Raw genomic sequence first — 144,179 nt, 5'->3', positions numbered from 1 at the left:
GAAAAACGATCACACACCACCCAGATGACAGACATTCTCTGAGAGACAGGGAGATCTGAAATAAAATCCATGGAAATGTGCGTCCAAGGCCTCTTCGGGACAGGCAAAGTTAAAAGCAAACCACTGGCACGAGAACAGCAAGGCATAGCCCGAGCACAAATTCAACAAGACTGCACAAAGGAACGCACATCCCGTGACAAGGAAGGCCACCAAAAGGACCTGGCCACCAAATCTCTGGTACCAAATATTCCAGGATGGCCTGCCAACACCGAAGAATGAACCTCGGAAATAACTCTGTTGGTCCATCTATCTGGGACAAACAGTCTCTCCGGTGGACAACGGTCAGGTTTATCCGCCTGAAACTCCTGCAGCACTCGTCGCAAATCTGGGGAGATGGCAGACAAAATCACCCCTTCTCTGAGGATACCAGCCAGCTCAGAATCTCCAGGAGAATCAGGCACAAAACTCCTAGAAAGAGCATCAGCCTTCACATTCTTCGAACCAGGCAGGTACGAGACCACGAAATCAAAACGAGTGAAAAACAACGACCAACGAGCCTGTCTAGGATTCAGCCGCTTGGCCGACTCGAGATAAATCAGATTTTTGTGATCAGTCAAGACCACCACACGATGCCTAGCTCCCTCGAGCCAATGTCGCCACTCCTCAAATGCCCACTTCATAGCCAACAACTCCCGATTACCGACATCATAATTCCGCTCGGCAGGTGAAAACTTTCTTGAAAAGAAAGCACATGGCTTCATCACAGAGCCATCAGAGCTTCTCTGTGACAAAACAGCCCCCGCTCCAATCTCAGAAGCATCAACCTCGACCTGGAAAGGAAGAGAGACATCTGGCTGACATAAGACCGGAGCCGAGGAAAACCGGCGCTTCAGCTCCCGAAAGGCCTCCACAGCCGCAGGAGACCAATTAGTAACATCAGAACTCTTCTTGGTCAAATCCGTCAAAGGCTTAACAACACCAGAAAAATTAGCGATGAAGTGACGGTAAAAATTAGCAAAACCCAAGAACTTCTGAAGACTCTTAACAGATGTAGGCTGAGTCCAGTCATGAATAGCCTGAACCTTGACTGGGTCCATCTCAATAGTAGAAGGGGAAAAAATGAAACCCAAAAAAGAAACCTTCTGGACTCCAAAAAGACATTTTGAGCCCTTCACAAATAAAGCATTGGCACGCAGGACCTTAAACACCATCCTGACCTGCTTAACATGGGACTCCCAATCATCAGAAAAAAGCAGAATATCATCCAGATACACAATCATAAATTTATCCAGATACTCGCGGAAGATGTCGTGCATGAAGGACTGAAAGACAGAAGGAGCGTTAGAAAGTCCAAAAGGCATCACCAAGTACTCGAAATGGCCTTCGGGCGTATTAAATGCAGTTTTCCATTCATCACCCTGCTTAATACGCACAAGGTTATACGCACCACGAAGATCTATCTTGGTGAACCAACTAGACCCCCTAATGCGAACAAACAGATCAGATAACAATGGCAAAGGATACTGAAATTTGACCGTGATTTTATTTAGAAGGCGATAATCAATACAAGGTCTCAAGGAACCATCCTTCTTAGCCACAAAAAAGAATCCCGCACCCAGAGGGGAGGAGGAGGGGCGAATAAGTCCTTTCTCCAAAGACTCCTTTATATAACTGCTGCAATACCAACTAACCTCCACCTAGGTTTGTGAGGACAGAACAAACAATAAATATATATACACACACAAGGTGTGTGTAGGTATGCGCTGGTATAAATAACGGAAATACTGATAAAAACTATAATGATAAAAAAGGAAACGTTTTAAAACACCTTAAAATAACGCAGATCCCAGAGGGAAGATCTGACGCCCAGATAAATGTTAGTGAGAGCCTGATGTGCTCAATTAAATATGTAGATAGAGCACTCAATGCTTTCTAATAGAGTTTCTTCCTACCTCCGTTGCAGGCTGGCAGTCTTAGGGCTTAATTCCGTTTCCAACAGGGTTTTCGACACAAAGATGTAAGATATAGGTGGGTGGCTGCCCCGGCCGGCGGCAAGCCACCATCAAAGATCCTCCAGGCGGGAACGGGATCCTGCAGAGCCGCCGCTGTGTGCCGTCGCGGCTGTGAATACGAGCGGTGCGCAGGACCTTAGTGACGCGATCGCCACGTGACCGTGCCCCCCGGGGTGATGAGTACGGAGTGCAGCTTGACCAAACAACCGACGCGTTTCGGAGACGCCTGTCTCCTTCCTCAGGGTTGGTCTGTGCCTCGTACTCATTGGACTAATATAGCTGCTTAATGAGGACTATCTAATTGATTAGAATCCGAACAGTTCAACGTTCATATTTAATCCTCTCGGTGCCAAAGTATCCAAAATAAAGATCCATTTGGTCTCTGCCCTTGACATTGCTTTTATAAATTCAAATTCACATTTACTCCGTAAAATAGTCAATAGACACTGGCACATTCTAAAGAATGACAAAGTGCTGGGAGAAAGTATTAAGAATCGACCAAATTTTGTATTTAGGAAGGGCCAAAGTTTGGGAAACATGATTGCCCCTACAGTCCAAGAGAAAAAAATCCCTTTGATTCAGCCTTCATTTACACTTACCAAATTAAAGGGCTTTTTTCCATGCCGTAAATGTAATGCATGTAAATTGACAACAACACAGAAATGCTCAAGTATAAAGAAAGGAGATGGGAGTATTCAAATCAAGGACTGTATTACATGTTGTACATCAGGGGTTATTTACACCATTGAATGCCCATGTGGAAAATTTTATGTAGGAAGAACAAAAAGACCCCTAAAAACAAGAATGAATGAACACATCCGGAATATTGAAAAGAAATTCAGGGGTCATCCACTCTCCCAACACTTTGTGGAATATCATGGTGGGACACTGCAAGGGATGAAAATAACAGGTATTGCGGTGGTACAACGCCATTGGAGAGGTGGCGATTTTATAAAAGCAATGTCAAGGGCATACTTTGGCACCGAGAGGATTAAATATGAACGTTGAACTGTTCGGATTCTAATCAATTAGATAGTCCTCATTAAGCAGCTATATTAGTCCAATGAGTACGAGGCACAGACCAACCCTGAGGAAGGAGACAGGCGTCTCCGAAACGCGTCGGTTGTTTGGTCAAGCTGCACTCCGTACTCATCACCCCGGGGGGCACGGTCACGTGGCGATCGCGTCACTAAGGTCCTGCGCACCGCTCGTATTCACAGCCGCGACGGCACACAGCGGCGGCTCTGCAGGATCCCGTTCCCGCCTGGAGGATCTTTGATGGTGGCTTGCCGCCGGCCGGGGCAGCCACCCACCTATATCTTACATCTTTGTGTCGAAAACCCTGTTGGAAACGGAATTAAGCCCTAAGACTGCCAGCCTGCAACGGAGGTAGGAAGAAACTCTATTAGAAAGCATTGAGTGCTCTATCTACATATTTAATTGAGCACATCAGGCTCTCACTAACATTTATCTGGGCGTCAGATCTTCCCTCTGGGATCTGCGTTATTTTAAGGTGTTTTAAAACGTTTCCTTTTTTATCATTATAGTTTTTATCAGTATTTCCGTTATTTATACCAGCGCATACCTACACACACCTTGTGTGTGTATATATATTTATTGTTTGTTCTGTCCTCACAAACCTAGGTGGAGGTTTGTTGGTATTGCAGCAGGCATTGATAATAACGGTGACAATTTGCGCCACCAATTTTTAAATCTTGATATAATTCTAAGCTTTTCCACTTTTTTTGGGAGGCAGCATTGTCAGTATAATGGGCGATCTTTGGAATGATAGGAAAGATAGGATCACTAATATTCAAAGATTCTTTAACCTATCTCAACACAATAATAATGGGAATCAAGAAAAGGAGGACATTACCCATATTAAGGAATCTCTTAAAATTTTGGAGCAACTACTTTTAAAAGAAATGCGGGACATGTGGGAAGTAGCAACTCTTGAACGCTATATTTCCTATGACTGTATACCCAGGGGTTTGAAGGTATATAAGACACTTTCAGGGGATATTGGGGACCCAGAGACATTAGCAGAATGGAACAATATGTTTAGATCATTTTCTAAACAAGCTGTTGAATTTATTATGGACAAGAGAAGAAAACAGTTATTGAGTAGTAAAAACTCTATCTCTAAACTATTCGATACCATTAGGCCTTTCAGCAAGCACCCAGAGATTGAGAAAATCTCCAACAGCATCCGGGTGAGAATTAAAAATAAGGAACAAGAAATTATAGAAAGGAAAAAGAAAAAATTTGGAAGGGATGCAGTACCTGTATGTATATTTAGAGACATCTCACATAACGAATCAGTCTTTGAGACTATTGATCAGGTAGAGGGAAGCACCCTTGAAGATTGCTCTATCTCAGAAAATTTCTCCATATATCCTACCACCCCCTCCCCAAGGGGTACGGCTGTTTCCAATATGGACTATGGTCCTAACAGTCCTCTAAATCCCCCGATTGAAAACGCGATAGAGTCACATCAATCCCGGAGCATTTCCCCCTCGACCTCTACAGCAACCCATAATCGTTTTCGAATTCTGGGAGATACTTCCCAATCTCCGGCTGTTCATGTACAGAATTCTCCGCTGAATACAGTAAGGACATCTAAAAAAGGGGTAGCTTCAAAAAATACAGGCCAAACCAATTCAAATGGGAATAAAATCACTAGAAATTTTACAAAGAATAATATCAAAAATGGCACTAAGCATCCTTTTTTCTGTGTAGAAAGAAAAAAATCAGGAAAAGGGGTTGTAGAGGAGGGAAACTCTCCAAAAAGAAAAAAACAATAGATAATCCGAATAAAAATGCACCTACCATCTTCAATTTAAGTAGAATATGTCTTAGGCAGGATGAATTATCTTTGTTACAAAAGGGCCTTAAGTATGCTCCAGCCAAAGGCTTTAATAAATTTGAGGCGTATATTGGTATAAAAAAAATTCATGCGCAAAATGGCTATCCAGAGGTATTTTATAAAAAACCCCCCGATTACTACAACAGAATCGGTTAAAGAGGATTTATTCATTCATACCAACCTTAGGAACAAATCTAAATTTAATCCATTAAATGAATATTCCGAACAAATGAATACATTCCAGACCATGGTAATAGATGATATAAGAAAAATTAGTGAAAAAAAGTGCAATAAATTTAAATTTAATTTAACTAGTAAAGAAAGAAAGGCCATCATTTCTCTCCAACAAAATAAAGCACTGGTTATTCGTCCTGCTGATAAGGGGGGCGGGATAGTCATATTGGACCATGAATCTTACCATAAGGAAGCACTCCGACTACTAAGTGATTCTCAAACCTATAAAAAACTAAAAGGAGATCCTACTAAAGAATATATGAAAGAAATGAAAACTTTAACAAGAAAGGGCCTAAATTCAGGTTTTATTGATAGAAAGGAATTTGAATTTATTAATTTTGGTCCTCCCCGTTTGGCGGTGTTCTATTATTTGCCAAAAATTCATAAGAACACCGCCAATCCACCTGGTAGGCCGATTGTATCCGGTATCCAATGCCTAACGGCTAATATGTCCAAATTGATAGATTCCCATCTACAACCGATTGTTCCATCACTTCAATCACACCTGAAAGATAGCACACACATTCTATCCCTCCTTCAAAAAATTGAGTGGCGCGAGGGGTATATAATTGGCACACTCGATATAACCTCATTATATACGGTCATTGACCATAAGAAAGGTTGTGAAGCCGCTATGTATTTTTTAAACAAGCTATCTCAGGTTCCTCCTGAACAAATTGATTTTTTAGGCGAACTTATGTATTTTATTTTAACTCATAATTATTTTTTGTATCAGGAGGACTACTATTCCCAGCAATGGGGTACCGCTATGGGGACCAGGTTCGCGCCCAGCTATGCCAATCTCTATGTGGGTGGCTGGGAGGAACAGTTTATCTATCCGGGAGGAGGACTGCTCGCGAACCTGGTCCTCTGGCGTCGTTTTATTGATGATGTCGTTTTTATTTGGTCTGGTGGTTGGGATACATTAAATCAATTTTTAATAGATATTAATAAAAATCAGTATTTTTTAAATTTTACTTCCACCACCAGTACCACGGAGATTAACTTTTTAGATCTGAAGATTTTTATTGAAAATTTAAAAATCCAAACCTGCACATTCATTAAACCGACGGACACGAATAGCTATATTCCTCTCGATAGCTGCCATTTACCTGGCTGGCTGCTTAACATTCCAGGCAGCCAGTTTACTAGGATTCATCGAAATTGTTCCAGACACCAGGACTTTGAGGCAGAATCAAAAACGCTAACTAAAAAATTCCTTGAAAAAGGGTATGATGTAACATTGTTAGAAAAATCAAAAACAATGGTTATGAGTAAACCTAGACAGGAACTTATTGATCCAGCCCCAAAAAAGAAAACATCCCTGGAATCCATCCCTATCATTACTAAATACAATTCAAATTCACATTTACTCCGTAAAATAGTCAATAGACACTGGCACATTCTAAAGAATGACAAAGTGCTGGGAGAAAGTATTAAGAATCGACCAAATTTTGTATTTAGGAAGGGCCAAAGTTTGGGAAACATGATTGCCCCTACAGTCCAAGAGAAAAAAATCCCTTTGATTCAGCCTTCATTTACACTTACCAAATTAAAGGGCTTTTTTCCATGCCGTAAATGTAATGCATGTAAATTGACAACAACACAGAAATGCTCAAGTATAAAGAAAGGAGATGGGAGTATTCAAATCAAGGACTGTATTACATGTTGTACATCAGGGGTTATTTACACCATTGAATGCCCATGTGGAAAATTTTATGTAGGAAGAACAAAAAGACCCCTAAAAACAAGAATGAATGAACACATCCGGAATATTGAAAAGAAATTCAGGGGTCATCCACTCTCCCAACACTTTGTGGAATATCATGGTGGGACACTGCAAGGGATGAAAATAACAGGTATTGCGGTGGTACAACGCCATTGGAGAGGTGGCGATTTTATAAAAGCAATGTCAAGGGCAGAGACCAAATGGATCTTTATTGTGGATACTTTGGCACCGAGAGGATTAAATATGAACGTTGAACTGTTCGGATTCTAATCAATTAGATAGTCCTCATTAAGCAGCTATATTAGTCCAATGAGTACGAGGCACAGACCAACCCTGAGGAAGGAGACAGGCGTCTCCGAAACGCGTCGGTTGTTTGGTCAAGCTGCACTCCGTACTCATCACCCCGGGGGGCACGGTCACGTGGCGATCGCGTCACTAAGGTCCTGCGCACCGCTCGTATTCACAGCCGCGACGGCACACAGCGGCGGCTCTGCAGGATCCCGTTCCCGCCTGGAGGATCTTTGATGGTGGCTTGCCGCCGGCCGGGGCAGCCACCCACCTATATCTTACATCTTTGTGTCGAAAACCCTGTTGGAAACGGAATTAAGCCCTAAGACTGCCAGCCTGCAACGGAGGTAGGAAGAAACTCTATTAGAAAGCATTGAGTGCTCTATCTACATATTTAATTGAGCACATCAGGCTCTCACTAACATTTATCTGGGCGTCAGATCTTCCCTCTGGGATCTGCGTTATTTTAAGGTGTTTTAAAACGTTTCCTTTTTTATCATTATAGTTTTTATCAGTATTTCCGTTATTTATACCAGCGCATACCTACACACACCTTGTGTGTGTATATATATTTAATGAAATAGATTTAGCAAATGAGGCCCGCTAACACTAGATAGCAGAAAATAGGAAGGGAGCTGTGCGGTCAATAGAAAAACCTAAGCAAAATATCCACGCAGAGATTGCTCGAGCCCCCGCACCAACTAACGGTGCGGGGGAAGCAACTCCGTACCCCAGAGCTTACCAGCAGCAAGAACTCACATATTAGCAAGCTGGACTAACTCATCATACACTGAAATCATATTGCAGACTGATGAGCAAAAAATAATCAAACAGAAACTTAGCTTCTCCAGAAGAGACTGAAAACGAAGATAATCAGGGGAGATCAGAAGAGCACTGAATACATCGACAGCCGGCAACAAGTGGAGGTGAAGCAGAGCTAAATAGGAAACTCCCTAGTGCATAACGAGGCAGCTGATTCAGCCACAGATCCGCAGGATAACAAACAAAGCCACCAGGGGGAGCCCAAAAACAAAACTCACACAATACCACCTGTGACCACAAGAGGGAGCCCGAAAACAGAGTTCACAACAGGGGCCATAATCAACGCTTGTGCAGCACTATATGGGGCAAATATCTTTATGGAGCATCCTATGGGGCCATAATTAACGTTTGTGCAGCATTATATGGGGAAATGTCTGTATGGAGTATCTTATGGGGCCATACTGTTTGTGCAGCACTATATGGGGCAAATATCTTTATGGAGCATCTTATGGGGCCATAATCAACATTTGTGCAGCATTAAATTGGGCAAATGTGTCTATGGAGCATCTTATGGGGCCATTATTAACTTTTATGCAGAATTATATGGGGCATATTTTAATATGGATCATCTTATGGGGCCATCATAAACTTTATGGAGCATTATATGGGGCTCCTGATTCAATATGGATATTCAAAAACACTTAACCTACTGATGTCTCAATTAATTTTACTTTTATTGGTATCTATTTTTATTTTTGACATTTACTGGTAGCTGCTGCATTTCCCACCCTAGACTTATACTCGAGTCACTAAGTTTTCCCAGTTTTTTGTGGCAAAATTAGGGGGGACGGCTTATACCCGGGTCGGCTTATACTCGAGTATATACTGCAGTTGTTAATTATTTGAAAATATAAGGATTAAAAGCAGCGTTCTTGTAAATATTCTTCTGTAGCTAGACAACCTGCTGATAAATCTGCTGCACTCAGAAGTATGCTGACTCACGGCTCCAGTCTAAAAGTTGTGGAGAAAAAAAAATATAAAAAGATATATGTACAAGTGCTTCTCACTACATTAGAATATCATCAAAAGGTTAATGTATTTCAGTTCTTCAATACAAAAAGTGAAATTCATATATTATATAGAGTCATTCAAAACAGGAGATCTATTTCAAGTGATTATTTCTGTTAATATTGATGATTATGGCTTACAGCCAATAAAACCCCAAAAGTCATTATCTCAGTAAATTAGAATACTTTATAACATGTGCTTGAAAAATGATTTTAAAATCCAAAATGTTGGATGGATGTTAGATGCAATTTCCATCTACAAAAGGCTTGCTGGCAGACGAAAGCATGAAATGCTCTAAAATTTCCTAGTAGACTGTTTATGATATGACTATGTTTTATGTTCTTTCGGTGCCTTATATTCATTAGTGAAATAAAATTTACCTTGATTTTACTTTTCTTTGGATTTTGGTACTTCAATTTTTTGCTTGTCTATAAACTTATATATGGACCGTATGGGCAAAACAAGCTGGTACAGTTTTTTTAACAGCAGCACAGGCTGCAAAATGTCCCCCACACGTGCGCAATGATGGCGCAGGAATGATATCCATGTGTCATCAGTGTGACACATACCAGTGCCTGGGTATCAGTAGTAGAGTTTGCACTGTTCCTTGGTGCAGGGTGCTGAAGACAGCTCACATCACTGCACCCTGCTCACGCTGTTATCAGCACTAGCAGGAAAGAATGTTGCGAGTTGTATTCAACTGGTAACAGTGAGATCAGGTGGTGGCTGATGAGAGTTTTCATCAGCCGCCTGCACTTGAAATAAGTAAATTAAAAAAAGACATGGGGTTTCCCTTTATTTGTGATAATTAGCCAGGCAAAACTGACAGCTCTGAGCTGCAAACCTCAGCTGTCAGCTTCAGCAAGGCTGCATTTCAAGAATAGAGGGGTCCCTATGCCATATATTTTAATTATTTACATAATTAATTTAAAAAATGGCATGGTGTCCCACCTATTTTTGACAGCCAGACAAGCTAAAGCAGTCAGCTGGAGGCTAGTATTCTCAGGCTGGTAAGGGACCATGAATATTGCCCCCAGCCTAAAAATAGCAGCATGCAGAAGCCAGAAAAAGCACATCTATTAGATGCACTAATTCTAACGCTTTGACTGGTTCTTCCCACTTGCCCTGTGATGATGGAAAGCGGGGTACATAGTTGTTTATTTATTTGAAAATATAAGGAATAAAAGCAGTGTTCTTGTAAATATTTTTCTGTAGCTAGACAACCTGCTGATAAATCTGCTGCACTCAGAAGTATGCTGACTCACGGCTCCAGTCTAAAAGTTGTGGAGAAAATAAAATATAAAAAGATATATGTACAAGTGCTTCTCACTAAATTAGAATATCATCAAAAAGTTAATTTACTTCAGTTCTTCAATAGAAAAAGTGAAATTCATATATTATATATAGTCATTCAAAACAGAGAGATCTATTTCAAGTGATTATTTCTGTTAATATTGATGATTATGGCTTACAGCCAATAAAACACCAAAAGTCATTATCTCAGTAAATTATAATACTTTATAAGATGTGCTTGAAAAATGATTTTAAAATCCAAAATGTTGGCCTGGTGAAAAGTAATTTCAGTAAATGCACTCAATACTTGGTTAGGGCTCCTTTTGCATCAATTACTGCCTCAGTGCAGCATGGCATGGAGGCGATCATCCTGTGGCACTGCTGAGGTGTTATGGAAGCCCAGGTTGCTTTGATACCAGCCTTCAGTTCGTCTGCATTATTGGGTCTGGTGTCTCTCATCTTTGTCTTGACAATACCCAATACATTCTCTATGGAGTTAAGGTCAGGTGAGTTTGCTGGCCAGTCAAGCACAGTGATACTGTTGTTTTTAAGCCAGGTATTGGTACTTTTGACAGTGTGGACAGGTGCCAAGTCCTGCTGGAGAATGAAATTTCCATCTCTAAAAGGCTTGTTGGCAATTGGAAGCATGAAATGCTCTCAAATTTCCTAGTAGACGGCTGCGCTGACTTTGGTCTTGATAAAACACAGAGGACCTACACCAGCAGATGACATGACTCCCCAAACCATCACTAATTGTGGGATCTTCACACTAGACCTCAAGTAGCTTGGATTATATGACTCTCCACTCTTCCTCCAGACTCTGGGACCTCGATATCCAAATGAAATGCAAAATTTACTTTCATCTGAAAACATCACCTTGGACCAATGAGCTACAGTCCAGTTATTTTTCTCCTTGTCCCAGGTATTACCCTTCTGGCATTGTCTATTGGACATTAGTGGCTTGACACAATTAATGCGACACTTGTAGCCCATGTCCTGTATACATCTGTATGTGGTGGCTCTTGAAGCAATGACTCCAGCAGCTGTCCACTCCTTGTAAATCTTACCCCAAATTTTTGAGTGGCCTTTTCTAAGCAATCCTTTCAAGGCTGCGGTTATCCCAGTTGTTTGTGCACCTTTTTCTACCATACTTTTCCCTTCCACTCAACTTTCCATTAATATGCTTGGATACTGGACTCTGTGAACAGCCAGCTTATTTAGCAATTACCCTTTGTGGCTTACTCTCTTTGTGGAGTGTGTGACTGCCTTATGGACTTCTGTCAAGTCAGCAGTCTTCCCCATAATTGTGGAGAATACAGAAACAGACTAAGGGGCATTTTTACATTCTTAGCAAGCTTTCGCAGGTGTTTTTGTTAATTATCCTAATTTATTGAGATAATGACTTTGGGTTTTCATTGGCTGTAAGTCATAATCATCAATATTAACATAAATAAACACTTAAAATAAATCACACTGTTTATAATGACTCTCTATAATACATGAGTTTCACTTTTTATATTGAAGAACTGAAATAAATTAACTTTTTGATGATATTACAATTTAGTAAGAATCACTTGTATATATACAGCTCTGGTAAAAATTAAGAGACCATCACATCAAATAACTGTCATGGGCAGCCCAATCTCCAGACCTGAACCCCATTGAAAAACTCTGGAATGTAATTAAGAGGATGATGGATAGTCACAAGCCATCAAACAAAGAAGAACTGCTTACATTTTTGTGCCAGAAGCAGTGTGAAATACCGGGAAGCATGCCAAGACGTATAAAAACTGTGTTTAAAAATCATGGTTATTCCACAAAATATTAATTTCTGAACTCTTCCTGAGTTAAAACAATAGTATTATTTTCTTTGCTTTATTTGAGGTCTGAAAGCACTGTGGTTTTTTTTGACCATTTCCCCTTTTCAGAAAAAAAGTACAAAATGTACTGCTTGAAAATTCAGAGACATGTTAATAGAATAAATGAACAATTTAGATTTTACTCAAGAATATTCCTATTAAGAGAAAAATCAGAAACTGAACATTTTGCCGAGGTCTCTTAATTTTTTCCAGCACTGTATATATATATATATATATATATATATATATATATATATATATATATATATATATATAGTAAAAAAAGGAACAGCACAATGCTCACCGGTGGGTGCCTAGCCTCCTGGATAGAATAGTCCATACATCTACCCAACATGCATACAAAAATAGAAAAAGAAGGCAGCACTCCAAATCCTTTTCAGGGTGAAAAAATGTGAAATTTATTCAGCCCACATCTCTGTGCGATGTTTCGGCTCACACTGAGCCTTTCTCAAGCTTGAGAAAGGCTCAGTGTGAGCCGAAACGTCGCACAGAGATGTGGGCTGAATAAATTTCACATTTTTTCACCCTGAAAAGGATTTGGAGTGCTGCCTTCTTTTTCTATTTTTGTATATATATATATATATATATATATATATATATATATATATATATATATACAGTACATACCAAAAGTTTGGACACACCCTCTCATTTAAAGATTTTTCTGTATTTTCATGGCTATGAACATTGTGCATTCACACTGAAGGCATCAAAACTATGAATTAACACATGTGGAATTAAATACTTAAAAAAGTGTGAAACAACTGAAATTATTTTTATATATTCTATTCTAGATTCTTCAAAGTAGCCACCATTTGCTTTGATGACTGCTTTCCACACTCTTGGCATTCTCTTGATGAGCTTCAAGAGGTAGTCACCGGGAATGGTTTTCACTTCCCCGGTGTGCCCTGTCAGGTTTAATAAGTGGGATTTCTTGCCTTATAAATGGGGTAGGGACCATCAGTTGTGTTTTGCAGAAGTCTGTTGGATACACAGCTGATAGTCCTACTGAATAGACTGTTAGAATTCAAACCCATTTCTGTAACCTTTTGTGCATGATATCAGGCCAAGATCACCAGGGTATGTGAACTTTTGATCATGGTCATTTGAATATTTTGGGTTGCCATTATGATTTAAAAAGAGAAAATACACTAGTTTGACAACAAATGGCATCGCCCAACCAATAACCATAAGTGGAATTCAATTAACACCGGAATGGAATGGCTGTCAGACATGTAGAGAAGTTGATTTTTATAAAACTAGGCAGTGGTCTCTTAATTTTTGCCAGAGCTCTATATATATTTATATACAGGTGGTGAAACAAGTAATAAACACATCACAAAAGATGGTATTGGCTTGCAATTCTCACCCGATGATGGTAGCAGCCCATCCAATCCACAAAGACAAGAAATCAAACCATAGGTGTACATAAACTGAGTTATGTGTAATAATAAATGGCACAGGGAAAAAGTATTGAACACATGCAGCAAGAGAGGTGCAAAAAGCCATGGAAAGTCATGACACCAGCAGAATTCTATCAGTAATTAGAAGCAATTCTGCCCTTTAGTGAAAAATATTATCAGCTTGATCAACTGATGGCCTTTAAAAAGGTATTTAATTACCAAGAAACATCGTATAATGGGTAAAACCAGTGAGCTGTTTCAAGACCGTTGCAACCTTATTGTTGCAAAACATACTGACAACATTGGTTAAAAAATAATTTTTTAACTACTGAAGGTCCAAGTAAGCACTGTTGGGGCCATAATCAAGAAGTGGAAAGAGCATAAGTTCACCATAAACTGGCCATAACCAGTTGCTTCTTGCAAGATTTCAGAGGAGTGAAAATAATTATCAGAAGGTTTTATTTATTTGCCTCTGTTGATTGGATGGGTTGTTACTGGCATCTAGTGAGAATTTAATGTCAAGAGCACATTTAGAAATATAAATTTACTTAGATAATTGGTAACGTGTAAAGTATTCCTCCCTGAAAATTATTGCGATTACACATGTTTATTTCCTTTTAGTGTATTGGGCCAAAAGAATAAAAACAAAGAAAAACGCAAATTGGATATACCTTCAAGCAAAACCTCAAAAATGGACTGGACAAAATTGTTGGCACATTTCCAAAATTGTGGGTAAACAATTTTTATTTCAAACTTGTGATGCTAGTTCAAACTCACCTGTGGCAAGTAACAGGTTTCGGAGATGTGAAAATCATGCCTGAAACCAGATAAAAAGGGGAGAACTTGACTCAATTTTTGAACTGTGTACCTGTGTGGGCCACACTAAGCATGGAGAACAGAATAGGGAAAAGAGAACTGTCAGAGGACTTGAGAATAAAAATTGTTGAAAAATATCTGTCAGAATTCAAACCCAGCAGCTACTGTGCACCAGACAGCAGCTCTTCCCTCTGAGCTATTCAGCTTGCTGGACCATTCTGTGCTAACTCAAATACTTGTACCTATGTTACTGCTGATGTCTCCACCCTGAGTTCCTGTTGATTACCACCCTGCATTCCTGATTGGATTGCACACCCTATTTAAACCTGGCCTTGCTCGCCTTTCCTTGACTATTGAGCAACCAGCCTCTAGTCAAGCTTCCTTCCACCCGCTGCTTATTCATTCAAATGACAGTGCTGTTCCTGATATTGACCACTGGCTTTCCTCACTAAGATTACTTCTTATTCCTTCAAACTACTTTGCTGTTCCTGTATATTGACTCCTTGCCTATCCCTGACTACACTACCTGCTGCTGTTGCCTCTAGTGGCTGCAATATCACTACTACAAACCAGATCAGTACAAAACAATATAATTAATCTGAAGATTACATGCCCATCTCGAGAGAGCTTGAGTTTCCTTTGTCCACGGTGTGCAACATAATCAAGAAGTTCACACCCCATGTCACTGTAGCTAATCTCCCTATGAGTGGCAGAGAAAAATTGATGAAAGGTTGAAACATAGGATAGTCCAGATGGTGGATATGCAGCCCAATCAGGCTCCAAAGAAATTCAAGCCAAATTATCTGTCAATATTTAAATTAAATTAAACACTATGACAGAAGACCGTGGAGACTGCTGACACAGAAACATAAAAAAGCTTGACTGTGGTTGGCCAAAATATAAGGCAAACTCCTTCTGAGAAAGCAACTTGTGGACAGATGAGACCAAGATAGAGCTTTCTGGTACAACATTTTATTGTTTACCAAAAACAGAATCAGGCCTACAAAGAAAAGAACACAGTACCTACAGTCAAATATAGTGGAGGTTTTGGTATTGTTTTGCTGTCTCTGGCACGAGTTGCCCTTACTGTGTGCAAGGCATCATGAAATCTGAAGACTACCAAAGAATTTACATCTCAATGTAGTGCCCAGTGTCAGAAACCTGGGTTTGAGTCATAGGTCATGGGTCTTCAAGCAAGGAAATGACCCCAAGCATACTTCAAGAAGCATCCAGAAATGGATTGAAACAAAGTGCAGGAGAGTTCTGAAGTGGCCAGCTATGAGTCTGGATGTAAATCATTTGAATATCTGTGGAGAGATCTTATAATTGCTGTTGGGAGAAGGCACTCTTCAAGCATGAGAACTCTGCATCAGTTTGCAAAAGAAGAGTCATCTAAAATTCCAATTGAGAGGTGTGAGAAGCTTGTTAACTATATATTTATTGATTGCAGTTATTTATTCCAAAGAGTGTGCAACCAAATGTTAAGTCGAGGGTGCCATCAATTTTTTCCGGCCCACTTTGGGGGTTTTACGTGAAATGATGTCCAATTTGCCTTTTTTTCCTGTTTTTTTTGTGTTGTTCCAGTACACACAAAGGAAATGAATTTGCATAAAAACATGTGTATATGCATTAGCTTTCTTTTGAGAAATTCTTTATTTTCAGGAACAATTTCAAGGGTGACAACACTTTCAGCCATGACTGTATATTCCTCGACACTGAAACTACAGTGGAATAATGGACATTAAATCAATACATTTATTTGTGTGGAAAAGTGTTTGCCCCTTCCTAATTTCCTGTCAGAAATTTACTGTTATTGTACGTACCCATATGCGAGAAAAACTGATGTTTTTTATCGGATTGCATTTTGACCAATGTTATTCAATGAGTTACATCTCATCTGCGATTTTTTTCTCAGCTCAAATCGGACTGAGAAAAAAAATCGCAACATGCTGCGATTTGCAGTGTATCTCGGATGAGACTCACCAATGCAAGTCAATAGATGCGAGATAAAAATGCACAGCACTCACACCATGTGAGTGCTGTCCGTTGTTTACTCACCGGTGTCCTTTGAAAAGCCAGTAATTCATGCGCTGCATACAGTAAAATCACACTGACAGGTTAGAAAAGAATAGATAGAATAGAAATATACACATAGAATACAGATACTGTATGTATATATATATATATATATATATATATATATATATATATATACATATCAGTAACTCACACATATATACATACGTACTGTATTTATATTGCACAGAAAGGTAGAAGAAAAGACGGTAATACATCTGCCCGATTCTGTAAAATCACTGCAGGAGCCAACAGGATAGAAGAGATGTATTACATACAGTAAATACAAATAGAGTAGGCAGATATATACTGTAAATATTAGTGACAAATATAATTAGAACAGTTTGTGTGCAAATTACTGGACAAGTATTTCATTAACAAAAGATTATTTTACGGAAAAAAGGGAGTGGTCTCCTGCGCAATTTTCACAACCAGCAGAGGGAAAGCAAATGACTGGGGGCAGATGTTTATAGCCTGACAAGGGGGTAAAACCCATGGAGCTTCCCAGGCTATTAATATAAGCTCACAGTTGTATACTTAGCCTTTACTGGCTATTAAAATAGGGGAGCCCCAAAAAAATGACGTGGGGTCCTGTTAGAATTAATAATCAGCAAAGGCTATGCAGACTGCTGTGGGGTGATATTAATAGTCTTGGAAGGGGTCATGGATATTGCCCCCCCCCGGCTAAAAAAATCAGAACTCAGGTGCCTAAGAAAAGGCACATCTCTAAGATTTGTGACACCAAAACCAGAGGTTAGTAATGGAGAGGCATCGATAAGACGCCTGTTGTGAATTCCGTTCTTGAACTCCCTCCTGTGGTCATGAATAGTGTTGAGCATTCCGATGCTGCAAGTATCGGGTATCGGCCGATACTTGCTGTATCGGAATTCCGATACCGGGATTCCGATACTCTTGTGGTATCGGGTATCGGGTATCGGAACAACATTAATGTTAAAATGTGTAAAATAGAGAATTAAAATAAAAAATATCGCTATACTCACCTGTCCGACGCAGCCGGGACCTCAGCGCAGGAACCGGCAGCGTTGTTTGTTTAAAATTCCCGCTTTTACATGGTTATGCGAAGTCCCGGCTTGTGATTGGTCAGGGCGGCCATGTTGCCGGGCCGCGGACCAATCACAGCAAGCCGTGACGAAAATACGTCACGGCTTGCTGTGATTGGTCCGCGTCCCGGCAACATGGCCGCCATTAACCAATCACAAGCCGTGACGTCACGGGAGGCTGGAAACGCGCTCATTTTAAAAAGGGCGCATGTCCAGCCTCCCGTGACGTCACGGCTTGTGATTGGTTGCGTCGCGGTCAACCAATCACAAGCCGGGAGGCTGGACACGCGCCCATTTCAAAATGAGCGCGTCCAGCCTCCCGGCTTGTGATTGGTTGATCGCGGCGCAACCAATCACAAGCCGTGACGTCACGGGAGGCTGGACACGCGCCCATTTTAAAATGAGCGCGTGTCCAGCCTCCCGTGACGTCCCGGCTTGTGATTGGTCAGGGCGGCCATATTGCCGGGACGCGGACCAATCACAGCAAGCCGTGACGTAATTTCGTCACGGCTTGCTGTGATTGGTCCGCGTCCCGGCAACATGGCCGACCTGACCAATCACAAGCCGGGAATTCACGTAACCAAGTAATAGCGCGATTTTTAAACAAACAACGCTGCCGGTTCCCTCGCTGAAGTCCCGGCTGCGTCGGACAGGTGAGTATAGCAATATTTTTTATTTTAATTCTTTCTTTTACACATTTATATGGTTCCCAGGGCCTGAAGGAGAGTTTCCTCTCCTTCAGACCCTGGGAACCATCAGGGATACCGTCCGATACTTGAGTCCCATTGACTTGTATTGGTATCGGGTATCGGTATCGGATTGGATCCGATATTTTGCCGGTATCGGCCGATACTTTCCGATACCGATACTTTCAAGTATCGGACGGTATCGCTCAACACTAGTCATGAATGATACTTCGGTGAGTTCTGTCCGTGGACTCCCTCTGGTGGCTGTGAGTGGAACTGCTGGTTCTGAGGTTGCTTCCTCAGCTGCCCTCGTTTGCGGCTGGGTTGGCTTCTCTATTTAACTCCACTCAGATCGTTACTCCATGCCAGCTGTCAATGTATTAGCACTGGTTCAGATCTCTCTTGGATCTTTCTGATGACCTGTCTACTCCAGCAGAAGCTAAGTCCCTGCTAGTTCATTTGTTGTTCATTGTGTACTGAATATATTTCTTAGTACTTGCTAAGTTCTGTCCAGCTTGCTAACATGATATTGCCTTGCTAGCTGGAAGCTCTGGGTTGCAGAGTGGCACCTCCGCACCGTGAGTCAGTGTGGGGGTCTTTTTGCACACTCTGCGTGGCTTTTTGTAGTTTTTTGTGCTGACCGCATAGATCCCTTTCCTATCCTCAGTCTATCTAGTAAGTCTGGCCTCCTTTTGCTGAAACCTGTTTCATCCCTGTGTTTGTGACTTTCCTCTTAACACACAGTTAATATATGTGGGGGGCTGCCTTTACCTTTGGGGAATTTTCTCTGAGGCAAGGTAAGGCTTATTTTCCTATCTTTAGGGGTAGTTAGCTCTTAGGCTGTGAAGAGGCGTCTAGGGAGAGTTAGGTACGCTCCACAGCTATTTCTAGTGTGTGTGTTATAGGATTAGGATTTGCGGTCAGCAGAGTTCCCACTTCCCAGAGCTCATCCTGTCTTCTAGTTTAACCATCAGGTCATTCCAGGTGCACCTAACCACCAGGTCCATAACAGTACAGCTGGCCACAAAGTGTTAATGCATCTCAATAGAGGGATAAGAGAAGTTCTGAGACCATTTTTTTTCTCTGCAGTGTGTTTTGTCTTTCTTTTCCCCTTAACCTCTGGGTGGTTCAGGACTCAGGTGTAGATATGGACATTCAAGGTCTGTCCTCTTGTGTTGATCACCTCACTGCGAGGGTACAAAGCATTCAAGATTATGTAGTTCAGAATCCTATGTTAGAGCCTAGAATTCCAATTCCTGATTTGTTTTTTGGAGATAGATCTAAATTTCTGAATTTCAAAAATAATTGTAAACTGTTTCTTGCTTTGAAACCCCGCTCCTCTGGTGACCCCATTCAGCAAGTAAAAATCATTATTTCTTTGTTACGTGGCGACCCACGAGACTGGGCATTCTCCCTTGTGCCAGGAGATCCTGCATTGCTTAATGTAGATGCGTTTTTTCTGGCACTTGGATTGCTTTATGACGAACCTAACTCTATGGTTCAGGCAGAGAAAATCTTGCTAGCTTTGTGTCAAGGTCAGGATGAAGCGGAGGTATATTGCCAGAAGTTTAGAAAGTGGTCTGTGCTTACTCAATGGAATGAGTGTGCCCTTGCAGCAATTTTCAGAAAAGGTCTTTCTGAAGCCCTTAAGGATGTTATGGTGGGGTTTCCCACGCCTGCTGGTCTGAATTAATCAATGTCCTTGGCCATTCAGATCGATCGGCGCTTGCGTGAACGCAAGGTTGTGTGCCATTTGGCGGTGTCCTCTGAGCAGAGGCCTGAGCCTATGCAATGTGATAGGACTTTGACCAGAGCTGAACGGCAAGAACACTGATGTCAGAATGGGCTGTGTTTTTACTGTGGTGACCCCACTCATGCTATCTCTGATTGTCCTAAGCGCACTAAGCGGTTCGCTAGGTCTGTCACCATTGGTACTGTACAGCCTAAATTTCTTTTGTCCATTACTCTGATTTGCTCTTTGTCGTCCTACTCTGTTATGGCATTTGTGGACTCAGGCGCTGCCCTGAATTTGATGGACTTAGAGTTTGCCAGGCACTGTGGTTTTTTCTTGGAGCCCTTGCAGTATCCTATTCCATTAAGGGGAATTGATGCTACGCCTTTGGCAAAGAATAAGCCTCAGTACTGGACTCAGTTGACCATGTGCATGGCTCCTGCACATCAGGAAGATGTTCGCTTTTTGGTGTTGCATAATTTGCATGATGTGGTCGTGTTGGGTTTGCCATGGCTACAGGTCCATAATCCAGTATTGGATTGGAAATCAATGTCTGTGTCCAGTTGGGGTTGTCAAGGGGTACATGGTGACGTTCCGTTGTTGTCAATTTCTCCTTCTACTCCTTCTGAAGTCCCTGAGTTTTTGTCGGATTACCGAGATGTATTCGATGAGCCCAAATCCAGTGCCCTACCTCCTCATAGGGATTGTGATTGTGCTATTAATTTGATTCCTTGCAGTAAATTTCCTAAGGGACGACTTTTCAATTTATCTGTGCCAGAACACGCCGCTATGCGGAGTTATATAAAGGAGTCCTTGGAGAAAGGGCATATTCGCCCGTCGTCGTCACCGTTGGGAGCAGGGTTCTTTTTTGTGGCCAAGAAAGATGGTTCTCTGAGACCTTGTATAGATTACCGCCTTCTCAATAAAGTCACGGTCAAATTTCAGTACCCTTTGCCTCTACTGTCTGATTTGTTTGCTCGGATTAAGGGGGCTAGTTGGTTCACCAAGATAGATCTTCGAGGGGCGTATAATCTGGTGCATATTAAACAGGGCGATGAATGGAAAACAGCATTTAATACGCCCGAGGGCCATTTTGAGTACCTGGTGATGCCATTCGAGCTTTCTAATGCTCCATCTGTGTTTCAGTCCTTTATGCATGACATCTTCCGAAAGTATTTGGATAGATTCATTATTGTATATTTGGATGATATTTTGGTCTTTTCGGATGATTGGGAGTCTCATGTGAAGCAGGTCAGAATGGTGTTCCAGGTTCATTGTGCTAATTCTTTGTTTGTGAAGGGGTCTAAATGTCTCTTCGGAGTTCAGAAGGTTTCCTTTTTGGGTTTCATTTTTTCCCCTTCTACTATCGAGATGGATCCTGTTAAAGTTCAGGCCATTTATGATTGGACTCAGCCTACATCTGTGAAGAGCCTTCAGAAATTCTTGGGCTTTGCTAATTTTTACCGTCGCTTCATCGCTAATTTTTCTAGTGTTGTTAAACCGTTGACTGATTTGACCAAGAAAGGTGCTGATGTGGTGAATTGGTCCTCTGCAGCCGTTGAGGCTTTTCGGGAGTTGAAACGTTGTTTCTCTTCGGCCCCTGTGTTGTGTCAGCCAGATGTTTCGCTCCCTTTTCAGGTCGAGGTTGATGCTTCTGAGATTGGAGCAGGGGCTGTTTTGTCTCAAAGATCTTCTGATGGCTCTGTGATGAAGCCATGTGCTTTCTTTTCTAGAAAGTTTTCGCCTGCTGAGCGTAATTATGATGTTGGCAATCGGGAGTTGTTGGCTATGAAGTGGGCGTTCGAGGAGTGGCGACATTGGCTTGAGGGAGCCAAGCATCGCGTAGTGGTCTTAACGGATCACAAAAATCTGACTTATCTCGAGTCTGCTAAGCGGTTGAATCCTAGACAGGCTCGATGGTCGCTGTTTTTCTCCCGTTTCAATTTTGTGGTTTCATACCTTCCGGGTTCTAAGAATGTGAAGGCCGATGCCCTTTCAAGGAGTTTTGTGCCTGATTCCCCGGGAGTTCCTGAGCCGGCTGGTATTCTCCAAGAGGGGGTAATTCTGTCTGCCATCTCAACTGATTTGCGGCGGGCGCTGCAGGAGTTTCAGGCTGATAGACCTGATCGTTGTCCAGCAGAAAAACTGTTTGTCCCTGATAGATGGACTAGTAGAGTTATCTCTGAGGTTCATTGTTCGGTGTTGGCTGGTCATCCTGGGATTTTTGGTACCAGAGATTTGATGGCTAGGTCCTTTTGGTGGCCTTCTTTGTCACGGGATGTGCGTTCTTTTGTGCAGTCTTGTGGCCAAGCCCTGCTGTTCTCGTGCCAGTGGGTTACTTTTGACCTTGCCAGTCCCGAAAAGGCCTTGAACGCATGTTTCCATGGATTTTATTTCAGATCTCCCTGTCTCTCAAAGGATGTCGGTCATCTGGGTGGTTTGTGATCGCTTCTCTAAGATGGTCCATTTGGTACCCTTGCCTAAATTACCTTCCTCCTCTGATTTGGTTCCACTATTTTTCCAGCATGTGGTTCGTTTGCATGGCATTCCGGAGAACATCGTGTCGGACAGAGGTTCCCAGTTTGTTTCAAGGTTTTGGCGGTCCTTTTGTGCTAAGATGGGCATTGATTTGTCTTTCTCTTCGGCTTTCCATCCTCAGACAAATGGCCAAACCGAACGAACTAATCAGACTTTGGAGACCTATCTGAGATGCTTTGTTTCTGCTTATCAGGATGATTGGGTGACTGTTGTGAATTCTATTTTTGGGCTCCCTCTAGTGGTCACAAGCGGTACTGTGTAGTTTTGTCTTTCTGCAGGTTGGCTGCATCAGCTGGTTCGTTATCCTTGGTTGGTTTCCTATTTAGCTCACCTGGAGACTCAGCTCCTTGCCTGCTATCAATGTATTCAGTGCTCTTCAGATTCCTTGTGTCTACCTTGCTCCCAGTCTCTCCAAGACAAGCTAAGTTTTTGTTTGATCATTTCTTGATTATCAGTGTTCATTATGTTTTTAGTCCAGCTCGCTAAAATGTGATTTCCTTGCTTGCTGGTTGCTCTAGGGGACTGAGTTTCTCCCCCCACACCGTGAGTTGGTGTGGGGGTTCTTGAAATCTCAGAGTGGATATTTTGTAAGGGTTTTTTACTGACCGCATAGATTCCCTTTTCTATTTTCTGCTATCTAGTATTAGTGGGCCTCATTTGCTGAATCTGCTTTCACCCCTGTGTATGTGCCTTCCTCTTACCTCACCGTTATTATCTGTTGGGGGCTTCTATATCTTTGGGGATTATTTCTCTGGAGGCAAGAGAGGTCTTTCTTTCTCTCTAGGGGTAGTTAGTTCCTCAGGCTGGCTCGAGACGTCTAGGATTTTTAGGCACGTTCACCGGCTACTTCTAGTGTGTTTGGATAGGTTCAGATTTGCGGTCAGTCCAGTTTGCCACCTCCCTAGAGCTTGTCCTATGTTTGTAACTTAGCTGGAGTAATTTGTGATCCTCTACCACTAAGGATCATAACAGTATAGCAGGCCAAAAAGTGTTTAATGCATCGCAGAAGTGGGATAAAAAGACCTGAGTACATTTTTTTTTCCTCCCGCTTTTCCTTTGCTGCAGTCTGTTTAGCTTCTTTCATCCCCTTGAACTCTGGGTGGTTTTGAGCTCAGCTGCAGACATGAATGTTCAGACTCTGACTTCTAGTGTGGATCATCTTACTGCACGAGTGCAAAGTATTCAGGATTTTGTTGTTCATAGCCCTATGTCAGAGCCAAAGATACCCATTCCAGAGTTGTTTTCTGGAGATAGATCTAGGTTTCTAAATTTTAAGAATAATTGTAAGTTATTTCTATCTCTGAGACCTCGTTCCTCTGGTGATTCCACTCAGCAAGTTAAAATTGTTATCTCCTTGTTGCGTGGCGACCCTCAAGATTGGGCTTTCTCTCTGGCGCCAGGAGATCCTGCATTGCTTAATGTAGATGCATTTTTTCTGGCTCTTGGACTGCTTTATGAGGAGCCTAATCTTGAGAATCAGGCAGAAAAAGCGTTGCTGGCTATCTCTCAGGGTCAGGATGAAGCAGAGGTGTATTGTCAAAAATTTCGGAAATGGTCGGTGCTTACTCAATGGAATGAGTGTGCCCTGGCTGCAAATTTCAGAGAAGGTCTTTCTGAGGCCGTTAAGAATGTTATGGTGGGGTTTCCCACCCCTGCAAGTCTGAGTGATTCTATGGCTTTAGCCATTCAGGTTGATCGGCATTTGCGGGAGCGCAAATCTGCTCATCCTTTGGCGGTATTTTCTGAACAGAGACCTGAGTCTATGCAATGTGACCGAACTCTGACCAGAATGGAGCGTCAAAGTCATAGACGTCAAAATGGGTTGTGCTTTTACTGTGGTGATTCTACTCATGTTATCTCAGCATGCTCTAAACGCTTAAAAAAAATCGCTAAACCTGTCACCATTGGTACTATACAGCCTAAATTTATTTTGTCTGTTACTTTGATTTGTTCTTTATCGTCCTACCCGGTTATGGCTTTTGTGGATTCGGGTGCTGCCCTGAATCTGATGGATTTGTCGTTTGCCAGGCGCTGTGGTTTTGTCCTGGAGCCTTTGGAATTTCCTATTCCTCTGAGGGGAATTGATGCTACGCCATTGGCTGAGAATAAGCCTCAGTATTGGACGCAAATGACCATGTGCATGACTCCCGTACATCAGGAGGTGATTCGCTTTCTTGTTCTGCATAATTTGCATGATGTGGTCGTTTTGGGTCTGCCATGGCTGCAAGCTCATAATCCAGTTTTAGATTGGAAAGCTATGTCTGTGTCAAGTTGGGGTTGTCAGGGAATTCATGGCGATGCTCCATTGGTGTCTATTGCTTCTTCCACTCCTTCTGAGGTCCCTGAGTTTTTGTCTGACTACCAGGATGTATTTGATGAGCCCAGGTCCTGTGCCCTGCCTCCTCATAGGGATTGTGACTGTGCTATAAATTTAATTCCTGGTAGTAAATTCCCTAAGGGACGACTTTTTAATTTGTCTATACCAGAGCATGCCGCGATGCGGAGTTATATAAAGGAGTCTTTGGAGAAGGGACATATTCGCCCATCCTCTTCCCCTCCTGGTGCAGGATTTTTTTTTGTGGCCAAGAAGGACGGTTCTTTGAGACCTTGTATAGATTATCGTCTTCTGAATAAAATCACAGTCAAATTTCAGTATCCTTTGCCACTATTGTCTGATTTGTTTGCTCGGATTAAGGGTGCCAGTTGGTTCACCAAGATAGATCTCCGTGGTGCGTATAACCTTGTGTGCATTAAGCAGGGAGATAAATGGAAAACAGCATGTAATACGCCCGAAGGCCATTTTGAGTACTTAGTGATGCCTTTTGGACTCTCTAATGCTCCTTCTGTGTTTCAGTCCTTCATGCATGACATCTTCCGAGAATATCTGGATAAATTTATGATTGTTTATCTGGATGACATTTTGGTCTTTTCTGATGATTGGGAGTCCCATGTGAAGCAGGTCAGGATGGTGTTTCAGGTCCTGCGTGCTAATGCTTTATTTGTGAAGGGCTCAAAATGCCTCTTCGGAGTACAGAAGGTCTCCTTTTTGGGTTTTATTTTTTCTCCTTCTACTGTGGAGATGGACCCAGTCAAGGTCCAGGCTATTCATGACTGGACTCAGCCCATGTCTGTTAAGAGTCTTCAGAAGTTCTTGGGTTTTGCTAATTTTTACCGTCGTTTCATCGCTAATTTTTCTAGCGTGGTTAAACCTTTGACGGATTTGACCAAGAAGGGTTCTGATGTGACTAATTGGTCTCCTGCGGCCGTGGAGGCTGTCAGCATCTCAATGGCCAGAGAACATAGCATCAGCATATATAGGAACAAGCTCTTGGAAGATGGGAACTGAACTGACCATGAACTAAACCTACCGCACAACTAGAAGTGGCCAGGTAGCATATCCTACTTTTTATCCCTAGATGCCCAGCGCCAGCCGGAGAACTAAATAATGCTAGCAGAGGGAAATATTAGTCCTAGCTCACCTCTAGAGAAATACCCCGAAAGGAGACAGAGGCCCCCCACATGTATTGGCGGTGATTTAAGATGAAATAACAAACGCAGCAGAAAAATAGGTTTAGCAAATTTGAGGTCCACTTACTAGATAGCAGAAGACAGAAAGAACACTTTCATGGTCAGCTGAAAACCCTAACAAAACACCATCCAGAAATTACTTTAAGACTCTGGCATTAACTCATAATACCAGAGTGGCAATTCCTGATCACAGGAGCTTTCCAGACACAGTAACGAAACAACAGCTGTGAACTGGAACAAAAATGCAAAAACAAACATGGACAAAAGTCCAACTTATCTAGTTGTTGTCTAGGAGCAGGAACAAGCACAGAGAGGCTTCTGATAACATTGTTGACCGGCAAGCAACTAACAGAGAAGCCAGGTTATATAGCGACTCCCACATCTTGATGGGAACAGGTGAACAGAGAAGATGATGACACAAGTTCAATTCCACCAGTAGCCACCGGGGGAGCCCAGAATCCAAATTCACAACAGTACCCCCCCCTCAAGGAGGGGCCACCGAACCCTCACCAGAACCACCAGGGCGATCAGGATGGGCCCTATGAAAGGCACGAACCAGATCGGAGGCATGAACATCAGATGCAGTCACCCAAGAATTATCCTCCTGGCCGTATCCCTTCCACTTGACCAGATACTGGAGTCTCCGTCTGGAAACACGGGAGTCTAGGATTTTCTCCACAACGTACTCCAACTCACCCTCAACCAACACCGGAGCAGGAGGCTCAACGGAAGGCACAACCGGTACCTCATACCTGCGCAATAATGACCGATGAAAAACGTTATGAATAGAAAAGGATGCAGGGAGGTCCAAACGGAAGGAAACAGGGTTAAGAATCTCCAATATCTTATACGGGCCGATGAACCGAGGCTTAAACTTAGGAGAAGAGACCCTTATAGGGACAAAACGAGAAGACAACCACACCAAATCCCCAACACAAAGCCGAGGACCAACACGACGGTGGCGGTTGGCAAAAAGCTGAGTCTTCTCCTGGGACAACTTCAAATTGTCCACCACCTGCCCCCAGATCTGATGCAATCTCTCCACCACCGCATCCACTCCAGGACAATCCGAAGATTCCACCTGACCGGAGGAAAATCGAGGATGAAACCCCGAATTACAGAAAAACGGGGACACCAAGGTGGCAGAGCTGGCCCGATTATTGAGGGCGAACTCCGCCAATGGCAAAAAAGCAACCCAATCATCCTGGTCAGCAGACACAAAACACCTCAGATATGTCTCCAGGGTCTGATTAGTCCGCTCGGTCTGGCCATTAGTCTGAGGATGAAAAGCAGACGAAAAAGATAAATCTATGCCCATCCTAGCACAGAATGCCCGCCAAAATCTAGACACAAATTGGGTTCCTCTGTCAGAAACGATATTCTCAGGAATACCATGCAAACGAACAACATTTTGAAAAAACAGAGGAACCAACTCGGAAGAAGAAGGCAACTTGGGCAGGGGAACCAAATGGACCATCTTAGAGAAACGGTCACACACCACCCAGATGACAGACATCTTCTGAGAAACAGGCAGATCTGAAATAAAATCCATCGAGATGTGCGTCCAAGGCCTCTTAGGAATAGGCAAGGGCAACAATAATCCACTAGCCCGAGAACAACAAGGCTTGGCCCGAGCACAAACGTCACAAGACTGCACAAAGCCTCGCACATCTCGTGACAGGGAAGGCCACCAGAAGGACCTTGCCACCAAATCCCTGGTACCAAAAATTCCAGGATGACCTGCCAACGCAGAAGAATGAACCTCAGAGATGACTCTACTGGTCCAATCATCAGGAACAAACAGTTTATCAGGTGGGCAACGATCCGGTCTATCCGCCTGAAACTCCTGCAAGGCCCGCCGCAGGTCTGGAGAAACGGCTGACAATATCACTCCATCCTTAAGGATACCTGTGGGCTCAGAGTTGCCAGGCGAGTCAGGCTCAAAACTCCTAGAAAGGGCATCCGCCTTAACATTCTTAGAACCCGGTAGGTATGACACCACAAAATTAAACCGAGAGAAAAATAATGACCAGCGCGCCTGTCTAGGATTCAGGCGCCTGGCGGTCTCAAGATAAATCAAATTTTTGTGGTCAGTCAATACCACTACCTGATGTCTGGCCCCCTCAAGCCAATGGCGCCACTCCTCAAAAGCCCACTTCATGGCCAAAAGCTCCCGATTCCCAACATCATAATTCCGCTCAGCGGGCGAAAATTTACGGGAAAAGAAGGCACAAGGCCTCATCACGGAGCAGTCGGAACTTTTCTGCGACAACACTGCCCCAGCTCCGATCTCAGAAGCGTCGACCTCAACCTGAAAAGGAAGAGCCACATCAGGCTGACGCAACACAGGGGCAGAAGAAAAACGGCGCTTAAGCTCCCGAAAGGCCTCCACAGCATCAGGGGACCAATCAGCAACATCAGCACCCTGCTTAGTCAAATCGGTCAATGGCTTAACGACATCCGAAAAACCAGCAATAAATCGACGATAAAAGTTAGCAAAGCCCAAAAATTTCTGAAGACTCTTAAGAGAAGAGGGCTGCGTCCAATCACAAATAGCTTGAACCTTGACAGGATCCATCTCAATGGAAGAGGGAGAAAAAATATATCCCAAAAAGGAAATCCTCTGAACCCCAAAAACGCACTTAGAACCCTTCACACACAAAGAATTAGACCGCAAAACCTGAAAAACCCTCCTGACTTGCTGGACATGAGAGTCCCAGTCATCCGAAAAAATCAGAATATCATCCAGATACACAATCATAAATTTATCCAAATAATCACGGAAAATATCATGCATAAAGGACTGGAAGACTGAAGGGGCATTTGAAAGACCAAAAGGCATCACCAAATACTCAAAGTGGCCCTCGGGCGTATTAAATGCGGTTTTCCACTCATCCCCCTGCCTGATTCGCACCAAATTATACGCCCCACGGAGATCAATCTTAGAGAACCACTTGGCCCCCTTTATGCGAGCAAACAAATCAGTCAGCAACGGCAATGGGTATTGATATTTAACCGTGATTTTATTCAAAAGCCGATAATCAATACATGGTCTCAAAGAGCCGTCTTTTTTTGACACAAAGAAAAAACCGGCTCCTAAGGGAGATGACGATGGACGAATATGTCCCTTTTCCAAGGACTCCTTTATATATTCTCGCATAGCAGCATGTTCAGGCACAGACAGATTAAATAAACGACCCTTTGGGTATTTACTACCCGGGATTAAATCTATGGCACAATCGCACTCTCGGTGCGGAGGTAGCGAACCAAGCTTGGGTTCCTCAAAGACGTCACGATAGTCAGACAGAAACTCAGGAATTTCAGAGGGAATAGATGATGAAATGGAAACCAAAGGTACGTCCCCATGAGTCCCCTTACATCCCCAGCTCAACACAGACATAGCTCTCCAGTCGAGGACTGGGTTGTGAGATTGCAGCCATGGCAATCCTAGCACCAAAACATCATGTAGATTATACAGCACCAGAAAGCGAATAATCTCCTGGTGATCCGGATTAATACGCATAGTTACTTGTGTCCAGTATTGTGGTTTATTATTAGCCAATGGGGTGGAGTCAATCCCCTTTAGAGGAATAGGAGTCTCCAAAGGCTCTAAATCATACCCACAGCGATTGGCAAAGGACCAATCCATAAGACTCAAAGCGGCGCCAGAGTCGATATAGGCGTCCGTGGTAATGGATGACAAAGAGCAAATCAGGGTCACAGACAGAATAAATTTAGACTGTAAAGTGCCAATGGAAACAGATTTATCAAGCTTTTTAGTGCGCTTAGAGCATGCTGATATAACATGAGTAGAATCACCACAATAGAAACACAACCCATTTTTCCGTCTAAAATTCTGCCGCTCGCTTCTGGACAGAATTCTATCACACTGCATACTTTCTGGCGTCTTCTCAGTGGACACCGCTAGATGGTGCACTGGTTTGCGCTCCCGCAGACGCCTATCGATCTGAATAGCCATTGTCATGGACTCATTCAGACCCGCAGGCACAGGGAACCCCACCATAACATCCTTAATGGCATCAGAGAGACCCTCTCTGAAAGTCGCCGCCAGGGCGCACTCATTCCACTGAGTAAGCACAGACCATTTACGGAATCTTTGGCAGTAAACTTCAGCTTCATCTTGCCCCTGAGATAGGGACATCAAAGTTTTTTCTGCCTGAAGCTCCAAATGAGGTTCCTCATAAAGCAACCCCAAGGCCAGAAAAAACGCATCCACATTGAGCAACGCAGGATCCCCTGGTGTCAATGAAAAAGCCCAGTCTTGAGGGTCGCCCCGGAGCAAGGAAATCACAATCCTGACCTGCTGTGCAGGGTCTCCGGCAGAGCGAGATTTCAGGGACAAAAATAATTTGCAATTGTTTCGAAAATTCTGAAAACCAGATCTATTCCCCGAGAAAAATTCCGGCAAAGGAATTCTCGGCTCAGATACAGGTGCATGAAAAACAAAATCTTGCAAATTTTGTACCTTCGTGGCGAGATCACTCAAACCTGCAGTTACACTCTGAAAATCCATTACAAACAGGTGGACACAGAGCCATTCAAAGATTAGAAGGAGAGAAAAAAATAAAAAAGGCTGCAGCATAGACAGACTGGCAAGAGGTCCAATTAAGAGCACACTCCAAACTAGAGAAAAAAAAAAAAAAAAAAAAAATCTCAGCAGACTTCTTATTTCTCTCCTTTCTCAGCCAAGGATTTTAACCCTTAAGTGGGCCGGTCAAACTGTCAGCATCTCAATGGCCAGAGAACATAGCATCAGCATATATAGGAACAAGCTCTTGGAAGATGGGAACTGAACTGACCATGAACTAAACCTACCGCACAACTAGAAGTGGCCAGGTAGCATATCCTACTTTTTATCCCTAGATGCCCAGCGCCAGCCGGAGAACTAAATAATGCTAGCAGAGGGAAATATTAGTCCTAGCTCACCTCTAGAGAAATACCCCGAAAGGAGACAGAGGCCCCCCACATGTATTGGCGGTGATTTAAGATGAAATAACAAACGCAGCAGAAAAATAGGTTTAGCAAATTTGAGGTCCACTTACTAGATAGCAGAAGACAGAAAGAACACTTTCATGGTCAGCTGAAAACCCTAACAAAACACCATCCAGAAATTACTTTAAGACTCTGGCATTAACTCATAATACCAGAGTGGCAATTCCTGATCACAGGAGCTTTCCAGACACAGTAACGAAACAACAGCTGTGAACTGGAACAAAAATGCAAAAACAAACATGGACAAGAGTCCAACTTATCTAGTAGTTGTCTAGGAGCAGGAACAAGCACAGAGAGGCTTCTGATAACATTGTTGACCGGCAAGCAACTAACAGAGAAGCCAGGTTATATAGCGACTCCCACATCTTGATGGGAACAGGTGAACAGAGAAGATGATGACACAAGTTCAATTCCACCAGTAGCCACCGGGGGAGCCCAGAATCCAAATTCACAACAGGAGGCCTTTCGGGAGCTGAAGCACCGGTTTTCTTCAGCTCCAGTCTTACGTCAGCCAGATGTCTCTCTCCCCTTCCAGGTCAAGGTTGATGCTTCTGAGATTGGAGCAGGGGCTGTTTTGTCGCAGAGAAGCTCTGATGGCTCTGTGATGAAGCCATGTGCTTTTCCTTTCAAGAAAGTTTTCGCCTGCCGAGCGGAATTATGATGTTGGTAATCGGGAGTTGTTGGCTATGAAGTGGGCATTTGAGGAGTGGCGACATTGGCTCGAAGGAGCTAAACATCGTGTGCTGGTCTTGATTGATCACAAAAATCTGATTTACCTTGAATCTGCCAAGCGCCTGAATCCTAGACAGGCTCGTTGGTCGTTGTTTTTCTCCCGTTTCAACTTCGTGGTCTCATACCTGCCTGGTTCGAAGAACGTGAAGGCTGATGCACTTTCTAGGAGTTTTGTGCCTGACTCTCCGGGAGTTTCTGAGCCGGCTGGTATTCTCAGAGAGGGAGTGATTTTGTCTGCCATTTCCCCAGATTTGCGACGAGTGCTGCAGAAATTTCAGGCGGATAGACCTGACCGTTGTCCACCAGAGAGACTGTTTGTCCCGGATAGATGGACCAGCAGAGTTATTTCTGAGGTTCATTCTTCGGTGTTGGCGGTTCATCCTGGGAATTTTGGTACCAGAGATTTGGTGGCTAGGTCCTTCTGGTGGCCTTCCTTGTCGCGGGATGTGCGTTCCTTTGTGCAGTCTTGTGGGATTTGTTCTCGGGCTAAGCCTTGCTGTTCTCGTGCCAGCGGTCTGCTTTTGCCTTTACCTGTTCCAAAAAGGCCTTGGACGCACATTTCCATGGATTTTATTTCGGATCTTCCAGTATCTCAGAAAATGTCTGTCATCTGGGTGGTGTGTGATCGTTTTTCCAAGATGGTCCATTTGGTGCCCTTGCCAAAGTTGCCTTCTTCCTCCGATTTGGTTCCTCTATTTTTTCAGAATGTGGTTCGCTTGCACGGCATTCCTGAAAATATTGTGTCTGATAGAGGATCCCAGTTTGTGTCCAGGTTTTGGTGGACTTTTTGTGCTAAGATGGGCATTGATTTGTCTTTTTCGTCAGCCTTCCATCCTCAGACTAATGGCCAAACCGAGCGAACTAATCAGACGTTGGAAACTTATTTGAGATGTTTTGTTTCTGCTGCTCAGGATTATTGGGTGACTTTTTTGCCATTGGCCGAGTTTGCCCTTAATAATCGGGCTAGTTCTGCTACCTTGGTTTCGCCTTTTTTCTGCAATTCTGGTTTCCATCCTCATTTTTCCTCGGGTCAGGTTGAGCCTTCTGACTGTCCTGGGGTGGATTCTGTGGTGGATAGGTTGCAGCGGATTTGGAACCATGTGATGGACAATTTGAGGTTGTCACAGGAGAAGGCTCAGCGCTTTGCCAACCGCCGCGGCGGTGTGGGTCCCCGACTTCGTGTTGGGGATTTGGTGTGGCTGTCTTCTCGGTATGTTCCTATGAAGGTCTCCTCTCCTAAATTTAAGCCTCGCTTCATCGGTCCTTATAAGATCTTGGAAATCCTTAACCCGGTGTCTTTTCGTTTGGATCTCCCAGCATCATTTGCCATTCATAATGTGTTCCATAGGTCTTTGTTGCGGAGGTATGTGGTACCTGTGGTTCCTTCGGTTGAGCCTCCTGCTCCGGTGCTGGTCGAGGGCGAATTGGAGTACGTGGTGGAGAAGATTTTGGATTCTCGTATCTCTAGACGGAGGCTTCAGTATTTGGTTAAGTGGAAGGGCTATGGTCAGGAGGATAATTCCTGGGTTGTCGCCTCTGATGTTCATGCGGCCGATTTGGTCCGTGCCTTCCACGTGGCTCATCCTGATCGCCCTGGGGGTCTTGATGAGGGTTCGGTGACCCCTCCTCAAGGGGGGGGTACTGTTGTGAATTCTATTTTTGGGCTCACTCTAGTGGTCACAAGCGGTACTGTGTAGTTTTGTCTTTCTGCAGGTTGGCTGCATCAGCTGGTTTGTTATCCTTGGTTGGTTTCCTATTTAGCTCACCTGGAGACTCAGCTCCTTGCCTGCTATCAATGTATTCAGTGCTCTTCAGATTCCTTGTGTCTACCTTGCTCCCAGTCTCTCCAAGACAAGCTAAGTTTTTGTTTGATCATTTCTTGATTATCAGTGTTCATTATGTTTTTAGTCCAGCTCGCTAAAATGTGATTTCCTCGCTTGCTGGTTGCTCTAGGGGACTGAGTTTCTCCCCCCACACCGTGAGTTGGTGTGGGGGTTCTTGAAATCTCAGAGTGGATATTTTGTAAGGGTTTTTTACTGACCGCATAGATTCCCTTTTCTATTTTCTGCTATCTAGTATTAGTGGGCCTCATTTGCTGAATCTGCTTTCACCCCTGTGTATGTGCCTTCCTCTTACCTCACCGTTATTATCTGTTGGGGGCTTCTATATCTTTGGGGATTATTTCTCTGGAGGCAAGAGAGGTCTTTCTTTCTCTCTAGGGGTAGTTAGTTCCTCAGGCTGGCTCGAGACGTCTAGGATTTTTAGGCACGTTCACCGGCTACTTCTAGTGTGTTTGGATAGGTTCAGATTTGCAGTCAGTCCAGTTTGCCACCTCCCTAGAGCTTGTCCTATGTTTGTAACTTAGCTGGAGTAATTTGTGATCCTCTACCACTAAGGATCATAACAGGTGACCTTCTTGCCATTGGCTGAGTTCGCCCTTAATAATCGGGCCAGTTCGGCTACCTTGGTTTCGCCTTTTTTTTTTTAATTCTGGTTTTCATCCTCGTTTTTCTTCAGGGCAGGTTGAGCCTTCGGACTGTCCTTGTGTGGATTCTGTGGTGGACAGGTTGCAGCAAATTTGGACTCATGTAGTGGACAATTTGACATTGTCCCAGGAGAAGGCTCAACGTTTCGCCAACCGCCGTCGCTGTGTTGGTCCCCGACTTCGTGTTGGGGATTTGATTTGGTTGTCGTCTCGTCATGTCCCTATGAAGGTTTCTTCTCCTAAGTTTAAGCCTCGTTTCATTGGTCCTTATAAGATTTCTGAAATTCTCAATCCTGTGTCGTTTCGTTTGGCCCTTCCAGCTTCTTTTGCCATCCATAATGTGTTCCATAGGTCGTTGTTGCGGAGATATGTGGCGCCTATGGTTCCCTCCGTTGACCCTCCTGCTCCGGTGTTGGTCGAGGGGGAGTTGGAGTATGTGGTGAAGATTTTGGATTCTCGTATTTCGAGACGGAAACTTCAGTACCTGGTCAAATGGAAGGGCTATGGTCAGGAGGATAATTCCTGGGTTTTTGCCTCCGATGTCCATGCGGCCGAGTTGGTTCGTGCCTTTCATTTGGCTCGTCCTGATCGGCCTGGGGGCTCTGGTGAGGGTTCGGTGACCCCTCCTCAAGGGGGGTACTGTTGTGAATTCCGTTCTTGAACTCCCTCCTGTGGTCATGAATGATACTTCGGCGAGTTCTGTCCGTGGACTCCCTCTGGTGGCTGTGAGTGGAACTGCTGGTTCTGAGGTTGCTTCCTCAGCTGCCCTCGTTTGCGGCTGGGTTGGCTTCTCTATTTAACTCCACTCAGATCGTTACTCCATGCCAGCTGTCAATGTATTAGCACTGGTTCAGATCTCTCTTGGATCTTTCTGATGACCTGTCTACTCCAGCAGAAGCTAAGTCCCTGCTAGTTCATTTGTTGTTCATTGTGTACTGAATATATTTCTTAGTACTTGCTAAGTTCTGTCCAGCTTGCTAACATGATATTGCCTTGCTAGCTGGAAGCTCTGGGTTGCAGAGTGGCACCTCCGCACCGTGAGTCGGTGTGGGGGTCTTTTTGCACACTCTGCGTGGCTTTTTGTAGTTTTTTGTGCTGACCGCATAGATCCCTTTCCTATCCTCAGTCTATCTAGTAAGTCTGGCCTCCTTTGCTGAAACCTGTTTCATCCCTGTGTTTGTGACTTTCCTCTTAACTCACAGTTAATATATGTGGGGGGCTGCCTTTACCTTTGGGGAATTTTCTCTGAGGCAAGGTAAGGCTTATTTTCCTATCTTTAGGGGTAGTTAGCTCTTAGGCTGTGAAGAGGTGTCTAGGGAGAGTTAGGTACGCTCCACAGCTATTTCTAGTGTGTGTGTTATAGGATTAGGATTTGCGGTCAGCAGAGTTCCCACTTCCCAGAGCTCGTCCTTTCTTCTAGTTTAACCATCAGGTCATTCCAGGTGCACCTAACCACCAGGTCCCTAACAGACGCCCCTGTTACTAACCCCATAGTCAAATTGTTAAGAAAAGACAGACACACAGTAAAAAATCCTTTAATTGAAATAAAGACACAGACTCCTTTAATATTCTCAATTAAACCATACTTATGAACTCCTCTATTCCCCCGACGGCAGAGCCCTGCAAAATGACCTCCAGCAGGCCACAAATGTGCATGTGTCTGCACAAACAGTTGGAAACCGTCTCCATGAGGATGGTCTGAGTGCCCGACATCCACAGATGGGGGTTGTGCTCACAGCCCAACACTGTGCAGGATGCTTGGCATTTGCCCCAGAACACCAGGATTGGCAAATTCCACTGGCACCCTGTGTTCTTCACAGATGAAATCAGGTTCACACTGAGCACATGTGACAGACGTGACAGAGTCTGAAGACGCCATGGAGAGCGATCTGCTGCCTGCAACATCCTTCAGCATGACCGGTTTGGCAGTGGGTCTGTAATGGTGTGGGGTGGCATTTCTTTGGAGGGCCGCATAGCCCTCCATGTGCTTGCCAGAGGTAACTTGACTGCCATTAGGTACCGAGATGAGATCCTCAGACCCGTTGTGAGTCCATATGCTGGTGCGGTTGGCCCTGAGTTTCTCTTAATGCAGGACAATGTCAGACCTCATGTGGCTGGAGTCTGTCAGCAGTTCCTGCAAGATGAAGGCATTGAAGCTATGGACTGGCCTGCCCGTTCCCCAGACCTGAATCCTATTGAACACATCTGGGACATCATGTCTCGCACCATCCACCAAAGTCACGTTGCACCACAGACTGTCCAGGAGTTGGCAGATGCCTTAGTCCAGGTCTGGGAGGAGATCCCTCAGGAGACCATCCGATGCCTCATCAGGAGCATGCCCAGGCATTGTAGGAAGGTCATACAGGCATGTGGAGGCCACACACAATACTGAGCATCAGTTCATTGCCTTGAGGCATTTCCACTGAAGTTGGATCAGTCTGTAACTTCATTTTCCACTTTGATTTTGAGCATGATTCGAACTCCAGATCTCCGTGGGATATTAGTTGTGATTTACGTTGATCATTTTTAAGTTTTATTGTTCTCAACACTTTCCACTACATAATGAATAAAGATTTACAACTGGAATACTTCATTCAGTGATATCTAAGATGTGGGATTTTAGTGTTCTCTTTATTTTTTTGAGCAGTATATATATGTATATATATATCACCAAAGAAACGACTTCACACTAGGCCAGTAAAATTAGCCATAAACTTTATTAGAAATGATAAAACATATATTAAAAGGTAGGTATATAACCACAAGCACAGGTAAGCATGGTGGGTAACCCCAAGACCAGCCCCAAATAAACAATATGTGCATCCATAAATAGATAAATAATATACTAAAATCACTGCACAATCAATAGTACTGTGTGACCATGTACGAAAAGCACCAATAATATGGTAATAATACAAGTGTATATAAAAGTGAGTAAGGGTATAGTTACCAAAAGAGTGCTCCTGATGACCCCCCACACCCTATGTGCGTTTCGCAATGAAATGCTTCGTCCAGGGGTCATATATATATATATATATATATATATATATGTATATATATATTCTATGTGTATATTTATATTCTAACTATTCTAACCTGTCAGTGTGATTTTACTGTGCACGCTCGGGAATTGCCGTCTATCTATCTATCTATCTATCTATCTATCTATCTATCAATTATATATATGTGTGTGTGTTTTGAAGAATAGTTCCTTTGAAAATGATGTGTAAATGACAAAGAGAACTGCTGTATGTAAACGTTCATGTTAAAATGGCATTGCAATCAGATAGCAATTGCAATGCACTTGGATGTAAATCGGATGCTAGGTGTGAAAATCGCATTGTACTCACATGACACTCGCATGGCACTCATCCGTTTTTTAAATCTTTATATCACAACTTATTTTTCACACATATGGTAATATGTCAGGGCTGAGAAGGAAGGAGCACTATTTGGATTTTGGAGCACAGATTTTGCTAGAATAGTTTACGGGTGACATTTAGGGAAGTAGAAAATGGTGAAGTAGAAAATAGGAAACCCCAAGCACCAGATGGTGAGTACAGGGACAGTGGGACAGAAGAGTGGTGAAGTGAGTATTAACTGTATTTTATATCCTACATTTATTATAGACTAGGGTTTGTAGAAATCCAAGAACAGAATAGGAAACATTTAATTCAAAGAAATTAAAGTCCCTAAGTCTGTAAACTCTGCTTGATTTGCCAAATTCAATCTCAGCAAATCTGCTCATCTGAAATAAATACAAATTAATATAGTCAACAAACACACCTAAACCATTCACACTCTATTAGTTTTGTATCTACTATTCCAATAGGGAACAATCAAGGTACAGTATGTGGACACTGATACTCACAAGAGGATGGACACCCTCTCCTCACATAAGACATATCTGTGCTTTTCCACACCAGCCTCTTCTGGTTTAGTCCTAAGCCAACTCAATAAGTAACCCAGTGCAGCAAATTTCGGTTTCAGTTATGATGCTAATAGTATTATATTTCTACATGTGAACTTCATATAAAAGCAATTTAACAATCAATGTCAAAATATACAGTAGAGAAAATTGTAATTTTAGATGGAAAATGGTTTGTTATTAGAGATGGGCGAACCTGAACAGTAAAGTTCGGGGTCCGTACTAAACACCATGTGTTTCTAAAGGTCTCATGTGCCTGAAAGAGTGGCAAACACTACCTCTGATAGGCGGTAAAATCAAAACCGCTGGTCAGAAAGCCACAGTTCCCATGCTGTCAAATGACAGTGTGAGCCCGCAGCTATGATCAGAGGTAGAAAGATTACCTCCGGTCACTGGCATCGGCTGCTACTCCCATCAGCCTACGCCTGCTGCCACTAATAACAACAAGAGCAAGTGGCACCTGATAGGAGTATTTATCAGCCAGCACCTGTGTTCTAAATAATTATTTTAAACAATGGCATGGGTTCCCCTGTATTTTTGATAACTAACCAGGCAAAACTGACAGCTGCAGGCTGCAAACTTCAGCTGTCAGTGCTAGCAAGGCTGGTTATCAAGAATAGAGGGGTCCCCATTCCATTTTTTTTAAACTATTTAATTAAATAATGAAAAAAAAGATCGTTAAGGTCCCCAACATTCTTGATAATTAGTCAATTTAAAACAGACAGGTGGGGGCTGGTATTCTCAGCTTATTAGGGGGTCATGGATATTGACCTCCCCATCCTAAAAATAGCAGCACTCTTCCACCCAGAAAAAGGCACATCTATTAGATGAGCCAATTCTGGTGCTTTGCCTGACTCTTCCCACTTGCCCTGTGGAAATTTCCCATTTCTCCTGGTGAACTCACTGCTGCATCATGGGACTTTTTCTCACTGCAGTTCAGGTGCCCAGCTGGGAGCGCAGCCTCAGTGACCTGCGGTGACCATAATGACGTCACCACTAGTCACTGAGGCTGAGCTCGCAGCAGCTCATTCCCCAGTGGTTCTCAGCCTGGATGGTCACATCTTGGCACCTTCCAGGTATAAACTGTTTATACCCAGACATGGATTACAGAGTGGGACAGAATGACGGACAAGTGAGGGATATGGTTGTTTTTTATTTTTATTTTTTAAAGGAGACATTGGCTTCAGTGGAATTGACCATTAGGTGAGAATTTTTGTTGTTTATTATTTTATGCTTTTTTCAGGGGACCATGACTTCAGTGGAATGGGTGTTATGTGCATATAACTGTGTTTGTTATTTTTAAATAAAAAAGTAAAACTTATTTTTTATTTCAAATAAAGGACTTTATTCTGGCTATGTGTTTTTTACAATACTTCCATGCCTGCTCTTGTTGTTTTTAGGGGCAGCAGGCACAGGCTGAAGTGATTAGTAGTCCCATTAGCTGACGCCAGTGACTGGAGGTAAACCTTTTACATTCGATCACAGCTGCGGGCTCATGCGGTCATTTGACAGCGTGGGAACCGCGGCTCTCTGATTTTACTGCCGATCAGAAGTAGTGCTGTCATGCACATGATAGCATGTCAAACACTGGATGTTCGAGACCCCCATTCAAGTTAATGAGGTCCAGGTTCAGGTACTGTTCTCGTACCCAAACCAAACTTTTTTAAACTGTTCTACCAAATCAGCATGATCCGAACAAACATGGGTTCATCCATCTCTATTTGTTATGTGTATTTGTTGTTATGTATAGGTTTTTTCATTAATCTTTAGTTGATTTTTTATTGTTTATTTTAGCATTTACGAGGATATAGTAAGCTAGAATTTTTAATATTGAGTTAGATTTATAATACTAAAATTTAGAAATTCAGTGTCTCAGGTGCCATCTACTTTTCTTGTTAAAAGCATCACCTACGGGTACTTATATCTGATGGAGCATCTTGCAATGATCTGTAAGAAAAGAAGGTCATCCACCCTTTAAGTATGCTCTATTTCATGTAGTAAGCATCAAGTAAAAGGTCATTTATTATGAACCTGTACACTGTACTTCATCCAATGCCTTACTATGTATGTGAAAATGTGTTTCTTTGTAATAAAAATACTTAATAAGAAATAGTAAAAATAACATGTTTAATGACATAATTTTTGCTTGCAATACATGCTATAAAAAAGCAAAAAGCAGATTTTATTTTTAGATTTTTTTCTAAAGTTTGTGTAAAAGCACATTCACTATGCCAGCATTACATTCAAGCAATTTAGTGAAATCCTAGTGTGCATTTATCTTTAAATTAGCATCACTAAGGAAGGACATGGAATGACAAATAAAATTTGAAAACACTCTGCTTAGCAATTATGGTCCAAATTGAACTGAATCAGTAAGAAAATGTTACATACCAGCCACATAAAGCTCTTAAATAAAACTTATACTCAGCATACTTAATAGGCCTGTCTTTCGAGGATCTATACAATCTTTCACATGTTCTATCACATAATTACTGTGCTCTATCCGGTGACATAAAAAGAGTCCATATGGGAACCTCTCTCAGTGCTCCTGTCCTCCTTGCTAGTCAAACTCACTCTGTTAAAATACTTAAAGGGAACCTATCAGGCCCAGCAAGTAAAAACGTGTGTCAGTCAAAGGTGAAAGGAGAAAACAATGTTATAATAATTTTGTAATAAAGGATTTATATTTGCGCTAAGAAACCGAGAACACATATAAAATATTACAACCTAATATGGAAATAAAACTATGCAATATAAAAGGAAAAAAGAACCATGATACTCAGATAAAACCCAAAAGACTAAAAGACTAAAAAACAGAATATCAAATTACCTCTGCATAAAAGGATAGCGATGTAGATAAAATGGTCCCAAATGAAAACAGTCCTTATGATTTGTAGATCCTGTTTTTTTGAATATAGTTCAGTGTCCACCACAGTATGGTATCACCAGGATCCGGAGCAAGGGAAAAGAAAAATAATACCCGAGAAGTTGGGGCGCCGTCCCGGCTGGTGACAGACGCCCCTCTGGGAGATACCAAGCTGCCACGTGCAGTAGATACTTGCACGGAATAACAAATAAAGCCGGCAAGACGCAGAGAAGCTGCAGGACCTTGTGTGACGTCACGGTCACGTGAAGTATCACGTGACTGGCTACAGAGCGCACAATGGGCAATGTATACTGGGGGACAGCGCTGGCCATCAACTTTATGAAACCCTCTGTATCCATGTGTAGAAAGAAACATTCTACATTCTTTTATGTGACCACATTTGGACCAAGAGCTGGCTGCTGTGCTGAGAGAGAGTGGAGTACGGAGAACAGGACAAACTGCTGGACTGTGAGTGAGGTGCAGGCAGAGATATTACAGTGGATTGAGAAAGTTGTGTTGTTCTAGGTAACGCAGCAGGAGCAGTCATGTCTACCTCAGTAACAGCTGACCTGCTCACATTCAACCCAACTGTAGTGGGTAATGAATTGTAGTTTCTGTGGCTGGAGACCTGTGTGAGACGACTTGGAATGGTGATGGAGGAGTAAGAAGCAGCAGATTGGGTTAATGGAACGGCACATAGTTTGTGAGGCCTGCTAGTCCACATTTTAGCACAGTAAGATTCCCACATGCATGTTATAGTCAAATTATTGCAATTTTTTCCACTACTGAGGGTTTTTTTTGCAAATTTGTGTTTTGGGTCATCCTTTGCGGTCTCAAAAAATGACCAGGCTAAGCCACACCTGTGAACTTCACACTCGTGACCTTTGATGGCCACAGTCAGAGTTGGGGCTGAGGATGCAGTGCTTGATGTGGTTGCATTACTACATGGAACCTCTGGGTTCACACCAAGTGTGATCTACAACCTCATTGTCATCCTATCTGTACTCACACTCTTCACCCTGAGAGTCACCTTCCTCCTCTTCATGCCCTGACATCACGCACTCAGTGTGCGCCTTTGGTATCTGAGTTTCATCAGGATCACATCTCCCCTTGGTGGTTATCATCTGGTGACAAGGGTCTGGATTCTGCTCTTACTCTATTTCCTCCTGCCTCAGATCCAACATGAAAATATTTTGGGTATTGGTGCAGATGCTTTCCTCCTATTAATTATTAATTATTTATAGAGCACCATTGATTCCATGGTGCTGCACATGAGAAGTGGTTACATACAAAATACAAGCATTACTTACAGTAGACATACTAGCAATGATAGACTGGTACAGAGGGAAGAGGACCCTGCCCTTGCAGGCTTACATTCTACAGGGATTCTGTGATTCTTCAGAATAGACCTCTGTTGCCCATGGAATAGAATGTATGAACAGCTCTGCAAAATGGCCCATCTGTGATTCCCCACAGTCAGTTAGGCTGTTGAAAATTTTTGATGAAGGGGGAAAAAAGGGTGATTGGGGTGCCAACTCTGAGGATTGTACTGTGTGTGATGTTTAGGTGGAGGAAGAGGAAGAGAGGCCACTTGATGCAGCGTTTGCCATCCACTGAAGCACATAGTCTTTCTGAGCCTCATCTAGAAGGTGGACTGCTGTGCTGCTGCTAAAAAAAGGGAGTCAAGTAGCCTGTCCAATAACAGATATTGTTAGTTGTCTTTGGATAGGATAAGACTGTGTTTGTTCAGTTGCGCTTTCATTAAGATCAACACCTGACCCACTTAAGGCCCCGTCTCACTTAGCGAGATCGCTAGCGAGATCGCTGCTGAGTCACAAGTTTTGTGACGCAACAGCGACCTCAGTAGCGATCTCGCTATGTGTGACACGTACCAGCGATCAGGCCCCTGCTGCGAGATCGCTGGTCGTGTCGGAATGGCCTGGACCTTTTTTTGGTCGTTGAGGTCCCGCTGACATCGCTGAATCGGTGTGTGTGACACCGATCCAGCGATGTCTTTACTGGTAACCAGGGTAAACATCGGGTTACTAAGCGCAGGGCCGCGCTTAGTAACCCGATGTTTACCCTGGTTACCAGCGTAAATGTAAAAAAAAACAAACAGTACATACTCACCATCTGATGTCCGTCAGGTCCCCCGGCATCTGCTTCCTGCTCTGACTGCCGCCGTAAAGTGAGAGCACAGCAGTGACGTCACCGCTGCGCTCTGCTCTCACTGTACGGTGGCACACAGTCAGAGCGGGAAGCAGACGCCAAGGGACCTGACGGGCAACAGATGGTGAGTATGTACTGTTTGTTTTTTTTGGTAACCAGGGTAAACATCGGGTTACTAAGCGCGGCCCTGCGCTTAGTAACCCGATGTTTACCCTGGTTACCCGGGTGCTGCAGGGGGACTTCAGCATCGTTGAAGACAGTTTCAACGATGCCGAAGTCGTTCCCCTGATCGTTGGTCGCTGGAGAGAGCTGTCTGTGTGACAGCTCCCCAGCGACCACACAGCGACAAAACAGCGATGCTGCAGCGATCAGCATCGTTGTCTGTATCGCTGCAGCGTCGCTGTGTGAGACGGGGCCTTTACATGTCTAACACCAAGCCTACTCCTCCTTCCACCCTGACCTCGCTTTTTCCCATTCATGTTTTATTTAGCCTTCCCCCTTTTTTAACCTGTTTTTTAACCTGTTGTTTCACAACCTTCGGCCCACAGTTTTCAGTCTCCTGTTACAAAATGAACAATCACTTTTTATTTTTTTAGATAGTGTGTCTGAACAACACTGTCATACCTATCGATTTTTAAGTGTAAATCTGGCCTTCTGATTTGTCACTGAAACACAGTTTTATTACAAATGATTTAGATTAGCAAATATGGCCTCCTTAGTGCACCCCCATATTAGGCCTCTTAATTTTTAAGTGGAAATCTGGCCTTTTAATTTGTTACTCAAACACAGCTTTATTCACAAATGGTTTGGATTAGCAAATGGAGCCTCCTCGTTGCACCACAATATTAGGACTAACAATTTTTAAGTGGAAATCTGACCTGATTTGTCGCTGAAACACAGTTTTATCACAAATGATTTGAACTAGCTATTTTGGCCTCGTGGCTGCACCCCAATATTAGGCCTAACAATTTTTAAGTGGAAAATCAGGTCATCTGAGTTGTCACTGAAACACAGTTATATCACAAATGATTTTGATTAGCAAATGGTGCCTACTGAGACTGCCACATGGTTTTTGTACAATCTAGTTAGATGCTGGAGATCAATTTCACACAGCTAACTGACAAGTTTACTTCCAGCACTATCAGCAGCGGCTTCTCTGCACTGTAACACTGAGAAAATGGTTTCAGCAAAACAAATGTCCGCCTTCTATAAGGCCAGGGACATGTGACTTCAGTAGTCATTCACCAAAGTCCTTGTGTCATGACGTTGTGGATGGTTTTTTTTGGCCCTGTTTGGCTGCTGGAATCAACACACATAAAGTTAAGGAGAAAAAAAAAATTAGTGTGCCGCTCTTCTAACCTCTCCACACCTCTCCTCATCAAAAACTTCCCATTGTCTCCCTGCTCATCATACAGCACAACTATCCTAGAGAAAGTAATATCAAAACCATTAGTGGAAACGAGATGATTTACCGAACTGTAGCCGAAATTAAAAATTGGCAAAAATATATTCCAAAGAAGTTCACTCATCTCTAGTCACCTTTAGGCCAAGCTTTTTTTATATTTCAAACCACCCTAATTTCACACAAGGTAGGTTAAACTGTATGAATGACAATGAACAATTTTTGGACCAAAAATATGTTCATCTGTAGCAGGCCAAGCGGTTTTTAGAAATGACAAACCACCAAAATTTCACACAAATCATGTTAAACTGTATGGATGATAATATTAATTTCTAGGAACAACAGAATTTAGTCACCTGTAGCAGGCCAAGCTTTTTTTAAATTTTAAACCTCCATAATTTCACACAAAGCACGTTAAACTGTATGTATGACAATTGTCACGAACCCGGGTGTACCTGCCGCAAGGCAGGTGGCTCGCCGCAGTAAGGAAGACATGAGCAGAGCGGCGGAGAACGCACCGGGCAGCGAGCAGGACCTGAACCACATGACTGAGGGGGAATGGCCAAGGACAAAGACAGGTGCTTGAGTGCCATGGAGCTTGACAGTGCCAGAATGAAGTCAAATGTGCCGAGGTCAAAACCTGGAGGTCAATGAGGTACCGGGGGTGAGATGGAAGGATAGTCATGTGAAAGCCGGAGATCAGGGAGCTGAACCAAGCAATAAAGTACTGAAAGAGACGTGAGGAAGTCAGAACAGCCAGGCCAAGAGGTCAGAACAAAGGAAAGCAGTTAAACAAATGCAGTATGCACACGCACACCAGGGGGTCAGATACACAGACAGAACAAAAGTATAACTGACAGGAAATCCAGGATCAGAGTGGGTATAAATATCCCTCCCAGATCCAAAAGGAAACCAAATAAAATTAAGAGGGCAGGGCATGAACCTTGTACAAACCATGACAGTACCCCCCTCTTAATGGGGGACCACTGGACCCCCAGGCTTCTCTGGCTATCTGGCAGGAAAGGCCTGCACCAGTCAATCGGCATGTACCGAACTGTCCGGGACCCATGACCGATCCTCAAGAGAATGCCCTTTCCAGTGTATCAGATACTGGAGCTTTTGCTGCCCCTCTACCAATACTGGCGGATCATCGGACAAGCAGTCCTCCCTAACCGTCCCCACCGGCTTTAACAGGGACCTGTGGAAAACATCAGAAATTTTAAAGGGGTGGGCAATTGTAGTCTGTAGGCCACCGGATTGACAACCTCCACAATTTTGTAAGGACCACTAAACTTGGGGCCCATCTTCATAAAGGGTACCTTAAGCTTGATAATATGGGTGGATAGCCACACCCTTTCCCCACTACAAACACCAGACCTGACCCCCTCCTCCTGTCTGCAAACCATTTGTACCTTTTCTGGCCCTTAGATACATTCCTCTGAACCTCCCCCAAAGAGTTCTCAAACATTGTACCACGCTTTCGGCCCCAGGACAACCTGAATCCATGCGGGAAATTCCCAAAATGTGGGTTAAACCCATAGTTGACCTGAAAGGGAGATTTCCCAGTAGACTGACTTACACGACCGTTGAACGCAAATTCTGCCATGGGCAATACCTCACACCAGTCCTCCTGTCTGGAAGAGGCCAGACATCTCAGAATTTGCTCCAAAGAATGGTTTGTGCATTCAGTCTGTCCATTAGACTCTGGGTGATAGGCAGAGGAAAAGGACAATGTATACCCCAGCTTATTACAGAAAGCCCTCCAAAACCAGGCCACGAACTGTACACCTCTGTCTGACACCACATTCACAGGCACTCCATGCAACTGAAGCACATGCTGCATAAATAAGCAGGACAAGGTTTCAGCAGACAGCAATGAGGGCAGAGGTACAAAGTGGTCTTGGTTGGAGAACTTATCCACCACCACCCATACCATTGAGTTGCCCCTGGAAGGTGGAAGATTCATGACAAAGTGCATTGACAAATGTGTCCATGGTCTATTCAGAATTGGTAAAGGCACCAATTTCCCGGACATGGGAACTTTTAGAAGTTCACACACCCCACATGCAGTCACAAACTTTTTCATATCTGATACCATAGAGGGCCACCAGAAACCCCTCGCTACTGCCCACCATGTAGCTGCAATCCCAGGATGAGCACTTAACACAGAATTGTGAAACTCTTGCAGGAGACTGAGATGAAAACGTTCAGGTACGAACAATTTACCTGAAGATTTATTACTAGGAGCCCAAGTTTGGGCTTCCAGAATTTATCTCTCTAAATCAGATGAGATTTAAGCCACTACTACTCCTGGCTGAAGAATGGAAAAGGGGGGTTCTGGAGGAGACACAGAATCAATGCTTTGGGATAAAGCATCAGCCTTAATATTCTTAGATCCTGGGAAGAATGTGATAGTAGAATGAAACCGAGAAAAAAAAGTGCTCACTGAGCCTGTCTGGGGGTCTATCTCTTGGCAGACTCGATATAGGCCAAATTTTTATGATTAGTGATAACTGTGATGGGATGGACGGCCCCCTCCAGGAAATGTCTCTATTTTTCAAAGACCAACTTAACCGCCAACAATTCCCTATTACCGACATCATAATTTCTCTCGGTAGAAGAGATTTTTTTTAGAAAAGAAGGAGCAAGGTTTAAAATTAGTAAGGGTGGAAGGTGACTATCCGCCGAGTGTACTAAAATGTCATCCAGATAGATAACCACATAATGCCCAATTAGGTCAGAGAAAATAGCATTAATGAAATTCTGAAAAACAGCAGGAGCATTAGTGAGACAAAAAAGGCATAACCAAGTTTTCAAACAGCCCTTCAGTTGTCAGAAATGCCGTTTTCCATTCCTTCCCTTCCTGGACCCTTATAAGGTTATAAGCCCATCGTAAATCAAGTTTTGAGAACCATTTAGCCCCTGTGAGTTGTTTACATACATTGGGGATAAGGGAAAAGGGTATGTGTTTTTCACCATAATCTTGTTCAGTTCCTGAAAGTCGAGGCACAGCTGCAAACCACTATCTTTTTTTTTTTTTTTTTTTTTAAAAGATCCCCGCTGCCACAGGTGAAAGAGAACGCCAAATATGCCCCTTGCGGAGACTCTCGGTGATGTACTCCTTCATAGTTTTACGCTCTGGCCCGGACAAATTAAAGCCTCACTTTCAGAAAACACATCTTCAAAGTACTTTAGGTACTCCGGAATACCCTCCAGACCGACAGACGACACTGACACAGATTTTACAGGGGTGACAAGAGGTACCAGGTTACAACACAAACCATTAGCCTTACATCCCCACTGAATGATCTCACTGTGACCCAATCAATAATAGGGTTGTGGCATTGAAACCAAGGCATCCCTAATACTAGACTTGCAGGCAAATTATTCAGAACAAAACATCTTAATTTTTCCACATGAGTAGGATCCACTGGCAGTGAAAAAATTTCAGATATAGAGCAAATTCCATCACGGGTGAGAGGAAAGGAGTCAATAGCCACAATTTACACAGGATATTTAAGCCTGACTGTCCATATCGTATTAAGAGTGGGGAAGACATTTTTTTCCCCAATGTGGAGCTTACTCTTTGCCACATGTTTTTTTTTTGCCCTCCTTTGGATCAACATGTTAGGGCATGTTAGGTTAGGCTATTGGTTGAACTAGATGGACTTAAAGTCTTCCTTGAACCTTAATAACTATGTTACTATGTTACTATGTTACCAACAGAGCATCAATCAGGTTAAAAGTAGAACCGCAGTAAACAAAGGTGGTGGTCACTACAGGACAGCCAGCAAGTTCCGACTTACCTGAAGAAGAATTATAGCAAGTGAGGAAAATGTACCTGACAGTCTGGGCAACTTTCTCGATCATTACCCAGACTTAGGCATTTCACGACAGCATGGCTGTAGAAGGGGCAGTCCTTTTTCCAATGCCCAGAGGCTCCACAGTAAAAGCATAGTTGGTTGTCTCTATGGCATCTTCTCTCTTTTTCCTTCATCGAGATCTCCCCAACCTCCATTGGCTCAGGGTCGGATGAAAAGTCACTCAGGTTGGAGTATAATGGAGACTCCTGCTGCATCACTCCTATAGCGTGGAGTCTCCGGTCCATGCGGACTGCATGAGTCACGGTGTCCTCCAGAGTATTGGGGGGCAGATATAATGCCTAGAGTGTCCTGTAGACGGTTGGACAGGCCCCTGCGGAACAACCCCCTCAGGGCAGCATAGTTCCAGGATACGTCAGTGACCCAGCGTCTAAACTCTGAAAAGAACCATTATACTGAGTGCTTCCCCTGTGTCACACTCATCACCATATCCTCTGACAGGCGCACTCTATCAGGCTCTTCATAAATGTGCCCTAGAGCCTCAAAAAAATAGATTCACCGACATATGTTCCGGTGCCGAGGGGGAGAGAGAGAAAGTCCATGCCTGTGGAGCCCCCCTTAACAAGGAGATAATGATCCCCACCCTCTCCCTTTAATATCCAGAAGCACGGGAACCTTACTCAGAAAACAACTTACACTCCTCTTTGAAGACCCTAAACAACTTTTTATCCCCGGAAAAAATGTCAGGTAATTTTACTGGTGGCTTGGGGTCCACGAGCGACACATCAGTGGGGCCCCCATCCCGAGTCCCCGAAGGAACAGGACCCTAAAAGCACCTGCCACTTCTCTCTGCACCTGTAGATGTGAGTGAGCCAGGGCTTTCTTTCCATAGACAGCTTCTGCATTAACTGGGAGAGCTCACTTACTTGATCCGAGAGAGCCCGTACCAGATCCACAACAGCAAGCACCCCACCACCTGACCAGATGGGAAGAGACTATGCGGTCAGTTATATTGTGATGAACCCCGGGTGTGCCTGCCGCAAGGCTGGCGCCTTGCCGCAGTAAAAAAGACACAGGCAGAGCAGCAGTGAACTCACCGAGCAGCGAGCAGGACCTGAACCACGTGACTGAGGGGGAATGGCTGAGGGCGGAGACATGTGCCAGAGTGCCGGGAAGCTGGACAGCACCGAAGAGAAGTCGAACGTGCCGAGGTCAAAACCGGGAGGTCAATGAGAAATCAGGGGTGAGACGGAAGGATAGTCAGGTGAAAGCCGGAGATCAGGGAGCCGAACCAAGCAATGAAGTACCAAAAGAGATGTGAGGTGATGAGGTCAGAACAGCCAGGACGGGAAGTCAGAACCAAGGAAAGCAGTCAAACAAATGCAGTATGCACCCGCACACCAGAGGTTCAGAAACCCAGACAGAACAAAAGTATAACTGACAGGGAATCCAGGATCAGAATGGGTATAAATATACCTCCCAGATCCAAAAGGAGGCCAAATACAATTGACCCTGAGTGGGCAGGGCATGAACCCTGTCCAAACCATGACAACAATAGTCAATTTTTGGAACGAAAAAATGTGGTCCGCTGCAACAGACCAAGTGGATTTTTTTAAATTTCAAACCACAGTTACTTCCCAAAAAGCACGTCAAACTGTATGTATGACCATAATCAATTTTTGAAACAAAAAAAAATGGTAACAGATAGCAGGCCAAGCAGTTTTTTTTCAATATCAATCAACCATAATTTCACACACAGGACCTTTAACTGTGTGAATGACAAAAGTCAATTTTTGGTACAAAAATATTGGGTCACCTGTAGCAGGCCAAGCATTTTTTTATGTTTCAAATCATCCTAATTTTACGCAAAGTAGGTTAAACTCTGTGGATGACAATGGTCAATATTTGAAACAAAAATATGGTCATCTGTAGCCAGCCAAGTGGTTTTTAAAAATGTCAAACCACTATAATTTCACACCAAACATGTTAAATTGTATGGATGATAGTCAATTTGTGGAACAAAATAATTTGGTCATCTGTAGCGGGCCAAGCGTTTTGTTTTCTTTCAATTTCAAACCATCATAATTTCCCACAAAGCAGGTTAAATTGTATGGATGATAAAAGTCAATTTTGAAACAAGAAAATGTGATAACCTGTAGCAGGTGTAGCAGGTCAAGCAGTTTTTAAAAATGTGAAACCACAGTAATTTCACATAAAGGACATTTAACTGAGTGGGGGACAGTAGTCAATTTTCAGAACAAAAAAATGTGGTCACTTGTAGCAGAACAATTTTTTTTATATTTCAATATAATATAATAATATGATGGTTAAGCAAAGTATCCCCACTAAAGCATTGTGATTTCTAAAACTGTGCACACAGGCCTGGACAACTATTCTCTTCCACAAATCTGAGAATCTGAGCTGTGCAATAGTGTCTGCGTGCTGAGTGTGATGGTGCCGGTCCATTTATAACCTCTGATGAGGTCATTCAGCCAGTCAGTCACAATAATGCACTATGGCATTACAGTGATTGGTGTTATGATCCGGTGACCTTGGAGCCGCATGAGACTTTCTCAGGAGTAGGTGGAACCTATACTGACCGCAAACCCTAAACTGTCACCGCAACTAGAAGTAGCCGTGGGGTGTACCTAACACATCATAGACACCTCGACACAGCCGGAGAACTAAATACCCCTATAGATGGAAATGGGAATTCTATCTTGCCTCAGAGCAGAACCCCAAAGGATAGGCAGCCCCCCACAAATATTGACTGTGAGTATTAGAGGAAAGACACACACAGGCAGAAATCAGGATTTAGCAAAAGAGGCCACGCTAGCTAAATAGAAAATGATAGGACAGAATACTAAGCGGTCAGTATTAAAACCCTTAAAATATCCACAGTAGATAATACAAAAATTCCACCATCTAACTAAAGACATGGAATGTATATCTGCATCTCCTGAGAATCCAACTTGACTGAAATATCCAAACACAGTCTAAGCTGGACAAGAAAAAACATAGACTAGTACTGAATTGTATAGCACACAGCATGAGCGCTGCAGAAACAAAACCAGACACTTATCTTTGCTGATTTGGCAGCAGGGCAGGAGGAACCAGACAGAGATGCAAAACCTCCAAGAACAATGGACAACTGGCAAGGGCTAATGAATCCTGCACACCTAAATATCCCAGTCAGAGCTGCAATCAGCAGGGACACCTGCCCAGGATTGCAACCCAGGGACAACTGCATTACTACCAGCAACCACCGGAGGGAACCCAAGAGCAGAATTCACAAAAGTACCCACCCCTTGAGGAGGGGTCACCGAACCCTCACCAGAGCCCCCAGGCCGATCAGGACGAGCCAGATAAAAGGCACGGACCAAATCCGCAGCATGGACATCAGAGGCAAAAACCCAAGAATTATCCTCCTGGCCATAACCCTTCCATTTGACAAGGTACTGAAGCCTCCGCCTCGAAAAGTGAGAATCCAAAATCTTCTCAACCACATACTCCAACTCCCCATCAACCAACACAGGGGCCGGAGGATCAACAGAGGGAACAACGGGCACCACATATTTCCGCAACAAAGATCTATGAAAAACATTATGGATGGAAAAAGAGGCTGGAAGGGCCAATCGAAAAGACACCGGATTAATAATCTCAGAAATCCTATAAGGACCAATAAAGCGAGGCTTAAACTTAGGGGAAGAAACCTTCATAGGAACATGACGGGAAGACAACCAGACCAGATCCCCAACTCGAAGCCGGGAACCAACACACCGACGACGGTTAGCAAAACGTTGAGCCTCCTCCTGAGACAATACCAAATTGTCCACCACATGAGGCCAAATCTGCTGCAACCTGTCAACCACAGAATCCACACCAGGACAGTCAGAAGGCTCAACCTGCCCTGAAGAAAAACGAGGATGAAAACCAAAATTACAAAAGAAGGGTGAAACCAAGGTAGCCGAACTAGCCCGATTATTAAGGGCAAACTCTGCCAATGGCAAGAAAGCCACCCAATCATCCTGATCAGCAGACACAAAGCATCTCAGATAAGTTTCTAAAGTCTGATTAGTTTGCTCGGTCTGGCCATTTGTCTGAGGATGAAATGCAGAAGAAAAAGACAAATCAATGCCCAGCTTAGCACAAAAGGCCCGCCAAAACCGAGAATCAAACTGGGAACCTCTGTCGGACACAATATTCTCCGGAATACCATGCAAACGAACCACATGCTGAAAAAACAACGGACCCAAATCCGAAGAGAAAGGCAATTTAGGCAAAGGCACCAAATGGACCATCTTAGAGAACCGGTCACAAACAACCCAGATGACAGACATCTTCTGGGAAACCGGAAGATCAGAAATAAAATCCATAGAAATATGCGTCCAGGGCCTCTCAGGGACCGGCAAAGGCAAAAGCAACCCACTGACACGGGAACAACAAGGCTTGGCCCGCGCACAAGTCCCACAGGACTGCACAAAAGAACGCACATCACGTGACAAAGAAGGCCACCAAAAGGACCTACCAACCAAATCGCTGGTACCAAAAATACCAGGATGGCCAGCCAACACTGAACAATGAACCTCAGAAATCACTCTACTAGTCCATCTATCAGGAACAAACAGTTTCCCCACTGGACAGCGGTCAGGTTTGTCAGCCTGAAATTCCTGAAGAACCCGTCGTGAATCAGGGGAAATGGCAGAAAGGACCACCCCTTCTTTCAGAATGCCGACCGGTTCAAGGACCTCAGGAGAATCAGGCAAAAAACTCCTAGAGAGGGCATCAGCCTTAATATTCTTAGAACCCGGAAGATACGAGACCACAAAATCAAAACGGGAAAAAAACAAGGACCATCGAGCCTGTCTAGGATTCAGCCGCCTGGCAGACTCGAGGTAAATCAGATTTTTATGATCGGTCAAAACCACAATACGGTGCTTAGCTCCCTCGAGCCAATGTCGCCACTCTTCAAATGCCCACTTCATAGCCAACAACTCCCGATTGCCGACATCATAATTGTGTTCAGCGGGCGAAAACTTACGGGAAAAGAAGGCACACGGTTTCATCAAGGAACCAACCGGATCCCTCTGAGACAAAACGGCCCCTGCCCCAATCTCAGAAGCGTCAACCTCAACCTGAAACGGAAGAGAAACATCCGGTTGACGCAACACCGGGGCAGAAGTAAATCGGCGTTTAAGCTCCTGAAAGGCAGAGACAGCCGCAGAGGACCAATTCGTCACATCAGCGCCTTTCTTCGTCAAATCGGTCAAGGGTTTAACCACACTGGAGAAGTTAGCAATGAAACGGCGATAAAAATTAGCAAAGCCCAAAAATTTCTGAAGGCTCTTCACAGATGTGGGTTGAATCCAATCATGAATGGCCTGAACCTTAACCGGATCCATCTCTATAGATGAGGGAGAAAAAATGAAGCCCAAAAAAGAAACCTTCTGCACTCCAAAGAGACACTTAGACCCCTTCACAAACAAAGCATTATCACAAAGGATCTGAAATACCATCCTGACCTGTTTCACATGAGACTCCCAATCATCGGAAAAAATTAAAATGTCATCCAAATATACAATCATGAATTTATCAAGATAAGTCCGGAAGATATCGTGCATGAAGGACTGAAAAACAGATGGAGCATTAGAGAGCCCGAATGGCATCACAAGGTATTCAAAATGGCCTTTGGGCGTATTAAACGCAGTTTTCCATTGATCACCCTGCTTAATACAAACAAGATTATATGCCCCCCGAAGGTCAATCTTCGTAAACCAACTAGCCCCCTTAAACCTAGCAAACAAATCGGAAAGCAGAGGTAAAGGGTATTGAAACTTGACCGTGATCTTATTCAAGAGGCGATAATCAATACAGGGTCTCAAGGAGCCAACACAGGATTATGTGCCTGCAACCACGGAAAACCCAGCACGATAGCATCATGTAAATTATGCAACACCAGAAATCGACAATCTTCCTGATGGGCTGGCGCCATGCACATGGTCACCTGTGTCCAGAACTGGGGCTTATTTTTAGCCAAAGGTGTAGCATCAATGCCCCTTAAAGGAATAGGGTTCTGCAAAGACTGCAAGGGAAAACCACAACGCCTGGCAAACTCAAAGTCCATTAAGTTAAAGGCGGCACCTGAATCCACAAACGCCATGACAGAAAATGATGACAATGAGCAGATCAAGGACACAGATAATAAAAATTTAGGTTGTACAGTACTGATGGTAAATGAACTAGCGATCCTCTTTGTACGCTTAGGGCAGACTGAAATGACATGAAAAGCATCGCCACAATAAAAACACAACCTATTCTGATGTCTGAATCCCTGTTGTTCCGTTCTAGACAGAATCCTATCACACTGCATTGACTCAGGCATCTGCTCTGAGGACAACGCCACAGCGCGCAGTTCTGCGCTCCCGCAAGCGCCGATCAATTTGAATGGCCAGAGACATAGAATCACTCAGATCGAAAGGCGTGGAAAACCCCACCATAACATCTTTAACGGATTCAGAAAGACCCTTTCTGAAAATTGCCGCCAAAGCATAATCATTCCATTTAGTCAACACAGACCATTTTCTAAATTTCTGACAATACAATTCTGCCGCTTCTTGACCCTGAGACAGGACCAACAAGGTCTTCTCCGCTTGATCCACAGAATTTGGTTCATCATATAATAATCCTAAAGCCTGAAAAAAGGCGTCTACATTAAGCAAGGCCGGATTCCCAGATTCCAGGGAAAATGCCCAATCCTGAGAATCGCCACGCAGCAGGGAGATGACAATTTTAACCTGCTGAATGGAATCACCAGAGGATCGAAGTCTCAGAGCAAAAAACAGTTTACAGTTGTTTTTAAAACTCAAAAATTTGGACCTGTCCCCAAAAAACAAATCAGGAGTAGGAATCTTAGGCTCTAAAACTGGAGTCTGAACAATATAATCAGAAATACCCTGTGCCCTAGCAGCAAGCTGGTCCACACGAGAAGCCAATCCCTGAACATCCATGCTAGCACAAGGCTCCTCAGCCACCCAGAGAAAAAGAGGGAAGAAAAGACAAAGCAGGCTACAGAAAAAAATGGCTCTTTCTTCCCTTCTTCTGAGATGCATTTAACTCATTGCTGGCCAGTTGTACTGTTATGATCCGGTGACCTTGGAGCCGCATGAGACTTTCTCAGGAGTAGGTGGAACCTATACTGACCGCAAACCCTAAACTGTCACCGCAACTAGAAGTAGCCGTGGGGTGTACCTAACACATCCTAGACACCTCGACACAGCCGGAGGACTAAATACCCTTATAGATGGAAATGGGAATTCTATCTTGCCTCAGAGCAGAACCTCAAAGGATAGGCAGCCCCCCACAAATATTGACTGTGAGTATTAGAGGAAAGACACACGCAGGCAGAAATCAGGATTTAGCAAAAGAGGCCACGCTAGCTAAATAGAAAAGGATAGGACAGAATACTAAGCGGTCAGTATTAAAACCCTAAAAATATCCACAGCAGATAATACAAAAATTCCACCATCTAACTAAAGACATGGAATGTATATCTGCATCTCCTGAGAATCCAACTTGACTGAAATATCCAAACACAGTCTAAGCTGGACAAGAAAAAACAAAGAATAGTACTGAATTGTAAAGCACACAGCATGAGCGCTGCAGAAAATAAACCAGACACTTATCTTTGCTGATTTGGCAGCAGGGCAGGAGGAACTAGACAGAGATGCAAAACCTCCAAGAACAATGGACAACTGGCAAGGGCTAATGAATCCTGCACACCAAAATATCCCAGTCAGAGCTGCAATCAGCAGGGACACCTGCCCAGGATTGCAACCCAGGGACAACTGCATTACTACCAGCAACCACCGGAGGGAACCCAAGAGCAGAATTCACAACGGTTTGGCATGCAATCCCTGCATGTTTGCCTGTGCAACAGGCACCAATCATGTTGGGTGGGTATTTGAACATTTTAATGTGACCACCAGCCAAAGCTCATCGAGTGCTGAGTACATCCGAGCACCCAGATACTCGAGTGATATCCGAGCATCACAGAGCAAGTTCGCTCATCACTGTTGCATAACAAAGAAATCTGAATATTGCCTTCTAGGAGACTCAATTGGTATACCCTGGAACTTAAGAGCTCAGCTTTACTCTTGGGCAGAACCAAATCTCTAAATATGTCTGAGTTGTGAGAGGAAGATGCTTCTGACGCCAAGCGCCCTCTTCTTTCTCACTTGACTGAACTGAAAATGTTTCTGGTGCTTTTGAAATAGGCAGTTTTTCAGTATGTGGTGCTGAGTATATTGCAGATGACATTTTTGGATACTGTAAAGTCCACTTCTTTCTTGAAACTGCTTTTCTATTGGGAGCACTATGCAGAAATAGTCATTGGTAGTGTGATTGGTTGTCTCTCTCCAGATCCTTGGGACTGCAAAAGGCATAAAATCCAAAATACAGGTTGTAAGCTTTCCTTATCATGGTAGTCAAGTGACACAAAAGTGACTCTTCTGCATATGTAGCAAAACTATCATGTTTCTTAATGCAAAAACGAGGCATTTCTGAAAAAAAACATATACTGTAGAAACGTATCAATATGCTAAGAAACTAAGGTAAGAAATCCTAAAATGTATACTGTACCTTACATTGGCATGGCATGGCATTTATGAATGTATTTAATGCAACTGTAATTAGAAGTACATCATTGGAGATGAGTAGGCATTTTTTGATTGGTCACCTTAAGATGATAGAATACTGAAAGCTCAATATACTAAATAGATGTTGCAATAGACTAGCTACTAACAATGCAATCATGATGAAAAAGTAATAAAGACGTAATTTTTCTATAAGCCTGCATGAAAGGTGCTGTAAGTAATTAGAAATGCCTTTGAATCTTGAAAATTATAGACAATCAGCCAAGTTAACCCTGGGACAGGCGCATCTCTGGCATTCCTGAGTTCAGGCGCAGTTGTACCTGACAGTGACAGGTTAGAGAACCACCTATATCTAATTATCACAATTTCTTAAAGTAATCAGTGACTTTAATAGGGATGTATTAAAAGAGAGTACGCAAAATCTGATGAGAAAACAAACATTTAATAAATAGAAAGGTAATTAAAAAAGTACCCAAATTTCACAATTACCTCCATATAGCCTCCAGTTTTCAACCCATAACTAATACTAAACAATAGTGATGAACAAGTATACTCATTGCTCGGGTGGTCTCTGAGTATTTGTGAGTGCTCGAAGATTTCATTTTTGTTGATGCAGCTCCATGATTTGTGGCTGCTAGACAGCTTGAATACACGTGGGGATTCCCTAGCAACCAGGCAACCCCCACATGTACTCAGGCTGGCTAGCAGCTGTAAATCATGCAGCTGCTTTGACAAAAACTAAATCTCTGAGCACTCACAAATACTTGGAGATCACCCGACTGTGCTCTGGAAAACCCGAACAACGAGTATACTTGCTCATCACTACTAAACAATAAAATTAGGAAAAAGAACAATAGTTATAAGTAGGGTTGAGCGACTTTTACTTTTTTGGGGTTGAGTCGGGTTTTGCGAAACCCGACTTTGTCAAAAGTCGAGTCGAGTGAAATTGGTCGATCTTCTTGCAAAGTCGGGGTCGTTGTTCGGCCGAAACACGAAACCCAATGCAAGTCAATGGGGAAGCATAGTCGGCAGTGAGTGGAGGCCATGAAAACACCTACAGTGCCCATTTTAATGCCAAAAACATCAATTCTTGTTACTTAAGCTTGTCAATCTTAATTTACCTTACAATAATAGGTAGCCATTGAAAATTGGGGGGTAATTTGGCTAAAGTTGTGGGGGGTAGGGCTGGTTCAAGTTTTCAGTGGGCCCAGGAAACGTGGAGTACGTCACGGCGGTGGAGCAGTTAGAGGTAAGTATTGCAATGTTGCAAGTGCTGTGATCCTGAGCAAGCAGGGGGTCCCACTCGTTCGCATTGGCACTGGCACAGGGCCCCTCACAGTACAGCGGTGTGTTTGCACGGCGGGGGCGCCTCCCACCGGCAGCGACACTTTGTGTACTATGAGGGGCCCTGTGCCAGTGACGTCGCTAATGAGTGTGCCCCCCCACCTGATGAAGGAACCCGCACTTTCATCTGCACCTTCCTCTTTGTCCCCGTGTAAGGTGGTATAGTATGCGGGAAGAGGAACATGACTTTCAGCAGGGTCAGATTCAGGCTGTGTAGCTGGCATTGCCCAGCTAGCAGTGGCTGGGCAATGGGCAGGATGAGGAGGAAACACAGATCTAGGCCCAAATAATAGAGTGGCCTAAATGCAGTTCAAAATTGGTAACAGGACTAAACAGGCGGCATTGCTTTGTTCAGTGGAGGACCACTGTAATGAGAGGCTGACAGAGTGAGTAGGGCCAAATAAGTAACTAGGCTAAATGCAGTTCTAAATTGCTAACAGTAGGAAACAGGCGGCACTGCTTTGTTCAGCGGAGGAGAACACCAAGGAGCGGCAGACCCCGTTACTAGGCCCCAACCCAAGTAGTATGGCAACTGTAGTGCTACATTTAAAAATACTTAATGAGAGCCGGAAGATTGAAGCTCAGACAAGGAAACCCGGAGGAGAACACCAAGGAGGAGGAGAACACCAAGGAGCGGCAGACCCCGTTACTAGGCCCCAACCCAAGTAGTATGGCAACTGTAGTGTTACATTTAAAAATACTTAATGAGAGCCGGAAGATTGAAGCTCAGACAAGGAAACCCGGAGAACACCAAGGAGGAGGAGAACACCAAGGAGCGGCAGACACCGTTACTAGGCCCCAACCCAAGTAGTATGGCAACTGTAGTGTTACATTTAAAAATACTTAATGAGAGCCGGAAGATTGAAGCTCAGACAAGGAAATCCGGAGGAGAACACCAAGGAGGAGGCAAACACCAAGGAGCGGCAGACCCCGTTACTAGGCCCCAACCCAAGTAGTATGGCAACTGTAGTGTTACATTTAAAAATACTTAATGAGAGCCGGAAGATTGAAGCTCAGACAAGGAAACCCGGAGGAGAACACCAAGGAGGAGGAGAACACCAAGGAGCGGCAGACACCGTTACTAGGCCCCAACCCAAGTAGTATGGCAACTGTAGTGTTACATTTAAAAATACTTGGAAGGAGGGACCGCAGACAGACTTCCTAGGCCTAAAATAATAAATTAGGCTCTATGCAGCTTAAATTTGGCAACAGGAATACACAGGCAGCATTGGTGTGGTCAGCGGAGGACAATTGGAAGGAGGGACCGCAGACAGACTTCCTAGGCCTAAAATAATAAATTAGGCTCTATGCAGCTTAAATTTGGCAACAGGAATACACAGGCAGCATTGGTGTGGTCAGCGGAGGACAATTGGAAGGAAGGACCGCAGACAGACTTCCTAGGCCTAAAATAATAAATTATGCTCTATGCAGCTTAAATTTGGCAACAGGAATACACAGGCAGCATTGGTGTGGTCAGCGGAGGACAATTGGAAGGAGGGACCGCAGACAGACTTCCTAGGCCTAAAATAATAAATTAGGCTCTATGCAGCTTAAATTTGGCAACAGGAATACACAGGCAGGATTGGTGTGGTCAGTGGAGGACAATTGGAAGGAAGGACCACAGACAGACTTCCTAGGCCTAAAATAATAGATTAGGCTCTATGCAGCTTAAATTTGGCAACGGGAATACACAGGCAGCATTGGTGTGGTCAGGGGAGGACAATTGGAAGGAGGGACCGCAGACAGACTTCCTAGGCCTAAAATAATAAATTAGGCTCTATGCAGCTTAAATTTGGCAACAGGAATACACAGACATCATTGGTGTGGTCAGTGGAGGACAATTGGAAGGAGTTTCTGACACAGTAAGTACTCCGAGTCCCAAAACCTAAAGTGATGTTAATGTATCCAAAACAAAAATAACCCCCCCCCCCAAAAAAAAAAAAAGGTGGCATACTTAGGTACAGGGGTGTGCTCCTATGCTGACTTTCAGACATTGTAATTTGGCGCAAAGTATTTACTGGTGCAAATGTAGGACAGGGCCCCTGACTATTTTAACTAGCATCATACATGTCAACAAACTGTTATTGTCTGTGCCGGGCATGGAAGGATTTCAGCGCCTATACTAAACAGTGGTGGAGCAGTGACAGATAATTTAGCAAGTGGTAGAGCACTGTTTGACCTTGGGGGGGACACTCTCTCCTGGCCGGCGGTACAAGCCCAGGGCCCCTCATGTTACAACGGTGTGTCTGACGTTGGGTGCGCGCCACCACCGCCAGAGACACTTCATTGTACTATGAGGGACCCAGTGCCAGTCCCGTCGACCAAAAGTGGGCACACGCACCACTTCAGACAAACGGCACTCTGACGGGTGCTTGCGACAAGTGGCGAGACCACGGCCCCGTGGGGGGAGTTAGTGCATTTAGGGAGGTGAAAACATGTCGTATTCTGGACAAACATCAGCTGCAAATTAAGAGATTGGAACAGTCAGTAACACCAGTCCCAAAGCAAGACCTTTTTACAGGAAAGCTAGGTGTCAGCCGGGAAAGGTGGGGCTAAATAATTTGAAATCCATGAGTGGTTCATTTTTATGAAGGTTAGCTCATCAACATTTTGGGTAGCCAGACGAGTCCTTTTTTCGGTCAGTATTGAACCAGCAGCACTGAATACTCTTTCTGATAGCACACTAGCTGCTGGGCAAGCAAGCTCCTGCAATGCATATTCAGCCAATTCAGGCCAGGTGTCTATTTTGGATGCCCAGTAATCAAAGGGGAATGACGGTTGAGGGAGCACATCGGTAATGGAGGAAAAATAGTTAGTAACCATACTGGACAAATGTTGTCTCCTGTCACTTTGAATGGATGCTGCTGTACCTGTCATGTCTGCGGTCATTGCGAAATCACTCCACAACCTTGTAAGAAAACCCCTCTGTCCTACGCCACTTCTGATCTGTGCACCTCTAACACCTCTGCCCTGGTGCCCCCTGCGGCTCGTGTGAGAACCATCACCGGCGCTGTGTGCTGGGAATGCCTGCATCAAACGGTCTACAAGAGTAGCTTGTTTGGTTGCCAATATCTGTTCGAGGTTCTCATGTGGCATGATATTTTGCAATTTGCCTTTATAGCGAGGATCAAGGAGGCAGGCCAACCAGTAATCGTCATCTGTCATCATTTTTAAAATGCGTGGGTCCCTTTTGAGGATACGCAAGGCATAATCCGCCATGTGGGCAAATGTTGCAGTTGTCAAGTCAGTGCTTATGCTGGGTTGAGGAGCACTTTCTGGCAAATCCACTTCACTTGTCTCCCTCAAAAACCCAGAACCCGGCCTTGCACCGCCAGCAGTTTCTATTGCCCCCTGAGAAGCTTCCTCATCCAACAAATAGTCATCCCCATCATCCTCCTCGTCCTCCTCCTCTTCGCCCGCCACCTCGTCCTGTAGACTTCCCTGAGCGGACAATGGCTGACTGTCATCAAGGCTTCCCTCCTCCTCGGCTGCAGACGCCTGTTCCTTTACGTGCATCAAACTTTGCATCAGCAGACGCATTAGAGGGATGCTCATGCTTATTATGGCGTTGTCTGCACTAACCAGCCATGTGCATTCCTCAAAACACTGAAGGACTTGACACAGGTCTTGGAGCTTCGACCACTGCACAGCTGACAACTCCATGTCTGCCATCCAACTGCCTGCCCGTGTATGTGTATCCTCCCATAAATACATAACAGCACGCCTCTGTTCGCACAGTCTTTGAATCATGTGCAGTGTGGAGTTCCACCTTGTTGCAACGTCGATGATTAGGCGATGCTGTGGAAGGTTCAATGCCCGCTGATGGTTATGCATACAGCTGGAGTGTACAGGCGAACGGCGGATGTGAGAGCAAAGTCTGCGCACTTTCAGCAGCAGGTCGGGAAACCCCGGATAACTTTTCAGGAAGCACTGCACCACCAGGTTTAAGGTGTGAGCCAGGCAAGGAATGTGTTTCAGTTGTGAAAGGGCTATGGCAGCCATAAAATTCCTTCCATTGTCACTGACTACCTTGCCTGCCTCAAGATGTACAGTGCCCAGCCCTGACTGAGTTTCTTGCTGCAAGAACTCGGACAGAACTTCTGCGGTGTGTCTGTTGTCGCCCAAACACTTCATTGCCAATGCAGCCTGCTGACGCTTGCCACAAGCTGTTCCATAATTGGAGACCTCGTGTGCAACAGTGGCAGCTGCGGATGGAGTGGTGGTGCGACTGCGGTCTGTGGACAAGCTCTCGCTTCTGCTGGAGGACGAGGAGTAGGAAGGGGGACGAACGCCTACAGCCAACTGTTTCCTACACCGTGGGCTAGGCAGAACTGTCCCAATATTACTGTCCCCTCTGGACCCTGCATCCACCACATTAACCCAGTGTGCCGTGATGGAGACGTAACGCCCCTGGCCATGCCTACTGGTCCATGCATCTGTTGTCAGGTGCACCTTTCTACTCACAGATTGCCTGAGCGCATGGACAATGCGGTCTTTTACATGCTGGTGGAGGGCTGGGATGGCTTTTCTCGAAAAGAAGTGTCGACTGGGTAGCTCGTAGCGTGGTACAGCGTAGTCCATCAGGGCTTTGAAAGCTTCGGTTTCAACTAACCGGTAGGGCATCATCTCTAACGAGATTAGTCTAGCAATGTGGGCGTTCAAACCCTGTGTACGCGGATGCGAGGATGAGTACTTCCTTTTCCTAAGGAGAGTCTCATGTAGGGTGAGCTGGAATGGAGAGCTGCATACGGTGGAACTAGCGGGGGTGCTGGTGGACATGGGTGACTGAGAGAGGGTTGGTAATGGTATTCTTGATGGTGCCCTACATACAGTTTTTCCGACCATGAACCTGGTGATTCCCTGACTGCTTTGGCCTTGCGACGAAACTGCCACATTACCTGCAGGTGGTGTGGTAAACGGTGGGCTTTCAGGGAGGGAAGGGATGTTGCCTTGCTTATTAGCTTCATTGCGAGAGGGTGCTACAACATTAAGGGATGTTTGGTAGTGTGTCCAGGCTTGCAAGTGCATGGTGGTTAAATGTCGATGCATGCAACTTGTATTTACATTTTTAACATTCTGACCTCTGCTGAAGGTCCTGGAGCATTTCTTACAGATGACTTTGCGCTGATCATTGGGATCTTGGTTAAAAAAATTCCACACTGCACTCTTCCTATCGGATACCTTTTCAGGCATTGCACACTGAGCTACTTGAACCTGATGGCCACGCTGTCCTACAACTGGTTTTGGTTTTGCCACACGTTTTTGGCCAGATACGGGCCTGCCAGATGGAACCTGTTGCGATGTTGATGTCTGCTGCGGCTCCTCTTCCTCCGCTTCAGAGCTACTGCAGCCTGCACCCTGTTCCCCCAATGGCTGCCAATCGGGGTCAACAACTGGGTCATCTATGACCTCCTCTTCTATGTTCTGTGCACCTTCCTCTGGGTCACCGTGTAAGCCGGTGCTATAGCGTTCGTGACGGAGATCCATAGTCTCCTCAGGGTCAGATTCTGGATCAGTACACTGCTAGGGCAATGTTCTGATCTGAGTCAAAGGAACAGCATTATAATCTGGCTGTGGCTGTGCACTCCATGTCCGATTCATCTTGTAATGGGCATGGCCTGTTATCAATTTCAATTTCGAACCCAGGCACGGTATGTGTAAAGAGCTCCATGGAGTAACCAGTTGTGTCGCCTGACCCATCCTTCACTGTTGTTCTGGGTGAAGGACGCAAGGAAGCGACTTGTTCCTGAGCGGGAGCATCCACTGACGACACACTGCTCTGACATTTGGCACTTTCCGAGGAGGAGGAGAAAGAGGTAGAGGCAGAGTCAGCAATGAAAGCCAATACTTGTTCCTGCTGCTCCGGCTTCAAAAGCGGTTTTCCTACTCCCAGAAAAGGGAGCCTTCGAGGCCTTGTGTAGCCAGACGATGACGCTGGCTCAACAACTCAAGACTTAGGGGCTATATTGCTTTTCCCACGACCACCTGATGCTCCACGACCACCACCACTAACATCATTACCAGCTGGCAATGAATGCCCACGGCCACGACCTCTTCCACCAGACTTCCTCATTATTGGGAAAATGTAATCAAACTAACAACCGTTATGTGGTCCAGTAAAACCAGGAAGAAGGTGTACGTGAACTGGTTGTGAATTTAAATCTCCCTTTTTTATGTGTGGGAGAATCCAGGGAAAAATCAGGCCCACTGTATTACACAACAACACAGTTTGATTTGCAGAAAGAGGGTGGCAGATATGGTACTAGCCGGAATGACGCAGATGCACCCACTGGCAATAGAAATGTCCCTATTTATGTGTGGAAGAATCGAGGGAAAAATCAGGCCCACTGTATTACACAACAACACAGTTTGATTTGCAGAAAGAGGCTGGCAGATATGGCACTAACAAGAGTGATGCAGATAAAAACACTGGCAATAGAAATGTCCCTATTTATGTGTGGGAGAATCCAGGGAAAAATCAGGCCCACTGTAATACACAACAACACAGTTTGATTTGCAGAAAGAGGGTGGCAGATATGGCACTAGCCGGAATGACGCAGATGCACCCACTGGCAATAGAAATGTCCCTCTTTTTTTGGATATGGGAGACAAGGGATTGAATCAGGCCCACTATATCACGGTATAGTTCCTGTGGCACAAAATGACTGACAGATACCACAGACAGCACTCGCACAGATGCACAGGTTTGGCAAGATTATTATCCCTTTATTTTATTTTTTGGGGGGATATGTGAGACAAGTGATTTAATCAGGCCCACTGCTACACAGTAGGTTTTCTGTGGCAGAAATAAAAAAAAAAAAAGATGCGACACACACGACTGCCACTAATGCAGATTTGCCAATCTTAATCTCCCACTTTTATTTTTTTTTCTGGGAGAATTAGGAAGAAATCAGCCCCACTGCTACACAGTAGGTTTTCTGTGGCAGAAATTAAGAAAAAAAAAGATGCCACACACACGACTGGCACTAATGCAGATTTGCAAATCTTAATCTCCCACTTTTATTTTATTTTCTGGGAGAATTAGGAAGAAATCAGCCCCACTGCTACACAGTAGGTTTTCTGTGGCAGAAATAATAAAAAAAAAAGATCCCACACACACGACTGCCACTAATGCAGATTTGCCAATCTTAATCTCCCACTTTTATTTTTTTTTCTGGGAGAATTAGGAAGAAATCAGCCCCACTGCTACACAGTAGGTTTTATGTGGCAGAAATTAAAAAAAAAAAGATGCCACACACAGGACTGGCACTAATGCCCTACAGATATCTCGGAAAAGTATGTCAGGCAGCAATAAAAAGGAGTGCTGCACACAAAAGTCAAAAGTGTGGACAAACAAACAAGATAGATAGCTGTGCAGAGATGAAGGAGCAACAGGATTTGTGCTTTGAAAAAAGCAGTTGGTTTGCACAGCGGCGTACACACAGCAACACAGCTATCAGGGAGCCTTATAACCTACAGAGCTGTTACACAGAAATCGAGCCTCCACTGTCCCAAAAAGAAAAGGTGGTGTTGGACAGTGGAAATCGCTACAGCACAAGCGGTTTGGGGCTTTATGTACCCTGCCTAACGCTATCTCTGCTTCTGACGAAGCGGCAGCAACCTCTCCCTACACTCAGATCAGCAGCAGTAAGATGGCGGTCAGCAGGTACGCCCCTTTATAGCCCCTGTGACGATGCAGAAAGCAAGCCAATCACTGTCATGCCCTTCTCTAAGATGGTGGGGACCAGGACCTATGTCATCACGCTGCCCACACTCTGCGTGCACCTTCATTGGCTGAGAAATGGCGCTTTAAGCGTCATATGAAACGCGACTTTGGCGCGAAGATTGTGTCCCGCATGGCCGATCCCACGCTGGGATCGGGTCGGGTTTCATGAAACCCGACTTTGCCAAAAGTCGGTGACTTATGAAAATGACCGATCCGTTTCGCTCAACCCTAGTTATAAGGCACTTACATGCTACTGGAGTCATAGTCACTCTGATTCAGACGTTAAAAAGTTCAGAAGAAGAAACACATTGGCAGAGAGAAAAGCAATGTTGGCAGATCATATTATAATTATGATGAGCTAGTATACTCGTTACTCGGGTTTCCCCAAGCATGGTCAGGTGGTCTCTGAGCATTTGGATGTGCTCGGGAAATGTAGTTGTCATCGCCGCAGCTGCATGATTTGCGACGGCTAGACAGCTTGAATACATGTGGGGGTTGCCTGTTTGTTAAGGAATTCCCACATGTGTTCAGCCTGTCTAGCAGTCACAAATCATGCAGCTGCGGCGACGAAAACTAAATCTCCGAGCACATCCAAATACACGGAGACCACCCGAGCATGCTCAGGGAAACCCAAGTAACGAGTATACTCACTCATCACTAATTATAATTTCATATCAAAGATTATTATTATGTATTCGGGTGCAATGTGCCTGAGAGGCCATATCTAAGAAAACCCTACTAATTTCTATGAAATAGCCAAAAACTTTGCAATATTCATTCATAAAATGAGCAAAATAAACAATTGTGATGAAAAACCCCCCAGAAAATATGAACTTTCAAGGGGGAGAAGCTTCAGGCGCTATGAGCTTGTGGGGCAAAGGAGGTCACACCTGATCTCTGCAAGAACAGCGGTAAAGCTGACAGGGGGATTCAAGCAGCACCTAAAAATAGAAAGGCATTAGGTGGGTGTGATCCCCTGCTGCCTTTGAGAGGAGGGGGGAAGCAAAATTGTGTGAGCTGTGCGATCAGGCCTATTGTGCCCAGGGCTGCCACTATGAATTTTGGGGCCCCATACTGGCAAAATTTTCTGGCCCCCTTGAGACTCTGGCTAGGCTCCACCACAGCTACGCCTCCACCCTTCGAACCTTCCACAGTCCCACTGCCCACTCTTGGAAAAACTCCACTTCTCCACCACATCCTCATCAATCAGATATTAACAGTTTCCATCAAACACCAGATCACATACATAGCCAGCAGCTTTTGTTCTGGCCAAAGGAATTTTTAAGCAGCTAACACAACACAGTAGACTCTTTTGGCCGGACCCTACTCTAACCTATTAAATATAAATATATTTTTATGTATTTTTCTTTAAGGGAATGAGTCGCATACATTTTATTTAAAGTGACCATTAATACAACATACAAGGGACAAATGCCATAACACCATGACCAGACCACATATTACCACCACATAGTGACTGAATACTACAATTCTGATCATTACTAAAAAAAAAAACACAATACTAAGTGACTTTATACACAGGAACTCTGTATTTACTGTCAGAGTACAGATAATACAGTGATCACCAGTGACATTATACACAGAAGCTCTGTACATAGTACACAGTGTCAGTGTACAGGTAATACAGTGATCATTGGTGACATTATACACAGGAGCTCTGTATGTAGTGTACAGGTAATACAGTGATCACCAGTAACATTATCCACTGGACCTCTGTATGTAGTGTCAGTGTACAGATGATATAGTGATTACTGGTGACATTATACACATGAGCTCTGTACAGAGTATACAGTGTATAGTGTCAGTGTACAGTTAACACACTGACTCACCAGTGATGTCTCTAGCTGAAGTCCTTCATCTTTGCTTTTCTTTTTCATGCAGCGCAGACCGCCATCACTTCTTTCAGCTAGGACTCATCTCTGCATAAAATAACACAGTTATCTAGAGCACTGCTTCCAGAGCACATTCCCCTCTTTTTCCCTTTCTTCTACAATAAACATCTGAATACAGAGGTGCACCCACAATTAGAGTTGAGCGACTTTTACTTTTTTCGGATCGAGTCTGGTTTAGCGAAACCCGACTTTGTCAAAAGTCGGGTCGGGTGAAATCGGCCAATTATTGCGAAAAGTTGGGGGCCGACTGAAACACGAAACCCAATGCAAGTCAATGGGGAATCAAAGTCGGCAGTGAGTGGAGGACAGGAAAACACCTACAGTGCCCATTTTAATGCCAAAAACATCAATTCTTATTACTTAAGCTTGTCAATCTTAATAATAATAGTTAGGCATTGAAAACTGGGGGTCATTTGGATAAAGTTGTGGGGGGGTAAGGCTGGCACAAGATTTTCGTGGGCCCAGGAAACGCAGAATACGTCACGGCGGTGGAGCAGGGAAAGGTAAGTATTTCAACTTTGCAAGTGCTGTGACCCTGATCAAGCAGGGTGGCCCTCTCGTTGCCACTGGCACAGGGCCCCTCATAGTACGGCAGTGTGTTTGACGGCAGATGGCGCCTCACACTGGCAGAGACACTTTTGCGTACTATGAGGGGCCCTGTGCCAGTGACGTTGCCAATAAGAATGCCCCCCCACCTGATGAAGGAACCTGCACTTTCATCTGCACCTTCCTCTTTGTCCCCGTGTAAGGTGGTATAGTATGCGGGAAGGGGAACCTGACTTTCAGCAGGGTCAGATTCTGGCTGTGTAGAGTGCAAGGGGAATGTAGTGGTCTGGGTCAATGTACCAGCAGACTCATCTAGCAGTGGCTGGGCAATGGGCAGGATGAGGAGGAAACACAGATATAGGCCCAAATAATAAAATAGGCTAAATGCAGTTCAAATGTGGTAACAGGACTAACCAGGCGGCATTGCTTTGTTCAGTGGAGGAAAACTGTAATGAGTAGCAGACTTAATTAGTAGGCCCAAATAATAAAGTGGGCTAAATGTCTGCCAAAAAATTGTTCATAAATAAACAGGTGGCATAGCTAGGTACAGGGGTTGGCTCCTCTGCTGAGTAGCAGACAGTGGTAGTAGGCACAAAGTATTAACTGGTTTAAATGGAGGCCAGGGCCCCTGTATATTTTAACTATCATCTATCATTTCAACAAATTTGTATTGGCAGTGCCATTGAAGGATTTAACAGCACAGACTACACAGTGGTGGAGCAGGGAGAGGTAAGTATTGCAAGTGGTAGAGCACTGTTTGAGCTGGGGGGAACACTCTCTCATGGGCGGCGGTCCTGGCACAGGGCCCTTCATATTACGACATTGTGTCTGACGTTGGTGCACCACCACTGTCAGTACCAGCTGGCAACCACCGCCCACAGGCTCTTCCACCAGACTTCCTCATTTTTTGGAAAATCTAACCAAAATAACAACCGTTATATGGTACTGTAAAACAAGGTAGAAGGTGTATATAAACTTGTTGAGAATTTAAATCTCCCTTTTTTGGGGGAGATTGAACCAAAACTCAGGCCCTGTGCATAAAACAACACAATGTAAGTGGCAGAAAGTGGCTGGCTGATATACGACAAACTAACAGGACTGAAGTATATCCACTTTGTGAGAATTTGAATCTCACTTTTTTGGGGGGAGACTGAACCAAAACTCAGGCCCAGTGTATACAGCAATGCAATCTAAGTGGCAGAAAGTGGCTGGTTGACATACGACAAACTAACAGGACTGAAGTATATCCACTTTGTGAGAATTTGAATCTCACTTTTTTTTTGGAGACTGAACCAAAACTCAGGCCCAGTGTATAAAACAACACAATGTAAGTGGCAGAAAGTGGCTGGAAGATATATGAAAAATACAAGGACTGTAGTACAATTTCAATCTCCCTACAATGATCTCAGGACAAGTATGGCAGCAATAAAAAAGGACTGCTGCACACAAAAGTGTGGACAAATAAACAAGATAACTGCAGAAAGGAGCATCAGGATTTTTGCTTTAAAAAAAGCAGCTGGTTTGCACAGCAGTGTGCAAACAGCAATGCAGCTATCAGGGAGCCTTATAAGGCAGCCTAATAAGCTACAGAGCTGATGCACAAAAATATAGCCTCCACTGTCCTTGCAAAAACAAGGTGGTGTTGGACAGTGGAAATCGCTACAGCACAAGCAGTTTGGGGGTTAATCTTCCCTCCCTAACTATATCCCTTCTTCTGATGAAGCTGCAGCAACCTCTCCCTATGCTAAGATTGGCAGAAGTAAGATGGCAGGCGGCATGCACGCCCCTTTATAGCCCCTGTGATGCCGCAGAAAGCAAGCCAATCACTGTCATGCCCTTCTTTAAGATGGTGGGGACCGAGAACTATGTCATCACGCTGCCCACACTCTGCGTCGTCCTTCATTGGCTGAAAAATGGCGCTGAAAGCGTCATACGAAACGCAACTTTCGCGCGCAGATCGGCGACCTCATGGCCGATCTCACACTAGGATCGGGTCGGGTTTCATGAAACCCCACTTTGCCAAAAGTTGGCGATTTCTGAATTTGTCCGATCCGTTTCGCTCAACCCTACCCACAATCAATATATAATTGGTTATTATGCAACCCACCATTCCAAATACAAATTACAATCCACAACAAAGACACCAACAATATACAGGGGAAGGAAACCCTGGTGAATAAGTGCCCTATACCTAATACAGAGGGAAAGACTAACAAAAAGACAATAAAAAATGACAGTACTACTGATAATCTATACTAATAATGCTTCAGTGGAGATTTGCATCGTCTCCCCACCGAAGCATTATTAGTATAGATTATCAGTAGTACTGTCATTTTTTATTGTCTTTTTGTTAGTCTTTCCCTCTGTGTTAGGTATAGGGCACTTATTCACCAGGGTTTCCTTCCCCTGTATATTGTTGGTGTCTTTGTTGTAATTTCTCCACCTTTTTTTTGATAATATCTTTTAACAAGATTTAATAAAAGGCAAGTTTTATGGTTTCCGATTGCTATATACCTATTTCAATTTAAGTTGGATACTCACCTTGCTAAAAATACATTTATCAAGTGTGGCATGGCAGGTTTTCTTACAACGGGCATTGACACTAATCAGTGGTTCTCAGAGTCTAAGGACGTGTTCTCCGATAGGGCATTCACACAGAAAAAGTATGTCCCCACGTTTAACGCAGCTTTCAAAGAACTCACTAGGGTATACAAAGACCAAATAGCCTCATGGTGGGAGGTACAGAGTTTAGACAATTATATTAAATCTAGCATTGTCCCTAGACATCTGAGAATAACTCTGGCACCAGGATATCGTTATAAGAACCCTGGGCTATTAGCTAAGTGGGAAAAGGAAGCCACGGATAGCTCACTAAGATTAATGAGACTTCTGCTTGATGAGGAAAAGCAAAATTTGAATGTTCTAAATTAATCCCTAAAAGAACAAATTGTAGTGACAAAATTTTTTTCATCAGAACCGGATTTTTCCAAAAAAGAGACACAATTACAGAACTCTATTGAAAGGTTCCAATACCATTTAAAAGACAAAAAACACAAGTTCTTTATAAGGGACCTACAAGAGTTCAAAGAAAATAAAGCTTATTCTTTCTCGACAAGTAAATTTCCACGGAGAACTGAAACGGACATCTCATCCTCAGAAGCAGAAGTCTCAGATAGTGAGGCAAGACCAAACGGGCAAAGAGGCAGGGGCAAAGGCCGAGGAAGAGGGGGCAACTGGGGGCGTGGGAATAATAGGAGATCCCCCTCCAGGAATGGTTTTTTAGACCTAAGCTACCCCCTCAGAAGCCGCTCCAATCCACCCACCTGAGTGCACAAGTAATAAATCTGTCCTCAAGACCTTTAAGTGAAAACGAATTTAAATTATTAAGCAAAGGCCTTTCATTTGTACCAACCTCTAACATGGACACTTTTGAGGTAATAAAGGACCTCAACCTATTTGTCAGACGCCTAAAATGGAAGAAGTTCTTCCTTAGGGAGGACAAAAGACAATGTGCTGAATTGGGAATCACTGATGATTTATTACAGGATGTGCACTTGTTATTCCATTTAGGGGATCCTGATCCCACTTTAAATGGGAGAGGCCCCTTCACGGGTTTAAAAAACAAGAGCACCAAAATGCCCCCACCAATGGGCGACTTGAGTTCTATAGACATCTTTTTGAACCTAGTTACTGAGGATATTATGAAATTATCTTCTAAACAACATAGGACCCCATACAATCTATCCAAGAGTGAAATGGCATGTTTATGTGACCTGGAGAAGGATAAAATGATCACTATAAAACCCTCTGATAAAGGGGGCAATGTTGTCGCCATGGACACAACAAATTACCATGCCCTATGCCTTTCACTACTGGGTAACAAGGATGACTATAAAATTTTGGCCAGAAATCCCTTGAGTGATTTTTCGGATGAGTTAAAAGCTATTGTTGAAAGAGGGTACAATGACGGAGTGGTAGGCAAGGATGAGAGAGAATTTTTGTTACCCAAAAATCCAGTGGTTCCAACTTTTTACTGCCTTCCCAAGATTCACAAGGGCACTAACCCCTTGAAAGGCAGACCCATCGTCTCCGGCAATAACAGCCTCACTGAGAGACTGGGGATATATATAGACGAAATTTTAAAACCTTTTGTCGGGTCTTTGAATTCTTTTGTACGGGACACCACAGATCTTTTGGGCAAATTGGATGGTATCTACTTACACCTTGACATGATTTTTCAGGAGTATAGATGTGGAGGCACTGTACTCGTCCATCCCTCATGATAAAGGTCTCATGGCTGTGAACCACTATCTTAGCACCAGATGTACACAATTTGAAAAACATAACAAATTTGTTCTAGAAGCCCTGGAATTTTGCCTGACCAGAAATGTGTTTCTTTTTGACCGCAAGTACTTCCACCAGCTCAGGGGCACTGCGATGGGCAGCCCTTGTGCGCCTTCGTATGCTAACTTGCTCCTGGGCTGGTGGGAGGAAACAGTGGTTTTTGGTGACTCCACGTCCCTTCCAGATGAGAGAATTGCCTTGTGGCTAAGATACATCGATGATGTGTTGGTAATCTGGAAGGGTAATGCTACAGAATTTGGTAACTTCATTGGGGACCTAAATAAGAACAACATAGGCCTTAGTTTCACCTATGAAGCCAGTACAACGAAGTTAGCATTTCTGGACATTTGTTTAGAAAGGAAAAAGGATGGTGAGATTGAAACAAAGACCCATAGAATGGATACAGCCACCAATTCCCTTCTGCGTTGGGAAAGTAACCATCCTGTTCCCTTATAAAGGGGGATCCCTAAAGGGCAATATTTGAGGATACGCAGGAATTGCTCCAGTATGGACACCTTTCAGGAACAAGCGAAAGATCTCAAAAATAGGTTTTTAGAGAGGGGCTACCCAGAGGGAGTTCTTAAGAAGGCCTATAAGGAATCAGTAAAAAAGGAAAGAAAACATCTGTTGACACCCAGAGAGAGATCCGATGATGACAATCTCATCCGTTTTATCACTCGGTTCTCGAATGGAGCCGGTGACATCAAAAATGTCTTGTGTAAACATTGGCCCATACTCCAGATGGATAACGATATAAAGAAAAACATTTCTACTTTTCCCCAAATTACCTATAAAAAAGGTCGATCCTTATCTGATAGACTGGTTCACAGCCATTACCAACCAATGGGTACACCTATCTCTATGAACCAGGTGAAAGGCTGTTTTAGGTGTGGAGACTGTAAAGCATGTGTCTCTGTCACATCTACAAAGGTTTTTCGTGGCAATGTCACAGGTATCACCTATCCCATCCGACATTTCATCAATTGTCGTACAAAAGGTGTGATATATAAAGCCACTTGTGAATGTGGCCTTGAGTATGTCGGAAAAACCAAAAGAGAATTTCGCAGGAGAATTAGGGAACATCTCTGTGACATTGCCAACAAAAGAGATACTCCCGTGGCAACCCATATGAATCTGGTCAATCAAGGGAATCCCCAAAAAATTTTCTTTGTTGGGATAGACAGAATCCTGCCTCCAATAAGAGGAGGTGATTGGGATAAATCTATTCTCCAAAAGGAGAGCAGATGGATATTCACTCTCAGAACGGTCCAACCTTTGGGTATGAATGAGATACAGCCGTATATTTGTTTTTTATAACCTTTTCAAAGTTTCTATTACATCTCTCAATGCTCTGTATACCCCTATGGATTCCCAATCTAAAAGTACTAACCTACTTGATCGAATAGGTACAGTTATTTAGGGACAGCCTTCGTCATAGTGGGGGCGCCACATGCGCAGGAACATAGGGCTCCAACCCCCACTTTAAGCAGTATCTAGTTTCAGGAATTACACATGTCATTTCTCAATATGTCTCCCTCCCCCTTCCCCAACACATTTTTTTGTGGACTATTCGTGTGGATTATTCCATCTTTGTCTGATCTTTTCTTCATGAGGAGGGCTTTTATAGGGATAGACAGTTTGGGACAGCCTTCGCGGAGTCGGGGCTCCATATGCGCAGGTTTCTTTGTAGGGTGCCAACCTCCACTGATAGGTAGGGTACAGGTAGTTAGGGCTGGTACATGTAGGGTGTAACAGGCTACAGTCTCTTCACTTTCCTTATTTTTTCATTTTTTCCTTTCATCTGGTGTTGTTCCGTACCCATAGGGCAGAGATATAAGATGGAAAAATTTCCCTATACCCTACCATTTTTTACCATACTTTGTATCTAATTGTTTTTGGCATATAACAACTAGTTCTCTCTTTTTTAAATCATGTCCTTGACCTACGCTCTGGATAGCTTGCCTGATCAGAATAATCAGTATAAATATACCGATGAGTGCCTCTGTAAGTGTCATAAGTATAGTTTTGAGTTTAAGCTAAATCGTGCCACAAAATGGTGTACAAAATGAAGCATATACAGACAGTATTCCTTTTGTCTTAGTACTTAGCTCATGAATAAATGCCTGTTATACACATTCAGACGTTTTAAGATACATGCGCTGTACAAATCTGGACTTTTGTGCGTTGTTTTTGTTGCCCATCAATGCACTATATACGTCCAGATATTCTGGTATGGAGGTAGACAAGCTAATGTTTTCGTATAGGCGTGACATCCCTGGGGAGGAGAATGCTTGCGTTCCACCTCCTAGGGATACTTGCGCTTCATCACTCGAACGAACGCTCCATGTATACCGGAAGTTCTTCTTTGAACCCACTGACGCGTCACACGCCAGGGGCGGAGCCTCTTTGATGCGCCAGCGGACCGAATCTTTAAAACCACACAGATCGGGGGAGACCGGTAAAGCGGCAAAAGCAGGTCTCCATACTCCCCTGATGATTCCGCGAGGTTGAAACGCGTCGAGAGACGCTACCTATAGCCAAGGCTTCACTCTTTCTCACCACCATCGGAGAACTCCAGGCAGGGAGAAATTTCTTCAACTGTCGGTGAGATCAACCCAAACTGGGGGATTTGTTATATATATGTGGCTGGATATATACCAGCGGAAAAATGAGCGATACACATAAAAATTTGAATTGAGCATCTGCACAACTTAACTGTAAAGAAACGCCCATGGTTATTTAATGTGGCAAACATGGCTTCTTACTGATGTGTGCTATAGATTGATTCATGTTGTTGATTTTGAAGCCTCATCGCTATGCTGCTAGCAATTGACAGTGACTACAATTGATGATAAATAATGATGCATATGAACAGTGGAATAGCCTTTTGGCATAACTGGCTAGGTTGATATTTGAATGTAACCTCCATGATTGCGGTTTATATGAGGGTGCATAGGTGCATTTAAAGGGTGGATACAATATCGTATTCAAGACAATAGAAAGATGTTACTCTAAAACATGTTGTCCTTCATGGAAGGTTGTTTAGAGACATATTATTTACCCATGGTTCCATTGTAATTTGTACCTTTCTCAAGAACCTAAGAGAAATACATTTCTTCCTTCACGGCGGAGATTTGCATCGTCTCCCCACCGAAGCATTATTAGTATAGATTATCAGTAGTACTGTCATTTTTTATTGTCTTTTTGTTAGTCTTTCCCTCTGTGTTAGGTATAGGGCATTTTATTCACCAGGGTTTCCTTCCCCTGTATATTGTTGGTGTCTTTGTTGTAATTTCTCCTCCTTTTTTTTGATAATATCTTCTAACAAGATTTAATAAAAGTCAAGTTTTATGGTTTCCGATTGCTATATACCTATTTCAATTTAAGTTGGATACTCACCTTGCTAAAAATAAATTACAATCCCCCACTGAGCCCCTTCTAGCTATAAATAGCCACTTTCCCCGCCTAATAAATATATAAATTAATTAGCACCTGTACTCTTTCCCTCAATTCATTACCAGTCACTGCATACTCAACGCATCCCACTATGTACCTCCCACTCCCCGACTCATTATACATGCCCTTTCTGCCCCAATTCATTGTCGTCGTCTCTCTCCCACACTCTATTCATTATCAACAGCTCTACCCCCACATTCAATACACAATTTACTTCCCACCCTCAAAATTTATCATTATTTGCTTTCTCCCTATTATCATTTGCGCTCCCCACCCCACCTTCAATTCAGTTGCTGTCCCTCTTCCCTCACTCTCAATTCATCATTTGCAGTCTCCCGTCCCCTCCCTCACTTCATCATGTGCAGTCCCCCTCCCCCACTTCATCATGTGCAGTCCCCTTTACCCCAATGTCATCCTTTGCAGTTCCTTTTAACCCCCACCTCATGTGCAGTCCCCTTTATCCCCCTCCCTACATCATGTGCAGTCCCCCTTTAACCCCCCTCTACATCATGTGCAGTCCCCCTTTAACCTCCCTCTCCACATCATCATGTGCAGTTCCCCTTTAACCCCCTCTGCACATCATCGTGTGCAGTCCCCCTTTAACTGCCCTCCCCACATCATCATGTGCAGTCCCCCTTTAACCCCCCTCCCCACATCATCATGTGCAGTCACCCTTTAACCCCCTCTCCACATCATCATGTGCCATCACCCTTTAACCCCCCTCCCCAGATCATCATGTACAGTCCCCCTTTAACCCCTTCCCCACATCTTCATGTGCAGTTCCCCTTTAACCCCTTCCCCACATCTTCATGTGCAGTCCCCCTTTAACCCCCTACCCACATCATTATGTAGCAACATAAAGAAAAGATGATGTCAGGTCAAACAATTACCATATCAAAAAACACTTTATTAACAATTAAAACTAAGACAACAAGTGTGAGAGAGGTGATACAAAAATGGCGACATAAATGGGGCCATTGTAAAATGGACAAAGCTATGGTGGAATTGCACCTTCTTGGATAATTATATAGTTAGAAAAATGATACCAAGAGGGTTGCGTGTTCGTGTAATACCCACATTCCCTGTGGAGGATACTGCCCTGGTGGCTGGTTGGGAGGAGGCATGCAATAATTGTTCTAGTACACTAATGAAATTGTTGAGTGATTACAATAAGGGAGTGATTGCACAGTTGGATATATCCATTAAGACAGCAGAAGAAGATCTGAAATCCTGCGGGACTACGGAACAGCTTGGGGTATTCAATAGCCAAATGGATAAAATACTTGAAAATGTTGTCAAGAAAATCCAGGAAACCCAATCTACTAAATTTAATAGAGATCGCCAGGATTACGACAGTCAGAGAGTTTATCTGTGGAGGAAGGGCAGACAATTGGGCGATCAGATGAGACATACACCATCTCATACTTCGGTTTCATCTGTCAGTGATGTCTCAGAAGGATCGGTCTCTTCAATGACTACTAGGTCAAGAATGACAACACGGAATCAAAGAGACCTCACATTCCACCCGTATAGACGCAATGATTACTCCTCCGAGTCCAGAAAGCACAACAACAAGGTAATCAATTTGAGTACACACAATTTTACGGACACTGATCTGACATTGTTAGAAAAAGGTCTCTCCTTCTCACCTGCAGCACCCTTTGATGTGTTTGAGGCTGTTAAGGACCTTCATCTGTTTGCCAGATCATTAGTTTTAAAAAAATATTTTTTTGATGGTAATCTGGCTGCATTATTTCCTACAGAGGAAGAACAGATAGCCTTGCACACACTAGAAGAATTGGCTGTTGAACACAACACTCCAGAAGGAGGTATGATTCCAACCTCCATTAGTCCTAAGTCTAAAAAAATCCCCCCCTTTCTACCTGTCCAAGTGTTGATTTATTTGTGCAGATAGTGACAAAAGAATTCCTTGAGATCCCCCGGTATATCTATATGGACAATCTCATGAGGGAGGAGAGGGAGCGTCTTCATGTCCTACAGAACCTTAGTGATGTAGTATTTAAACCAGCGGACAAGGGGGGAAACATGGTTATTTGGCCGAACACCATGTACGAAAGGGAGGTTTATCACCAATTAAACAACCGTACATGCTATAAAAAGCTTACATTTAACCCCTTGTCTGCCTTCTCACAACAACTAATTAGTATCATTAAGAATGCGAGGGATGTGGGCACCATCACCAACGAATTGGCATCGGCATTGATTGTGGCTGAATCCACTATCCCTATCTTCTACCTTCTTCCTAAGGTTCATAAGGACATGAAGACGCCCCCTGGTCATCCAATAATCTCCGGTAGGGGTAATTACCTTGAGAAGGTTAACCAATGGATTGATTCCAAACTACAACCATTGGTGGAAGGTTTACCCTCATTCCTTAAGGACACCGGAGAGCTCTTAAGGAGAATGGATGGTATACATCTGGAGGAGGATGAGTTATTAGTGACGGCAGATGTCGAATCACTTTACACCAGCATTCGGCATCAAGATGGTCTTCGGGCCATTGAGTTCTTTTTGGACACGTCAAACCTTCTGGGGGAAATCAAGAGTTTAATCTATAAGCTGTTGGAATTCTCTCTAACACACAATTTTTTTGTTTTTAAGGGGCCCTTCTTCCTGCAGCTTCAGGGAACAGCTATGGGGGCTCCTTTTGCCCCTGCTTATGCTAACCTGATCCTGGGGCTGTGGGAGAGGGACCTCCCCCTGCTGGATCATCCTGGGTCAATGTGCCGCGTCCTCTCTTGGATGCGGTACATTGACAACATATTGATGATCTGGCAGGGGTCCACTGATAGTCTGCAGGACTTCATGGCGTCACTAAATGACAACGGGCGTAACATAGTGTTAACGTATAAATTTGATAGGTACACTATTGAATTTTTAGATGTTACCTTAAAAGGTGATGTCCATGGTAGCCTCCAGACAGTGATTTATCGGAAACCTACTTCTACCAATATTTTGTTGCATGCCTCCTCCTCCCATCCAGACCATGTGATTCAGGCTATTCCAACAGGGCAGTTCCTCCGCTTACGCAGACTATGTTCCACTGAAACCGACTTCTATAGTCAGGCAGAGGATTTAAAGAAAAGGTTATCTGCTGGGGACATAGTAAGCGTAGTATTAATAAAGCCTTTAATAGAGCTAGGTTTACATCGAGAGAGTCATTATTGTATGAGACTAAAGGGAAACAAGAACAAGATGTTGTCCGTTTTGTCACCTCACCAAGTATCATTCCCAATTCCCACTGATGAAGAGGATTCTTGAAAAGTCCTGGCATGTCCTTAGGGCGGACCCCGTTATTTCACGGTATCTCCCAGAGAGGGCTGGCATCGTGGTCAGACGGTCTCGGAATCTTAGGGACATTTTTGTCCATAGTCACTATACTGGCGAGAGAGTGAGTACCTTCTTGGATTCTATGTCAACTCAGGTGGGGTGCTTTCCCTGCAGCCGCTGTGTCACATGCCCAAACATTGAGAGGATTGGGGTTTTTCCCAATTCGGACGGATCACGTGAGTTTACAATTAGGAAGAGAATCACGTGTACCAGTAGGAATGTTATTTACATGGTTACCTGCCCATGTAATAAAAGGTATGTTGGGATGACTACACGCCAACTTAAAACACGTATATGTGAACATGTTCTGGGCATTGGCGCAGCGGATGGGGTGGATGACATCTCCACATTGAAAACACTGCCACGCCACTTTAAGAGATTCCATGACTGTGATGCCAACCTCCTTAGGGCTAGGGGTATTGATCTATTGGAGGTGGGGATTCGTGGAGGGGGCACCTTTCAGCGGCTAGCCCGCATAGAGTCTAGGTGGATCTGGACTTTGAATACAGTCCACCCTGCGGGTCTGAATGATAATATTAGTTATGCCCCCTTTCTGTGAAAAATGGTCTTTGCTGTGGTTTGGCGTCACTATGTGGTCGTTGTATTATTTTTTAATTATTTTTAACCTTTTTCCTTTTTTTGTGTTATCTTAGCTTACCTTGACCCTGATTTGTTTGGACATCGTTCTGAAGTTATTGTGCCACGATTTTCTACTATCAATCCTACTATCAAACCCTATTAGGATGAACCTACTCAATTTCCAAAGACTCTTCAAAGACTTTTAAATGTTTGGGCTTTGTTTTGATTGATATAGATAATGTTGCTACTAATATGAATTAATTACGGTTTGATATGTGTTGTATTGGTATTTGGGATATTTATGCTCTATGTCTTGGGAAGGTAGTAGTTATTAAGTTGGCGAAATTTGTAGTAGTTTAAATATATTATTAATGTTTGTATATACTATTGTTCTGTGACTGCTCCTTATACTCACGTTACAGTTTTGGATGTTTATCCTGTTATAGATAGTGTCCGCTGTCTCCATGTACTATAGGCTCGATTGTTGTCTGGTTACCGAATGTGTCCTCTGGCTCCTCTGCGCCTGCGCATCTCTGGGGCTGTGGTTGGACGTTTGGGATCATGTGGGGCCCCCGTGGTCTCCCTCGTCCTTCCATCGCTCTGGGACTGTGCCGGCGTTATATTTGCTATGACAGTGATTACTTCCGGTTTCCGTAACTATGCATTTCCGGGGTCATCCCTTTTTAAACCATTCGCTAGTATGTGATCTATGTCCCCTGACAAAGGTTTTGTTTCCGAAACACGCGTTGGGGCGGAGGCGCGTCCCCAGGATTGACAGTCTACTTTGCGGTGGGTAATTTGTGCGGCGGTTTACATCAGATTATGGCCTGATTAGTGACTCTGTCTTTACCACTAGTCCTATATTCTATGTGCACTCAATATTGTTCAGGGCTGTGTTAAATGGTCTATTGTATTTTCTCTGGTCTGCGCTCGCAGACAAAAATCCCTATCATTAATTACTATCTTTCTATTAATTTGCAAGTATACTCTATGGTTATCAATTGAGCAATTAGTTATGAGTACTCGTTGTTATAATTAATTCTTTGTAGACTTGCATCTCCTGAGTAAGTGCCTCATGCTTTTTTTACAATGCCCCATTTATGTCGCCATTTTTGTATCACCTCTCTCACACTTGATGTCTTAGTTTTAATTGTTAATAAAGTGTTTTTTTGATACGGTATTTGTTTGACCTGACATCATCTTTTCTTTATGTTGCTATGCGAATATGATGATTGGTCTTTAAGTCCTTTAGACTATTGGTACAGATTACTGATTTATTTAATATTACCATGTTAATTGGCCATATAAGTTGCTACCACATCATTATGTGCAGATACCCTTTAACCCTCTCCCCACATCATCATGTGCAATCCCTTTTAATCCCTCACATCATCATGTGCAGTCACCTTTACCCCTTGTCATCCTTTGCAGTTCCTTTTAACCTCCCACTTCATGTGCAGTCCCCCTTCATTTAACCCCCCACTCCACATCATGTGCGTTCCCCCTTTAACCCCCCTCTCACATCATCATGTGCAGTCCCCCTTTAACCCCTCCCCACATCATCATCTGCAGTCCCCCTTTAACCCCCTCCCCACATTAACATGTGCAGTCACCCTTTAACCCCCTCCCCACATCATTATGTGCAGTCCCCCTTTAACCCCTTCTCCACATCATCATGTGCAGTTTCCCTTTAACCCCCCTCTACACATCATCATGTGCTGTCCCCCTTTAACCATCCTCCCTACATCATCATGTGCAGTCCCCTTTAACCCCCCTCCCCACATCATCATGTGCAGTCACCCTTTAACCCCTTCCTCACATTATGTGCAGTCCCCTTTAACCCCCTCCCCAAATCATCATGTGCAGTTCCCCTTTCACCCCCTCCCCACATCATTATGTGCAGTTCCCCTTTCACCCCCTCCCCCATCATCATGTGCAATCCCCATTAACCTCCCACTTCATGTGCAGTCCCCCTTCCTTTAACCCCCCACTCCACATCATGTGCGTTCCCCCTTTAACCCCCCTCTCACATCATCATGTGCAGTCCCCCTTTAACCCCTCCCCACATCATCCTGTGCACTCCCCCTTTAACCCCCTCCCCACATTAACATGTGCAGTCACCCTTTAACCCCCTCCCCACATCATCATGTGCAGTCCCCCTTTAACTCCTCTCCACATCATCATGTGCAGTTTCCCTTTATCCCCCCTCTACACATCATCATGTGCAGACCCCTTTTAACCATCCTCCCCACATCATCATGTGCAGTCCCCTTTAACCCCCTCCCAACATCATCATGTGCAGTCACCCTTTAACCCCTTCCTCACATCATGTGCAGTCCCCTTTAACCCCCCTCCCCAAATCATCATGTGCAGTTCCCCTTTCACCCCCTCCCCACATCATCATGTGCAGTTCCCCTTTCACCCCCTCCCCACATCATCATGTGCAATCTCCATTAACCCCCATATCATCATGAGCAGTCACTTTTACCCCATGTCATCCTTTGCAGTTCCTTTTAACCTCCCACTTCATGTGCAGTCCCTCTTTAACCCCCCTCTCATATCATCATGTGCATTCCCCCTTTAACCTCCCTCCCCACATCATCATGTGCAGTCCCCATTTATCCCCCACTTTATCATGTCATGTGCAGTTCCCCTTTATCCCCCAAGATCATCATGTGCAGCCCCCTTTAACCCATCTCCTCACATCATCATGTGCAGTCCCCCTTACTGGTTCCCCTGTCATGATGCGCAATTCCTCCTCCTTCCCTCAACCATTTAATTAATTTTGTACAGGAAACAAAAAAGTTTTGTATACTTATCTCACAGTCACTATGCAGCAGTGTGGGTCTGCCTCCAGGGAAAATGCTAGACTGTATGGGCTCCCTCAAGGTATGATGTCATTTTCAGGGGTGTGTCATACCAGGGGGCATGTTCTGACTTAGCAAAGGTAGGAAGGGAAGCTGCCATCTTCAATAGTGAGCCAGCTAGACTTTATGGGCTGCAGTCAGGACCTGGAAGGAGCCTACAGTCTAGGTTCAACCGAAGATGGAGGAAGCAGGAGCTGCACAGCTGTCAAGGTCAGACGGCCATGCACAGCTCTGGGAAAGCTCCCGAGCCCCAGGACCAACTTGTGCGCTGCAGCATGCACCACTTTGCTGCACGATGGGGCCCGGTGAACAGTAGCACCTGTGGGCCCCTCTGTGTGCTGCTGTTCACCAGGCCACATACAGCAGTAAGGGCAGTAATGCCCTGATGGCGGCCCTGATTGTGCCTGACACAGGGGTAAGCATTATATTCATTTTCAGCACCACAATATTAGCTAAGTTCAATTGTTTTCATCTCTAAACCAATTTGGCTCTAGAACAGTGATAGAACCACATTTATTAGAATAAAATAAAGTGTTTTAAACATACTGTGAAATTGAGCTAAATGTACATAGGTTGCTAGATTTTATTACTCTGTTACTATGATGTATGCACTACAGCTCAACAATGGAAATAACAAATTTAAATATTCTAAATTAAGGATTAAAATTCCCCCATAAATTCCTAAGAAATTGAAGCTCCTCCTAAAGCATACTGAAAGAAATGAAAAATGAGAGCAAACTAACCTACCATTATTGAACACAGCTTCTTCAATTCCCAGGATGAAATCTATGATACCTCTTCATGAATAAAGATAGAGTAAACTACATTTGTAGCATAATAAGCGACAATAATTAGTGTCATCTATTCACCACTGTTAAAATTTGACTAGAGCAATTTGATTACTTTTATCACATTTTCAACTTCAAGTAAGTTTTTCAGCTTTGTAATCCAGTTAGTGGTGGAGTGTGGAGAATATAACTTATATTCTTAGTATGATTGATGAGTGTGTAGCTGAACATCTGAGACTCTGAGAAGAAAATAAATTGTGGGAAAGAAAATGAGCCTTTTTTACAGAATAAACAGAAATAACTCTAAATCATTTAGCAATCTTAATATCTGCAGAAAATGATAAGATTACATCTTAATAAATATAAATTAAGTACTTATTTGCAGTCTGCGAGGATTTCAAATATATGCAAAATAGTTTTATAATCTTATAGTTAGCATTATGCTCATTAGCCTGTGCATAAGTTATGCTTGTGAGCTTCAATTTTGTATCCAAAAATGTATACAAATGGTGAGGAGGGATAAATATTCAATCAATCACTATAACCCTCAAAGGCAAATTTGAGATAAAGAAAACAAAAAGATCAAATGATATATGATGGCACCTCTCGGTAAAGTTGGGATCGTCAAAAGACAGTCATTATAGACTGAGCTTCATAGTTCCTATAATAACCCTAAAACAATATTATTTTCTGCTTTATTAGCTCATATTTAATAGAAATTACCATATCAATTTAACATTATAGTTCAGCACTTAGTTTATTTGTATTTATGCCAAGCTATAAAACCCACAGGGATTTTCAGGAGATGCCCTTGCTAAATCAAATCATGTTAGCCTTGGCTTCACCTTTAAAATGACTGCTAATAAATTTGCAGACAAGTACACAGATAAAACATCCTTAACCTCATTTTATTGATAGACCAAGAATAATATTGCCTTCAAATTAGTGTAGGTGTCAAGTACAGAGATGATCAAATCGATTTGTTGCAACAAATTTCATAAAATTCATAAATCCAAGTGAATTTGAACAATTTGCAATTTGATTCAGTTAGTCAAGGAGAAATTAAAGCCAAACTTACTGTGTTTAGCAAACAGTGACTGCAACGACTACCTGGACTGCTAAGTAGTGTTGAGCGATACCGTCCGATACTTGAAAGTATCGGTATCGGATAGTATCGGCCGATACCGGCAAAGTATCGGATCTCGCCGATTCCGATACCTGATACCCATGCAAGTCAATGGGACACCAAGTATCGGACGGTATCCTGACGGTTCCCAGGGTCTGAAGGAGAGGAAACTCTCCTTCAGGCCCTGGGATCCATATGAATGTGTAAAATAAAGAATTAAAATAAAAAATATTGATATACTCACCTGTCCGGAGGCCCCTGCACCTTACCGTTGTTAACCGGCAGCTTCCGTTGCTTAAAATGAGCGCGTTCAGCACCTTCCATGACGTCACGGCTTCTGATTGGTTGCGTGCCGCTCATGTGACCGCCACGCGACCAATCACAAGCCGTGACATCATTCTCAGGTCCTAAATTCCTAATTCTAGGAATTTAGGACGTGAGAATGACGTCACGGCTTGTGATTGGTCGCGTGGCGGTCACATGAGCGGCACGCGACCAATCAGAAGCCGTGACGTCTTGGAAGGTGCTGAACGCACTCATTTTAAGCAAAGCAGGCTGCCGGTTACTACCAGGGTGCGTCAGAGGGTGAGTATATCCCTATTTTTTATTTTAATTCTTTATTTTTTACATGGATATGGATCCCAGGGCCAGAAGGAGAGTTTCCTCTCCTTCAGACAATGGGAACCATACACTGAGAACTTCCGATTCCGATTCCCGATACCACAAAAGTATCGGATCTCGGTATCGGAATTCCGATACCGCAAGTATCGGCCGATACCCGATACTTGCGGTATCGGAATGCTCAACACTACTGCTAAGATGACTGGCTGCATAGAGAAAAAGTTAATTTTCTCCCTGCAGCTGCATCACCAGAAAGCAGGCCGCACACAATTTGATGGCTATTTAACTGTACATTACCTTTGTATCTGCAGGTAAGTGTTTTTTTGGGATCCTTTTAAGGTCCCTTCCTCCTAATATTCCTACTGAAGAAATATTTTGAAACTCAGGATAGTCTGTCTGAGATAGTGTGCTTCCTTGTTTGCTGAGATGGACAAGCTACTGTATAAGGCCGGTTTCACATTTGCGGTTGTGTCCGCAGCGGTTCTTCCGCAAATATCCTCATGCGTTGTGTATTCCTATATTTAACATTAGGGACGCATGCGTCTACGATCGGTCGCGTTTTGCCGCGTTTGACGACGCATGTGTTTCGTCGTCTGCGGTTTGGCGCGATAAACGCTACATGTAGTAATTTTAGAGGCGTTAATTTGCCACCTGGAAACATATGCGGTCGATTGCGTAAGGAATGCGCCAAAAAAACGCATTGCTGTCTATGTGAACGCATGCATTCACAAGCACATGCGTTTGCTTGCGTTTGTTAACGCATGCGTTGCACCAGAGAAAAACATGTCTAGACACTAATTAGTCACCCCCCACATACAAGGTGATAAAGGGAGGGAGTGGACATTTGCAGGTCACTACTCAGCAGACACTGAAGCAGACGAGACGCAGGCTACATCCTTGGAGGAAAAGCTACATCCTTGGAGGAAAACAAGACACTGAACAATGTGAGTATATCCTATCCAATGCCTTTATTTTCTATTTTCTGTCTCTACATGTCCTAATTTCTGCCATTTCTTTCTTTCTGCATGCATCAGAATGTCTTCTTCTTCTGATGAGGATCAAACGTCTGGGCCTGCATAAGCGGAAAATGTCAGCGAAGTGAGTACTCACCTCCTCAGATTGGTAAGTATTCACTGTCACATCTACGCATATGACAATTTTTGTTTTTCATTTTTTTAGAGCTCTTCTTCTACTGCGGCAGAGACTGGGCAGGAGCAACGTAGTCACGGTCGGGTGGCACGGCGGCAGCGTGTAAGTATACCTGGCTGACTGTTTATTGCATCCTCACTTTACAATTCTTGAATCTTCATTTCTTTACTTTTCTCTTTCTTTCCCTTTTGCTTCTGCACTATATTTTTTTTAATTTCAATATTCATGCTGCCATTTCTCTGCTTCTGTTTTCTTTCTTCCTTATGTTAATGTCTCCAACATTAATGTCCTTTTTTTTTTTTAGGTTCCAGAATGGGATGAGGACCTAATAGACAATGACCACCTCATCTCCCTGGTCCATGAGCGAGTCCCGTTGTGGGACACCCGGGATCCACTGCACTCCAACAACGTGACAATCCGGCGCCTATGGAATGAGGTGGCCACAGCGTTGTGGGATGGCAGGGACAATGCCCCGACTCGGGTCCGAACTGCATTTGGTAAGTATTGCAATGCAGTGTGATGCAGCCAAGACCTTGGCCGTGCTCACACAACTGTGTATGATGAGAGGAAGTCATGAAATTTTCTCTCAGCACACACAGTTGTGTGAGCACGGTGAAAAGACCATTGCCTAACCATTATGTTTTGTTTTGTCAACAGTGGCCAAAGTCAAAACACATTGGCGATCGATGAAGGACCGCTTCAACAAGGACCTGCGCCAAGACAGCCGTGTTCCCAGTGGTTCTGGAGCAAGGATCCGAAAATACAAATACCAACGCATCCTTGCATTTTTGAGACCGGTCCTTGCACAGAGAACGTAAGTATATTGTTGGTGAAAAAAAAAGATGTTTTGTAATGCATTTGGCTGCCGTCACACTAGCATTTTTTGATCACTATTTTGCATCAGTATTTGCAAGCCAAAATCAGGAGTGATTGCTAAATGCATAAGTGGAGCAAATAATTTTAGTATACTTTTCATCACATAGTTTCACTCCTGTTTTTGGCTTACCAATAGTGATGTAAAATACTGACCAAATACTTTTGGTGTGACGGCTGTTATGATCCTAGTGGCAAGGATCGCAAGTTTGACTAGCTAAGAAACTAAACCGATGACCAGCTCTGGGGAAGTGGTATCTGGATTGACCGCAACCTGATCCTATCCGCAAACAACTATAGGCAGCCGTGGAACATTACCTGAAAATCCTATAGACGTCTCTTCACGGCCTGAGAAACTACCTATTCCTAGAGGGAAAGTAAAGTCCTTACTTGCCTCAGAGAAATGACCCCAAAGATATAGAAAAGCCCCCCACAAATATTAACGGTGAGTTAAGGGGAAAGCACAAATGCAGAGATGAAATAGATTTAGCAAATGAGGCCCGCTAACACTAGATAGCAGAAAATAGGAAGGGAGCTGTGCGGTCAATAGAAAACCCTAAGCAAAATATCCACGCAGAGATTGCTCAAGCCCCCGCACCAACTAACGGTGCAGGGGAAGCAACTCCATACCCCAGAGCTTGCCAGCTGCAAGAACTCACATATTAGCAAGCTGGACTAAACTCATCATACACTGAAATCATATTGCAGACTGATGAGCAAAAATAATCAAACAGAAACTTAGCTTCTCCAGAAGAGACTGAAAACGAAGATAATCAGGGGAGATCAGAATAGCACTGAATACATCGACAGCCGGCAACAAGTGGAGGTGAAGCAGAGCTAAATAGGAAACTCCCTAGTGCATAACGAGGCAGCTGATTCAGCCACAGATCCGCAGGATAACAAACAAAGCCACCAGGGGGAGCCCAAAAACAAAACTCACACAATACCACCTGTGACCACAAGAGGGAGCCCGAAAACAGAGTTCACAACAGACGGCAGCCTACACAACAGATCAAGTCAGTCAGGTATCAGAAATAATGAATTCATGATGCACAAATAAATGGCTCATGAATTCATTATTTCTGACACATGTCCTGGTGAGTAATAGATATGCCTTGTATCACCTCCATCATCCCTTCATATTTTGTATCAGTATTTGTAAGCCAAAATCAGGAGTGACTGATAAATGCAGAAGTGGAGCATATGTTTTTAGTATACTTTTCATCACATAGTTCCACTCCTGCTTTTGGCTTACCAATAGTGATGTAAAATACTGAACAAATACTGTGGGTGTGACGGCAGCCTACACAACAGATCTATAGTCATCAAGTCAGGTGTCAGAAATAATGAATTCATGATGCACAAATAAATGGCTCATGAATTCATTATTTCTGACACATGTCCTGGTGAGTATAGATATGCCTTGTATCACCTCCATTGTCCCTTCACTTTGTGTGAAATAGATTTAATGTACAAAGAAGATAAAATGGAGGTAATACAAGGCATTTCTCAACTCACCAGGTGTTAGGGCTAGCGGAACGCACCGAGGAAAATAGTTTTTATTGTTATTGGTGCGTTCGCAGCCCGGGGTCCACCGTGCAGGAGAACCTGCTGCTAGACAAATGGCAGCACTATATGGCGGTATTGGCTAGCTCGGTTAACTCACAGAGCAGCCGTGAAAGCAAAGCTCTGTGCCCTGTTAACTTCACAGGAGAATTGGCTAACTACCCACGAGAGAGCAGTCAGTGGTCATGCATGCACAATAAAACTCCTCGCCGGAGGTGCAAGCATTCTAGGGGCTATTTCAGCCAGGTCCCTGAATGTACTCAGACACACAAACTCCTCGCCGGAGATGCCAGCATTCTAGGGGCTTATTTCAGCCGGGTCCCTGAACACAATCACTCATGACCACACTGGTGCAAAGCACATAATATAGAAAGACACTAGCGCATGGCCGTGCGGCCATGCAAGTCTTTTATAGCAGCAGCCCGAACAGGACCTTCCAAAAAAGGACCAATGAGAAGCTGCCGCAAAGCTTGAGCACCTTCAGGACCTTCCAGGAGGACCAATGGGCTATGCTGCAGTATCCAAGCAAGAACAGGACCTTCCCAGAAGGACCAATGGGAGTCAGCCACAGAAGAAGAACACCTTCAGGACCTTCCTAAAGGACCAATGGGATTTGCTGCAGTATCTAAGCATGTGACCCTTGGATCTCCAACGAGAGATCTTACCCTGGGCATGCTCAGAAGGAGAAAAGCAAGACTTAGTCCCAAAAGCGTCTGCTCGCTGCTGCCCAGCACTGACTACAATAGCAGAAGCTGGAAGAGCAGCAGTAATCCTCCTCACAGAGTCAGATTGAGCGAGACGCTGAGACCGACGTCTCCGCTGAGCAGTCTCCACTGCGGCAGGAGAAGAATGGGAGACCGCAGCGGAGATGGCCCGAGATTCCCCCTGTGCAGAGGCGGGAACTCGACCCCTAACACCAGGTCAGGTGTCTTAACTAATAATTTCTTGAAGACACGACCTGTTGAGTATAGTTCAGCTGTGTATTACCACCATTTTGTCTTCAGTCTGCACATAAATTCTGGGCGTCCCCAGACTTAATGGAAGATATATATATATATGCCTATATAAGTGTAGGTGCTGATATTCCCAAGAGAGCTCCAATAAGCCCCATAGAAATTGCAAAGGGGAAGGCCCCTGACGAAGCTGCGCTGAGCAGCGATACTCTTGGGCCTTCCCCCACACTCCTCTGGTCAGGGACTATTCTCCCCCTGATGCTTTGACTGCTGATGCTACATGCTGGGCTGCCCCATATGGTGATATTACCACTCTTGGTCGCTTTTTAGTTTTTACCTTCTGTCTCTGATTTCCCTCCATACTACTTTTCATATATATATATCTTCCATTAAGTCTGGGGATGCCCAGAATTTATGTGGAGGTTTTATTTTTTTATTTTTTATTTGCGTTGCTTATTTGCATGTCAACAGCAAATTATTGTGTTTATGTGTCGTGTCTAGTGTTGAGCGATACTTTCCGATATCGGAAAGTATCGGTATCGGAAAGTATCGGCCGATACCGTCACAGTATCGGAATCCAATCCGATACCGATACCCGATCCCAATGCAAGTCAATGGGACGAAAATATCGGAATCAAAATAAACCCTTTATACACTTGTAGGTTCATTCTACATGAAGGAAAACAACTAAGAATATTGTAGGATGTATTGGGGGACGTGGCGGAGATATTAAAGGGACAGAGGTTTAGCCCAATGTAATAGAATAGCAGGATTTTTTATTTTTTTTTATGAAGTTCGGCGTTAGAAAGAATTTGACTATGTTTTTTTTTTTTTTTTATGTCAGATATTGATGTTTCACTACTTCCACGCCCTTCACCTTCTTTTTTACTTCTCCCACGCTTTCTTCTTAATTATCCTCATCATCAGCTTCTTTGACATCAACTTCTTCACCTTATTCATCTTCTTCTTCATCTTCTACCTATTATTTTTTGGGTTACATTGTTCATATTCTTTTTATTTTACTATTATCTTCATCATATTCAACTTCTTCATCATATTCTTATTTGTGACAGGCATTCCCGTAGTTGTTATCTATAAAAGTTTGAAGATTACACCTTCCGTTCTGCCTGTCACAAAACAGTTACATTTGTCCGCGTTCAGTTTGGCCTGCAGCATCAGGCTTTATCCAGGGGCACCACGAGGAGGAACGGACTCACCCCCATACACTGCTTAGTCTTCTTCTGCTTATAATTTACATAATATTTTTTGCTCTGATATTTTGTGTTATGCTTAATGTCCTTCTGCTCTTTGTTCTGCAGCCTCTTGTTCTTCTGCTTCTCGGTCTTCCAGGTCGTCGTCGTCTCCAGGGTCGTCGTCTCCGGGGTCGTCGTCATCGGGGTGGTCTTCAGGGTCGTCGTCTCCGGGGTCGTCGTCATCGGGGTGGTCTTCGGGGTCATCGTCTCCAGGGTCGTCGTCATCACGGTGGTTGTCGTCTCTGGTGTCGTCGTCATCTTAGGGGTGGTCTTCTGGGTCATTGTGTTTAGTCTCTTGAACTTGGAAATGTAGCAGAAGGTACAAGAAGGCTGAGAAAATGCCGAGAACCAGCTGATGGAACTGGAACTCGGATGGCTACCCGAAGGTCCAAGAGCCAATGGAACTACCGAGGACCAGCTGACGTTACTGGAACCCGGTTACTAAGCAGGAGGTACCTGTGCTGAAAGCACTACCAAGGACCACCTGACGTTGGTGGAACTCGGATACCCAGAGGGAGGCACCTAAGCCAAAGGCTCTGCCCGGAACCAGCTGACGGTACTGGAACCAGGATGGGGAGCAGAAGGTACAAGAGCAAAAGACACTGCCGAGAACCAGCTGACGGTGCTGGAACCCGGATGGGTAGCCGAAGGTCCAAGAGCCAATGGAACTACCGAGGACCAGCTGACGTTACTGGAACCCGGTTACTAAGCAGGAGGTACCCGTGCCTGAAAGCACTACCAAGGACCACCTGACGTTGGTGGAACTCGGATACCCAGAGGGAGGCACCTAAGCCAAAGGCTCTGCCCGGAACCAGCTGACGGTACTGGAACCAGGATGGGGAGCAGAAGGTACAAGAGCAAGTGTCTGCGTGGCTTTTGCAGGACACGATGCCGGCTGCACAGCAGGGGAACAGCTGGCGGTGCTGAACCCCACTGACACATTGGCTGGTGTTTTTCTCTGTGCAGCTAGCAGTACCGGGCCCCAACTGGCGGTGTTGGAGCCCAGGGCTCTGCAGGGGGAGCAGAGTGTAGGCCGAAGCCTAATCGAACCAATTTCAAAGGTAACCTTTAACCCCCCCTCAGGGGTTACAAAGTAGAAGAGCCACAGCTTATGCAGCAGTAGTGGTGCACAAGTCAAAGGTTGCTCTTTTAATTTGGCTCCTTGCACACGCTGAATGGAACACGTATAACATTTAGCCCTTTATACAGTCAAACTGTGTTGGAGGCGCGAGTTCCCTTTGTAATGAGACGCAGCACAGATGTCAAGAATCCCACCTTGGTGCTGGGTGCAGCCTCCTGAGCGTTGTTATTTGCTGTACAGGAGTCTGCGCTGTCGTGTTATCCCCTGGCCTAGCGCTGTTAGCGCTGCCCATCTTCTGACCTCATTTAATGTTGGCTGGTGCGGTTCGCGATGCCCATGAATCACAGCCCCGCAGTGTATTGACATAGTTAAAACACTGCGGGGCTGGGATTCATGGCCTGGCGCAGTACATATGTTCGCCTCTCGCTTGGGTTCTTACACCTGCTTCAGACTGTGTGGCGTCAGCTGATCCCTTATCGCATGCCACGGCCATGAAGCCGCACAGTCTGAAGAAGGCGGAAGGAGAGGAGGGACAGGCGAACTGATGCACTGCTCATGCCCATCAAACACACCCTCGCAGTCCCAAGAAATAAGACAGCGAGGGGCGTTGTGTGGGTCAGGGCGGCCGCAGAGGCGCAGGCAGCCAAACAATGATGCCAGAAGACGGGCAGCGCTACCAAGGGGGTTGCAGCGTGTCATTACAAAGGAAAGTCACACCACCGGGACGGTTAAATGGTCACACAGAGGACACATTTTAGACGTGTTTTCCGTTCCACATGTGCGAGGAGAATACGTTTATGAGCCACCTTGCACACATGCAGCATTACCGCTGTACAAGGTGGCCTTAAAAACGTACAAACGCCTGGGGGAGGGGGGACAGGTTCCCTTCAATTTCAGTTCTTGTGTCTGCGTGGCTTTTGCAGGACACGTTGCCGGCTGCACAGCAGGGGAACAGCTGGCGGTGCTGGACCCCACTGACACATTGGCTGGTGTTTTTCTCTGTGCAGCTAGCACATCTGGGCCCCAACTGGCGGTGTGTTAGAGCCCAGGGACAGCAGGAGGAGGAGCAGGAGGAGCAGGGGGAGGGGAGTGTAGGCCGAAGCCTGCACTGGCGGCAGCTTTGGGTCTGTTGTGTCTGCGTGGCTTTTGCAGGACACGTTGCCGGCTACACAGCAGGGGAACAGCTGGCGGTGCTGGACCCCACTGACACATTGGCGAGGTGTTTGGCTCTGTGCAGCCAGCACTTCCGGACAGCAACTAGCGTTGTTGGAGCCCGGGCTCTGCAGGTGGAGCAGAGTGTAGGCCGAAGCCTAATTGAACCGATTTCAAAAGTCACCTTTAACCCCCCCTCAGGGGTTACAAAGTAGAAGAGCCACAGCTTATGCAGCAGTAGTGGTGCACAAGTCAAAGGTTGCTCTTTTAATTTGGCTCCTTGCACACGCTGAATGGAACACGTATAACATTTAGCCCTTTATACAGTCAAACTGTGTTGGAGGCGCGAGTTCCCTTTGTAATGAGACGCAGCACAGATGTCAAGAATCCCACCTTGGTGCTGGGTGCAGCCTCCCGAGCGTTGTTATTTGCTGTACAGGAGTCTGCGCTGTCGTGTTATCCCCTGGCCTAGCGCTGTTAGCGCTGCCCATCTTCTGACCTCATTTAATGTTGGCTGGTGCGGTTCGCGATGCCCATGAATCACAGCCCCGCAGTGTATTGACATAGTTAAAACACTGCGGGGCTGGGATTCATGGCCTGGCGCAGTACATATGTTCGCCTCTCGCTTGGGTTCTTACACCTGCTTCAGACTGTGTGGCGTCAGCTGATCCCTTATCGCATGCCACGGCCATGAAGCCGCACAGTCTGAAGAAGGCGGAAGGAGAGGAGGGACAGGCGAACTGATGCACTGCTCATGCCCATCAAACACACCCTCGCAGTCCCAAGAAATAAGACACCGAGGGGCGTTGTGTGGGTCAGGGCGGCCGCAGAGGCGCAGGCAGCCAAACAATGATGCCAGAAGACGGGCAGCGCTACCAAGGGGGTTGCAGCGTGTCATTACAAAGGAAAGTCACACCACCGGGACGGTTAAATGGTCACACAGAGGACACATTTTAGACGTGTTTTCCGTTCCACATGTGCGAGGAGAATACGTTTATGAGCCACCTTGCACACATGCAGCATTACCGCTGTACAAGGTGGCTGGATAACGTAAAAACGCCTGGGGGAGGGGGGACAGGTTCCCTTCAATTTCAGTTCTTGTGTCTGCGTGGCTTTTGCAGGACACGTTGCCGGCTGCACAGCAGGGGAACAGCTGGCGGTGCTGGACCCCACTGACACATTGGCTGGTGTTTTTCTCTGTGCAGCTAGCACATCTGGGCAAAAACTGGCGGTGTTAGAGCCCAGGGTCAGCAGGAGGAGCAGGGGGAGCGGAGTGTAGGCCGAAGCCTGCACTCGAGCAAGTTGAAAGGAAACCTTTAACCCCCCCCCCCCAGGCGTTTGTAGCTGAAAGAGCCATTGTGTACAGCACTAATGCTGGAAAAGGTAAACTTAGCTCTTTTAATTATGGTCCTTGTACATGCGGAACCTAACATTTATGAAATGTGTCTCCTCACAGCGTTAAACCATCCGGTAGGTGGAACTTTCCTTTGTCGTGTGACGCAGCACAGCCATCATTTTTACCCCCTTGGCGCCGTGCGCCGCCTCCTCAGCGTTGTTTGAATCTGTCCCGGAGCCTGCGCTGTTAGGTTAGCCCTTGGCCATGCACACATGTTGCGCTGCCCGTCTTCTGACCTCATTTGGTGTCAGGCTGGCTGCGCCTGTGCGGGTGCGCTGGCCGAGATCCCGCCTCGCAGTGTCGTCTAATGTAATCCCACCGCGGGCCTGTGATCCGTGCCCGTGCGCAGTGCATATCCTCTCCTCTCACTCCCCTCCCTACGGCTTTTTCAGACTGTGCGGTGTCACGGCCGTGGCATGCTATTAGGGACCAGCTGACATCGCACAGTCTGAAGAAGCCGTAGGGAGGGGAGTGAGAGGAGAGGATATGCACTGCGCACGGGCACGGATCACAGGCCCGCGGTGGGATTACATTAGACGACACTGCGAGGCGGGATCTCGGCCAGCGCACCCGCACAGGCGCAGCCAGCCTGACACCAAATGAGGTCAGAAGACGGGCAGCGCAACATGTGTGCATGGCCAAGGGCTAACCTAACAGCGCAGGCTCCGGGACAGATTCAAACCACGCTGAGGAGGGGGCGCACGGCGCCAAGGGGGTAAAAATGATGGCTGTGCTGCGTCACACGACAAAGGAAAGTTCCACCTACCGGACGGTTTAACGCTGTGTGGGGACACATTTCATAAGTGTTAGGTTCAGCATGTGCAAGGAGCATCACGAAAAGAGGCACTTTTTCCCTTTGCATCATTACTGCTGCACAAGGTGGCTCCTTCAGTAACAAACGCCTGGGGGGGGGGGGGGTCAGGTTCCCTTACATTTAACTTGTTGTGTCTGCGTGGCGGTCGCAGTACACGTTGCCGTATACACAGCAGGGGAACAGCTGGCGGTGCTGAACCCCACTAACACATTGGCGAGGTGTTTGGCTCTGTGCGTACAGCACTTCTGGACGGCAACTAGCGGTGTTGGAGCCCAGGGACAGGTGGAGGAGGAGGAGGTTGGAGGAGGTTGGAGGAGGTAGGAGGGATTGCCACACACACAGCAGGGGAACAGCTGACGTTACTGAACCCCAATAACAGAGGAGGGACTGTTGACTGTGCGTACAGCACTTCTGGACGGCAACTGGCGGTGTTGGAGCCCAGGGACAGGTGGAGGAGGAGGAGGTTGGAGGAGGTAGGAGGGATTGCCACACACACAGCAGGGGAACAGCTGACGTTACTGAACCCCAATAACAGAGGAGGGACTGTTGACTGTGCGTACAGCACTTCTGGACGGCAACTGGCGGTGTTGGAGCCCAGGGACAGGTGGAGGAGGAGGAGGTTGGAGGAGGTAGGAGGGATTGCCACACACACAGCAGGGGAACAGCTGACGTTACTGAACCCCAATAACAGAGGAGGGACTGTTGACTGTGCGTACAGCACTTCTGGACGGCAACTGGCGGTGTTGGAGCCCAGGGACAGGTGGAGGAGGAGGAGGTTGGAGGAGGTTGGAGGGATTGCCACACACACAGCAGGGGAACAGCTGACGTTACTGAACCCCAATAACAGAGGAGGGACTGTTGACTGTGCGTACAGCACTTCTGGACGGCAACTGGCGGTGTTGGAGCCCAGGGACAGGTGGAGGAGGAGGAGGTTGGAGGAGGTTGGAGGGATTGCCACACACACAGCAGGGGAACAGCTGACGTTACTGAACCCCAATAACAGAGGAGGGACTGTTGACTGTGCGTACAGCACTTCTGGACGGCAACTGGCGGTGTTGGAGCCCAGGGACAGGTGGAGGAGGAGGAGGTTGGAGGAGGTAGGAGGGATTGCCACACACACAGCAGGGGAACAGCTGACGTTACTGAACCCCAATAACAGAGGAGGGACTGTTGACTGTGCGTACAGCACTTCTGGACGGCAACTGGCGGTGTTGGAGCCCAGGGACAGGTGGAGGAGGAGGAGGTTGGAGGAGGTAGGAGGGATTGCCACACACACAGCAGGGGAACAGCTGACGTTACTGAACCCCAATAACAGAGGAGGGACTGTTGACTGTGCGTACAGCACTTCTGGACGGCAACTGGCGGTGTTGGAGCCCAGGGACAGGTGGAGGAGGAGGAGGTTGGAGGAGGTAGGAGGGATTGCCACACACACAGCAGGGGAACAGCTGACGTTACTGAACCCCAATAACAGAGGAGGGACTGTTGACTGTGCGTACAGCACTTCTGGACGGCAACTGGCGGTGTTGGAGCCCAGGGACAGGTGGAGGAGGAGGAGGTTGGAGGAGGTAGGAGGGATTGCCACACACACAGCAGGGGAACAGCTGACGTTACTGAACCCCAATAACAGAGGAGGGACTGTTGACTGTGCGTACAGCACTTCTGGACGGCAACTGGCGGTGTTGGAGCCCAGGGACAGGTGGAGGAGGAGGAGGTTGGAGGAGGTAGGAGGGATTGCCACACACACAGCAGGGGAACAGCTGACGTTACTGAACCCCAATAACAGAGGAGGGACTGTTGACTGTGCGTACAGCACTTCTGGACGGCAACTGGCGGTGTTGGAGCCCAGGGACAGGTGGAGGAGGAGGAGGTTGGAGGAGGTAGGAGGGATTGCCACACACACAGCAGGGGAACAGCTGACGTTACTGAACCCCAATAACAGAGGAGGGACTGTTGACTGTGCGTACAGCACTTCTGGACGGCAACTGGCGGTGTTGGAGCCCAGGGACAGGTGGAGGAGGAGGAGGTTGGAGGAGGTAGGAGGGATTGCCACACACACAGCAGGGGAACAGCTGACGTTACTGAACCCCAATAACAGAGGAGGGACTGTTGACTGTGCGTACAGCACTTCTGGACGGCAACTGGCGGTGTTGGAGCCCAGGGACAGGTGGAGGAGGAGGAGGTTGGAGGAGGTAGGAGGGATTGCCACACACACAGCAGGGGAACAGCTGACGTTACTGAACCCCAATAACAGAGGAGGGACTGTTGACTGTGCGTACAGCACTTCTGGACGGCAACTGGCGGTGTTGGAGCCCAGGGACAGGTGGAGGAGGAGGAGGTTGGAGGAGGTTGGAGGGATTGCCACACACACAGCAGGGGAACAGCTGACGTTACTGAACCCCAATAACAGAGGAGGGACTGTTGACTGTGCGTACAGCACTTCTGGACGGCAACTGGCGGTGTTGGAGCCCAGGGACAGGTGGAGGAGGAGGAGGTTGGAGGAGGTTGGAGGGATTGCCACACACACAGCAGGGGAACAGCTGACGTTACTGAACCCCAATAACAGAGGAGGGACTGTTGACTGTGCGTACAGCACTTCTGGACGGCAACTGGCGGTGTTGGAGCCCAGGGACAGGTGGAGGAGTGTCATGATCTCCATGGCCAGAGAACATTGCATAAGCCTACATATGAACAAGCTCTTGGAAGATGGGAACTGTACTGACCATGAACTAAACCTACCGCACAACTAGAAGTAGCCAGGTAGCATGTCCTACTTTTTATCCCTATATGCCCAGCGCCGGCCGGAGAACTAAATAATGCTAGCAGAGGGAAATATAAGACCTGGCTCACCTCTAGAGAAATACCCAAAAAGGAGACAGAGGCCCCCCACATATATTGGCGGTGATTTTAGAAGAAATAACAAACGCAGCAGGAAAATAGTTTTAGCAAATTTGAGGTCCGCTTTCTAGATAGCAGAAGACAGAAAGAACACTTTCATGGTCAGCAGAAAACCCTAACAAAACACCATCCAGAAATTACTTTAGAACTCTGGCATTAACTCATAATACCAGAGTGGCAATTCCTGATCAACAAGAGCTTTCCAGACACAGTAACGAAACTGCAGCAGTGAACTGGAACCAAAAAACAAAAACAAACATGGACAAAAGTCCAACTTATCTAGTTGATGTCTGGGAGCAGGAACAAGCACAGAGAGGCTTCTGATAACATTGTTGACCGGCAAGCAACTAACAGAGAAGCCAGGTTATATAGCGACACCCAGATCTGATGAGAACAGGTGAACAGGGAAGATGATGACACAAGTTCAATTCCACCAGTAGCCACCGGGGGAGCCCAGAATCCAAATTCACAACAGTACCCCCCCCTCAAGGAGGGGGCACCGAACCCTCACCAGAACCACCAGGGCGATCAGGATGGGCCCTATGAAAGGCACGCACCAGATCGGAGGCATGAACATCAGATGCAGTGACCCAAGAATTATCCTCCTGGCCGTATCCCTTCCACTTGACCAGATACTGGAGTCTCCGTCTGGAAACACGGGAGTCTAGGATTTTCTCCACAACGTACTCCAACTCACCCTCAACCAACACCGGAGCAGGAGGCTCAACGGAAGGCACAACCGGTGCCTCATACCTGCGCAATAACGACCGATGAAAAACGTTATGAATAGAAAAGGATGCAGGGAGGTCTAAACGGAAGGAAACAGGGTTAAGAATCTCCAATATTTTATACGGACCGATGAACCGAGGCTTAAACTTAGGAGAAGAGACCCTCATAGGGACAAAACGAGAAGACAACCACACCAAATCTCCAACACAAAGCCGAGGACCAACACGACGGTGACGGTTGGCAAAAAGCTGAGTCTTCTCCTGGGACAACTTCAAATTGTCCATCACCTGCCCCCAGATATGATGCAATCTCTCCACCACAGCATCCACTCCAGGACAATCCGAGGATTCCACCTGACCGGAGGAAAATCGAGGATGGAACCCCGAATTACAGAAAAACGGGGACACCAAAGTGGCAGAGCTGGCCCGATTATTGAGGGCGAACTCCGCCAATGGCAAAAAAGCAACCCAATCATCCTGGTCAGCAGACACAAAACACCTCAGATATGTCTCCAGGGTCTGATTAGTCCGCTCGGTCTGACCATTAGTCTGAGGGTGAAAAGCAGACGAAAAAGACAAATCTATGCCCATCCTAGCACAGAATGCCCGCCAAAATCTAGACACAAATTGGGTTCCTCTGTCAGAAACGATATTCTCAGGAATACCATGCAAACGAACAACATTTTGAAAAAACAGGGGAACCAACTCGGAAGAAGAAGGCAATTTGGGCAGGGGAACCAAATGGACCATCTTAGAAAAACGGTCACACACCACCCAGATGACAGACATCTTCTGGGAAACAGGCAGATCTGAAATAAAATCCATCGAGATGTGCGTCCAAGGCCTCTTAGGAATAGGCAAGGGCAACAATAATCCACTAGCCCGAGAACAACAAGACTTGGCCCGAGCACAAACGTCACAAGACTGCACAAAGCCTCGCACATCTCGTGACAGGGAAGGCCACCAGAAGGATCTTGCCACCAAATCCCTGGTACCAAAAATTCCAGGATGACCTGCCAATGCAGAAGAATGCACCTCAGAGATGACTCTGCTGGTCCAATCATCAGGAACAAACAGTCTATCAGGCGGACAACGATCCGGTCTATCCGCCTGAAACTCCTGCAAGGCCCGCCGCAGGTCTGGAGAAACGGCTGACAAAATAACTCCATCCTTAAGGATACCTGTGGGCTCAGAGTTGCCGGGTGAGTCAGGCTCAAAACTCCTAGAAAGGGCATCCGCCTTAACATTCTTAGAACCCGGTAGGTATGACACCACAAAATTAAACCGAGAAAAAAATAATGACCAGCGCGCCTGTCTAGGATTCAGGCGCCTGGCGGTCTCAAGATAAATCAAATTTTTGTGGTCAGTCAATACCACCACCTGATGTCTGGCCCCCTCAAGCCAATGGCGCCACTCCTCAAACGCCCACTTCATGGCCAAAAGCTCCCGATTCCCAACATCATAATTCCGCTCAGCGGGCGAAAATTTACGGGAAAAGAAGGCACAAGGCCTCATCACGGAGCAGTCAGAACTTTTCTGCGACAACACTGCCCCAGCTCCGATCTCAGAAGCGTCGACCTCCACCTGAAAAGGAAGAGCCACATCAGGCTGACGCAACACAGGGGCAGAAGAAAAACGGCGCTTAAGCTCCTGAAAGGCCTCCACAGCATCAGGGGACCAATTAGCAACATCAGCACCCTGTCTAGTCAAATCGGTCAATGGCTTAACGACATCCGAAAAACCAGCAATAAATCGACGATAAAAGTTGGCAAAGCCCAAAAATTTCTGAAGACTTTTAAGAGAAGAGGGCTGCGTCCAATCACAAATAGCTTGAACCTTGACAGGATCCATCTCAATGGAAGAGGGAGAAAAAATATATCCCAAAAAGGAAATTCTCTGAACCCCAAAAACGCACTTAGAACCCTTCACACACAAAGAATTAGACCGCAAAACCTGAAAAACCCTCCTGACTTGCTGGACATGAGAGTCCCAGTCATCCGAAAAAATCAGAATGTCATCCAGATACACTATCATAAATTTATCCAAATACTCGCGGAAAATATCATGCATAAAGGACTGGAAGACTGAAGGGGCATTAGAAAGACCAAAAGGCATCACCAAATACTCAAAGTGGCCCTCGGGCGTATTAAATGCGGTTTTCCACTCATCCCCCTGCCTGATCCGCACCAAATTATACGCCCCACGGAGATCAATCTTAGAGAACCACTTGGCCCCCTTTATGCGAGCAAACAAATCAGTCAGCAACGGCAATGGGTATTGATATTTAACCGTGATTTTATTCAAAAGCCGATAATCAATACATGGTCTCAAAGATCCGTCCTTTTTTGACACAAAGAAAAAAACGGCTCCTAAGGGAGATGACGATGGACGAATATGTCCCTTTTCCAAGGACTCCTTTATATATTCACGCATAGCAGCATGTTCAGGCACAGACAGGTTAAATAAACGACCCTTTGGGTATTTACTACCCGGGATTAAATCTATAGCACAATCGCACTCGCGGTGCGGAGGTAGTGAACCCAGCTTGGGTTCTTCAAAGACGTCACGATAATCAGACAGGAACTCAGGGATTTCAGAGGGAATAGATGATGAAATGGAAACCAAAGGTACGTCCCCATGAGTCCCCTTACATCCCCAGCTCAACACAGACATAGCTCTCCAGTCAAGGACTGGGTTGTGAGACTGCAGCCATGGCAATCCTAGCACCAAATCATCATGTAGATTATACAGCACCAGAAAACGAATAATCTCCTGGTGATCCGGATTAATACGCATAGTTACTTGTGTCCAGTATTGTGGTTTATTATTAGCCAATGGGGTGGAGTCAATCCCCTTCAGAGGAATAAGAGTCTCCAAAGGCTCTAAATCATACCCACAACGATTGGCAAAGGACCAATCCATAAGACTCAAAGCGGCGCCAGAGTCGATATAGGCGTCCGTGGTAATAGATGACAAAGAGCAAATCAGGGTCACAGACAAAATAAATTTAGACTGTAAAGTGCCAATGGAAACAGATTTATCAAGCTTTTTAGTACGCTTAGAGCATGCTGATATAACATGAGTAGAATCCCCACAATAGAAACACAACCCATTTTTCCGTCTAAAATTCTGCCGCTCGCTTCTGGACAGAATTCTATCACACTGCATACTGTCTGGCGTCTTCTCAGTGGACACCGCCAGATGGTGCACTGGTTTGCGCTCCCGCAAACGTCTATCGATCTGAATAGCCATTGTCATGGACTCATTCAGACCCGCAGGCACAGGAAACCCCACCATAACATCCTTAATGGCATCAGAGAGACCCTCTCTGAAAGTAGCCGCCAGGGCACACTCATTCCACTGAGTAAGCACAGACCATTTACGGAATCTTTGGCAGTAAATTTCAGCTTCATCTTGCCCCTGAGATAGGGACATCAAAGTTTTTTCTGCCTGAAGTTCCAAATGAGGCTCCTCATAAAGCAACCCCAAGGCCAGAAAAAACGCATCCACATTGCGCAACGCAGGATCCCCTGGTGCCAATGAAAAAGCCCAGTCTTGAGGGTCGCCGCGGAGCAAGGAAATCACAATCCCAACCTGCTGTGCAGGGTCTCCGGCAGAACGAGATTTCAGGGACAAAAATAACTTGCAATTATTTCTAAAATTCTGAAAACCAGATCTATTCCCCGAGAAAAATTCCGGCAAAGGAATTCTCGGCTCAGATACCGGAGCATGAACAATAAAATCTTGCAAATTTTGTACTTTCGTGGTGAGATTATTCAAACCTGCAGTTACACTCTGAAGATCCATTATAAACAGGTGAACACAGAGCCATTCAAAGATTAGAAGGAGAGAGAAAAAAAAGAAAGACTGCAGCATAGACAGACTGGCAAGTGATCCAATTAAGAGCACAAAAAAAAAAAAAAAAAAAACTCTCAGCAGACTTCTTATTTCTCTCCTTTCTCAGCCAAGGATTTTAACCCTTTAGTGGGCCGGTCAAACTATCATGATCTCCATGGCCAGAGAACATTGCATAAGCCTACATATGAACAAGCTCTTGGAAGATGGGAACTGTACTGACCATGAACTAAACCTACCGCACAACTAGAAGTAGCCAGGTAGCATGTCCTACTTTTTATCCCTATATGCCCAGCGCCGGCCGGAGAACTAAATAATGCTAGCAGAGGGAAATATAAGACCTGGCTCACCTCTAGAGAAATACCCAAAAAGGAGACAGAGGCCCCCCACATATATTGGCGGTGATTTTAGAATAAATAACAAACGCAGCAGGAAAATAGTTTTAGCAAATTTGAGGTCCGCTTTCTAGATAGCAGAAGACAGAAAGAACACTTTCATGGTCAGCAGAAAACCCTAACAAAACACCATCCAGAAATTACTTTAGAACTCTGGCATTAACTCATAATACCAGAGTGGCAATTCCTGATCAACAAGAGCTTTCCAGACACAGTAACGAAACTGCAGCAGTGAACTGGAACCAAAAAACAAAAACAAACATGGACAAAAGTCCAACTTATCTAGTTGATGTCTGGGAGCAGGAACAAGCACAGAGAGGCTTCTGATAACATTGTTGACCGGCAAGCAACTAACAGAGAAGCCAGGTTATATAGCGACACCCAGATCTGATGAGAACAGGTGAACAGGGAAGATGATGACACAAGTTCAATTCCACCAGTAGCCACCGGGGGAGCCCAGAATCCAAATTCACAACAGAGGAGGAGGAGGTTGGAGGAGGTAGGAGGGATTGCCACACACACAGCAGGGGAACAGCTGACGTTACTGAACCCCAATAACAGAGGAGGGACTGTTGACTGTGCGTACAGCACTTCTGGACGGCAACTGGCGGTGTTGGAGCCCAGGGACAGGTGGAGGAGGAGGAGGTTGGAGGAGGTAGGAGGGATTGCCACACACACAGCAGGGGAACAGCTGACGTTACTGAACCCCAATAACAGAGGAGGGACTGTTGACTGTGCGTACAGCACTTCTGGACGGCAACTGGCGGTGTTGGAGCCCAGGGACAGGTGGAGGAGGAGGAGGTTGGAGGAGGTAGGAGGGATTGCCACACACACAGCAGGGGAACAGCTGACGTTACTGAACCCCAATAACAGAGGAGGGACTGTTGACTGTGCGTACAGCACTTCTGGACGGCAACTGGCGGTGTTGGAGCCCAGGGACAGGTGGAGGAGGAGGAGGTTGGAGGAGGTAGGAGGGATTGCCACACACACAGCAGGGGAACAGCTGACGTTACTGAACCCCAATAACAGAGGAGCGACTGTTGACTGTGCGTACAGCACTTCTGGACGGCAACTAGCGGTGTTGGAGCCCAGGGGCAGGTGGAAAAGCAGAGGAACACAATGTAGGCCGAAGCCTGAGAAAGTCGAAAGGGAACCTTTAACCCCCCCCCCAAGGCGTTTGTAGCTGAAAGAGCCAGCTTGTGCAGCACAAAAGATGCAAAAGGAAAAGGTGGCTCTTTTCATCATGCTCCTTGCAAACACAGAACTAAACACTTATAAAATGTGTCCCCTGAAGCCGTGAAACCGTCCCGGAGGTGGGACTTTCCTTCGTAATATGACGCAGCACAGCCATCATTACTACCCCCCCGCCGCCGTGCCCCGGCTCCTCAGCGTTGTTTGATTCCGTCCCGGAGCCTGCGCTGTTATGTTATCCCGTGGCCAGGCACACTTAGCGCTGCCCATCTTCTGACATCATTTGGTGTCAGGCTGGCTGCGCCTGTGCGGCCGCGCTGGCCGAGAGCCCGCCTCGCAGTGTCTTCTGATGTAATCCCACTGGGGGCCTGGGATCCATGGCCATGCGCAGTGCATATCCTCGCCTCTCACTTCCCTCCCTACGGCTTCTTTTCCAGACTGTGCGGTGTCACGGCCGTGGCATGCTATTAGGGACCAGCTGACACCGAACAGTCTGAAGAAGCCATAGGGAGATGAGTGAGAGGTGGAGGTTCAGATATGCACTGCGCATGTCCATAGATCCCAGGCCCCCAGTGGGATTAAATCAGAAGACACTGCGAGGCGGGCTCTCGGCCAGCGTGGCCGCACAGGCGCAGCCAGCCTGACACCAAATGATGCCAGAAGACGGGCAGCGCTAAGTGTGCCTGGCCACGGGATAACATAACAGCGCAGGCTCCGGGACGGAATCAAACAACGCTGAGGAGCCGGGGCGCGGCGCCGGGGGGGTAGGAATGACGGCTGTGCTGCGTCATATTACGAAGGAAAGTCCCACCTCCGGGACGGTTTTACGGTATCAGTGGACACATTTTATAAGTGTTAAGTTTTGCGTGTGCAAGGAGCAAAACCAAAATAGCTACCTTTTTCCTTGTGCAGCATTACTGCTGCACAAGGTGGCTCTTTCAGTAACAAACGCCTTGGGGGGGGGGGGACAGATTCCCTTACATTTCAGTTGTTGTGTCAGCGTGGCGGTCGCATGACACATTGCCGGCTACACAGCTGGGGATCAGCTGACGTTACTGAAACCCAATAACACTGGGTCGTATGTTTTCACTGTGCAGACGGCACGTCTGAGCCTCAACTGGCGGTGTTGGAGCCCAGGAATTTAAGTTCAGGTGGTAGAAAGATGAACACAACAGGAGACCTGGATAACGTATACAGTGACCTAATTTTTTAATCAGGAGGAGGAGTGGCAAATTCCTGCGAGATCCAGGCCTTGTTCATTTTCAGGAAAGTAAGCCGGTCAACGTTATCGGAGGATAGTCGCATGCGACGGTCAGTTAGTACACCACCTGCAGCACTAAAGACACGTTCCGATAATACACTGGCCGCAGGGCAAGACAGCACCTCCAATGCATACTGGCTTAGCTCTGGCCATGTATCCAGCTTTGAGACCCAAAACTTGAAAGGGGAAGAGCCGTCTGGGAGTACAGCAAGAGGGCAAGACATGTAGTCTGTCACCATCTGACGGAACCGTTGCCTCCTGCTGACTGGAGCCGTCTGTGATGGTGTAGACTTTTGTGGGGGGCACACAAAACTGTGCCACAGTTGGGCCATACTGGTCTTGCCTTGGGCAGAGGCACTGCTTCTGCTCCCTCTTTGTGCAGAGCCTCCACCACTGCCTGGACGCACTGAGCTGCTTTGGAATGCAGTAGCAGCACTTCTCTCAGTTGGAATGGAGAAGATGATGGAACTGACCAGTGTGTCTTGGTACTCCCGCATTTTTCGCTCCCGGTTCAACGGTGTGATGAGGCTTTCTACGTTGTCCCGGTAGCGAGGATCGAGGAGGGTGAACACCCAATAATCAGACATGTTGAGAATGTGGTCGATGCGGCGGTCGTTTCTCAGGCACTGCAGCATGTAATCCACCATGTGCTGCAGACTGCCAACTGCCCAAGAAACGCTGTCCCCAGCTGGAGGCGTGATCTCTGCCCGCTCGTCATCACCCCACCCTCGCTGTACACACTGAGTACTGGACAATTCGGGAACTCCCTCCTCTGGACGGATGTCTTCCTCCTCCATTGACTCCTCCTCATCCTCCTCACAAACTGTCCCCTGCCTACGCGTTTGTGAGGAACCACGTGGCGCTGACTGTCCAGAAGATGATGGAAGTGGTGAATCCTCATCCTCCACCTCTTCCACAACATCATCCCTTAGCGCTTGCAGTGATTTTTCAAGCAGGCAGATAAGGGGGACAGTCATGCTGACTAGTGCATCATCTGCACTCGCCATCCGCGTGGAATAATCAAAGGGACGCAAAACCTGGCAGACATCCTTCATAGTGGCCCACTCTGTGGTTGTGAAGTCTGTACGGCGCTGACTGCGACTTTTTTGCGCCTGATACAGCTGGTACTCCATTACAGCTTGCTGCTGCTCACACAACCGCTCCAACATATGTAACGTGGAATTCCACCTGGTAGGTAGGTCACATATGATGCGATGTTCCGGCAGGCGGTGTCGGCGCTGCAGAGCCGCAATGCGCGCTTTTGCCGTGCTGGAACGCCGCAAGTGAGCACACTCTAGGCGGACCTTGTGCAGCAGTGCATCAAGATCCGGATAGTCCCTCAAAAAACTCTGCACGACCAAATTGAGCACATGTGCCAGACATGGGATGTGAGTGAGGTTGCCGAGGCCCAGGGCTGCCACCAGATTTCGGCCATTATCACACACTACCATGCCTGGCTGGAGATTCGCTGGCTCAAACCACACATCGCTCTCCTGCTTGATGGCATTCCAGAGCTCCTGCGCTGTGTGGCTACGATTCCCCAAAAAAATTAATTTCAAGACGGCCTGTTGACGTTTGGCCACGGCTGTGCTCATGTCGGTCGTAACAGGTACACGTTCATCACGGGTCCATGTGGAGGTGGACTGTGACGGCTCCTGCAGCGATGATTCTGAGGAACTGGTGTAAGAGGAGGAGTCAATGCGTACAGAATGGATTCCTGCAATCCTTGGAGTGGGCAGGACACGTCCTGCGCCACTCGCACGGTCTGTACCCGGCTCAACTACATTAACCCAATGGGCAGTGAGGGAAAGGTATCGCCCCTGTCCATGTTGACTGGTCCACGCATCGGTGGTGAGGTGGACCTTGCTACCGACGGCGTTCAGTAGCGCGTGTTTTATGTGTCCCTCAACATGCTTGTGCAGGGCAGGGATGGCTTGCCTGCTGAAGTAAAAGCGGCTGGGCACACTGTACTGTGGGACTGCCAATGACATCAAGTCACGGAAGCTGTCAGTCTCCACCAGCCTGAATGACAGCATTTCCAGTGACAGAAGTTTGGCAATGCCTGCAGTCAGAGCCTGTGCTCGTGGGTGGTTTGACGAGAAAGGCCGCCTTTTCTCCCATGCCTGTACTACCGATGGCTGTAGACTGGGCTGGGAGTGTGTGGTTGACTGGGAAAGTGGTGCTGCGGGTGGAATGACAGCGGGTCTCTGGACAACAGGGCCAGAGGTTCTTCCACGGCGATCCTGGGAGGAAGCCGAACCAGCTGCGTGTGAGCTAGAGGAAGAGGCAACACGAGCTGAAGAGGTGGTAGCTGCCGCTGTTGGTTGGCCTAGCTCTTCAGTGTGTTTGTCTAACTCCGCCGGGTGCCTGTTGCGCACATGTTTCCACATGTTGGAGGTATTGAGGTTGGCGACTTTTTGACCTCTTTTGATTTTTTGATGACACACCTTGCATCTGACATAGCAAATGTCATCTGCAACTGTGTCAAAAAAGGACCAGGCACTGCAAGTCTTGGGAGCCCCCCTTTTGACTTTTGGAAGAGACATGCTCCTTACGGGTGCCAAAGCGGAGGCTGCAGGATCCGCAGTCTTCCCCCTCCCTCTCCCTCTTTGGGCCGTACGGGGAATCTCTTCCTCAGAGCTGCTCCCACCACCTTCCTGTCCCTGACGCCAAGATGGGTCAAGGACCTCATCATCTACACTACCCTCTGCCCCCAACTGCTCCTCCTGGGTAGTCTCAGCAGCAGAGCACGCACCAGTAAGTGGCACCTGAGTGTCATCATCAGCTGATGCGGCCTGCGAGGTGGTGACCGGAGCCACTGGCCCACCCGCCTCTTCAGAGGAAGACAGAAAAAGCGGTTGGGCATCACTGCACCCTGCCTCTTCTTCCATTTCTCCAATGCTGCTTGGCTGGCCCCCTGTTTCCAAGCCAAGAGATGATTCAGAGAACAGAAGTAGAGACTGCTCCTGTCCTGGGATCTCTGTCTGCCTGGGCAATTTTGCAGGTGGTGAAGAGACAGATGGCTGCTCTCCAGTGCTCTGTGTCTGAGAGGATGTGGCACTAATGGAAGTTGATGCATTAGCTGCCATCCATCCCACAACGGCTTCAATTTGGTCTTGACGCAGCAGCGGTGTACGGCGCTCGGCGACAAAGCTGCGCATGAACGACTGTTCCCTTGTGAAAGTGGGTGCTGATGACTCACCGGTGCCCGCAGCAGGCACAGAATCCCCACGTCCCCTCCCTGCTCCGCGCCCACGCCCACGCCCACGTGCCTTACTCACTGCCTTCTTCATCTTGGTTGACTGATAAAGATAAGCAGAAAAGTACTAACGGCTTTATGTGCTTATTCCTGAGCAACTCCTCCTAACAGGTATAAGACACACTAATTTTCTAAAGTGTGGACTAGACTTGAATATGAGCTAATGTGGCCTACACAAATGTAAAGTGGTGTAACTGGTGTGTTTGGTGAACTTTATTATTTATTTATTTTTTTGGGGCTGAACTGACAACGGATAGAGCTGCAGTCACACGGAGACCGTGCAGACAGCCGTAAACGGCGCTGCAAGGCCCAAAAACCCTCCTCTACTTTATCCTATGTAGTGTTTTTCCACAAATTAGCTGGAGACGGGTGGAAAGACACTAATAGGATTTTTTTAAATTAATTAGCAGCAGACTACACTACTTGAAAACAAAATGAAAATTGATTTGGCGGTATGACGCAGTGAACAACCCTGAGCTGGAGACAACCAAGCTACGGCTGCTCACAGACTACAGGGCGAGCTGCAGTCACACGGAGACCGTGCAGACAGCCGTAAACGGCGCTGCAAGGCCCAAAAACCCTCCTCTACTTTATCCTATGTAGTGTTTTTCCACAAATTAGCTGGAGACGGGTGGAAAGACACTAATAGGATTTTTTTAAATTAATTAGCAGCAGACTACACTACTTGAAAACAAAATGAAAATTGATTTGGCGGTATGACGCAGTGAACAACCCTGAGCTGGAGACAACCAAGCTACGGCTGCTCACAGACTACAGGGTGAGCTGCAGTCACACGGAGACCGTGCAGACAGCCGTAAACGGCGCTGCAAGGCCCAAAAACCCTCCTCTACTTTATCCTATGTAGTGTTTTTCCACAAATTAGCTGGAGACGGGTGGAAAGACACTAATAGGATTTTTTTAAATTAATTAGCAGCAGACTACACTACTTGAAAACAAAATGAAAATTGATTTGGCGGTATGACGCAGTGAACAACCCTGAGCTGGAGACAACCAAGCTACGGCTGCTCACAGACTACAGGGCGAGCTGCAGTCACACGGAGACCGTGCAGACAGCCGTAAACGGCGCTGCAAGGCCCAAAAACCCTCCTCTACTTTATCCTATGTAGTGTTTTTCCACAAATTAGCTGGAGACGGGTGGAAAGACACTAATAGGAATTTTTGGAAAAAATGTGCAGCAGCCTGCACTACTTCAAAAAAAAAAAAAAAAAGGACAGTATGAGGCAATGAACCACCCTCCCTGAACTGAATACAACCAGCTATGGATGGCCTATGTGGCTGCACTCAGACTAGAGAGTGGGCTGCACTCACACACACACACAGAGAGACCTTGCAGATCGCTGTGAAAACAGCGCTACAAGGCAAAAGGAAGGTGATTAGTAGGTGAACACAGCGGTTGCTAAATTAGCCTTTGGAAAGCACAAAGAAGCAAATCGCTATCTCTAAACTGTCCCTCAGTCAGCAAACAGCGTCCTGTCACTAACTGAATTCACAGCAGAGTGATCGCAAAATGGCGCCAGCGACTTTTAAACTGCATCATGACATCATTTAAGCAGCCAATCACAGCCTTGCCAGTAGTTTCATGCCCTCCATGCTAAACAGGATGTGCCCACACTTGGAATCTTTCTCATTGGCTGAATTTCTGAATTTTGAATCATGGAACTTCCGATTCCGGTATCCGATACGCGCCAAGTATCGGAATCCCGGTATCGGAATTCCGATACCGCAAGTATCGGCCGATACCCGATACTTGCGGTATCGGAATGCTCAACACTAGTCGTGTCATTTCAGGCACATATAGTGCCATTGTGACTTTTTTGTGTATATTATAATGTCGTGGGACTAATGGTGATGTGGTTTGTTCTTTTAATATGGTTTTATTGTGGATTTTTGTCAATTAATAAATTATGTACCTATTATACATATACAATTTTTCTACGATTTGGGTGTGCGCTTTATATGCATGGTTCCTTTTCTTATTTTGATGCATTGGCCCATAGCAGAGTATGACAGACATAAAAACAGGACGAGGAAGGATATGACATACACGCCTCCCCTTGAGAAAGTGAGCAGCGAAACACGCATCGGGGTCTTTGTGGCATCATGGACAGGCATCTACATATATGGGTATGCTTTGAATTTCATACTACATACTTTGCAGATTTATACATTTGGACTGTTAAGCACTTTATTATGTTATCTGAGCAGCACTTGCAGGGTTGATGGAGATAGGTCTGCATTATGTTAGATAGTTCGCAATGAGCCAGTGCCTGTTACCTTCCACCTTGCCACCATGTGTGTCTTACTTGAGTTAAAGTCTTTTCCTCTTACTTATCCTTTCATGTCAACTGTGATTGTATGAGATTTTATTCAATGTGTGCATTGTCTAGATTTTTGAAACATAATAAACTTTAATATTTTACATATATCTCTTTGGTGAGTGGTGTGTGTGGATACTAGCTATCCATTTTTTTAGTTTACTACATATTTTGACACACTCCCTGTCTAAATGCACTTGGGGATTCATTTTAGTGGTGAAGGTCCCTACGTATTACTTATATGCTTTTGGATATGTTTGTAGTTCTACTTGTTTTCACTTATTTGTTTTCCCTGTGATCATTACCTGTACATGTAATAAACACAAACTCTCTGTTGCAATTCTACAAGTCTTGTGGAGGGCGGCTCTTCTCCCCCTTGATTTCAGTACATTGACACAATGAGATGGATATCTTTTTTCCCACCTTTTCTTGATCTGAGAGAATCAGATCACACTATGCTCACACCCTGATCAAACTCACACTCTGATCGATGTTATTCTCTAGGATGAGAGCATACACAAACATTTGAAGCTAGCCTAAAAGCATAATTGATTGAAAATGTTTTCTACATGATAATACAATAATGTTTTGAAAAGGTTTTCCATTCTCTGGAAAGTAAACCCAAAAAGCTCTAAAATACCTAAAATAATAAACAGAATAGGTATGCATCTTTCTTGGATTCAGAGCTGGCTCTCTGTCATTGTTCGGGTCTCAGTGTTTTCTCTGTAATGGTGATGTCATGTCAACAGCACACATCACTGCCATAGCCAATCACTAAGATCAGCGGTTGTGATGCGGTAGATGACATAAGCCCCTGAGCTGTGATGTACGTAGTTGATGTGACCTCACCTCTGAGGCAAAGATACAGTGGCGCAATCAGCATCAGAAAGACAAAACTGGACTCTGGGAGGGTGAACACTTATATTTTTGTTAATTTAAGTATTTTATAAAATATGGGGTAAAATTAACTGGAAATGGAATACTCCCTTTATGTTTCAACTTAATGTTTGCTACATCTGTGTGTACAATATGTCTAGACATATATAAAATTAGCAGAAAATTATAAAGTATTCTCTTATTTAAACATAAAGAATATTTTAATAGATCTTCTTTAACATTAAAAACCTCTTTATGCAATTTCTCCATAAAATACATACTTATCAAACCTACATTTTTAAATATCAGCTCTTTAGCGCAGATTGATAATCTTAAAAACAGATTTGAGTGTAAAAAGTACAAAAGTGCATTTCCAATTTGGCAGGCTTATAATGGCCACATTAAGATAATTGTTTAGTTCATCTTTCTGTAGCTCTTCCAACATCAACTATTAGCAGCAGGAGGATGTTGATGCCTTTGAAGACAAAATCTCCACATTTGTAGTAGCAGAAGGACCAAACTGTCCAAAATGGAATTATCTGACCCATGAATGATAAATACTGTATATCAGTTCCAGGAAAATAAAACTAAATGTTTTATTTATTGCAGTGGTAAACTATATTCAGTTTTATGGATAGAAAAGTAAAAAACAAATCATGAAAAAGCTGATGCTTAACGTAAAATATAGCTTTTCTACAAATGCAAATATACTGTATGCATATTTGTAGAAGGTTTGAAATAAGAAACTGTAAAACATTAATAAAACAGTTAAAGAGACATTACTACTGTTGGTATATTTGTATGTTACATGCTATTTTTATTTTTTTAATATATATATATATATATATATATATATCAATTACTATTATTGTGCAACGTAGCATTCCAACATTTTTAGACTAAAATTTTTTTATTCCCGATCATGTTTGTATTTCAGGCTAAAAACCTGCAGACATGTCCTACTCATCTCACATTGAAGGATATTTTTTTTTTAAATCATTACTAGTTTAGAAAATAATATTCTGTTATATGAAAAAGTGTTTGCCTCTTCTTGATTTCGTATTATTTTGCATGTTTGTCAAACTTAAAAGTTTCAGATCACCAAACAAAATAAATATTAAACAAAGATAGCACAAGTAAACACAGTTTTTAGCCCCTTTCCGATCTTAGACATATCCACATGTCCATGTCGCCTGATACTTACCCACCTTTGACATATTGATACATCCACTTATTTTGCGCCCACATACACTGTGTGCACGCAGATCGTTGATGGCTGTCAGCTGATTTTGACAGTGGACCTCTGGCACTCAGTTAAAAAAAAATATATATAGACAATAAAGGTATATGTATTTGGTATCGACATGTCTGGAGCAACCTGACCTATATAGCTGTCCCACTAGTTAACCCCTTTAGCAAAAACTGTAAAATAAATAAATAAAAAAAGGAAAAAAAAGACAATGCTTTCTCATAATACTGCCAAATAAAAAAAGGAATAAAGCGAGATAAAAAAACAAATAGAAATAAACATGACACCGCCGAAAACATCATCTTGTCCCACAAAAAACATACAGCTTCATCAGCAGAGAAATAAAAAAGTTATAGCTCTCAGAATAAAGCAATGAAAACATAATTATTTTTTCTATAAAATAATTTTTATTGTGTAAAATCACCATACATCAGCATCAGCATACAAAAACTATATAAATATGGTATTGCTGTAATCATACTGAAGAATAAAGATGCCTTATCAATTTTTTCCACATGCGGAAGAACTAAATTGCTGTTTTTGTTTCTGCCTCCCAAAAATTGGAACAGAGAGTGATAAAAAAGTAATGTGCCCAAAAATTGTACCAATAAAAACGTCAACTCGACCTGCAACAAACAAGCCCTCAAATTACTCAAAATATAGAAAAATTATAGCTTTCAAAATATGAGGATGCAAAAACTAGTTTTTGAAAAAAAAAGCATCTTTTAGTGTGTGACAGCAGCCAAATATGAAAAAAGATATATATCTGGTATCACTGTAATCGCACTGATAAAAAGAATACATTTGCCTAATCGCTTATACGTCACGAGGAACAACATAAAAAATAAATAAAACCAATTCTTCACCTGCTGTTGATTTGCTCATTCTGCCTCCCAAAGATTGCAGTATGGTTTGGCTCACATTTACCCTGCGCTCTGCGCTGAGTGCTTACATTGGGTTTCCGTATAAATCTCTTAAACATGTGATTCAGATGAAGCCTCCAGTGGAATAATCCCTATATTGAGGCAGATGCAGGCACTGTGGACGAGGTCTGACCTATGATCCGGTGGTGTCCGTCTTTTTAGGTGCGCGTAAAAGTGCAGTCGTCCACAATTTTGTGCACTTTTGAAAAGAGGGACACCACTGAATAGAGGCTAGACTGAGTCCAGAGTAACTCTGCTGCCTCATTACAGTAAATGGATCCCTTGGGTGTTTCATCTGAATCATGTCATTCACAAATTCAGATGGAATCCCCAATGTAAGTGCTCAGCGTGATCCCAAAAGTTATGTAAAACGATCTGAACAAAACATGCATAAAGATTTGCATTGTAATAGCTTCCAATAAGGGAAACAAGACTGAAGCTACAAATCAACAAAGGGAAAGGAGGTCCAGTAGACCTATAATGTTATGGAACGTTATACTAGCACCACTATCCATTTTTTATTTTTGATCCTAACAGAAGCTTTAACTCAATCCACAAAAAGCAAGTGCACACTCAGGTCTTTCATCTGTAAATGGAAATATAGGGGATTTCCACATAACTGGTAGTACAAAGGCTCATTAAAAGCAAAACGGCTCTTTACCCTCCAAAAGAAATTAAGCAAATTCTGTGACCCAAATCCAAATACCTCACTCCTTTCTGAGCCCAAGTGTGCCTAAACATCATATAGTTTGGCATATGGTTCACATGTTTATAATTTCTGTAGAGATGAGAGCCCAATTAATTTACTGGTGCATGTCTCCAGAAGTATGAGCTGGGTATAACTTACGGGTTACTACAGCATACTGGTCATTAAAATGGCAGTTTGCAATTTTCACTCATCAACATCCATTGCTGCTTGTTTCTGTAAAAAAAACAACAATGGAGCCGCTTTGTGGCTAAGCAGTACTGTACAGCAAAAGTTAGGGTATTGCCATGTTCAGTAGAAATTGTGGGACAAATCATGGTGCCAGTTTTACCCACTTCTGTGAAAATATAAAATCTGGTGCTAAAACAAAATTTTGGTGGTAAAAATGTAATTTTTATTTACACTGCACAATTGTATAAAATTATGTGACACACCTGTGGTGTCAATATGATCACTGCACCCCTAGATGATTTTGATGAGAGGAGTAGTTTGTAAAATGGGATCACTTATGGAGGTTCAGCTGTTCTGGCAACTCAGGGGCTCTCCCAGTGGGTCATGGCACCAACAAATCATTATAGTAAAATCTGCACTACAGTATGGTGCTCCTTCCCTTCTGAGTTTTGCACTGTGCCTGAAAAATAGTACAGGTAGAGCTTTGGTGCACTAAGGAAAATTGACCTCAGTTTTTGTAACAATTTCTTCTACTAGACTTCAGAAAATGAAAACCTTGGGGCTAAAACAACATTTTATTGGTAAAAATGAAATATATTCTTTTTAGCCCCAATTTTTTTTCATTTTCACAAGGGTAACAGAATAAATTTTTTATACAATTTGTTGTGCAATTTATCCTGTTACCCTTGTTAAAATTAAAACATGTGGATAAAATATAATTTTTGTGGGGAAAAAAGTGATTTTTTTTTAATTTTCACGGCTCAACGTTATAAACTTCTGTGAAGCACCTTGGGGTTTAATGTGCTCACCATACATTTAGCTAAGTTCCCTGAGGGGTATAGTTTCCAAAATTGTGTCACTGGTGGGGGATTTTTACTGTTTAGGCACATCAGGGGCTCTCCAAACACGACATGATGTTCGCTAATTGTTCCAGCACCTTTTGCATTCAAAAAATCAAATGGCCCTCTTTCCCTTCCGAGCTCTGCTGTGCTCCAAAACAGTGGTTTGCCCCCACATATTAGGTGTTAGAATGCTCAGAAGAAATTTCTCAACAAATTTTGGGGTCCATTTTTTCCTGTTAGCCTCAAAAAAATAATAAAAAATGGGTCTAAATTACAATATTTGTGAAAAAAGTTAAATGTTATTTTTTTTCCACTTTCCCAAAATTTCTGCGAAGCACCTGAAGGGTTAATGGACGTTTTGATTGTGGTTTTGAGAAATGTGAAAGGTGCAGTTTTTAGAATGGTGTAACTTTTTGGTATTTTCTGTCATATAGACCCCTCAACATCACATCAAATTTAATGGGTTCCTAAAAAAATGGTCTCATAAATGTTGTTGGAAAAATGAGAAATCGCTGGTTAACTTTTAAACATATAACTTCCTAACAAAAAAACGTTATTTCAAAATTTGTGGTGATGTAAAGGTGACATGTAAAATATGTTATTTATAAACTATTATGTGTAACATATCACTCTGATTTAAGGGCACGAGGATTAAAAGTTTGAAAATTGCTAAATTTTCCAAATTTTTGCTAAATTTCCTTTTTTTCACAAATAAACACAAGTCATATTGAATAAATTTTGCCACTATCACGAAGTAAAATATATCATGAAAAAATAATCTCAGAATCTTTGGGATCAGTTGAAGTGTTACAGAGTTATTACCTCATAAATTGACAGTGGTCAGAATTGTAAAAATTGGCCTGGTTATTAGAATGCAAACATCATTGAAGAGTAAAGAGGTTAAATGAAGGTCTTTATTATACAAGAAAAAAGAAATTCACAGTCCCCATGTGAAAAAGTGATTGCCCCCTAAACCTAACAACTGTTTGGGCCACTCATAGCAGCAAAAACTGCAATCAAGCATTTGCAATAATTGGTAATTAGTCTTTTACAATGCTCTGGAGAAATGTTGGTAAATTATCTCTGCAGAATTGCTGTAATGTAAGGTTTGTGAGCATGAACTGCATTTTTAAGGCCACTTCAAAGTCTTAATTTTGTTTTCTTAAGCCATTCAGAGGTGGACTTTCTGATGTGTTTTGTTTAATTGTACTATTGCATAATCCAAGCCTGCTTCAGCTTAAGGTCATGAACATATGACTGAACATTCTCCTTTAGGATTTTTTTGATAGACAGCAGAATTGATGGTTCTATTTACCACAACAAGTTTTCCAGGTCCTGAAGCAACAACACAAACCAGACCATCACACTACCATCACCAAATTTTACTGTTGGTATAATGTACCTTTTCTTAACTGCTGGGTTACTTCTACGCCAGATGTAATGGGACATACACCTTCCAAAAAGTTTAAACTTTTATCTCATCAGTCCACAGTGTATTCTCCCAAATGTCTTGGGGATCACCAAGATGTTTTCTGGCAAAACTGAGATGAGCATTTATGTTCTTATTGTTCAGCAGTGGTTTTCACCTTGGAACTCTGCCATAGATACCATTTTTCCCAGTCTCTTTCTTATGGTGGAGTCATGAACACTGACCTTAACTGAGGCAATTGAGGCCTGCAGTTCTTTGGATGTTGTTGTTGGGTCTTATGTGGCCTCTTGTATTATTCATTGCAGAGCTCTTGGAATAATTTTGGGCAGCTGGCCACCCCTGAGAAGGTTCACCACTGTTCCATATTTTTGCCATTTGTGGATAATTGCTCTCACTGTGGGACACTGGAGTCCCAAAGCTTTAAAAAAATGGTGTTATAACCTTTTCCAGACTGATAAAACTCATTTGTTCCAGAATTTCTTTGGATTATGGCATGATGCATAGCTTTTGAGGACATTTTCATCTACTTCACTTTGTCAGGCACATACTATTTAAGTGATTTCTTGATTGAGAACAGGTGTGGCAGTAATCAGGCCTGGGTGTGGCTTGGGTATTTGAACTCTGCTTCCCAAGAATCCTTTGAACCCAGGTAGTGGATGGTCACAGGAAAATCCACTTCGCATTAGTCATTTTGTAATCCAATACTGTTTTCTTATGTATTGATTGCAAGGCCTGCCCTGCTACCAAGTCATATGCACCCCAATAAGCCTTTAAACCCAGTTACTGGAAGGCCACAAGAATACTCTTCAGTTTGACCTGCTATACTGTTTCCTTTTGCATTGAATGCAAGGGCCATTTTGACCCAAATTTGCACGCACCTCAATCCCCCCTTGGAAGAAACATGAAGGAGGGCCTAATTAAAAACTCTGTCCCATTACAAAGGAGCGGGTCTCCTAGACTCTTAATGCCCATACACTAAGTGCATGGGCTGAAAAACATTTCCCCATGGGGGGTACATTTTTCTAAAATATTTTATGGGCATCATGGACACCCTTGCCAAAGATTGGACTGGCTGTAGCAGCACAGAACACGTTAACCCTGGTGATCTAGTGGCTGAAAATGTTGAGACGTTGATGAAGGCCTCATTGAAAAGTAGGCCCAATGTAAATGAACGGGACTCCTACACTTGTAATGCCCATTCACTAAGTGCATAGGTTGACAAACATTTCCCTGTTGTGAATTCTGTTGTGGGTTCTGCTCTTGGGCTCCCTCTGGTGGTTATAAGTGGTAGTGCTGCTGTTTGTCCTTCACAGCAGTCATCAGGTGCGTCCACTTCGGACGGGGCTATTTAGTCTGGCTTCACACTTTAGTGAGTGCCAGTTGTTCATTGTTTCTGGAGGATTCACATCCCTTCCTGGTCGCTCCTGCTTGCAGTTCATTTCTACAAGATAAGTTCTGCTTGTTTTTCTGCCCACATGTTGTGGGCCTCATTGTTCAGTGCATTGCATGTTTTTTCTTGTCCAGCTTTATCTGTGTAAGGATTTATGCAGCCAAGCTGGAATCTCTGGAGAGGCAGATTTACCCTCCATGTCTTTAGTTAGATGTGGAGTTTTTGTATTATCTGTGGTGGACATTTCATAGTATTTTAATACTGACCGCATAGTTCTCTGTCCTATCTTTTCTATCTAGCTAGATTGGCCTGCTTTGCTAAATTCTGTTTTCAGCCTGTGTATGTTTTTTCCTCTCCTCTCACAGTCAATATTTGTGGGGGGCTGCCTATCCTTTGGGAATTTTCTCTGAGGCAAGATAGTTTTCCCTTTTCTATCGGTAGGGTTAATTAGTCCTCCGGCTGTGTCGAGGTGTCTAGGATTGGTAGGTACATCCCACGGCTACTTCTAGTTGCGGTGTTAAGTCCAGGATCTGCGGTCAGTACAGTTACCACATTCTCCAGAGTACGTCTCATGCCGCTCCTAGGCCACCAGATCATAACATTTCCCCATGTGGGGTACATTTTAAAAAAATATTTTATGGGCATCATAGACACCTTTGCCAAAAATTGGACTGGCTGTAGTAGAACGGAACACAGTAACCCTGTATGTAGCAGCACAAAAGACGTTAAGCGTGGTGATCTAGTGGTGGAGAATGATGAGACGTTGATGAAGGCCTCATTAAAATGTAGGCCCAACATAAATGAGTGGGTCTCCTAGACTTGTAATGCCCATACACTAAGAGCATGGGCTGACAAACATTTCCCCATGGGGGAGTAAATTGTTTTTGGGTTTCAAATTATTAGCTGGAATCATAAAAACACCCTTGCACAAAAATTTAGTAACTTTTGAATCACGGAATATGTTCATCCTGGTGTTCTAGTGGTTGTGGATAATGAGGATGAGGACAAGGAGGAGGATTGCACCAAACAGACCAAGTCATGAAGCGTATACCTATCTGTGGTTGTCAATAGGTGCATGATAATACACAAAAAAAAACAATATATTGGTGGTTATTATTTGCTGATTTCATTCATTGGTGTACAGAAGTCTTGCCGAATCCAGCACTTCTTTATTTTTATAAGAGTCAGCCTGTCAGCATTTTCAGTTGACAGGTGGATGCGCTTATCTGTTATAATTCCACCAGCGGCACTAAAAACCCGCTCTGACAGAACGCTAGCAGTAGAGCAGGCCAGGACCTCCAAGGCATAGAGAGCCACTTCATGCCACGTGTCCAGCTTGGATACCCAATAATTAAAAGGCACAGAGGAATCACGGAGGAGGTTCGTACGATCAGCATGGTACTCCCTCAGCATCTTCCCAAACATTGCATTTCTTGTGACAGCACCCATTTTCTCTGTGCCGACGCGATGGGAGGGTCTGAAAAAACTGTCGAAGAACTTTGCCATTGCTTCCCTTCCTGTGCTGGATTGTACTTCTGTCTCTCTAGCGTGTACTCCTTGTTTTCACAACAAACTTTGATGTCTGCTGCCAGCGTTCTCAGATGGTAATTTTTTTAGTAATTCCGCTACAAGGGCCCTGTGGTGCTGCACCATTTTAGTGTCTGCCTCTGGAAGAAGATATTGAAAGTTCTCCTTGCAGCGTGGGTCTAGAAGTGTCACCAACCAGTAAAGAGTGTCACTGAAACTTGTAATAATGTGAGGGTCATGGGAAATGCAGCGCAACATAAAGTCAGCCATGCCTGTCAGACTGCTAACAGGCAAGACTTCTGTGTCCTCACCAACAGGATAACTGACCATGCTGTCCTCCTCCTCCTCATCCTCCTCCTCCCTGTCAATAGGCCATCGGTGCTGAACAGACGGTATGACAGCTGTGCTTGTAGTACCGTCTGTAGCACAAGAAAGTAGCTCCTGTTCTTCCTCATCCTCTTCCTCATTGTCTACCAATCCACATTGGGATGATATGAGTCCTCAAAGTTTTAAATGATGGTACATATGTCCACTCCTGAGGTCTTATGTGTGGAGTCTGAACTGAAAAAAGGACGGCCTCGTTGATGCTGGTAGTCAATAACTGCCCTCTTCTGCTCACAAATCCTTTCCAACGCATGCAAAGTAGAGTTCCAACACATGGAGACACCACACACCAGTCGGTGAGCCGAAAGCTGCAAACACTGCTGAAGAAAGGCAAGGGCGGCTGAAGCTGTAGCTGACATCCTAAAATGGGCAGACAGGTGGTGTATTTTCACTAGCAGATCTGGAAGCTCCGGGTACCTTTTGAGAAAACATTGAATGGTGAGTTTAAGCATATGGGCCAGGCAAGGTACGTGTGTTAGCTCACCTTGCCACAGAGCTGCCACCAGGTTCCAGCCATTGTCACACACGACCATGCCTGACTCTAGGTTCAGCGGTCTCATCCAAATATCTGACTGCTCTTTCAGCGCTGTCCACAGCTCTTCAGCATTGTGTGTTTTGTCAACTAAGCAAATTAGCTTCAACACAGCCTGTTGCCATTTGGCTGAGGCAGTGCTGCAGTGCTTCCAGCTTGTGACTGATGTGCTCATTTCAGAGATGGAGACTGAAGAGGAGGAGAAGGTGCAGGAGCTGTAGACTGTGGGGGCAACCCTGATTGATGTAGGGCCTGCAATCCTTGGCATTGGGAGGATGTGTTCCATCCCAAGGTCCAACTGGGTCCCAGCTTCACACTATGATAACCCAGTGTGCTGTCAGTGAGCTGTACTGTCCCAGCCCACAAGCACTTGTCCACATGTCTGTGGTTAGTTGGACTTTCCCAGTAAAAGCATTGTTGAGTGCACGGGTAAAGTTATGCCACACATGCTGGTGTAATGCCGGTACCGCACACCTAGAGAAATAGTGGCAACTGGGGACCAAGTAACTTGTGACTGCCGCCACCATCAGGTTGTGGAAAGCTTGCATTTCAATGAGTCTAAAAGGCATCATTTCAAGCGCAAGGAGAAATGTTAGAATTTAGCACTGGGGCCTGTGGGGCGTTGGCTGGGTATTTCTGCTTGTGCTACAATGACAGGTGTATAGACAACTGAAGGCTTCGCTGGGACAAGGATGTGGATCGGCTTGATAATGGTGCTGGTTGACTGTGGGCAACAACAGGCACAGGGCACAAGGGACCTTTGCATACACTGTTGGCTGGGGATTGGCTTCTGTGCAAAACAGTGGAAGAAGTAGTGGTGACACTTGCAGACAGTGTTCCTGGATCCTAGGGTTCGGACCACATAGTCGGGTGCGTTTCTGCCATGTGCCTGATCATGCTGGTGGTGGTCAGGCTGTAAGTTCTGCTATCCCTGCTGATGCGGGCATGGCAGGTGCTGTAAATGGCCTGTTTGGGGTTATTGACAGAGTCTTTAAAAAATAACCAGACTTGGGAAGATGTAACAGTTGGAATGGCAACTTCCGTCATGTTGGTGTGACGAGAAAAGGATACTGGACTTCTGTTTGTATCCACCACACTGCTTCTTCCTGCCTGTTGGGGTGATATGTCTTCTTTGCCTTGTGTGCTGCTGTCTTCTCTCTGCATGTCCTCCTGCCAGGTTAGGTCTGTTACTATATCATCCACCATCACATCTTCCACATCTGCACCCTGCTCCTCCTACTGACTTTCTGGCAATTGTGTGTCATCATTATCCACCTCTTGTGACACTTTCCCACCATCGTTTTCGTGTGACCGTGGCTGTTCAAAGCTTTGGGTATCACTACATGTGATCTCATCTGACCCCACTTCAAGTTAACCGACCGAGGGTCCGGAATCTATAAAGGGAAAATTGAACAGCTCTTTGAAGTGTCCAAGTGTGGGATCAGTTGTCTCAGGACACTCGGCATGGTGGAAGGAAGGAGGATCAGGGTGAGTAATATGCGGTCCACACTCACGGCTACTCAGACTTGACCGTTTGGAAGACGTGGTGGTGGTGGTGGCTAAGTGACTGGAAGCATTATTTGCTATCCAACCAACAACCGTTTTATACTGATCTGTCTTCAATAGTCGTGTGCTACGGTCCCCTAGAAACTGGGACAGGAAGGTTGAGCAAAAAGATGTGGGTCTTTGTTTTGGCCCACTTTTAGCTTGGCCTCGACCTCTGCATGCACCATCAGCATCACGTCAACTTCCTTGTCCCTTGCCCCCTGCCTTGCCCATTTTAAATGGACTACTGAAATATTTTAAAAGTTCAATAAAAATTGAGTAATTTTGAGAAAACTTATATGTGATCAGTATGCCTGAAAAGCAAGTATTTGGAGACCACAGATACACTGGGCGTCTGATGGAGATAACAGACTGTTTCAATATGTGGCCTGTTTTCTGGTTTAAAAAATTTTTTCATCGCTAAATACTGCATAGACCAAGGCTACCAGACAAAAAAAATGCAATGTATGCATGCAAAGCGAGGATTTGGACACCACAAATACACCAGGAGTCTTACGGAGATAACAGATTGTTTCAATATGTGGCCTGCTTTTTGGCTTTAATTATTTTTTCACCACTAAATACTGGACAGACCAAGGCTAGCAGACTAAAAAATGCAATGTATGCCTGCAAAGCAAGGATTTGGACACCACAGATACACCAGGCGTCTGATGGAGATAAAAGACTGTTTCAGTATGGTGCCTGTGTTTTGGTTAAACATTTTTTTAACCTCTAAATGCTGTATAGACCAAGGCTACAGACAAAAAAGGCAACGTAAGCCTGCAAACAAAGGATTTGGACACCACAGATACACTAGGCGTCTGATGGAGATATCAGAGTGTTTCAATATATGGGCTGTTTTTTGGTTTACATTTTTTTTAACCACTAAATACTGTATAGACCAAGGCTAGCAGACAAAAAAAGGCAATGTAAGCCTGCAAAGCAAGGATTTGGACACCACAGATACACCAGGCACCTTACGGAGATAACAGACTGTTTCAATATGTTTTTTTTTTTTAACCCCAAAATTCTGTATAGGCCAAGGCTAGCAGACCAAGAAATACAATGCATGCCTGAAAAGCAAGGATTTGGACACCACAGATACACTAGGCGTCTGTTGGAGATAACAGACTGTTTCAATATATGGCCTATTTTTTTGTTTTAATTTTTTTAACCGCTAAATACTGTATAGACCAAGGCTAGCAGACAACAAAATGCAATGTATGCCTGCAAAGCGAGGATTTGAACACTACAGATGCACCGAGCATCTGACGGAGACAACTGACTGTTTCAATATGTTTTTTTTTATTTAACTCCAAATTACTGTAGGCTAGCAGAACAAAAAATGCAATATATGCCTGAAAAGCAAGAATTTGGAGATCACAAATAGACCATGCCTCAGACGGAGATAACAGACTGATCAAAATGTGGCCTTGATTTTTTGGGGCCCACCAAAATTGTGTCAATAAGTAGGCTATGACACTAAAAATAAAATTGGAGTACTAAAACTGTAAATTATTTAGCGCAATGATATGCAATGCATGTGATGTACAAATCACAAAGATAAATATAGGAACTGTAGCTAAACATTTTTGGGCCAGCTACAGAATTTTGGTTTAGCAAACTGGTGTTCAAAAATGTTGTAAGACTCTAAAAAATAATATAATACCCAAAAAAGGCCATATTTTTCTGCGCACTCACATCTGATGCCTGGGACAAAAAAAATTAAATTGTTAGATTTTTTGTATTGCAAGGATGTGGCTGTAGTTTGCAGCGTAACCAAACAAATAAATGTAGAAAAAGGGGGCTATGGATTGCTTTCTAATAAAATTAGCAGGTATAAGCTGCAAAAAAAAATTGCCACGGATACCTGCAGCTACATATAAATAAAATATGCAGCAGCAGACAGGAATTGAGCTTTTTGAGGTATGCAGTGAGATCTATATACTCACATTCAGTGCCGACAGGCCTTGCACTCATGGGGATATGTGCACATAGACTCCCCTACCTACCTAGCGCAGCCATCTAGGTACCCCCGAATTAGCCCTAAAAAGGACTGTTGGTTTATCAGGATTTGTGGACTGAACACTAGTAGACCCACACTAACTAATGAATGTAAGATTCTGACCCTATCTCAGCAGCAGCTCTACCTACACTAGCTGAGGCCGGAGCAGAATGCGGTGAGCAGGGCAGATCTCTTATAGAGCTGATTACACTGTGCAGCCAGCCAATCATTGTAATACCACAACAAAGATGGCTGCAATATTACAGTGCATGGCAGACAATCCTTGCATGCAAAAGCACCAAAATTAAAAGCAGGAGACCGAGTTCCCACCAAATAATCCTGGAAATACTCGGTGCTCGCCAAGTACACCGAGCAAAGTAATACTTGGGCAAGTACCGAGTAGTGGCGAGCACATTCGCTCATCACTAGTGTTGAGCATTCCGATACTGCAAATATCGGGTATTGGTCGATATTCGCTGTATCGGAATTCCGATACTGAGTTCCGATATTTTTGCGATATCGGATACCAGAATCGGAATTTCCCATAGTGCAATTATGCCCTATAATGGAGTGTGGGCGGTGCGTGGGCAGAGACTGCATGTGTGTGTGTGCGGGTGGGGTCTGTGCGTGCCTGCCAGATCTCTGTGCAGCCTGCCAGGGCTCTGTGCGGCGTGCCTGGGCTCTGTGCGGTGTGTTGGGGCTCTGTGCAGCATGCCGGGGCTCTGTGCGGCGTGCTAGGGCTCTGTGTGGCGTGTCGGGACTCTGTGCAGGGCTCTGTGCGGCGTGCCGTGGATCTGTGCGGCTTGCTGGGGCTCTGTGTTGGGCTCTGTGCAGTGTGCCGGGGCTCTGTGTGGCATGCCAGGGCTCTGTGCGGGGCTCTGTGTGGCGTGCTGGGGCTCTGTGTGGGGCTCTGTACAGCGTGCCGGGGCTCTGTGCGGTGTGCTGGGGCTCTGTGCGGGGCTCTGTGCGGGCTGCCGGGTGTCTGTGCATGTGTGCAGGCATCGTCCTATGGGACTACAAGTCCTATCGGAAGATGCCTGCAACAGTGACAGTGATTGACACATTAGCCAATGATGGGACAGTAGTAGTCCCATCATCTGGCTAATGTGTTGAATGTAAAAAAAAACCAAAACATACATACTACATACATACTATATACATACATACTATATACATACTACATACATACATACATACTACATACATACTACATACAATACATTCATACATTACATACATATAGACATACAGTACATTAAACATGGATTTCATACTCACCATTTCTTGTCACTTTGTTCCCCGAAGCCAGTGTCATCTGTAAAAAAGATTAAAATAGAAACCAATATACTCCCTGTCCGCAGAAATCCAAGAGTGTCCCACGACGATCTCCCATGGAGAACGGCAGCATCAGCTGATGCGGCCACTCTCTAGGGGCTCCAGGAATACAATGACGGGAGGAAGATATCCTTCCGCCACTGTATTCCTCTGCCACTGTAAAACAAATAGTCCCTAGTCTCACTTTTGGCATTGTTGTGTGAGAAATTTTCTCAGGCAGTGATTGCCATAAAGTGAGACTTTGTCCTAAGATAACCTCTCAGTGATGCACTGCAGTCACTGTTCTATAGGGGAGATCGTCGTGGGACACTCGTTATTAATTGGACTACGGCGGACAGGTAGTATACGGTTTATTATTTTACGTTTTTTGCAGGCGCTGAAGTATGGTAAGTATGGTTAAATGAGGAATATTAAAATACTTTTTTCTAATGTGTGTGTGTGTTTTATTAACGATTTCCTACTATTGGATTAATAATGGATAGGCGTCTTATTGACGCCTCTCCATTATTAACCCGGCTTAATGTCACCTTACAATAGCAAGGTGACAACAACCCCTTATTACCCCATACCCCACCGCTACACGGGAGTTGGAAGAGAGGGACTAAGTGCCAGAATTGGTGCATCTTACAGATGCGCCATTTCCGGGGTGGCTGCGGACTGGTATTTGTAGCCGGGGGGGGCAATATCCATGGCCCCTCTCTAGGCTATGAATATCAGCCCGCAGCTGTCTGCATAGCCTTTCTGGCTATAAAATATAGGGGGACCCCACGTCATTTTTTTGGGGGGTCCCCCTATAAAAATATCATGACGACCCCGGGTTACCATGGTAATGATCAGGTGTCATCACAGGGTCACCGATCTGGAGGAAGAGGGAGCACCCTCCCTCTCCCTGCCTCCTAAATGTTGTGATCACTGTTTAAGCTCTGCTGCCGCCATTTTGCGCACATTGCATCCAGAGTCTGCATTTAACAAGCATAGGGAGAGATAGCTCAGCTGCTAGGCAGAGTCTTTAGGCCTCTTGATAATACAAAAGCACTTTTCAGGGCTACTTGCAGTATGTACTAGGTCTGTGTAGAGTAGGGAGGGAGAGATAGTCGAGCAGGAACAGTTTAAAGGAGCCGGTCACTAGCTCCATAATACCATCAAAAAATAGCTCTTTTCAGAGCTGAAGATGAACAATAAAGTCAGAGTACAGGGAGGGAGAGATTGTGTATCAGGTAGGGAGAGGTAAAAGTGTTCTATCAGTGTCCATCTTAAAACAGCTCTTGTTAGAGGCAAAGCAATATTTTCCAGCACACAGAGTACTTGCATTTAGTGCTGCCTTTTTTTAAAGCATTGGTCTATTTTCCTTGTTTTTGGAGTCTATTGTGAATTCTGTTCTTGGGCTTCCTCCGGTGGTTATAAGTGGTAGCACTGCTGTCTGTCCTTGACAGCAGTTATCAGGTGTGTCCACTCTGGACTGGGCTATTTAGTCTGGCCTCACCCTTTGGTCAGTGCCAGTTGTCCATTGTATTCTGGAGGATTCACATCCCTTCATGGTTTCTTCTGCTTCCTGGTCTTTTCACCAAGATAAGTTCTGCTGGTTTGCAGCCCACATGTTGTGGGCCTCATTGTTCAGTGCATTTCATGTTTTTTCTTGTCCAGCTTAATCTGTGTAAGGATTTATGCAGTCAAGCTGGAATCTCTGGAGAGGCAGATATACCCTCCATATCTTTAGTTAGATGTGGAGATTTTTGTATTTTCTGTGGTGGATATTTCCTAGTATTTTAATACTGACCGCATAGTTCTCTGTCCTATCTTTCCTATTTAGCTAGATTGGCCTCCTTTGCTAAATCCTGTTTTAAGCCTGTGTATGTTTTTTCCTCTCCTCTCACAGTCAATATTTGTGGGGGGCTGCCTATCCTTTGGGAATTTTCTCTGAGGCGAGATAGTTTAGTTTTTTCTATCTATAGAGTTAATTAGTCCTCCGGATGTGTCGAGGTGTCTAGGATTAGTAGGTACATCCCACGGCTACTTCTAGTTGCGGTGTTAAGTTCAGGGTCCGCGGTCAGTATAGATACCACCTTCTCCAGAGTACGTCCAATGCTTATCCTGGGCCACCAGATCATAACAGTACAACTGGCCAACAATGAGTTAACCGCATCTCAGAAGAAGGGAAAGAAAGTGCTGAGCCAATTATTTTTCTGTACTCTGTTGGTTTTTTTTCCCCTCTTTACATCTGGGTGGTTCAGGAGTTTGGCGCTGACATGGATGTTCAGGGACTTGCTTCTCGTGTGGATGCTGCTAGAGTACAGAGTATTTCTGATTATATCGTTCAGACTCCAGCTTTAGAGCCTAGAATTCCAACTCCTGATCTGTTTTTTGGGGACAGGTCTAAATTTCTGAGCTTTAAAAATAACTGTAAACTGTTTTTTGCTCTGAAGCCCCGTTCCTCTGGTGATCCCATCCAGCAGGTTAAAATTGTTATATCTCTGCTGCGTGGTGACCCTCAGGATTGGGCATTTGCCCTGGAACCTGGGAATCCGGCGTTGCTTAATGTAGACACCTTTTTTCAGGCGCTTGGGTTATTGTATGATGAACCTAACTCTGTAGAGCATGCTGAGAAAACCTTGTTGGCCCTGTGTCAGGATCAAGTGGCAGAATCATATTGCCAGAAATTTAGAAAATGGTCTGTGTTGACTAAATGGAATGAGGATACTTTGGCGGCAATTTTCAAAAAGGGTCTTTCTGAATCCGTTAAAGATGTTATGGTGGGGTTCCCCACGCCTGCTGGTTTGAGTGATTCTATGTCTTTGGCCATTCAAATTGATCGGCGCTTGCGTGAGCGCAGAGTTGTGCACACTATGGCGTTGTCTTCTGAGCGGAGTCCTGAGCCTATGCAATGTGATAGGATTGTGTCTAGAGCTGAACGACAAGGATTCAGACGTCAGAATGGGTTGTGTTTTTACTGCGGCGATTCTGCTCATGTTATTTCTGATTGCCCTGAGCGTGTCAAGAGAATTGCTAGTTCTGTTACCATCAGTACTGTACAACCTAAATTTATGTTATCTGTGACCCTGATCTGCTCATTATCGTCATTTTCTGTCATGGCATTTGTGGATTCAGGTGCCGCTTTAAATTTAATGGACTTAGAATTTGCCAGACGTTGTGGTTTTCCCTTACAGCCTTTGCGGAGTCCTATCCCTTTGAGGGGCATTGATGCTACACCATTGGCTAAAAATAAACCTCAGTTTTGGACACAGTTAACCATGTGCATGGCGCCAGCCCATCAGGAAGATTGTCGTTTTCTGGTGTTGCATAATGTTGCATGATGTTATTGTGCTGGGGTTTCCATGGTTACAGGTGCATAATCCGGTGTTGGATTGGAAATCTATGTCTGTGACTAGTTGGGGTTGTCAGGGGGTTCATGATGACGTTTCTTTGATGTCAATTTCCTCCTCCCCCTCTTCTGAAGTTCCTGAGTTTTTGTCAGATTTCCAGGATGTTTTTGATGAGCCCAAGTCCAGTTCCCTTCCACCGAATAGGGACTGTGATTGTGCTATTGACTTGATTCCAGGCTGTAAGTTCCCTAAGGGCCGACTTTTCAACCTGTCTGTGCCAGAACATGTCGCCATGCGGAGATATGTTAAGGAGTCTTTGGAGAAGGGGCATATTCGGCCATCTTATTCTCCATTGGGAGCAGGTTTCTTTTTTGTTGCCAAGAAGGATGGCTCCTTGAGACCCTGTATTGATTATCGCCTCTTGAATAAGATCACGGTCAAATTCCAATACCCTTTGCCTTTGCTCTCTGATTTGTTTGCCAGGATTAAGGGTGCTAGTTGGTTTACTAAAATTGACCTTCGAGGGGCATATAATCTTGTTCGTGTTAAGCAGGGCGACGAATGGAAAACTGCGTTCAATACGCCCGAGGGGCATTTTGAATATCTTGTGATGCCATACGGACTCTCTAATGCTCCATCTGTGTTTCAGTCCTTCATGCATGATATATTTCGGAATTATCTTGATAAATTCATGATTGTATATTTGGATGATATTTTGATTTTTTCGGCTGATTGGGAGTCTCATGTGAAACAAGTCAGGATGGTATTTCAGATCCTTCGTGATAATGCCTTGTTTGTGAAGGGGTCTAAGTGCCTCTTTGGAGTACAGAAGGTTTCTTTTTTGGGCTTCATTTTTTCTCCCTCATCTATAGAAATTGATCCGGTTAAGGTTCAGGCCATTCATGATTGGATCCAGCCCACATCCGTGAAGAGCCTTCAGAAATTTTTGGGCTTTGCTAATTTTTATCGCCGTTTCATTGCCAACTTCTCCAGTGTGGTTAAACCCCTGACCGATTTGACGAGGAAAGGCGCGGATGTGACGAATTGGTCCTCTGCGGCCGTTTCTGCCTTTCAGGAGCTTAAACGCCGATTTACTTCTGCCCCTGTGTTGCATCAGCTGGATATTTCTCTTCCTTTTCAGTTTGAGGTTGACGCTTCTAAGATTGGGGCAGGGGCCGTTTTGTCTCAGAGGAATTCTGATGGTTCCTTGATGAAACCGTGTGCCTTCTTCTCTCGAAAATTTTCGCCTGCGGAATGCAATTATGATGTCGGTAATCGAGAGTTGTTGGCTATGAAGTGGGCATTTGAGGAGTGGCGACATTGGCTTGAGGGGGCTAAACATCGTATTGTGGTCTTGAACGATCATAAGAATCTGATTTACCTTGAGTCTGCCAAACGGCTGAATCCTAGACAGGCCCGATGGTCCCTGTTTTTCTCCCATTTTGATTTTGTTGTCTCGTATCTTCCGGGTTCTAAGAATGTTAAGGCTGATGCCCTCTCTAGGAGTTTTTTGCCTGATTCCCCTGGGGTCCTTGAGCCGGTCGGCATTCTGAAGGAGGTGGTGATTCTTTCTGCCATCTCCCCTGATTTACGACGGGTTCTTCAGGAATTTCAGGCTTATAAACCTGACCGCTGTCCAGTGGGGAAACTGTTTGTTCCTGATAGATGGACTAGCAAAGTGATTTCTGAGGTTCACTGTTCTGTGTTGGCTGGCCATCCTGGGATTTTTGGTACCAGAGAATTGGTTAGTAGGTCCTTTTGGTGGCCTTCTTTGTCACGGGATGTGCGCTCCTTTGTGCAGTCCTGCGGGCCAATCCTTGCTGCTCACGCGCCAGTGGGTTGCTTTTGCCTTTGCCGGTCCCTGAGAGGCCTTGGACGCATATTTCTATGGATTTTATTTCAGATCTTCCGGTTTCCCAGAGGATGTTGATTATCTGGGTGGTTTGTGACCGTTTTTTTAAGATGGTTCATTTGGTACCTTTGCCTAAATTACCTTCCTCTTCTGAGTTGGTTCTGTTGTTTTTTCAGCATGTAGTTCGTTTGCATGGCATTACGGAGAATATTGTGTCCGATAGAGGTTCCCAGTTTGTTTCCAGGTTTTGGCGGGCCTTTTGTGCTAGGCTGGGCATTGATTTGTCTTTTTCTTCCGCATTTCATCCTCAGACAAATGGCCAAACCGAGCGAACTAACCAGACTTTGGAAACTTATTTGAGATGCTTTGTGTCTGCCGATCAGGATGATTGGGTGGCTTTCTTGCCATTGGCCGAGTTTGCCCTTAATAATCGGGCTAGTTCTGCTACCTTGGTTTCACCTTTTTTTTGTGATTCTGGGTTTCATCCTTGTTTTTCTTCGGGGCAGGTTGAGCCTTCTGATTGTCCTGGTGTGGACTCTGTGGTTGACAGGTTGCAGCAAATTTGGGCTCATGTTGTGGACAATTTGGTCTTGTCTCAGGAGGAGGCTCAGCGTTTTGCTAACCGTCGGCGGCGTGTGGGTTCCCGGCTTCGGGTTGGGGATTTGGTCTGGTTATCTTCCCATCATGTTCCTATGAAGGTTTCTTCCCCTAAGTTCAAGCCTCAGTTTATTGGTCCTTATAGGATTTCTGAGATTATCAATCCAGTGTCTTTTCGTTTGGCCCTTCCAGCCTCTTTTTCCATCCACAATGTTTTTCATAGATCTTTGTTGCGGAAATATGTGGTACCCGTCATTCCCTCTGTTGATCCTCCTGCCCCGGTGATGATTGATGGGGAGTTGGAGTATGTTGTTGAGAAGATCTTGGATTCTCATTTTTCAAGGCGGAGGCTTCAGTATCTTGTTAAGTGGAAGGGTTATGGCCAGGAGGATAATTCTTGGGTTGTTGCCTCTGATGTTCATGCTGACGATTTGGTTTGTGCCTTCCATTTGGCTCGTCCTGATCGGCCTGGGGGCTCTGGTGAGGGTTCAATGACCCCTCCTCAAGGGGGGGTACTGTTGTGAATTCTGTTCTTGGGCTCCCTCCGGTGGTTATAAGTGGTAGCGCTGCTGTCTGTCCTTCACAGCAGTTATCAGGCGTGTCCACTCTGGACTGGGCTATTTAGTCTTGGCTCACCCTTTGGTCAGTGCCAGTTGTCCATTGTATTCTGGAGGATTCACATCCCTTCATGGTTTCTTCTGCTTCCTGGTCTTTTCACCAAGATAAGTTCTGCTGGTTTGCAGCCCACATGTTGTGGGCCTCATTGTTCAGTGCATTTCATGTTTTTTCTTGTCCTGCTTAATCTGTGTAAGGATTTATGCAGTCAAGCTGGAATCTCTGGAGAGGCAGATATACCCTCCATAACTTTAGTTAGATGTGGAGATTTTTGTATTTTCTGTGGTGGATATTTCCTAGTATTTTAATACTGACCGCATAGTTCTCTGTCCTATCTTTCCTATTTAGCTAGATTGGCCTCCTTTGCTAAATCCTGTTTTAAGCCTGTGTATGTTTTTTCCTCTCCTCTCACAGTCAATATTTGTGGGGGGCTGCCTATCCTTTGGGAATTTTCTCTGAGGCGAGATAGTTTTCCCTTTTCTATCTATAGGGTTAATTAGTCCTCCGGCTGTGTCGAGGTGTCTAGGATTAGTAGGTACATCCCACGGCTACTTCTAGTTGCGGTGTTAAGTTCAGGGTCCGTGGTCAGTATAGATACCACCTTCTCCAGAGTACGTCCAATGCTTATCCTGGGCCACCAGATCATAACAGGGGTCACAGCCTGCCTTCTGCTGTCCACATTAGTCCACTTAAAAAAGTGTTTAGTGCCCTACGCAAAGCAATAGTCCAAACATTTTATACTGCCTGCTACCAAGCACGTACCATGCCTGCTAACATTTCCAAAAAGTTACCCTCCTTGCTGTACCTACTTGAGAAAGTGCACCATATTAGTGTCCATTTCCACCACACCTCTACCGCTTTTGCTGGTCTTACAGCATTGAAAAAGCACTTGAATTTGTCAAGTCATCGACTCATTTGCGTCCTGCCCAAGCAGAGGAACTCAACCTATCATATGTTGAAGAGGATTAGTGAGCTACAGAGGGCAGTAGCTGAATACCAGATTCAACATGAACATCAGAGTGAGAATTAGCCACCACAGATAACTGTCAAACGGGTGTGGATCGCTGACATTTGTGAGGTTCTTGAGAACTTTGAATACTGCACCAACCTCGTGAGCTGTGATCAGGCTATTATCAACATAACCATCCCGATGCTGTGTCTCTTGAAACAATCACTGTATAATGTCAAAGAGGAAGCTTTGAGTGCCCAGTATGTTGGTATGGAGCCAGATTTCACAACGGGTGATACTACCCAGCCCAGCCAATATTCTCAGGCAACATTGGGTGATGAGAAAGGAGATGAGGAGCATAAAGAGGGAGAGGACTTGTTTTTCTGTGCTACCAAGGGGACTCCTAATGCAACAGAGGGGACACCCAACCCAAGTTTCATGTCTGTGCAGCCTGGATGGGCTGATGAGGAGGAGGAGGCGAGTCAGTGTGAGGAGAGGATGGGTACTGTTCCTATTGTTGGGGCGTAGAACATTTGCCTTTTTGCAGCTTGGCTCATATGGCACAGTTCATGTGTCTCTGGCAAGACCCTTGTGTGACACACATTTTATCCAACAACCAAAACAAGTTGGCCATCTTTCTCAATCCACGGTACAAGGAGAAATTTTCTTCTCTCCTTCTCTTCCGATATAATCTGGGGAATTCTCAATACTTCAACCCATCCTGGAGAGGGGGCACCATATATCCTTTGTCCATTGGCTTGTCCAAGATATATAATTGAGCTCATCATTCAGTTCACTAGTGCAGATTTGTTTTTCTGGTTCACAGAGTTCACCGAAACCTGAGGATCGCAGGCCACACTCACTGCTACCTTCTAATACTCCATGTTTCTTGCCCTTTTTCCATGTAGTCTCTGCACTTAAATGAGTTAAATAATAGAGTGAAGGACATACAATATGAATAAGTGAGGGCACTCTCAATTGTACACAAGAGGGCCCTCCAAAATTTCTAGTGGAAGGCAAATCCAAATGTATGTTACAGGGCCACATGAGGGCTCTCACTAAACTCAGGTTTCCTGCCTACTGCAGGCTCTCTGAAAATTTGAATTTAGGGCCGCAGAATCACATATAGGTGGAGGAAGGGGTGGATGAGGAGGGTGAATCCCAAAGCTGTAATGGGTACGTTGTAAACTGCAATGCAATATGTATACCACTGTCTGAGAGTCAATGAGGGAGGGACTGCCCAAATGTATAAGTAACAGCAGTCCCTCGAAAACACATGTTACAGGGCTACCTGAGGCCTCTAGGGTCAAAGATCAACATACCTACTGGTACGTTGTAGCTGGCATTGTAAAGTGCTGGGGAATAGCTAAGTAAAATGATGTATGACAGAGGGACCTACAAAATGTTTAAGTCAGGGCCCTCCCAATTGTAAAAGGCGAAAAAAAAACACAACAGTACGTGTGAACAAATTCTAAAAGAGATATTTTTTGTTTCTCTAGTTTATTTAGCATAATATGCAAGTGATTTTGGAAAAACTGTTTCTTAACCTTTTTGGTGTGTTAAATGCAATTTAGTTTAGGTTTGGCAGTTGTTCCTGTGTATTTGTAAAAGTGGCATAATACTGTGACAAACTTATTCCCAGAAATCATATGTGAGTCAGAAATGCATGCAGACATATTCTCCAGGCTCTTCCCATTCTGTTTCATCACTTTCCCATCCATTTCAGCCTTTTCCTCAGGCCCACAGACCCCTTTGTAGGGTCCAGCAGAAAATGACTTGCATTTCCCATTGACTTGCAATGCACTCGCTATTCAGAACGAATGCACAACTTTTACAAACTATTTGCTACAGTATAACGATTACGGTACTCGCTCATCACTATTGTTTGTGAACTCTTATTCTGTTTTACCTTGCCCAATTAGTCCCTTTCTTCCTTTATGATTATTATCATTATCTTAGGTGATAATACCTTAAATTGGCATTTTATATCCTCACTAGTGTTGAGCGATACTTTCCGATATCGGAAAGTATCGGTATCGGAAAGTATCGGCCGATACCGTCACAGTATCGGAATCCAATCCGATACCGATACCCGATCCCAATGCAAGTCAATGGGACGAAAATATCGGAATTAAAATAAACCCTTTCTTTCCTTGTAGGTTAATTCTACATGAAGGAAAACAACTAAGAATAATGTAGGATGTATTGGGGGAGGTGGCGGAGACATTAAAGGCACAGGGGTTTATCCCAATCAAATAGAATAGCAGTATTTTTAATTTTTTTATGACGTTCGGCGTTAGAAAGAATTTGACTATGTTAATTTTTTATTTATTTTGTCAGATATTGATGTTTCACTACTTCCACGCCCTTCACCCTATTTTTTACTTCTCCCACACTTTCTTCTTCATTATCCTCATCATCAGCTTCTGTGACATCAACTTCTTCACCTTATTCATCTTCTTCTTTTCTACGTATATATATATTTTTTTTTTTACATTGTTCATATTCTTTTTATTTAACTATTATCTTTTTTATATTCAACTTCTTCATCATATTCTTATTTGTGACAGGCATTCCCGTAGTTGTTATCTATAAAAGTTTGAAGATTACACCTTCCGTTCTGCCTGTCACAAAACAGTTACATTTGTCCGCGTTCAGTTTGGCCTGCAGCATCAGGCTTTATCCAGGGGCACCACGAGGAGGAACGGACTCACCCCCATACACTGCTTAGTCTTCTTCTGCTTATAATTTAGATAATATCTTTTGCTCTGATATTTAGTCTTATGCTTAATGTTCTTCTGCTCTTTGTTCTGCAGCCTCTTGTTCTTCTGCTTCTCGGTCTTCCAGGTTGTCGTCGTCATCTCCAGGGTCGTCATCTCCAGGGTCGTCGTCATCGGGGTCGTCGTCATCGGGGTCGTCGTCATCGGGGTCGTCTTCAGGGTCATCGTCTCCAGGGTCGTCGTCATCTCGGTGGTTGTCGTCTCTGGTGTCGTCATCATCTTAGGGGTGGTCTTCCGGGTCATCGTCTTTCGGGTCTTGAACTTGGAAATGTAGCAGAAGGTACAAGAAGGCTGAGAAAATGCCGAGAAACAGCTGATGGAACTGGAACTCGGATGGCTACCCGAAGGTCCAAGAGCCAATGGAACTACCGAGGACCAGCTGACGTTACTGGAACCCGGTTACTAAGCAGGAGGTACCCGTGCCTGAAAGCACTACCAAGGACCACCTGACGTTGGTGGAACTCGGATACCCAGAGGGAGGCACCTAAGCCAAAGGCTCTGCCCGGAACCAGCTGACGGTACTGGAACCAGGATGGGGAGCAGAAGGTACAAGAGCAAAAGACACTGCCGAGAACCAGCTGACGGTACTGGAACCCGGATGGGTAGCCGAAGGTCCAAGAGCCAATGGAACTACCGAGGACCAGCTGACGTTACTGGAACCCGGTTACTAAGCAGGAGGTACCCGTGCCTGAAAGCACTACCAAGGACCACCTGACGTTGGTGGAACTCGGATACCCAGAGGGAGGCACCTAAGCCAAAGGCTCTGCCCGGAACCAGCTGACGGTACTGGAACCAGGATGGGGAGCAGAAGGTACAAGAGCAAAAGACACTGCCGAGAACCAGCTGACGGTACTGGAACCCGGATGGGGACCTATTCAAGCTTGTCTTCCTAGGGCCCCAACTGGCGGTGTGTTAGAGCCCAGGGACAGCAGGAGGAGGAGCAGGGGGAGGGGAGTGTAGGCCAAAGCCTGCACAGGCGGCAGCTTTGGGTGTGTTGTGTCTGCGTGGCTTTTGCAGGACACGTTGCCGGCTACACAGCAGGGGAACAGCTGGCGGTGCTGGACCCCACTGACACATTGGCGAGGTGTTTGGCTCTGTGCAGCCAGCACTTCCGGACAGCAACTAGCGTTGTTGGAGCCCGGGCTCTGCAGGTGGAGCAGAGTGTAGGCCGAAGCCTAATTGAACCGATTTCAAAAGTCACCTTTAACCCCCCCTCAGGGGTTACAAAGTAGAAGAGCCACAGCTTATGCAGCAGCAGTGCTGCGCAAGTCAAAGGTTGCTCTTGTAATTTTTCTCCTTGCACACGCTGAATGGAACACGTATAACATTTAGCCCTTTATACAGTCAAACTGTGTAATGGAGGCGAGAGTTCCCTTTGTAATGAGACGCAGCACAGGTGTCAAGAATCCCACCTTGGTGCTGGGTGCAGCCTCCCGAGCGTTGTTATTTGCTGTACAGGAGTCTGCGCTGTCGTGTTATCCCCTGGCCTAGCGCCGTTAGCGCTGCCCATCTTCTGGCATCATGTAATGTCGGCCGGTGCGGTTCGCGATGCCCCTGAATCCCAGCCCCGCAGTGTCTTAACATTGTTAAAACACTGCGGGGCTGGGATTCAGGGCCTGGCGCAGCACATATGTTCGCCTCTCACACTCGGGTCCTTACACCCGCTTCAGACTGTGCGGCGTCATCTGATCCCTTATCGCATGCCACGGCCATGAAGCCGCACAGTCCGAAGAAGGCGGAAGGAGAGGAGGGACAGGCGAACTGATGCACTGATCCTGCCCATCAATCACACCCTCGCAGTCCCAATAAATAAGACACCGAGGGGCGTTGTGTGGGTCAGGGCGGCCGCAGAGGCGCAGCCAGCCAAACAATGATGCCAGAAGACGGGCAGCGCTACCAAGGGGGTTGCAGCGTGTCATTACAAAGGAAAGTCACACCACCGGGACGGTTAAATGGTCACACAGAGGACACATTTCAGACGTGTTTTCAGTTCCACATGTGCGAGGAGAATACGTTTCTGAGCCACCTTGCACACATGCAGCATTACCGCTGTACAAGGTGGCTGGATAACGTAAAAACGCCTGGGGGAGGGGGGACAGGTTCCCTTCAATTTCAGTTCTTGTGTCTGCGTGGCTTTTGCAGGACACGTTGCCGGCTGCACAGCAGGGGAACAGCTGGCGGTGCTGGACCCCACTGACACATTGGCTGGTGTTTTTCTCTGTGCAGCTAGCACATCTGGGCCCCAACTGGCGGTGTGTTAGAGCCCAGGGACAGCAGGAGGAGGAGCAGGAGGAGGAGGAGCAGGGGGAGGGGAGTGTAGGCCGAAGCCTGCACAGGCGGCAGCTTTGGGTGTGTTGTGTCTGCGTGGCTTTTGCAGGACACGTTGCCGGCTACACAGCAGGGGAACAGCTGGCGGTGCTGGACCCCACTGACACATTGGCGAGGTGTTTGGCTCTGTGCAGCCAGCACTTCCGGACAGCAACTAGCGTTGTTGGAGCCCGGGCTCTGCAGGTGGAGCAGAGTGTAGGCCGAAGCCTAATTGAACCGATTTCAAAAGTCACCTTTAACCCCCCCTCAGGGGTTACAAAGTAGAAGAGCCACAGCTTATGCAGCAGCAGTGCTGCGCAAGTCAAAGGTTGCTCTTGTAATTTTTCTCCTTGCACACGCTGAATGGAACACGTATAACATTTAGCCCTTTATACAGTCAAACTGTGTAATGGAGGCGAGAGTTCCCTTTGTAATGAGACGCAGCACAGGTGTCAAGAATCCCACCTTGGTGCTGGGTGCAGCCTCCCGAGCGTTGTTATTTGCTGTACAGGAGTCTGCGCTGTCGTGTTATCCCCTGGCCTAGCGCCGTTAGCGCTGCCCATCTTCTGGCATCATGTAATGTCGGCCGGTGCGGTTCGCGATGCCCCTGAATCCCAGCCCCGCAGTGTCTTAACATTGTTAAAACACTGGGCTGGGATTCAGGGCCTGGCGCAGCACATATGTTCGCCTCTCACACTCGGGTCCTTACACCCGCTTCAGACTGTGCGGCGTCATCTGATCCCTTATCGCATGCCACGGCCATGAAGCCGCACAGTCCGAAGAAGGCGGAAGGAGAGGAGGGACAGGCGAACTGATGCACTGATCCTGCCCATCAATCACACCCTCGCAGTCCCAATAAATAAGACACCGAGGGGCGTTGTGTGGGTCAGGGCGGCCGCAGAGGCGCAGCCAGCCAAACAATGATGCCAGAAGACGGGCAGCGCTACCAAGGGGGTTGCAGCGTGTCATTACAAAGGAAAGTCACACCACCGGGACGGTTAAATGGTCACACAGAGGACACATTTCAGACGTGTTTTCAGTTCCACATGTGCGAGGAGAATACGTTTCTGAGCCACCTTGCACACATGCAGCATTACCGCTGTACAAGGTGGCTGGATAACGTAAAAACGCCTGGGGGAGGGGGGACAGGTTCCCTTCAATTTCAGTTCTTGTGTCTGCGTGGCTTTTGCAGGACACGTTGCCGGCTGCACAGCAGGGGAACAGCTGGCGGTGCTGGACCCCACTGACACATTGGCTGGTGTTTTTCTCTGTGCAGCTAGCACATCTGGGCCCCAACTAGCGGTGTGTTAGAGCCCAGGGACAGCAGGAGGAGGAGCAGGAGGAGGAGGAGCAGGGGGAGGGGAGTGTAGGCCGAAGCCTGCACAGGCGGCAGCTTTGGGTGTGTTGTGTCTGCGTGGCTTTTGCAGGACACGTTGCCGGCTACACAGCAGGGGAACAGCTGGTGGTGCTGGACCCCACTGACACATTGGCGAGGTGTTTGGCTCTGTGCAGCCAGCACTTCCGGACAGCAACTAGCGTTGTTGGAGCCCGGGCTCTGCAGGTGGAGCAGAGTGTAGGCCGAAGCCTAATTGAACCGATTTCAAAAGTCACCTTTAACCCCCCCTCAGGGGTTACAAAGTAGAAGAGCCACAGCTTATGCAGCAGCAGTGCTGCGCAAGTCAAAGGTTGCTCTTGTAATTTTTCTCCTTGCACACGCTGAATGGAACACGTATAACATTTAGCCCTTTATACAGTCAAACTGTGTAATGGAGGCGAGAGTTCCCTTTGTAATGAGACGCAGCACAGGTGTCAAGAATCCCACCTTGGTGCTGGGTGCAGCCTCCCGAGCGTTGTTATTTGCTGTACAGGAGTCTGCGCTGTCGTGTTATCCCCTGGCCTAGCGCCGTTAGCGCTGCCCATCTTCTGGCATCATGTAATGTCGGCCGGTGCGGTTCGCGATGCCCCTGAATCCCAGCCCCGCAGTGTCTTAACATTGTTAAAACACTGCGGGGCTGGGATTCAGGGCCTGGCGCAGCACATATGTTCGCCTCTCACACTCGGGTCCTTACACCCGCTTCAGACTGTGCGGCGTCATCTGATCCCTTATCGCATGCCACGGCCATGAAGCCGCACAGTCCGAAGAAGGCGGAAGGAGAGGAGGGACAGGCGAACTGATGCACTGATCCTGCCCATCAATCACACCCTCGCAGTCCCAATAAATAAGACACCGAGGGGCGTTGTGTGGGTCAGGGCGGCCGCAGAGGCGCAGCCAGCCAAACAATGATGCCAGAAGACGGGCAGCGCTACCAAGGGGGTTGCAGCGTGTCATTACAAAGGAAAGTCACACCACCGGGACGGTTAAATGGTCACACAGAGGACACATTTCAGACGTGTTTTCAGTTCCACATGTGCGAGGAGAATACGTTTCTGAGCCACCTTGAACACATGCAGCATTACTGCTGTTCAAGGTAGCTGTAAAACATAGAAACACCTGGGGGAGGGGGGACAGGTTCCCTTCAATTTCAGTTCTTGTGTCTGCGTGGCGGTCGCAGGACACGTTGCCGGCTACACAGCAGGGGAACAGCTGGCGGTGCTGAACCCCACTGACACATTGGCTGGTGTTTTTCTCTGTGCAGCTAGCACATCTGGGCAAAAACTGGCGGTGTTAGAGCCCAGGGTCAGCAGGAGGAGCAGGGGGAGAGGAGTGTAGGCCGAAGCCTGCACTCGAGCAAGTTGAAAGGAAACCTTTAACCCCCCCCCCCCCCAGGCGTTTGTAGCTGAAAGAGCCATTGTGTACAGCACTAATGCTGGAAAAGGTAAACTTAGCTCTTTTAATTATGGTCCTTGTACATGCGGAACCTAACATTTATGAAATGTGTCTCCTCACAGCGTTAAACCGTCCGGTAGGTGGAACTTTCCTTTGTCGTGTGACGCAGCACAGCCATCATTTTTACCCCCTTGGCGCCGTGCGCCGCCTCCTCAGCGTTGTTTAAATCTGTCCCGGAGCCTGCGCTGTTAGGTTAGCCCTTGGCCATGCACACATGTTGCGCTGCCCGTCTTCTGACCTCATTTGGTGTCAGGCTGGCTGCGCCTGTGCGGGTGCGCTGGCCGAGATCCCGCCTCGCAGTGTCGTCTAATGTAATCCCACCGCGGGCCTGTGATCCGTGCCCGTGCGCAGTGCATATCCTCTCCTCTCACTCCCCTCCCTACGGCTTTTTCAGACTGTGCGGTGTCACGGCCGTGGCATGCTATTAGGGACCAGCTGACATCGCACAGTCTGAAGAAGCCGTAGGGAGGGGAGTGAGAGGAGAGGATATGCACTGCGCACGGGCACGGATCACAGGCCCGCGGTGGGATTACATTAGACGACACTGCGAGGCGGGATCTCGGCCAGCGCACCCGCACAGGCGCAGCCAGCCTGACACCAAATGAGGTCAGAAGACGGGCAGCGCAACATGTGTGCATGGCCAAGGGCTAACCTAACAGCGCAGGCTCCGGGACAGATTCAAACAACGCTGAGGAGGGGGCGCACGGCGCCAAGGGGGTAAAAATGATGGCTGTGCTGCGTCACACGACAAAGGAAAGTTCCACCTACCGGACGGTTTAACGCTGTGTGGGGACACATTTCATAAGTGTTTGGTTCAGCATGTGCAAGGAGCATCACGAAAAGAGGCACTTTTTCCCTTTGCATCATTACTGCTGCACAAGGTGGCTCCTTCAGTAACAAACGCCTGGGGGGGGGGGGGTCAGGTTCCCTTACATTTAACTTGTTGTGTCTGCGTGGCGGTCGCAGTACACGTTGCCGTATACACAGCAGGGGAACAGCTGGCGGTGCTGAACCCCACTAACACATTGGCGAGGTGTTTGGCTCTGTGCGTACAGCACTTCTGGACGGCAACTAGCGGTGTTGGAGCCCAGGGACAGGTGGAGGAGGAGGAGGTTGGAGGAGGTAGGAGGAGGTAGGAGGGATTGCCACACACACAGCAGGGGAACAGCTGACGTTACTGAACCCCAATAACAGAGGAGGGACTGTTGACTGTGCGTACAGCACTTCTGGACGGCAACTGGCGGTGTTGGAGCCCAGGGACAGGTGGAGGAGGAGGAGGTTGGAGGAGGTAGGAGGGATTGCCACACACACAGCAGGGGAACAGCTGACGTTACTGAACCCCAATAACAGAGGAGGGACTGTTGACTGTGCGTACAGCACTTCTGGACGGCAACTGGCGGTGTTGGAGCCCAGGGACAGGTGGAGGAGGAGGAGGTTGGAGGAGGTAGGAGGGATTGCCACACACACAGCAGGGGAACAGCTGACGTTACTGAACCCCAATAACAGAGGAGGGACTGTTGACTGTGCGTACAGCACTTCTGGACGGCAACTGGCGGTGTTGGAGCCCAGGGACAGGTGGAGGAGGAGGAGGTTGGAGGAGGTTGGAGGAGGTAGGAGGGATTGCCACACACACAGCAGGGGAACAGCTGACGTTACTGAACCCCAATAACAGAGGAGGGACTGTTGACTGTGCGTACAGCACTTCTGGACGGCAACTGGCGGTGTTGGAGCCCAGGGACAGGTGGAGGAGGAGGAGGTTGGAGGAGGTAGGAGGAGGTAGGAGGGATTGCCACACACACAGCAGGGGAACAGCTGACGTTACTGAACCCCAATAACAGAGGAGGGACTGTTGACTGTGCGTACAGCACTTCTGGACGGCAACTGGCGGTGTTGGAGCCCAGGGACAGGTGGAGGAGGAGGAGGTTGGAGGAGGTAGGAGGGATTGCCACACACACAGCAGGGGAACAGCTGACGTTACTGAACCCCAATAACAGAGGAGGGACTGTTGACTGTGCGTACAGCACTTCTGGACGGCAACTGGCGGTGTTGGAGCCCAGGGACAGGTGGAGGAGGAGGAGGTTGGAGGAGGTTGGAGGAGGTAGGAGGGATTGCCACACACACAGCAGGGGAACAGCTGACGTTACTGAACCCCAATAACAGA

This window comes from Ranitomeya variabilis, chromosome 6 (assembly GCF_051348905.1).
Source record: "Ranitomeya variabilis isolate aRanVar5 chromosome 6, aRanVar5.hap1, whole genome shotgun sequence".
In the NCBI taxonomy this organism is placed as follows: domain Eukaryota; kingdom Metazoa; phylum Chordata; class Amphibia; order Anura; family Dendrobatidae; genus Ranitomeya; species Ranitomeya variabilis.
Note: the sequence above shows the minus strand (reverse complement) of the source record.